Source organism: Pholis gunnellus, assembly GCF_910591455.1.
Source record: "Pholis gunnellus genome assembly, chromosome: 10".
NCBI lineage: Eukaryota > Metazoa > Chordata > Actinopteri > Perciformes > Pholidae > Pholis > Pholis gunnellus.
The window spans coordinates 19,856,801-19,978,696 of NC_136537.1; the positions used below are offsets into that span (position 1 = coordinate 19,856,801).

The following is a 121,896-nucleotide window of genomic DNA, read 5'->3' on the forward strand; positions in this document are numbered from 1 at the left end:
AAAAAAAAATTCCCATGTACAACATGAATTTTGAAAGTAAGAGATGTAATCAAGGAAAGCATTCAAAGTCCTCGTCTCCGTTTGCAAACCATGTATCGTCTACGAGAGTTTACCAGAATCTACAAGTTTTGGAAAATTTGGGGGTTCTGTGGAACATTTGGTCTCCCGTGTGACCGTTCACTGCTGTTTTGAATCTCTGTCACAGTGATACTAATAGGAAGCGAACTCTCTCATATTACAGAACTGCTCTCTGGGATGCACGGCAATCATCACTTGGAGGTTTTGGGCATTCACACCGTACACACACACACACACACACACACACACACACACTCGCTGCAAAAGGCATCTGAACATCCGATACAGACACACTCATAAAAGAGCTACCTTTGAGGGCACCTTGTCTTTTTTTAAATCACACATGGCAAGCCGTTTAAAGGCTCACAACGATATCATGTAGACTCAGTATCCATAAATTTGAAGTTTTCCGGCCGAACATAAAGAAATGTTACTTTTTTAAACTCATCTGTGGCACTGCCTTTAAAACCAAACACAGTCTTTACATCAATCCTCTGTTGTGTAGTAGTACACACGTGAAAATCTGAATAATATGATTAAACTCAATATATGATTTTGAATTAAAAGCTAACAAATTCAGCCACAGTAGAATTTACACAGCAAAAGCAAGTACTTGCTAACGCCACTGAGGGGAATCTGTTTGGAAGACAAAGGTTTGCCTGGTGTGATGCGTTTACTGCCACTGCAGCGAGACACTGATGCCACTGTTGGAGATTGTTTCCCGTGTAGGCTATGCAAGCTTCTCGGAAACATTCTGACACTTGACATTTAACATTTCATCCGGCCAATGTTCCTCACCACACATTTGTCACAATGGGTAATTATTTTCTGTTTGTACGAATGAGCTACTTTGCTTATTCTTGACATTTGCAAGGTCTAGAATGCTCACAGAGAAACTAAAGAAAATATGGGAGAATTTCTTTCCCCAAAAACAAAAACAGAGCGAGAGGAGGAGCGAGGAAGAGCAGCAGACACTGGTGATAAAGGAGCCTTTAGTCAGTAAAATACTTTCCTTGCAGCAGACTGAAGCACACTCATTTCACTCCATAAAGGGGAATCCTGTCTGAATGATGCACAATACAGCTCCCTCCATCTCATCTGCGCTCCTTCTCCAAGTCTTCTCCTGTTTATGTCTCCGTCTTTTTGAATTACTTGTTTATGCGGTGATAGGATTGCATTGAGTATTGCGTCCCCCTTCTGTGTCCCCCTTCTGCATTTCATCCTCCATTGCTTTGTTTTCTGTCCGTCACAATTGCTTTCTCTCCCCCTCCTCGCCTCTACGCCATGTCAGCCTAACGAAACTCATAGTTTGGTGTCACTGTTGACCACGCAGGCTTGACCACATTAGGGAGTCGCCTGCAAGCATCCTTTTCTTTGGAGTCACGAGCCAAGAGGGCTATAAAGCCGCGCTGTATTTGGTTAGCTCTTTTCTTTGCCGGAGTTTATTGGGCTGCATTGCTTTTGTCTAGATTTACTACTGTTGTACTGTAAGTAAATGGGGTGGGGGTGGAGGGGTAATTTGGCCGCCGGGAGGCCACTTGACAAGAACAAGGCCTGCTGCTTCCTCAACAGAGGCCAAGTCAGAAAAAAAAAAAGAGAGTATAAGAGAATGCGAGAGGTTAAGATGAACGAGAGACTGAGAGAAAGTGAATGATGGAGGCAAAGCTTGAGAGAGACGGAGAGAGATGGAGGAACACACACATGCAAAGTGCAGTGACAGGCTTCTCCATCAGCGCCCAGCTGCAACATAAACAGCTCCGTCACTTTGGGCTTGGACGAAGATCGGACCGGAAAGGGGAAATTATGGTGCAAGTCGCACTGTCGCAGTGTACACAATTATTGCATGCACACAAATAAACACACACACACACACAAACACACCGCGAGCAAAAGAAAGTCCCTGCAGAAGGGATATAATGTGTTGCTTTGGTGACAGTGGCCTAACAAAACAGTGGCATAGCTTGTTAACATCAAACGACTCCGAGCGCACTGCACGCACTCCCGCACGCACAGACCCAGACTGCCGTTAAAGTATGACACACACACACACACACACACACACTCTGAAGTCCTCCGGTCTGAGGACTTCTGTTTCGGCAGAGAAAGTCACAGAGGGTCATTCGTGACTCTGGGTTGTTTCTATGTGACGCTGTCTCTCTCTCTCTCTCTCGTTGTCTGTCAAAGTTTCCAACTACAACCAATTGCATGTTTAATCCGGTGAAAGCATGGGAGCGTGTATGCCTGTTGCCTAATGATGAGTGTGCAGTCTGTGTGTGGCTGGCTGGCTGGCAGGCTGGCTGGCTGCATGCGTAGCTTCTCCTGTTTCAATTATCTTCCCATGCATGTGGATGTTTTCATTTTGAATATAAAAGTACCTTTTTCATGCTTGTGTCTTTGTTCTTGTGCTATCTTTGTGAGGACCCATTTCAAGACCTTGAGACTGACGATTATTTTTTGGCTGGCGCTACTTCAAAGGGTTGTTTAAGGGTTATTGTTATAAGACAATTATACTTTCATACAACCTGGGTCTTAATTTGGTAGTTTTGGCCATCAAATCATCATCCTTATCTGTAATTATATCACATTACACTCCAAGTAAAAACAAAAAAAGCCAGGACCGCAAGCCGTCAGACGATCATAGAGATGTTGAACCAACCCCCAGGTTAGAAAAACTTACTTTGAAGAGAAAATGAGGGTAAACTGTGAAATAATCACCCAAATTATTTGCGGTGAACATCCATCACAGTTAAGAAAACTGGTCCGACTTTGACGCACACGGTTGTTTCTGAGCAAAAAGGGATTTCAGGTGTGCTCACTTCTAGCGTATCCTACTAATATAGTGTAAATGTTTTAGATAATGTTCTTAACTGTTGACTTATTTACAACCTGTCCAGTCTTCTAACTTCTCATGCTTCCTGGTAGCGATGTTCCCAGATGTCAGCATGTGAATGTAACACACAGGACTCAAGTTGTAATATAATGTACTTTTCCTTTGAGGGATACGTTTAGAATTAGGTTGGGGTTTGGCACAGTTGTGATGAAGGTTAGGGTAAGGGCTAAGGAATGCATTATGTCAGTGAGTTATGTTTACAATTATGTGTACATTGATGTAAGTGTGCATTCATTTGTCTGCGTATATTTCTCTGTACTTATGCCAGTGAGCGTGGCACCTCTTTGCCTGTGTGTGTGTGTGTGTATATTGTTAGTGTGTAAAGCAAATGTGAATACAGTGTTTTAATGCTGCCAGCTTGCTCCGTTTCCCAGCAGGGCAGTGCCCACCGTCAGTGCCAGCTTGCTGCCTACTTGGCTGACTGAAAGTTATTATTTAGAAAAAGGTCAACTGCCCGCATGCTGGAGAAACTCGGGGAGGAGAATATCACCCACTGACCTAGAACTGCAGACTAAATATTGGTTACCCTCACTTGTGCCATTTGGCATACCATGACCAACTCAAACATAGTTGGAAGGGCACAAAATGGTTACCGCGAGATGGCCGCAGATGATAGGCACGACATTAAGAGGCTGAGAACAGCAAGCTCATTGTGGCTTTTGCTTCTTAGTTTAGACTTGTCTGGTATAGCAATAACCCTCGGCTGCTCCTCAGATGTATTACATCACCATCATAACCCAACAGTAAAGAACAGTCTTCACTGAACGGTGGCTTCAATTCAAGTCCCCAAAGCATGTGTGCTGACTTAGTAATTAGCTCCGTGGTTTCCACAAAAGTCGGTAAAGAACCAGCACAGCATGGTGAGCGGAGATTCAAGGCAGTGCATCTTTGACTTATCCAACTTTTTAGTTGTTTGCAGCGACTTCAGACGAATGCTCGGGTCACAACTAAAAGGAGGGAGGCCAAAAACTGAAGCGAACGCCGCAGTACTCCAGTGAAAGAGATTGTTATTGATCCAATCAGATTATTCTAAATGTAGGGGAAGGGAACAACGTTAGCACAAATTAGCTGGTCTGCTTCATGCACAGGTAAGCACCAGAGTAAAAATCATGAACACACACACACACACACACACACACACACACAAAGATTCCAGTCCCACCATGGAATGCCGTTTCATAGATGAGGGTGTGGTGGTTACTGCGTCCATTGACCAATCAACACCAAGCTTTGATAAGAGCCAGAAGCAGAGGCTGGAGCATGTGTGTGTCCACTCTACACACACACAAACACTCACTGATGCTTACACACACACACACACACAGTGGCAGGATCTCAGCGTGCGCTCCGTGGTAGGTTGGCACGCTGAGAGGAAATGGGAGCTGTGAAAACTCTACTGGAGAGATGCTGCTGGCAAACAGTGTGTGTGTGTGAGTGTGTGTTGGAGCAGGAGGTGGAGGTTGGAGAGAGACTGGTGAGGAGAGGTAGGTAGGAGGCAATGGAGAGCGAGATGGGGCAGAAGAGAAGGTGGAGTGAGGCAAGGAAGGGAATAAGAAATGGAGGAAGTTAACAAAGGAAGGTAGAGGGATGGGAAGAAAGAACGAGAGACGTTGGAAAGAGAAACAAAGCTGGTGTTAAGATGAAGAGTTGAGGAGGGAAATAAAAAAGAAAGACCTCCGTCTTGTGCCAGACGAGGCTTAAGAAAGTATAGAAGGTGTTGCTCGTAAAGAAAACTTGCCAAAACTTCCTCAAAGTGCCGTTGGGGAGGGAAAAGAAAAATAGGGGGTTAAAATCAGAATTAGTTTGTGTTAAGTTGGCTCAGGCAGATTGCCGCTTCCAGCAGTGAACTCGCTCAACTGCAAACTCGCACAACACTCAGTTTGACATACAGAAAAAATATGTGATCATACATATAACACAAAAAAAATTGTCCTGATTGCAGCTCAACCAATCGAAGGCACCCTTTAGAGTTTACAGGCCTCAATTTCCCCTCATTTCACTGCAGTTGGGGCAACAGTTTGGAATTTGCAGTTCTAAAAATCAACACTCCGGGGTGTGTGTCTGTGTGTGTGTGTGTGTGTGTGTGTGTGTGTGTGTGTGTGTGTGTGTGTGTGTGTGTGTGTGTGTGTGTATATGCAGTCCCTGTTGGGCAGGTGTGAATTGGACCCCGGAGAGAAAAGCCGTCCCTGTTTTCCAATCCATTTTACCCAGCCTCGTTAAGCCTGTTAAGCCTCCCCCCAAAACCCTCCACTCAAATTAGATGCAAATGAGGTCTCAAGTGGCTTCCCAAGGAGGACATTACGGAATTGACTGGCCTGAGGTAATCTGTGAGGCTGCCTGTGAGTGAGTGTGTGTGTCTGTGTGTGTGTGTGTGTGTGTAAGTGAACAGTTGAGGCCACCACAGTTTTTTTTCTCGTTAACCTTTCCAAATGCTCTGTTTACAATAGTGAAGAAAACGGGGGCTTTAAAAGAGATTCATTCTGTAGTTATGACAGGTGGACTCTGGCTCTGACTGTTGCTCTCACTCTTCACTTGATGGTGGAAACGAACTGGATTCAAAGTAACTGTGCGTAATAAAAAGAGTAAGTGGGGACTAACTCTGCAGGTTAAAAAAAGGACCACACTTGTGATTTTTCCACAATTTTCCATTTGGACTTTCTAGGCTGCCATGTGCCTTCAAAGTAAAAATGTAAAAGTATATCCTGAAGTTACTTCATCGTGAAGCCTTGGACTTAACTTGTGCCCGATTTCCTTCGATCTGTGTCGTGTTCTTCTTCTTCATGCAACAGCGACTTTCTACATTTGTTTTCAGTAACCTCCACAGAGTCTAGAGAGAATATTTTATTCGGTACATGTGGCGCGATAAAGCGAGCAGTGCAGTAGTAGCTGAAAAAGATTTTCCACTCAAGATAAGGCGAGAGTCATGTCCCTTACTCGAACGCCACATGTCTTGTGGTCTTGTACTCTGGTGTGGTGGGACTACTATTGGTGGAGAATGCTGCACTTCTTCCCTCTCTATGGAGTTATCCTCATGTAACTGAACATTTCTGCAAAACGGTGAGTGTATAAAGAAAACCAATACTTCACCATGAGACACAACCAAACAACGAAATCGGAAAAGAAATGTAAGGTTCGATCACCATTCGAATTTTTAAATGTAAGGTGAAGTTTTACTCTGAAAAGCTACAAACACGTCGGCGTCTTGTCATGTTTTCCAGTCAATATTGACATAAAAAGTCAAAGTGGCATTTGTTTTTCATTCACAACTAACCAAATGATGAGTTTATGTATTTTTTTAACATGAAGGTCCAATGGCCCTCCCTTAGGCTACAACGAACAGTTGCAAATAAGTGCCGTTTTGAAAATAAAAAGGTGAAACGGGATAAAAACAATGATCATGTCGATATTCAGTATTACTACGGAAAAGTTAAGGAGATAGCCAAGAATTGTTGGAACTTTACTTCGATGCAAATGAGCATTTTTACTCATAACTTAACAAACTTGGCACTTTTGTTGCTAGAATCCGTTGTCCACGTGGACCTCATCCCAGTTGTCGAAGCCAAATCCCTGCTCAGGGCAATAACACTCATCTCTCTTTCCTGAAAAGTTTCCCATCTGCCGTAACCTTTAGAACTGGAATCTCATCCATTTTAATGTTTCCCATCTCAGACTCCCTAAAATATGTCTGCGCAGAGAGAGAGAAAGATGAAGGCGGGCTGAGAGGGAGAGAAAGAGCAACTCTTGGCCAAAGTCACAGCTGAAACACTGACCTGGATAAATCAGGGAAACATAAACACATAGTTTCTGGAGTAAGAAGGGGAGGGGGTAGGGGGGGGGGGGGGCTGCTACCCCAAATATTCCACCCCGGGGACCCCAGCGAGAGGCAGGGGGACCCCCTTATCCCACCTCCCCATCACAGCCCGCTCTAATTATTTATTTTCCTAGGGTGTAAATGTCTTCGGGGGATTGCTGCGTAAAAGCCAACAGGTCCTGGGAGGTCACGACAGTCCGGTGGGATGGGAGCGGTATGGGCCTCGTAGTTCACACTCACTCGGACCGCACGCAAGCAACGCAATCACACTCGCCAACACAAACATGCACACACAAATACACAAACATATCTAAAACAGTAAGAAATGCACGGACGTATGCTAATCATATGTTCATATCCATTGCTACCCCCACATCCACACGTCAACAAACACGCCGCCCCCTCCACTTCCCTCTGCAGCCTGCTGATTGTGTTTGTTGTCTCAGGGTTAGGTCTGTTGTTGATCCCCTGCGGGGCTTTTGGCTGCTCCGTTATCGTGCATAATCACTTCCATACCTTAACGGCATAGGTGTGTGTTTGTGAATGCATGTGCGTGGCTGCGGGGGGTGTATACGTGTCAAGATCAGGCTAGAGGTGGCAGCAGCAGCGGCTGTCAGGGGTCTGTCTCTGCCTTAGGAGTGAATATCATTTGAAAGTAACTGTCACCAGGTTTTAGAAAAAACACACGCTGAAAGTAGTTCTTCGAGAGAAAAGTGTGAAAAGGAGTTCACACAAATCGCTGAGGATCCAGCCCAAATTGTGAACATGTGAAAGACTTTAGAAAGTCTTAACTTTAAAGCGAGCGTGGAAGATTATAAAAAGCTTGAAGGAACTCGCTGCGTCTTCTCGCCTTTTTGATTTGACCTGTTTAAAGACTTAATTACTCGCTCTAAAGCTGCTTCAGCACTGTTTTCTTAACTGCCTCCATTCACTGGGGTCACTGGTGGATTTTAGGGCAGTATCATGTGCACCATATATTATGTGTACAACCAAAGGGATTGCAGTATTGTATTCATTCAGGAAGGAGGTATACTGTTTGTAACCAATCCTAAAAAGCGACCCCTTGTTTTGCATAAGTATGTAGGTACAGCCTAATACTAGAAAGAGTGGGTTATTTTCCCCATTTGTCAGCCTTATCAGGCTAAATTGCCTCTAAAAGTTTGAAATGGCACCTCAATTAACTTTATAGACTTTGGTAGAAATGTTTATCCCATTTTCTAATTTAAGGAAAAAGTAAAAGTTACTCAGCTGTATGAGCTGATATAGGTTCAATCATAGGACAAGGTATTTTAATGCAAAATAAAAAGCATTAATGAAAATTGTTTTGAAAATGAAATGGACTGTTTGCCTTATAAGGACCACTGACTGAAGTTCAGAGTAGAAATTCATTGCAGTTCAAAAAGGAACTTGGATACAACTTCTTCAAAAGAAAATGGCACAATATATTGATTGATGAATGAACAATACTTTAAAAACGCATGACGTTAAAAATTGAAATCAATTATGTTTTCAAGTTTTAAACCAGCTGATAACTGAGTCCTGAGTCCTACGAAGCTTGTTAAGTTTGTCATGTAGGCGACAGGTTGCTTTCATGTCACAAAATCACTGTTGTTCTTAAGATTTCAGTGTAAAATGTAAGGAAGAAACGCGCACCCTAAGGCCACGGGACACACTAACATATTTAAGAAAGCTGGTGACAGGCGGACAATAAGATTTGCTTAAACTGTCATGAAACTCCACTTACAGGCGCTCGGCACTCCTCGGTATTCCTTTCGGCACGGTCTTCAAACCGAGACCCTGGCAGTCCACATGCGACCCGGAGCAGCTGCACTTGTGTGGGCATCCAGTCACCGACGCGGCGCACACCAGCAGCGCCAAAACCAGAGCCCAAACCCGGCAGAGCGGAGCCCGCTTCTCCGGCCCCATCAGAGGCATGGTATCCACTGAAATTACTTCCAAACCGGGGTTAATTGAAAATCCGCGAGGTGGGAAGTAGACGTTGTGGAAGTAAGGATCCCGAAAAAGGTCAAGAGAGGTCGTTCGACTATGTGGTAGAATAAAAAAAAAAAAAAAGAAGAAGTGATGGGAACCGAAATTAATCGCTGTCGCAGAAGTTCTCCAAAGTTTCTCTCAAGAGACTCGATCAGTCAGAATCTCCTTAAAACGCTCCCTTGCCATTGAAGAAAAAAGGGCAGAGAATGAGGACCTGGATGTGACACTTGCAAAGAAAAAAGTTTTTAAAACAGCGCGTCACTCAACTCGATGCGTAAAAAAAGTCTCCCCGCGGAACGGCTGCCCATTCACAAACTCTCCGAGAAGAAGTTATCAGCCTGACTCCTAAACTTTCCAAGGTGAAAATGTTGAGCTGGGGTGTAACCTCCTTCCAGGGAACATCCCCTCCGCTGCCAGGGAGTAAAAAAAGTGAGAGTTGCTGAGGAGTTGTAGCCTAATCAGTGGTGGTGGTGGTGGTGGTGGTGTGGGGGGGGGGGAGGGAGGGAGAAGTTGAGAGAGCAAAGGCGCAGTGAGACTGGTAGCCTTACGCCTGGAGGTTGTGAGAGAGGTACACAGATTTGTATTTAGGTTTCCCCCCAAATTCTCTCTCTCTCTCTCCCTCTCTCTCTCTCAGAGTGAGAGACTCGGGATACTTTTCCTCACGCATGCGAATAAATCTCCAAACTCGACCAAACACCGTGGCAGCAGACGGTGCGCTTTTCTTTTTTTTTTAATCTAATTTCCCAGCAACTCGTCTTTATTTTTTTCATCACGGGCCCCCGTACATCATCTTAACGATTTACTTTGTGATCATATAGTTGGTTTTGAGCCACGTCTTTTATGAGCCATCTCGCCCAAATACGCCAATGCATCATCCTTGAGGAGTCTCTATGTGTCAACTTCATTGATTCATGCGGGGCTGATAGATCAATCAGAGTTTGGGAGAAAAGTCTCGTTAAACTTAATGTGTCTTTTATTGTGTTGGAAAATACCACAATGAGTTGAAACAACACCAACACTTGGATTATGAATTGACTGAGTTGTATTGATAAAAGCAAATATATTATTTGATGATAAGATTATATGAACACTCCCAAATATTTGACATAAACTTGGATTTGAGTTTCCACATTATTTGGTTATGAGCACTGTTAAAGTTCACTCCACTGGTTTCCTCACACATTTGTTCAGTGCAGCAGTGAGAAGTGAGAAGAGGCTTTTTTCAGTGCGGGTCCACTCTCTAAAGAGTGGGTGCCCCTCTGCTGCCCTCTACTGGTAGAAGGGGTAACTTTCATAAACTAATTGTTTGCAGTTCCAGCAATAACATATTTTTTTTACTTCTCATTAAACCAGTGTCCTCCGAATTAATTCAATTCATTTGGGGGATTTTTTGCTGCAAATGTCAAAACATTTGAAAAGAGTTTTTTTCTCGGCAGTGTTTTGGTCGTTAATGAACAGTCGAAAGTTCATAAATATTGCAAGGCCTGGAATACAAGCTGAGTAATTTAGTGTCTCATTCTGGGAATTTAGCTAATTAAAACATCAGTTTTCCTGTCAGCGGAAACCCCACCAGAGACTAAACTTAGACTTGAAGTAGATACTCTTGAAAACAAATGAATTGTAAAGTTAGAGAGAAATTCTCCAAGAATAACTCTTCTCATGCCTGCTGAGCATGTACTGTTTTTCAGGTGCCGCTCGAACACTCAATTATGGCATATTCATACCTGAGAGTTGTCAGTCTTCTGGTGTTGGTGTCAGCCGATTCAGTTTTTGTTGTTAAGTGGATATTGGTGGCAGTTGCTGAGGAGGGAAAAACATCACTTATCAGTTAGGTTAGTGATTTTATTTTTCAAATAAACACGGGATCATCTAAGTGCAGGTTTTGACAGACTGAACCATCCGCCCTCAGTTGTTTAGGGGACATTGTAAAGTAGGTGTTTGTTTGTTAAACACAGACAACAGTACACAGGGGGGTGCTTGGGTGTCATATATTATAACATATATTAGAAACAGCTTCAGAGAAAAGTGTCAGCTTTTTATGAGTTCCCATGTCCTCTTTTTGGATATGCTCTCCATCCTCCAATTTTCATTTAATTTCCTTTTTATTTTGGCTCATTGAAGATCTCTCCCACACAGTCTCCCCTTTTATGTTCAACGGACAGAAGAAAAGCTGCTTTGAAACTATTAGTTTCGTGTCAGATCGATGGCTGCAGTAGAGCAGCTCAGTTCTTTTTCACAGCCACTAACTCCAGCTCCTCCTGGGGGATCCCCCCCCCCCACTATACAGGGAAATTAAATCCCTACAGAGGTTCCTGGGTCTGCCTCGAGGTTTCCTCCCTGCTGGTCATGCCCGGGGGGAGAACAGGAGCGAGCAGCCTGTCAAAGAGAATAAGTCTGGCCTCTCTGTGTTGTTATCACCACCAACAGCTCACCCAGCAGTAAGACAGTACCCAGACAAACACATCACAAAAAGCATTTACATTTGGGAATAGCCAGATAGTGCTAAGTGGCTAGCACAATCTGGGCTACAGTGCATTCAAAATATGTCCAGGAAATATTGGTGCCAAAAATACAATTTTATCAATACATATTAATGCTGACAATACACAGCCAAACACATCACTTCCTGTTTAGAACAAATATGCATGGCAAACCTAAAGATACAAGCCCAACAATGGGACTTAACCTGTAAACTGTGTATCTAATGTCTATATATCTGCATATATCAGCTGCTAACAGTATTTTAAACAACTATTTTGCACCGGCTGTTAGCTTGACAGTTGGCTAGCTTGCCTGCTAACAAGGCTTAATTTACAAGGCTTTAGAAATGTAATTACAATGGGACAATTTTAAACTCTAGTAAAAAGTTACAGACAAAGAAGTGCCTTATTTCTCGGATAATATGTCTAAACGTTGCCATGCTGTCCAACGTGTGAATGAACTTGATGAGGTCTCCCTGTTTACCCACACAGTTACAGTTACACCTATTGCAACATGCATGTTAAGGAACTTCATATGTGCTTAATTGATGTGAAGCTCCGGGTTCTGTGTCCCTGTAAGCTGCTATTCATCTACGGTCCTGTTACAAAAAAGAAAGTTGGTAACAATGATGCAACAAGGATCATGTCACGTATAGTGAGGCGTCATAATGAGCTTGAGCAGAAAATAACTACGGGGACCGGAGAGCACATTCAAATCTATACGACAGAAGGAAACAAATTGTGGAAACATCTGGTGTTGCTTTGTATCCATGTGTTGCATAGCCCCTAAATGAATAAAGAAGAGACACAGCATAAATATTGTATATACGTTGTAAAGAAACGGTAAAACAAAGAAAATGAAGACGTTGTGGAGGAGACAGCAGACACAGAGCTACACACATAAGTCAGACTGATGTGATTTTCAGCACACTAAAAACAACGTGGTAACAATTTGATTGTGTTGCCCTTGTCCCTCTTCTCTTTGGTAGTGGTTCAATGTTTTCACAAGTGTCTGTTGGTACACATGGGTGATTATATATTTGTATTTTCATCACTCATCAGGTCATTTAACCAGAAAATCAATGTCCTGGAAACATATGTGTGCATCAGTGACTCTCTTTGTCTGACACATATGGATGTATTAAGAAGGATACCTCCACTGGGCGAGCCGGCTCCCTTCCTGTTGACTCCCATCACATATGGCTCCATTCACATATGAATGGGACAAATTAATTAGTAACTCTAGACTTTCTCTAGACTTTCTAAATGTTACTGAACATTATGGATCAATTTCTGATATTACAAAAAAAAAAATGTTTTATGGCTGCTCCTCTTCTATTTATTTTGGACCAGAGTAGTCACATGACAGCGCTGCTCCTGGTGACTCCACATGGACCTACATCTTTGGATTTCATTTCTAATTTAGATATTTTCACTGGGGGAGTCTGTGAGCCAATTTCAACAAAAAAAATCATGTATCCATGTCATTTTTATATGTTTGGGTGATTTCAAATGTCGCAAACAAGATTTGCAAATTGGCTAAAATGGAGAAAATTAAATAGTGACTAACATTTCCTTCCAAGAAAATAAGTGGCCAATTGGAAAAGTCCCGTCTCTTAAAAGCAATGACAGTTTGGGCAAACAAATATTGAAAAGAAATTACACCACCACAAAACAACACATTGAAACAGTGAAAATGAAGGAGTGATCATCCTTTTTCCTTAAGCACAAACCGCTGCTTATGAGTGTATGAAACCGCTCTCTGACAGCTTTGTTTGGGCTCGTTGGGATAAGTTGCGTGTTGTTAACTTTTGACTCCTGGAGTCTCCACTGTGTTTTGGCGGAAAAACCGCCAAACATTAAGAGCGCTTTTCAAAATGACACATTGAGCATTTTGTGAAGTGAACAGAGTTGGCTGATGCTGAACTTCTCGCACCACATACTGACACTCTTCCCCTCTATTTCTTTCTCTGCTCACTCTTTCTGTTGCCATCCCTCGGGCGTCCTTGTCAACCCTCCATCTTATTCACTCTGCTTTTAGTCTCTCAAACTTCCTTTCTTTCTCTTCCTGTCACTCTGCCTCTCATCGGCTCATTCTCCTTTTATATCTCTCTTCCTTTCCATTATCCCGTCATCTTTCTCTCTACGTAACTCTCTGTCTGTTTCGTTTGTTCCAGAGTCATTTTTTTTTTTTTTAAGAGCTGAGAGTGCTATTAATTAGCATCATTCTGTGGTGCGGGACCGGGCTAGTGAGCGGAGTAACAGCTTCACGGTTCACGGCTCACACACATACACACACTCATTTATGCACACACACACACACTGAGGCAACAAGGCATGAATTAATATCACGCTGTCACACAGAATTTCCTCTCTGTTGACCAAGTCTCTCTGCATAAGACATATTCCAGCCCTGCCAATGCAGGATGTTATTTGTGTGGCTTGTAGAATATCCCAAACATTTATGTTGAATCAGAACAATTGATGTTGCAGACTTTTAAAAATATTCACCCATGATGGCGACGTTTTCCTAACCTTAAACCCGCAATAACAGATGTTTTTGTGGCATTCTGGCGCAGCAGAAAGTAGCCAACGCGACATTAGCCAGGTTTCCATCAAATTTGAACCAAATTTAAAGAAAATCTGCGAAATATAATGCCAATTATGTCTTGCTTGCATCCACTACCATGATGCACATTTTAGAAGTTAGAAGATAAACAATGTAAATGTAGAAAACATGATGGAATGATAGCATTTCTGTCTATTTCATGTTGCTGTTGCTACTTTCAGTCTCTTTAGTGACTTCGGAGGCCTTGGTCTTCCTCCTCACAACCATCTCAGTTCCTGCCTCTCTTCTCCCTCTTCCTCTCCTCTGCTCTTCTCTCTGTCCTTCCTCCTCCTCTTCCACGTCTCCTCTCTCCCTCCATCCCAACAATGGACAGATTAGAGAATAATTGGTGGAAAGTTTGGACTTCTCTTCACACTGGGCCTCATGCATATATTAGGTCTGATATCTGATGGCATATTAATGGTTCTCGTTACACAGCTGAGTGTGTGTGTGTGTTCTTGAGGCTTTGCACTGGTATTAGTGTAGGTGTCTGTTTGCCTAATTTTGTATTTTTGTATGTCAGTGATGAAGTATGTCCTCATATGTGTGTGTGGTTTAATGCATCCTTTAGCCAGACAGATCTTTGGCTTTGCCCTACTGCGGCCCCTGCAAAGCTATTATCTCCCCATACACTGTGTACGCACTTCCTCAGTGTGTGTGTGTGTGTGTGTGTGTGTGTGTGTGTGTGTGTGTGAGAGAGAGAGAGAGAGAGACAGACAGACAGAGACAGAGTGGGATGAGAGAAAGCCAACTTTTTAAAGGGGGCTATCATAACATCCCCATGTCGCTTGGAACACACACATTCACACACACATAATTACGCTTATATGTGTAATGACAACGGACCACATCTGAAGTATTTTTAGTGGGAAAATCTTGCCCAGTACATCCCTAAATTTATCCTCCATCTCGTCTCACTACGCAAACTTTAGTCCTTACTTAAACTCTCATTCTAGGCCACGAGTCCATCTTTCAACTGTTGCAAATACATATTGAAGTCCAGTAGACCTGTAGTTCCCAGAGACCTGTTCACGTCCAACTTATCCAAGGCGAAGAGTGTCAGCAATACCTGCTTGATGCACCTTTTGAGACTTTCTGCTCACCTAAAAAACACCAAGGAATTAAAAAAGATCAGGAGCATGTGCCAGGCTCGCTGAATCACAGGACCTGGTGGTCTAACTGCTTTAATTTTAGCCTTAAATCCCCTCAGAACCACTTTAGTCCTGATCGAAACTCCCTAGTTCAACTAGCCCAAAATCAGTTAGTAGTAACTGTAATCATTTTACTGAGTGGACCCTTATATCATGATGACGGGTTGAAAAAGTCCTCAGGTCTCTAATAAACCCCTGCCCCCTGAAAGTCCACAATCAGCGTTAAATAATAGCCTGAACAGCACTTTCCCAAGCATAGTACTGCGAGTACACACAAACACAAACACACACACACACACACACACACACACACACACTTGTGTCTCTGAATGGGCAGTTAAATAATGCCACATGTTGCTTTACCGCCTTTGTTTCATTGCGAGGGTATTTTTTTTCTCTTGCTGCTTCCTTTGTTTGATTGATGGTCTAATTTACTAGAATATCACACTGACACACACACACACACACACACACACACACACAACACACCAAACCGACAGCCTGGTGGTGTGTTCGAAGGCGGATTTTGCACAGGCAGATCCAAATGGCTGTGGACAGGCTCAGTTAGTGATACTCTTATAGTGTGTATCACTCTCTCAAAAATACTGACAGAAAACCTACTAAAATCATCTTTTACAGTGTGACATGAGCACATGGAAAGATCTTTCTTTCTCTTTCTTTTTCTTTCTTCTTTTCCTTCTTTCTCAGTTACTCAGGACAATCTTTGGATCTTGATGTGGACGATGTTTAAATGTAATCCAAATGAAATTCCAATCACGCCCACCGTATTGGGGTGGTGCGTACATCTCAACCGCATGAATATCTGTTGAAACGTTGAAAAATAAGAAACGTTGAAAAATAAAAACCGAAAAAATACTTGCATATGCCAGTTGTAATTTGGGTGGACTGACCCTTTAACACCCCTCCCTCCTGTCCATCTCCTCAAACCCACAGCTTTAAAAACCTGGAAACAATTCAGAAAGCCACGCGATACGTTTCTGTAAAGCTATTCGTTACTTGCTGCAGGTCCTGAACACATATACAGTACACACTGTGTATTAATGGCTGTTCGGCCGTGTGTTTGTGTGATTTAGGGTTCAGTAATAATAACTCATTAAACTCTAACCTCTGTGATTAAACTACTGATTGACCCGTTTTGTGTGTGTGTGTGTGTGTGTGTGTGTGTGTGTTTTCAGACTTGTGTTGTACCACAGCTCTAAGCTATTTACCGACAGACACAACAGCGGTTATCTATACAGACATTAAGACAGGAAACAGGTCTCTGTGAGCATGTGTGTGTTTGTGGCTAATTTGAAACATGAACATAATTTCCTTTCTGGACGTTTCTTTCGTCCATTTCATCACATCACGATGGCATGAATAGTGAAACGAAAGGCTGCCGAACTACTAAAATAAAAGTTATTGCTTAGTCTCTTTGGCAGTTTAGTTAACGTTTTGACCATTGCATCAATCTTATATCTTTAAATGTAGTTATGTGAGTGATTTAGAGTGCAAGGGAGAGAAAAAAGACAGACAAAGAGAAAGAGAGAAAGGTTTGTTCTTAATGGCAGATACCCAAGTAAAATATATTTGTGGTAGCACCAATCGCTAGAAAAACCTGCTGAACACACACACACACACACACAAGGTCCCGATAACTGAATTTACAATCCTTTGTCTGACAGGAAAACAGCAGAGCTGAGTAAACAAAAGTGTGTCCACTGCGACGACGAAGACCGACAATATGCTGAAGTTACACTCCATTTAAAACAATAGTGTGTGCATGTGTGTGTCATCTTGCCCTGACAGTGTACTCTTTTTAAAGCCTTCACTCAATATGCTACAAAGAAATCCCAAAGACGTAATGCTACGTGTGCAAGACGTGTGACGATAACTCGAATAAAATATACCAGCAATGTCTTAATGTAAGCTGTACCAACTTCTGTTGTAGCCAATGGTGTGTAAGAAATATTTAAAATATATTTGATATCATTGTCCGCTGCCCTCAATTAACCCAACGTAGTTTAATTAGAAAGAGAGTCCATTTCTATTAATCTGTGTCGTCTTCTGTTAACTTGAAGTGAAGGCTAATTATCTAGATGTGGATTTGTAGACATACAGTCCACAGGGAAGCTCGGCAAAGGCTGTAGGACACCGAAATGTGTGTCTGTGTGAGTGTATGTGTGCGTGTATTCAGTGCAGAGGTTAACCTCTTCCTTTTCCTCCCTAACAAGGAAGGGTCAAAGGTCGTGATACAAATGGAGGGAGAGGAGGAAAGAGGGATGAAAGGATAAATTGTAAAAGGAGGCAGGGAAGGAGACTGGAGACTGATTGGAAGCCAGATGTCTAATAAGGTCTATAAATAACCAGGTGACGGCTGACAGAGAACCACCGAGCTGCTTCCAAAACAAAGTCTGAACACAAGATTTCACAACCTTTGTCTCCTCTCTTTGTCTTCCTCACCTCTGCGTTTGTAATGTTTGGTTTTATTAAACAGGTCTCACACGTAGAGCTTCAAGTACACTTTCTGTCATGTGGTTAAGACAGCCAGATTCGATGTTTCAGCAAAAATGATTTGGTAAGTTCCCCCCTCATGAGTTTGTGAAATGTCCAAGTATGTTCTTTTGCAGCATAAGAATGGCTGAAAGTCCCCGAATTTCAGATTCATACAAAAGGCATCTGATTTAAGTGTCAGTTTGCCCTTATTTGTATTAAAAGACATGTTTGTTGACAGTGCAGGACGAGTTGTAGACCACGTGGACCTAACATCTTTGACACAAAATATATCCAGCGCATACATGAATTCTCCAGTGTTTTAAAGTGGCATTTTCTGTCGAAAATATTGTTAAAATATTTCTGGAATAATGTTCAAACAGTCAAACCCCCAATTACCAATTAAATTCACATATTCATTCAGCATTTCATTCTGCAACTTGTTGCCTCTGACAGCATTTATTCAGATTGAGAAAGCTGAGACTTTGAAATCATATGATCATATGTATATTTTTCTAAAACATCTAAAAGTTGCACAAAATTACTGACTACCCTGGAAAACTTAACGCGGTCCATGAGTGTGAAATCTGAATAAACGTCTCTGCCTTTGTATCCCTCTGTCCTGTCCCATTTTGTACCTTCCTGTCTCTCTCTCCTCCTCCACTTTCTCCCTGTCTGTCCTCCCTCCATCCATCCATTTGTCTGTCTGTCTACATTCTTCTCTATCAGATAGCTGCAGTCTTATCGGTGTGGAGGTGCTGAGTACTGAGAAGCTCCACAGCACCAACGTAACAACAACACATTCCTGCCTGCTATGTGTCCGTGTGTGTGTCAGCGTGTGTGTGTTTTAGTTTAAGATATGAAAGTAACGGATGTGTTTTAGGTTTGCATGTCTGGGAAAGTGTGTCGCAGGGAAAGACAAAGACGGGGTCTGTTTTTGCGAGGTGCAGGTGTGTGTTTTTAGAGATATGAAAGTGATGCGAAAATAAATCGGTGTGTGTGTGTGTGTGTGTGTGTGTGTGTGTGTGTGTGTGTGTGTGGTGTGTGGTGTGTGGTGTGGACACATTCCTCTTCGCCACCTCCAAATCGCTCTGCTCAGAGGGCCAATCAAAACAGACGTAAATCGCGGCCGGATATAAAAGCCATGCCAAAGCAAAGGACTGTGTGTTTGTGCATGCATGCTTTGTTTTTGTGGGTGTCTGAAGAGAAAGATATACTTCTGTCTTAATTAAGCAGCAAAAGCTAAAAGTAGGTCCTTATATAATGAAAGCATTACAAAACCATTTAGTTTGATCAATTTGATCAGATCTTAATAAGTTATGAAACAAAAATAATTGTGCATGATTCAAATTCCATCATGGAAAAACAATGCTCACGGGTAGAACATGTTTCACAATGTACGTTTTATTTTTAGGCTTTAGATCAGTATCAGAATAATATTACAATAAAGAGAAAAAAAAGTCTCAGTTTCTGCAGAGAAAACTTTAATGAAACTGGACACTTGTGAAACGCTTTGACACAAATTTGAGCTGACTTTCCCCGTTCAACTGCGAGCATGGATGACTGGCTAATTTACAGCATGTTACATGATCCACCGAGGGAATACCATCACAGGTGTGTGTAGGTGTGTGTGTGTGTGTGTGTGTTACAGGATCCATGATAATGCTATTACCCTATCAGCATCTCATTTCCACCCCCAGCTCTTTGCCTGTGATGCTATCTGCTCCATTTGCGAAGATATGATTACAAACATGAAGCTTCTCAACCTGGTGAGACGTCCATACCTGAACGCATGTGTGTTTTTTTCTGTCAAGCTGTTGTTATTTCAATGTTCATATAAGAGCCAGAGGTGGAAAGTAACAAAGTACATTTACTCTGTACTGGACTTTAGTACAATTTTAAATTTCTTGTAATTTACTTGAGGCGTAATGAATCAGTTATTATAAAACAATAATGTACCTTCTGTATATTTTGGGGCTAATACTTTTGTACTTTTTCTTAACATTTTGAATGACTTTTATTTGTAAAAGAATATTACACTGTGGTATTGCTACTCTTACTGAAGTAAAATATCTGTGTACTTTTTCTACCATTGTTAAGAACAATGTTAACATCATAACAACACTGAATGGGGAGATGCCACACGTACAACTTGTTGATTTTAATCACAGTACTCTCAATAAGAACAGTTTTACGTTAAACAAAGCCAGGACAACTCAGTAGGAGTACCAAAGAGAGAAAGGACTGGAAGGACAGGTATAAGAAGAAAGAAAAATACAACAGATAGACAGAGGAAACATGGGTGAAGTAAGAATGATACAGGGGGAAAGCACATGATCCAGAGCTGCCTTCTGGACAGAGAGAAAAATCAGAGAGTTATCATTTTTAATTCCATAAGTGTCTGTCAAACTCTCAGCAGCAGCAGGCAGGTGAGGGACAGAGATCCAGTAAAAGGAAACGAAGAAGCCAGACTTTCTTCCCCGTCATATTATCAAGCACTGCCCTTCTCTTCTCCCTCAACAAAAAACTCATCGCTCTAAAGCAAAAACACTGAACCCTCAGCTGCTCCAGAGGAGCTGCTCCATGGTCAACACTACCAGATGAACACTTGAACTGGGCAGCTCCCAGGCATGTGTGTTTGATGTCTGACCCTCGTTCCTCTGTGACTATCCACCCAGCAATTTCTGTAGAAGAGAACCGGGGCAATGCCAGGGTCAGTTGTTGCTACACCAGACATTTATCGGGCAGTTTCACACCACATTTGTGTAAAAAGTATAAATGTGCTTGTTGCAAACGCGTCGATTGTGAGGGGTGAGAGTCAGACTGAGCCACAGGTCTTGTCAGGAGGCGCTGGCCACTTCCATCCAAATCTACCAAAGACGATGAAGAGAGAGGAAAGGGCAAAAATGTAAGCCCAGGATTCGGGGAAGGAGATAGAGGGAAGAAATCATTTGTTTATTGGTTTATTACATAACCTTCTTTATGTATTTTCAAAAATGACATGCATCGGAGCTTTATAAATTCATTTTTCATGACACAACTGTCAATGCCACCCAAAATATATAAGTTTTAGCGGACACCTTTCATACATTTTCTCTCTCCAAAGACACTCATAATCATGTGTGGCTAAATTTCAAATGTATGAGCATCTATGATTGGGGGATTGTCTCCACATGGCTCTCAACTAGCAGCTGACAGTGCTAACACTGTTAACCTGTGAGAGTTTTCAGCAGTCACTGTTGAGCACAGTGCACTACATCATACTGTACATCTTTATTACTACGCAAATAGTTGTTTTGCTGCTATATTAATGCTCTGAATTTTGAATTTAGTAACTTGAACATGACTAGATTTTAATTTGACTGCTCTAATTTTTATTTACAATATACTTCCTTAATCCCTAATCTCTAAAAAGGTAGACGTAACTTGAAACTTAACTTGAAAGCGGCACCATTCAAATGTCAAGCTTTGCCGTGGTAAAATCACAGAACTGTGAAGAATTGAAAGATAACAACATGCAGGCTTTGCGTGGCCACAGAGTATCATTATTTAACTATGTAAAAAAAATGTTAACACACTTTTAAAAAGAAAATGTTGAAATGCAGTACCATAATGGTCAACACAGGTACCTGAGAGAATTGACTTGTTACTTCACCTTAAGAACTTGAGACTTGGACGTGTCCCAAAAGCCTTAGAAACAGCTGCGCTTCCACATTCAAGTTCCTCTGAGATTGGAGGTTGTGACATTGTTAAATATTATACCCTATTTTGGTGTAATCATCCAATCTCATAGGACATCAAAAAGTCTGTGAGGGCAAAAGGATCTCCCACCACTAGAGAAACGAATATCTGCAGGATTTAGGGTTTGATTGGAGCCACAATTGGTGCTGTTTTCACCGAAAGCATCAATCAAATCACACAAGGTTTACATTTTATCTGGGTTGTTGGACCTCCTAAAATTCATTTTCTGTTGGAAGATATATGAGACTGACTGAGCTCTAATGAAATAAATCTAGCTGTACTGCCATTTGCACTGTTTTTTACTCCAGCGAGCCCGAGACACTGAAGTCACAACATCAAAGCCACCAGCCTGCTGGTAACAGAGCAAACCAACTCACCAGGAGTCAAGCTCCCATGGCAGGACACACACACACACACGAGTGAACATGCACGGCTCCACGCTGCTGGCTTATCTCTGATCCGCCATCTCCCTTCCTGCGGTTTGGATCTGATGAAGCCCTGTACTTCAAAGTTTGTGTGTGTGTGTGTGTGTGCATGTATTGTATGTGCATATGTGTGTGTGGACGTAATGGAAAGCACCTGCACCCGTTGAGGCGGGGAAATATTTTGTGTGAAACAATGAGGAGACGTGGATGGATGAATGGACGGACGGCGAGATTGAAGGAATGAAAATGTTTAATTTGTTTCGTCTGTAAAACAATTTTCACAAAGCAGCTTTGTTGGCAAAGCTTTGTAAATAAATGACATGACTTGATAAAGAAGATGGATGCATGGATGAAAAGGAAACAGTGAGACCAGATGGGGCGGGCATCCTGGGGATGGAACAAGGAGATGAATTGGATCTAATGTGAGAAGTAGAAAGGCTAAGGTAGGATTGGAAACGTGGATGGAGGGATGGAAAGAGTGAGGAGGAGGGGATCAAGGAAAGAGGGATTGCAGTGATCAGAAAAAGCAAAATAAAGATGAAAAAATACAGCAGGAAGGAATGAGGAAGAGAGGATTTCAAGCGTCTGGGGGATGGATGAAGGGATGGATGGGAGGATGAGGAGGATATAGAGCACAGTTGAGAAAGTAAATGAGAGACAAGTTAGGCAGCGGGTGAGGCAGATTTCGGCTGGAGTAAGCTCTCATGACTGGAGATTTAAGGGAGATTTAAACAGAAGCCAACGCTGGAAGATTGACAGCATACAGGCTTTCTTTTTTGAATTGTGAGTCACAGTCATATTTTGATTCAGCGGGAGGAGGAGGGCACTGTCTTTCATGCACAAGTTCCTTACAACAGCATAAGGTGCTAAAGAAATGATCACATGATGACCCACAGTGGCAATAATCTGGGAAAATTACAAGTTGCTAATTATGATAATCTGCCCATTCGATTTTGTGATGTTTTGAACAGTTTTGGCTTGAGAGTGATTGCAGGAGCATCAAAATCATTTGGGTTCATCCTCAGGAGACCATGAATCTCCAGTTCAAATCAGATCTTGTGGTGCAACTTTGTGACCAAACAGCCCTACTGGAGAGCTCATGGAGTGTCCAAAGTAAAATTATTCAACCTCTGAAGAACAGATTTCTTTGGATAAAAGAAATGCTGGTATTCTCCTTATTAGAATTTTTTCATAACTCTTTGAATGATTTATTTCATTCACTAATTAGCTGCACATCAGCTGTATTTGAATGTCCTAGCAGCCAATACATATCAAACAGATAAGATGTAAAGTAGTCATTCTTGGTAAATTATCATTATTGGTAAACGCCTTTTACTCACATGCATAAATCAATCAGTCTTTGCTGTTGCTCTTTAAATATGTTTGTGATTCACCACTCATTGTTTCGAGATTCGAAATGAGAGGTTAAACTTTCAAACTACTGTTTTCATTCCACGGCCAAATCAATCTCCCATCATTGATTTAAAAGTAGAAGATGATTGAATAAGCTCTCTTCAACAATCTATCAAATTAACACCAGAGTGGGGAGACACACAGTCAAACACTTGGCTTTTAGCCCTTTTAACAAGAGGTCACAGGAAGGAAGGGCTTGTTTTTATTGGGTGGCTTTGAATCTCACTTCCCACGAGATGATAATCCCAAAATGATTCACACACAACCGGACAACTCTAACGTTTACGTAAATCTCTGCTGGCCACAAAGCATCATGCGTCATTTGAGTTTACACCTACATTGATGAATGGATGAATATCTCAAGTATTAAACAGTATTTCAAAACTCATTCGTGTTCCCGGAATGAAAATGATTGTTTCTCAATGTGCAAGTCATTAAGAAACTAAAGCAACAACAGAGTCTCTTCTTCTCATGCCAAAACTAGATGACTGATACCGTTAAACATCAATAGAAGTCTGTGAGTCGCAGACTCAATTAATGGAAGTAATGGAATGCTTGCACATCCAAACACTGTTCCTGAGGGTTGTTGGGATGTTTGTTTTAGAGAAAGAGAGTGAAAGACTGGGGGGAGAGGAATGAGTGCGAAATCAGCAGAAAATAGAGACGTTATCCAAAGAGTGCGGAGAAAATCTCAATAACGAGCGTTCATTTGTCAGAGTGGGACCAAACCCCTCTCGAAAGTGGCTTATTAGATTCCCCTGCACGTTGCTTTTAAAAGGTCGGTAGTTTGGGACAAAATTATATGTTTCAGAGTAAAATTCTGCCTTGAGGAGCAAAAGTAAAGACATTTGTCTCAACCGTGGAGTGGTCGGCTATTCATTTCGAGCAGAGCCCCATGTAATTTACTGCTTTCCCAAGCACAATGTAAACTAAATTATGGGTTGCAATACAATGCATGACTTTCATTGATAGCGAGGCCACTCGGCTTTGAGGTAAAGAGTCAGAGGGTTGGCCAATGCCCATGTGCGAGCACACAAGTCATTCTCACATATACACACACCCTCAAACACAAATCACTGTCAGGTTTGAGATGACGCTATGAGCTTTGCTGCGAAAGTATATTAAGGACAGATCTAGTGATAATCTTTGGATTGCTTTACTCAAGCGAGCAGAGAGAAGTCACTCGACTAAACATTTGTTAGATTTATTCGAGCTCAGGGCAGAGAAGGGAAAGAAAAGTTTACATTGCCTTGCCCGGGCCCTCGAGTTCCTTTCCCAGGATATTAATGAGGAAATGACACACACTTGTGAAGAAAGAAAGAAAAAGAAAGTAAGAGAGGGGAAGAAGGAGGAAAAAAAGAGGGAGTGAGGGATGTAGGTTCCAGGGGGATGAGGACTGGTGATTAATCCCGCTTTGAGTCGACTCCGCCGGGAATTCCATCAAAAGGACGGAGAAAAGGGGATTTTAATTGCTGTTCCCTCCACGTTTCCCAAAACGCTTACCTACCTCTACCCAACACCAACCACCCTCCATTCCTCCTGCTTTCCTCCGCCATCCTGGTGAGGGGGGTCGCACAGGAATCCGGCAGGCCTCCCACCGCACACACACACGCACACACACACACACACACACACACAATTGCTTTCAGATGTGGGGTCGAAGCAAAGGTAGGTGTGTACTTAAAATGCCACCTCACCCTCTGCGGCCTGTGAGAGCAGCTCCTCGTTTCAGTATTTAAACGTGTGTTTATCTTGCTGTCACATGCGCATGTGTCGCTGAAACCCCACCTGCATTCAGTTACAGTCTAATGCAGAGTCCTGGTCTAACTAAACCATCAGTTCTACTCAATGTGTTGATAACCTAACACAAAGCACTGACCCTATTATGGCTGTTGGATGTGTCTGCATGGATTAAACTGCCAGTGGTGTGTGTTCCCGCCACATCTGGTGGATGAGTTTCATCCTTCTGCTGTAGCGACTGTCAGAGTGGAGACTGGGGACTCATCAGGGGTCCTTGAAGGAAACCCTGTGGTTCACCAATAAAAATGAAGAATAGTTTCATCTCTGTATTATTTCACATACCAGTTAATCAGAGAGTGTACTGACTGTGCCATGCAGCTATGCACTGTAGACTTATCCTGTCCAAAGTGACACTCCATTTAAAATTTACAGACTTCCCACTCCCCTGGATACTATTTAACTTAGATATCCTCAATTTATAATATTCCATACATTTCCAGTTATTTTTAAAGGGCACACATTAAACTCTTTTAAAAGGGGATTTGATTGAACTTCATCAACAGGAGCATTACTCAGCCTGTGAAACCATTTTTATAAAGTCTTTCTGTGGCTCTGGGGAGCTTTGTAATGTCTGAAGAAATAACTGTGATGAAGTCAGCAGGGTTATCTTACCTTGGTATTGGACACTACAAAGTTATATACTTTTTAAAAGCCTATTTTACGACTTGGGCATGGAGTTTAAAACATGTGGGTGTTTACCAGGCATCAGAAGTTTAAAGTTCTTCTCAGACAAAACACAAATAATTTGTGCAAGACGTAATGTTATGGACAGTGACATTACATGTAGTCACACCCAGAGTGACTACAGTTTGGGAGATGGAAATGTATTATGGGAAATGTTGGATCCTGGGTTTTAGGAGTTTAAACGTTTGAATCACCCAACTTCAACTGGAAACTAAATCACTGGAGTGCCGCTTTAAGATAGATCATGGACTTTAAATGTAGTCAGTGATTAACTAGATGACTGATACCACTAAACATCAATAGACTCGGTTAATGGAAGTGATGAAGTGCATGCACATTGATCATGTTTTCCTGAGGGTTGTTGGGATGTTTGTTTTATACAAAAAGAGTGAATCATCTACTGCAGTTTAAATTTAGTCAGTGATTAATACTTCCCACAATGACTTTTAACAACACAGAGGCTTTTACAAGTTTTTCGTTGCATTCAAAAGTAGATCCATTACAATGTAAATACTGTAAAGCGTAAAGGTTATCACTCTTTTGGGGTTCTCAGTATGTTAAAACATTGCATTTCCATGGCCTGCAGCAGCACCATTATTCTGTTTAAATAATCTGTGGTGCATGGAGTAACTGAAAAAAAAGAAATCTTAAAATGTCATGCTGTAGATCCTCAGACATTAACCTTTACACTCCAGGAATTAAACTGTAGGTCAAAAACAGAGTGATTTCTAATGAGTGGGTGGTATCAGGTGTAGAGTTATTCTCAAGTGTCTTGGTTTCTGTGGAAACACAGGATTGACAGTTAATATCCAGCAGTGGGACTGTCTCACTACCACACAGGGTAAATAGATGTACACTACGTTTAGATTGGCAACACATATTCACCCATTCGGTACATTTGATCTCAGTGGAGAAGACAGTTCTACTCGTCCCCTCATCCTCTTATTTACCTCAACGTCCCATCTTACTTTCCCTTTACATCAAACAGGATCAAAGTAAAGAAGTTAGGGAAGGGGGTCTCTAAGTGGAGATAAGATGGGGGTGTTTGATTTCGACCGCAGCCAGAGGTCTGACTGTCATGTCATGGATAGATGACTTTAACAAACTTCCCTCAGATGAAACCACCAGGCAGTATGAATGTACCTCCCCCATGTGGCATCATATGGCCTTGGTTAGAGATAAGGGCCATTTTAAATGTATTGTGGAGTTGTCTAGATAGATCTTTAAGGGCTGCTGTTGAGGTAAAATAACACGTACCTGCAGTTTGTTTGTGTGCGGTGGTTTTGTTCATTGAAGTCACCAAATATTCTGGTGATAACTTCATGGTCTGAGATGATATACATGTGCACGTGATCCAGAAAAAGTGATTATTCATTTTATATGTAGGATTGAAAAAGTTTTTAAAAAGCTGATCCAAATAAAAAAAAGTAATGAAATATAGTCGTACATCTTCCTCGGCCGATAAAAGTCCACCAACAGATGCTCACACCCACTTGGCATCATATGGTCCTTGTTAAAGACTTTTTAAAAGATCTTTTTCCATTCTGAAAATACCCGTTGTAATGCAACAGGTTATTGTTTTGTCATCTGTGTTTGAGAAGGCAGCCAGGATAACATCTTTACTGGAGGTCTTTGCAGGAACACAGTATAAGTGATGGCACTTTCATGTCCAAACATAACAGAGAAGCACGGGGAGAGTAATCGTGTTTATGTGTGTAAAATACTGCTCACATATAACTCAGTAAGATAGAAATGCCTGATAATGTGTGGATTGGTAACCGTAGCGGAGGATCTTGTTTTCCCTGAATCTCTATGGAGACAAATCTTTATGGTGCTTGAAAGCAGCAAATAACCTTTACAGCGTTGTGTCTCTTCCATCTACCAATTCTGAGAAATCCAGTTGTAGTTGTCCAGTTGAAGATAGAGACACAATGCTACAACCGTTTAGCCAGCACACAGTTAAAATATCGCCGTCATGTCAAGATGTTGTGTTTTATTGCATCTTAAGCTTGGATGAAACTTTGATTCGTATGTTAAAACCTGGACCCTATTACTGCATCTTTGATGGTTACTTTTTAATGTTCATCATAACGTGCGTTTCTATCCACCTGTTTTTAAAGCGCATTTTAAATGTTCTGGAAATTTGAAGATATCATTTCATACATATGATACAAACTGTTCTATGAGGATATGTTGCTTTGATTTACAGAGTGCCTTCGTTTTCCATGAGTGGAGATACAAACCCATAAATACACTTCTGAGTTTGTACGCATTAAACAAACTCCATGACATGGTAAATAGTGAGCTTTAGAGGTGCTTGTTTACTGCTATTTCCAGTCTATATGCTAAGCTAGGCAAACGGGCGGTAGCCTTGTATTTACAGACAGAGAGGTAATCTTTGCAACTAACACTTGGCAAGTAAGCAAGTTATCGTGTTCTCCAAGATGTCGGGCTATTCCTTTGAGGCCATGTATTTTGGCTCCCTCTGTTAAAATACTGTTGATGTACCATTGTTTTGTTGGCATGGTGACTTGATGATCCAGGACTAAAAACATTTGGTTGCTAAATATGAGTCTGACATGTATTTGTGGTCCATATCTTTTAAAAGTAAAACCAAAAAAAGCATTTTGTCCGTTGATTAAAATGTCACGGTATGTTGTGAATATATTGAAATAAAGTGGAGATTGAGGTCAAACTGTTTCTCACACAGCCTGACAACAGTGTGGGAAAGGATAGAAAAACTATATCTAGACAAAAACTCATTATGTTCATGTCTCATGTGTGGCAAAAACCACCGGGTAGGAACATATTATTTTGTTTTGTGTATAATGGAAAGCTCATGTAGAAACCCATGTGGGGGGAAAAAAAACAAAAAACAATTCATATTCCCGCAAATAAACTCCAGAGCAATGAGTGTTATCACTGCGGCTGCATGGAAATGATAGCAGACATTTGTTTTCTCCTCCATGCAAAACAGCGAGAGCAATGTTTACAGACCCCATGTAGGACACCGAATGTAAACAGGGAGAAACGGCGCAGGAAGAAGCGAACTGGCGGCACATTTAATTAAATACAGCCACGGGAGATGAACACAAGACATCATGAGACCAAGTTCAATGTCTTAACATGTCTTTACAATCAGATCCCCAAAGTGACATTGACAGTGGGATAGAATAGGATGCTTTAACCCTTTAGTTAACCATTCACATGTTTCATTATAAAGAGCTAAGACACATGAAGCCTTTTTGCATTTCTTGATCCTGGTTATGTGTTATTTTGGGAGTTTAACCGTCTTATGATGTGTCACAACAAGAGGGAAGATGCACAACAGATGCACTGTGTTTACTAAGCTGCTGTTTCTAAGCCTTGCGTGATTCCAAAATCTACAGTCTTTATGATCAGACGTCATTAAAAAAAGACAAGCGTTTCTCTAAATGCATGAAGGGTTTGTTGTTGAGCTCCCTCCTCTGTGTCAGGTATGCTTCTAGTTAGCAGCCGACAAGAGTGTCAGATCATAATCAACGCGACACCTGTGGGGACTACCCAGAAGCCCCTGCTCATATGGGCCGCATTACCGGTCTCTCTAATTGGCTGGCTCCCCTGTGAGAACTAAACCCTCTGCGCTGTGATTGGCTGGAGCCGGCAGGGTTTGTGAGAGAAAACTGTGAAACTGCAAGTCTGTGAAAAGTGCAGTGTGGCGACTATGTCCTTATGTGCCTGCATTTAGTTGTGAAAATGGAGTATTGATATGATCGAATTGCCTCAGAGTGCTGCTCAGAAATCAATATGTGCTGTGGTTACTTTGGAGGAATAAATTACAGTTCGTTTTGACTTTGTCATGAAAAGTGAAAAGAGACGGCATTATGCAGGGAAACATTCCAGGCCATTTCCTTAAGCCTGCAGCCATAAGCTTGTGGCTTCACAAAATGCAAAATGCTGCTTCATCATTTGTTTTCTGAATGATTTTACACTCCGGGAGGAGGTCTGTGTAGTGTTTTGTGCCCTGCCAGCCTCCGACGACGATCCCATGATCCTCGGGGAAACTTTCTCTTCAGTCCTCAAACAACAGCAAGCCCTTCTGGTACATATTTTATAACCAAATGGTGTCATGTGCACGTTAACAATGCCAGAACACATGGTGCAGGAAAAAAATATCTATATGCATGTTTTTCATCCGTACACACACACGTGCACACAAAGACAAACACACAATAAAAGTCAATAAAACAGTTTTTAGGATGCTCAGGAGAGCAGAGTTTTAAGACGTTCTTCCTGCCTTCACTCCTGGATATCCAACACTTAGCATTTCAATTACTATCACTCTGCCATGATAGTATGCATGAGGAGCGTATTTTGTGTGTGTGTGCGTGCTCCGGCCCTCCATCAGTCCATGCGGGTAAAGAGCGCCATTAACGACTTCTGTTCTCTGGTAGCCGGCAGCCAAGGTGGAATGGTTCGAGTTAGGAGTAGAAATGGCGTGAAAAGAAAGCTAAAAAAAGAAGGAGAAAAAAAAGAAACACTAAAAGCGCTCCGGCTCCATGGACGTCTCCCGTGACAGCGGAGGCTGAAGCTCTTGTAAGCCTCATTTCCACCCGGCCTGCTTACAGAATTTAATGCAACACTTGTGGAACAAAGTGACTTTTTTGGTCTCATCTACTTGAACTTTGCTTAACTTACAGTATTTTGACACCAGAGGAAGCACAGGAGCCTTTATGGCTCTTATTGTTGATGCAGCATTCTTGTGTGAAGTACAACACAGCGTTTATATACTGTATATAATGGTAACAACATGGTGTTCAGTGGAGCAAGGCAGAAACAGGAATGTCAGACTTTGTACAGAAAGGTTTTGAGGCAGTAAAAGGAAGAAAGGTCGGGGACTGTGTGATTATCGTCAGCCAAGATCCAAAGCAACCCATGATCCGGAAAAAAACTATTTGTTTGATTAATTGACTATCAATTAGAGAAATAGATCAGCTGTTCCAAATAAATTTTGTTTTCAGTTGCTGCTCGGACTCTTAACCGGCATCCAGATTCCTCCAAACCGTGACCTTGAATGGAGTTTACTGCAGTGGGAGCACAGTCGGACTCCAACCACACTCGGTGTACTGCTGCACACTGAGTTAATCACACATTCTATTAACTTTTATTGGTTACACACATGTAATGACATTTAATTGAGTGGAATGTACAAAGTTTGAGGCTATTGTTTTTAGCTTTGGATATTTTCCCTTTGTGGGCTGGTACCAATGTCAGAACAATGTGGGGGGGAAACATGAATAGAGCTTCACAGACAAACACACACACACACACACACACAGTTTAACTTAGTTGTAACTAGTGTAAGAATCATTATTTAAAACAGGGCATTTACTGATTTATTATTGCTTTATTTATGACTCCCTGAGACCTTAATGAGAGATAATGATTACAAAAATGAACTAATGATTTCAGTTCATGTTTCCATCTGACGTTTATTTATTTTCCTCATCGAAAGTGAGGGTTGAAAACAAACAACATAGGGTGTCGCATGCCGTACAGATTGTAAAACTCCCGTATAGGCAAATTTGTGATGTGTGATATTGGGCTATATAAATACAATTGACTGAGATGTTGTGAAATCAGTTCTACGCTTTTTCTGTTTTGAAATTACACAAGTTGCCATCCCCTACAAGGAAAGTCGATATCACTTTGTGAAAGCAAAGTACTGCAAGTACTGCAGTGCTATTGTACGTACATAAATGGGTCAAATGTGGTGAGCTTTAACTGCTACTTTTACTGGAGCAAGATGACCCCCATCTGATAAATCCAGTTGAAGCAAAAGATTAACTCAAGAGCACGATAATTTATCTTTGGATTGTTAAACTCCTTCCTGTTGGTCAGTGAAGTCTAGAAATGAGCCAATCAGGGATCAAAAACATGATTCCTGAGGTTGGTCTTTGTACTCATGGACATCAAGAGGAAGTAGAAAACTATGTGGTAGAAAATTCAAGCGGGAGAGAGAAAGAACAGAAGGGGAGAACAAGGAATGTAAGTCTGTTGAGGTTAAAGGAAAGATTAACGAGGAGGCGAGAACGAAACAAGAAACGGAGAGAGGAAGTACAATATGACTGAGTCTGTAATTGAGAAATTTGTCTTAATCATAACACTCATGCAGCCAGGACACACACACATGTTTAGTCTCTGCAGTTAGAAGGAATCTCTAACTGTAAATCACAAGGTGGACAGAGGAAACACACATCCCAAAGACCAGTTCAGATATTTTGTCAAATTTAATTTACATTTTTTTTTCAAGAAATGAACAGAAAGGTCAGAATTATTCGAGTCACATCACTGCGTGTCCTGTTTCCTTTGGTGGTATTTATTTAATGATGTGACGACATCACATTCTCAAGTCAGACCATCTATCTGTGTCTCTCTGGACCCTCATCAGCGGACGTTTCCTACAAAAAATCCAGCTTTGTTTAGACTCTGAGGAGGAGTAACTGGACGGTGCTTTACAGCCTCGAGGCATGAAGGAAACTCAGGATGTATTGACACTAAATAGCAGAATCACAGAGTCTTTGCTAGCTATTCATTGTCCATCCTGACAGTTGCTAACAGGCAATGTTTTGAAAACACTCAAGGAGATTGCAGCGCTGAAGATTTTGGAGTCATTCGTCATTCAGCAGCCGAAATCCAACATTTTAATGCAAGAAAGCAATATGTGTTTCTTTTTTACATTTCGGACAAGCTCACAGCACAGCTCACCAATGCTCGTTTCTCAACAGTCAACTCCAAAATAGTTGAGTTTTTGTTTCGTTATAATGGGTGTTGTTGTCGCCTACAGTTAATGTGTCATAAGGCAATTAAATGCTGACTCTGAGAGGCTATTTCTCAACAAAGTTTCAAGTCTCTGAAGGAGAATTTACCTACAACTTGTAAACAAGTGGAAGTAATTAAGTCTTACTTTATACTTTAAAATACAGATTTAGGGATTAAACAAAAAACCTGTTCAGTCTTTTAAACAATTGGGAGCTGAAGTAGGTCAAGATCAACTCTCCCTAAAAAAGAATGTACTCAGAATGTCAGGTGAACAACAACTCATTTACATTATTTTACAGTTTCACAGATCAAACAGGCAGGTTGAATTGAACTGAATTGAGATGTAATGTCACAAAGCTGGTTCCAGGTAACAAAACCAGAATAAAAAGAACTCAAAAAGAAGGAAAGCACGCAGACATACACGAGGAAAGGAGAGAACAACGAGGCACAGGTGACAGCAGGGCTGATGAAGAACAGGTGAAACTCATCAGGGCGGGGCACACAATCACGCAGAAGGGAAACACACAGGTTGTCTGAAATTAGTAAAAAGGTGAGTATTTCAAAATAAGACAGGAAACTATGAATAAATGACGAGAAACAAAGAAAACATCCGACATCCGACAAACATCAGAACTTCAGATAGTGACACATTATCAAATATGTCTTGTAAGACATGACATGGAAGTGGCACTGGCATGTTTACCACCAAATCAAAAATGTCTCCAATGTCTTTTTCTCCTTATCCAATCCTACGGCTCAAGTGTAATTTCATATGTTTCTGCAGCTCAAGACACTTTTTCAAGATTTAACGAAAAAAACATGTTTTTTTTTTACCATTTGGCAGCTTCACTAAAAGCATCAGGAGTTGTGCACAGTGCTGCTGAGGAGACGGAGAGCATTTCCAAATAACGTATTGAGCCTTTGGTGGCAGATGTCCAGCGGGAACAGATTCATTCATGCTGAAACTGATTGGAAAAGAGAGGAGTAATTTGCTCCAATCAGACCTGGTGTTGTTACAAAAGCCTCCTGGGTTCTGTGGTGTCATTCACAATTCTTTACTTTTTCTCCCCTTCGATATGTTTCTCTTCGCTTCCCTTTTTCTTTTCTCTCTTTTTCCTTTTGCTGCCAAAAAAAAATCTAAGCTGGGCTGTGTGGAGGCACATCAGCATCTTTCTCTCATCTTCTGTTTTCTTCTCTTGTAATTTCTCAGTTTCTCTGTCTGTGTTTTTGTCCCTGAACCACATTCAGCTGACGATTCCTAGAAAATCAGCCATTGTTTGAACACAATAGAAGATTGGCTGTCTAACTAGTGCTATAAAGCTTTGGGCTATAAATGAAACCACTGACCAAATAATGGCCCTCAGGAACACAATCTTCAACTTAAGTCTTTACTATAAATTCACTTCACCTGACGTTTATCTTGGGTTTTTGGACCTTATCTCTTTCTGCCTTTCTCCGCCTTTCCCTCTCTTGCCGTCTCCTGCCAAAAAAGCCATTGCTTGAAACACTGTTTTGCAAAAAGCTATTTGTTTGTCTTTGTCTGCGCCATCTCTCTCTTTAGATGATTTATTTGACTGCATTGCGGCGCTCGGCTCCAGTTTCAGGCGGTTCGGCCAACGTAAACCTTGTCACAACTCTGAATTCCTGACTAGGCTACAGCTTCCAGGCAGAGCTACAGTGGATCAGCGCTGGATAAATACACGAGATAAGCCGCGCCAGAGCCATGCATAGCACAAGAGGTAGGCGAAGACCTCCGCACTGCGGATGATAACGCACGGCAGGAGGCTTCATCGGACAGAGGGCTGGGATGGGCGACCTGAAGTGGAGCCACCGTCAGTGTTTAGTGTCATTCGGTATGCCATGCTGCCTCAAAGCAAGACTTCTGCCGATACACAGTGGTCTCTATCTGAACATACTAACATCTTCAATTAGCCACCATGTGCTACATTTCAAAAGATATATAGGCTTCCTTCAAATTTAAAACAACGTTTTTGGATTCTGTCAGCGTCTATTTCTTAACCTAAATTAACCTAAACCAAGTCTGAGCTCAGTGCACCATCCAGTCGAGTGACTTTTTGGCGGGACAAGTGGAATAAGTTTAACTAAGCAGGGTTCAGGTAATGCCTGCATCCTTTCTTGTTGATGGGAAAACAGGACTTCAGATCATGTTGTGGCCTGTTATCCAAAAGGCTTAGTGGTAATTAAATTCCACAGATCTAAAACAAATAACTTTACCAGAAGTAATTGTGCTATGGCATTAACTATCAATCATAAACGCCATCAGTACTGTTTCTAATAAGAATGTTGAATAAAATGAATCTACAAATGCTACAACACTTTCTCATACAACGGTTTGTGTGATAACCTACAAAAAGTTACTCTTCATTGTTGGTCTTTTGGTCTGCAACATGTGTAAATTTCCATTATATGCATTCGGTCTTTTTTCAATAACTTTCCGTCTCCACAGGAGACTACTCAGTTAGATTTAGGCAATAAACTACCGTTACTGAAGTAAGCAACTTACGTGACAAAAACATCAACATTGACTTCTTGTTTCACATGGGGAACGAAATGCAGTCTACTGGCTAAAGGATGTTGTTGGACCCATCCGCCTCCTTTTCCACCCGCCCTCGTTCAAGATTACACGGATAACATAAAAAAAAAAAAATTGTGGGATGTCTACCAATTTCGACACATTACTTTTTGTAGGAATGCTGGATGAGACTGGTCTGCATGGTGAGATAATTCTCTCAAATACCCGACAGTAGGATGAATATGATAGTGCTCATCAATCTCAATCATATCAATCAATCATGTTCAATAGGTGAAAGAGAACTGAATGCAGGCCTGACCAACATCCTCAATAACACAACTCAAAAAGTGTAAAAAAATATGCCCATGGTTGATCCATACCATTTTCTTTTATATTCTTTTTAGCTAGAAACCTGTGGTCAGGCCTGGAATTTCCGCTTTTTGTTAGTCCCCTGACCCAGATCTGATTAATCCTAATGTAAACTATGTCTCTGGGCTGGTCTAAAGCGCCCCAAAAAACCCAGAGTGCCTCGATCAGGGGTCGCAAACCAGTGAAGTAATTTCTACACCAATGAAACAAGGATTAGAGAGGAATCAGCACTGGAGTACGTGTGTGCATCCATGCACGTGCGTGTGCATGCCTGCTATGATTCACACCTGATATGAGGACGAATGCATTTGATTGTGTGCGTGTGTGTGTGTGTGTGTGTGTCTTTGTGGTTGCATATTTGTAAGTGGGTGTGCCCACTAACTGTGCTTGGACTGAGCCTGGCTGTAAGGCCTCAAAGCATCCACTCTGTGTTTTCCTTCCAGTGTTTGATCAAGCTGACAGGAGACCATTGTTTAGAGCTGGCTGGTTAAATCTTTGTGACCGAGTGCTGCTTGGCAGAGAAATTGCATTTCTGAGAGTTAGATACACAAATGATGGCTTAGATCAGGTCTTTCAACATTTTTCATTCCTGGACCTGAGCAAGACAAGTCACTGACCCCGTAAGCCAGGATAACAATAATAACACTGCTGCTGTTATTCAGGGTCCTACACCAAAGGCGTTCCAGTGATGCCTAGGACATATTTTAGGTCCAATGTAAGAAACCAGGAAAGCACAAATACTAGCCTATTTATGGATTGTGACTTCAACGTGAATTGAAACAAATATGCTAGAAAACGTCTTTGTTATGTTTCGGCAACAACACTACTACTTAGTAATGTTATGAAAACCAAAGTACTTGGTTCACACAGGACATGAACAGCAGTCTCCTGGGTGAAAGTCATTTCCCTTGAAAATGCTGTTTCGTTGTATCGAAAAGTAATTTTAGGGACACAGGGCTGAAAACACGAGTTTCATTTTCAATCTTTTTACAATCACTATGTGAACAAACTAACACTGGCATTTTCACTAGAACAATGAACACTGGTCCTTACAGCTGAATCACATTTATATAGCTTCAAATATGTTTTAGGAGCTCACTGCACAGTCATCTGTTGGCCCATGAAAATTCCCACTGCATCAGCATGGAGCTATAAAGGCACTTCATTGCAGTTGTTAAGGGAAGAATCGTCTTTTCCCACGTTTTCCCAGAGTCTCTGGATTAAAATAAAAAGCCTGTCTTTCCAATATATAATGTACCACTGCAAATACAGTCTGGTAAAAAAGGATTTATTGACCAGTTTATTATCAAATTCTATTTATTTCCTCACATTATCCATGTGGGCATAGCGTCTTCCTAAAGGTTGCAATGAAACATGCTTGATGTTCCCCCCAACGGTCTTCTGAATGTTTAGTGCCACCCAGTATGGTCGAACACTGACTGTCACGAGCTGGAAAGCCAAATAATTTAAGCAGAACGTCTTGGAGACACTCATTTCTTCTCAGGGACATCTCCCGGCTCGCCTTGGTTTAGCAAGAGTGTGGTTCAGGGTTAGAGCACTCCCAGGGAAGTCCAAACTTTTGGGATTTAGCCAAATAATCTGACTGTTTTAAGCACGACAGAGGCCAGAGTTAAGAGTGGGTTAAAAGGGTTTAAACATTCTGTTGGCCCAGACTGATTTTTAGTGTAAAAAAAAGTTGTTTCTGATAAAATAAAACAAGCCAATTTGTGACACTTAAAAACTATTAACAGATTAGTGTGGATGTGTCTGCATGCAGAGACATATTGCACAATGTAAGAGCTCCCCAGTCTGACAATGTAATTATCTGTCTGTCTCTGATGTTTGTAGCCAACACGGCCCACACTGCAGAAACCACTTCCCCTTTGCCACAATGGACAGAAGCACAGAGGAGATAAAGACAGTATGGAAATACCTTAGGGGTCTCTCTTTCTTTCCCATTTTTATATCTGTTATATATCTGTCAGTAGTGGATTTAAAAACCAAAAAGCAGCCTAAATACAGATGAAAAAACATATTTTTGCGATTGTCGACTTCCAAAGATGTGGTGATTTTTGACATTGCGGCCTGCAGAGAAAATTGAAACCATGTGGAGAGCTCAGGAGCAGAGGATGAGGTGGAAGAGAGGAGGGAAAGCAGCCAAAGATGCTGAATTATCATCGGTCTGCCCTCTCTTCATGCCACCAGACACCAGACAAGCTGACAAGGACGACCAACCCCAGCAGAGATGAGTCAGTGCTTGGGTGGAAACATCAGGATGTTGACTTTCTCTTTAACCAGTATTTATTCGGGGAAAGCTTGCTGAACATGCAACCTCTTTCCAAGCTCCGTATCACACAAACACAGCCACCTTCTTCTAGTGACTATTCAGCTGGGGGTTACCAGCCTCGCTCATCTCAATATCATAGTGTCGAAAGAAGAGAGAGTATTACTCATTCTTTCCTGAACCAGATATCCACGGCGAGTACGGGTATTTAAGAAGGCGTCCGTCCAGCCACAAACCACATGGGTAGGCTTTACTGTGTAAGAACAATGGTGTTAACTTGATTCTCATAAAGTATATTAAAAGGTGCTACTACATTTGTTTCCCTCAAAATTAAGACCACATTTCCCATAAACCCTGTTGCTTGTGTACATGTTTTGAAAAAGAATAATGGTAGTGATGTGATATCTTACGCCTTGCAGCTATTTCCTTTTGGGTTTGAGGAAACCCAGCTGTTTAACAATAAAACCCAGCTTGAAGTTAGTCCATGCAAAGCAGTGTAGAATCATGGTAGGTCATCATGGTAATGTCCGTGTATAATAATGTGTCCGTCTGTTGTATGTTGTTGGTGTACGATGGCTGATAATCTTTAGTACAGTTGTATGAACACGAGATTTTGCTGTGATTTATTTGCAAAACACAAATTACAAGGATGCTGAACCAACTACATAAAGTCTAAATTGAATTTGAAAAAGATTTTTAAAGTGCTTGTTTTCTGAATGGAGTTTTTATCAATCAGGGCTATGCAATGCCTAGTAGCTGCTCTATCAACACTCAAAATAACATAATGTAATTTAGTCAGAAATATGGCAGCAACATTTATATTGTATAATGTTTATACGAGTAATGTTACATTTGTACACATGGAATTATGATTTATGATGTACTGTTGTAGAGCTCTTGGTTCTTTTCCTCCATTTCTGATTAAACAATGTCACTATTTGAATGGGTGAATGATGACAAGTACTTTGAAAGCGCTTTGAGTGGTCGGAAAGATGAGAAAAGTGCTATACAAGTACAGACCATTACCATTTACCATTCCCGCTCAAGTTTAAAACTTAATTTACATAATTGTGTTTTTCACGTCTTTGCGTCGGCAGGCTTTGCATTGACTTTGTATGTAATCGAGGTGCCAAAGTGCATAAAACAGTCAAAACATGGACCGATAAGTCATAAAAAGATCCAGAACCAAAACAAAATGAACTATCAGAGGAGACATGACCAGCCTGCATTAGTAACAATATATTAGTAATATGACAGCTTGCTAACATAAATGCTAGCTAACAATAGCTAACGTTGGCTAAAATTAACACCTAAACCTAAAGGAAAATGTTATATAGCAGTGATGCTCAACTTAAGGTCACAATAGGATGCCGCCAACTATGAAAATAATTTATATATATATATTTCTAAGATTTATAATATACTTGTACGGTCTTGTACCTGTGCAAATGGGAATACATCTAATTTGAATCTCAATCTGATGGGTAATTGATAATGGGTAGACATCACATATAAAAATATTCTGGACAACGTACATTTTCTATTCGATTTTTATCTTTTTTAAAATGACCAGAAACAGAGGTCCACTGCTGCAGGACCTGAGTGAAAGTCCACTGTTGGTAATGTAGGAATGTGTGTGTGTGTGAGTGTGCTTTTATGAGTCAATATGTGTACATAAATTCTCACGTTTCTCAGCATTACCTAAGATAATGCCCGTACCCTGATTAAAGGACAGCTGATATGCTTACCTCAGGGGTTGCCATGGTAGTTAATTGGCACAAATTACCCAGAGTGTGTCGGTCATTTCCTCGTTAAGTGCTTTGGGAGGTCGCAGAGGCTAACGTTTCACCAATCACATGAAGTATTCTCAATCAAGTCCTCAGATTACCGGGAGTGTTGCCGCAGCCTGGGACGGATCAAAAATAGTTTTTCATCTTTTTTTTTCCTCTTTTTCTTTGTTTTTGTCTTTTCACTCAAGCATCTCTCTTTCCATATCTGTTGAGGCTCTTGTTGTTCTTTACTACCTTTTCTCTCATTCTTGCTCTACATATCAGTGTGAGTTATCTTCTTCCATCCTAGAAATCATCTTCACATCTGTCTTCTCTAGAACAAAAAAATCCTAATTTCTCCCTTTGTCTTTCTGTGTTTCTCCAATTTCAACTTCGTCTTCATGTCCATCGTATATTATTCATAGTAGGCCTGCAGGATATGAGGAAAATCTGCGATGACGTTCAATATTCCGATGACGATATGACTTGCGATAAATATACAAATATTAAAGTGTGCATATTAGCTAGATACTTTCTATGTCAGCTGGGTTGTCTTTAAATACAGAACCGGATTAGACTTGAATATTTAAAATATATCTCGGCTAAATGTTGTCTATAGAGGAGCAACAGTAATGTTTACATTACAGCCAAGTCACTATATAAACTCATTAATATCTCACTGGATATGCGATTCATTGGTCAGTATCAGTATCGATGTCCCTTTAGGCTTCTTTCTCTGACTTTCTCTCTGCATCTTTCCCCTTTATCCATACACTCCCCTCTCTGGTTTGGTCTCCTTGATTTAAGCTGCCTGAGACTTGCAGTAAAAAAACAAATGATTTTACAGGAGGTGAAGACCGGGGACGGGAAAGAAGATGTGTGAGGGTGGAGGAAGTGTATGGGGGAGGAAGCAGGTGAGGAATGGTAGAAAAGAGGTAGATGTGAGAAAGGGGAGGTGGAAGAAAAGCATGAACGTAGTGAAGGAGAAAGTTATCAGGGAAGTGAAAAGAGAGAAGAGTTGGACTCGGGAAGGTGAACGGGCAGGATGGAGGTAGGCGCTACAGCGAGAAAGGTCAAAGCTGTTGTAACTGTTGGCACTTTGCCAAAAACTCAGACCAACAGATTATCTCTCCCAAGACGAAACATTTAAGACTTTCTGCGGTATCAAAAATATGTGAAAGATGACGTGGTTGTCATAACATTTGCACAGCAAAATTTGTTTTCAAGAATGATGGCTCCTCTGCCCGCCTCTCCCAGAGTACGATTTAATGCGCTCTGATGTCTGGATGAATAACGATGTTTCCATCGTAGCTGAAATTATTCTCTCTTCTTTTTTTCAAACAGCAGATTTTTCTTCTACATTTTTTGCGGCTCAGTTTCAAACCTTTATCAACACGCTGCATCTCACTGAATGTAGAGAAGGGAGGCTTTCACTCTCACACACGTGTGCACACGCACGTTTGCAGCTAAGACCGCCACAATGCGGGCACACACGTTCACACACGTGTAATATATACAAACACACACGTCATTGAAAACACACACTATGCAGACATGGAGTTGTGTCTAATTCTCTGTGTTGAGTGATACAGACCACATAGGAAGAGAATGTTTCTGCTTTACATCCATTTTTAATGATGAAAGCCCCCACACACACACCACCTGCTGACACACACTCACATACACACTGTACTCCTTTCTGTACATGTTCTGAATAAAGGCTACTCATTCATAAAAAGTACACACACAAACACACATTTCCCTCCCTAAACTCTAATGTGCTTGCAATTTGTATCATGTACGTTATGTATTTTGTAATTTAAGTTCTGTACAAAAGTTTTGTCAGTGAAATCTAGATTTTGTGGCTTTTTAATAATTGTCATATCTAGTAGGTACTGATGTGGTTAAACACGTTGGCAATGGTGTGACCCTAAAGCCTCCAAAATGTGACCAATCTCTACACTTCATCCTGTTGTTCATCTAATGTTCATTTCCATCACAGGTAACATTAATTGTCATTTAACCACCTTGATAGGACAAAGAGTGTAACAACTTTGAAGAATGTTAAACTACAGAAATGTTCTTTGAGTTGACTTGTGGCCGATGTAGTTCATTATAGGTCAGAATTTGTACAATAAGCCTTTTTTTATTGCTTACAGGTGCAGCATGACTCAAGTGGGTCTGCTCCTTCTTACAGTACAGGACGTTAGTTTATGTAATTTGGACCAATAATGGACCAATCCTTTCTTAGATTTTCATCCCTTTTGTATTGTGGAAGAAAACATAAAAGTTGTAAAAAACGAGTGATGTTAGGGTCTTAATTGTATTGCACGCTGTAAATATTGTGATGTAACATGTACAAAGACAAGGATAAAGTAAACAGCAAAATAAAGTAGCACTATTACATCCAAAAAACTGAGCGGAGCTGAGGAACAAATGAGCACGATAAGGAGGTCAGTACTGAGCAGGATGCTGCAATTTAAATGATTTTTGACTGAAAATCTTACATTCAATAACTACTAACACCAGTGATTTGTCTAGCGACTGATGTGTGTATTACAATAATTTGATCAAAGGCCATCATGACACCAAAGAGTCTTTCTCAAATCGGAGACCCAAAGTCCATCAAGTTTACTTGTATTGCCTTTAATCACAAATAAATCCTCAAAGGGCTTCATGACGTCCACATTGTGAAATAATAAATGAGACCTCGAGAGGCCCTAACGTTCCATCTGTGCTAACTAAATCTATGTCTAAGCCATGTGGCCTCAGTGATGCCAAATCTGTAGATGAGACAATAAAAATCCCCACCCAGACAAAAGCACTGGAACTATTGGCCAGATTTGAGAACCTTTTTTTTTTCCTACCCTTCTTCTTGTGTCTGTTATAGTTTTACTTCCTACCTTTGTTTGTTTCCCGCCCGTGTGATTTACTGCACTGAGTTTCACCTGTTGCTCGTTGCTCGTCCCTCATTATCTCCCTCTCTTGTGTATTGTGTGTCTTATGTCGGTTTGTCTTCGTTTTCTTTACTGCTGTGTGGATGTTTGCTTACGTATCTGCCTGCTGTTCCTGCCGGCTTTTTGAGACTCTTGGCTTGTCAGCTTGTTGTTTATTTAATGATTTAACTGCAAAAGACTGCTGTTGTATCTGCATTTGGATCCTTGTCCTTCTCCTGCACTGAACGAACCAAATTTCACAAACCAAATTCTGTGGTTTGTTTCTTCCCGTAGACACTATCCTTTAAAGCCAAAGATACTGTGTTAAACTATACACGGGACCTTTTTGTGCACCTTCATGTCAACCATCTCTAAAATAACTAAAGTTGCCACGAAACACAGCTTGATCCAAGAGTTGTGAAACAACATGACTCTACTGAGACTCTTAACAGTATTTACCTCCATATTATACTGAGCTCATAAACGTCTTTGAAGTTCATCGAGGACGATAGGCTCAGAATCTAAATGTGCAGCAAAGCGCTGATGAGGGGTTGTCATGCCACCAACATCCCCTGCACGCAGGCCGTGTTCTGCCAGCTCCTGTCATGGCTATTAAGCATTATATTTTCAATAACTGTTGGTCCCTTCGACAAAATGAGACTGCTCAGCACATTTCACCAGAAATTTCCAGAAACTGTGAGAAGCATTACCGGGATCATTAACGCTGGTATCTCGTTCTGCCATCTGATTGGCAGAGATACACAAAACAAAGCGAGACAGAGGGAAAATAAATAGAGCCTTTTGGGGCACATAGATAGAGAAAGACAGATACTGAGAACAGAGAAGACAGATATATAGAGGAAAATATTACGAAAGAGAGACTATTTAATCATGTATTGTAAAAGCAAGAAGGAGGAGGTGAGATGAAACAACCAGACACAAAACAGGATTTCGGCCCCATTTACCAAATATGTGATATCTCCTTCAGGGAGTTCCCTGACCACCCTGCCAAAGGGTTTACAGTATCACTGAGGGATACTAGAGAGGTTAGATTACACTATCTCAGAAACTGTGTGGTATATCAAAGGACTGATCATATTCTTGACACAACAACCAACACATTTAGAGAAGTTACAGCTGCCTGGCATCATTCTACGTCTCCGGATCAGGTGGTGGAGAACATGTTGACATTCAAGCTTCCAAGAACTTTACTTATCGCTTGGGATCGGATCGTGATTGCTCAATTTGTTTGCGGTAGGTCTGGTTGAGAGGTCAACAGAGGCCTCATACAGTCTGGGATGGATGGGCACCTTCGCTACACTTCTACAAATGGCAAGGCAAGTTCAAAACAGACAACCATATATCAGCGTAAAAACAAAAGCAGGGCTCATCAATATAAAGTCCCAAATGATTCAGACTCAGCCCAGTCTCAGGGCAGTTTGTGAAATGGTCACGAAGCTGAAATCTAGTGATTTGTGTACATGGAAACAAACAATGACAATGGAGAGTTAATTAGGATCCTTTGTCGTGGTGGACTCACAAATTAAACACATCCATGTAACTATAGCTGCAACGGTCAGAGCTGGTGATGTGGTATTAAATATTGAGGAAGACCACATGGTGGGGGAGTGAGGAGGTAGATGGGTCCAACAACCACAGGACCTTCAACCACAAAACATATCGTTGACAAAAGACGTATTTGTGGCGGTTTTCCTAAACCTTTGTTGTTTTTGCTGAACTTAACATTAGTTTTGTTGCGTTATTATTATTATATTATTATATACTTCTAAATGAAGGCATTGTGGGATACCAGGCATCATGGGTGTGACCAAAATTCCTGGAGAAAGTGGTGGGTTGGTTATTCACACGATGTTTGCTAATGAGAAAGCTTGTGAGCGCTGACGTGCCCACAGCGACGAGCGAGGAGTGATGGAGTCGCTCTGATGGGGTCTTCACAAACTCTACAAGCTAAATAAAGAGGGACGGGCGAGACTAGTCAAATTAACGTACAGAAAATACACTCCTGACCTGAACCTTAATGCTGTGAAATAAACTTGATTAACGGAAAAGAAAGGTGTGTATTCAAAATGTCATAGAAAAGTGTTTGTGTGCGAGAAACATGTAAATGCATGACATGCAAATGATGTGCATATATTAAACAAAAGCCGAGTGAAACATTAAATGGTTAAATGTATGAGCAGCTACAGGTGCATAAAGAAAGACTTGCTCCTCCCCACATGCTGTATATTCAAATTACATCTAGAATCAGGAGTTCAATCTACACATTTTGACCTCTTTTTCCTGTTTCATGTGCTTCTTTCTTTGTGTTTTCATTATGTGTGACTGATCGCTGCCATCAAAGAAAGAAAAAAGTTCCATTATATTGTGTTCTTAACCGGCGTAGAGGGACAGGAATTCATGTAACACACACGCTCATTTCCTTTATTTCCTCTTCTCTCCTTCTCTCATTGCAAATGTACGATTTATTTTTAAGGCTGTCATATTTCTGTCTGTCACAAACACATCCCAGATATGAGGAATATCAGCCAGAGTTATTCACCTAAAAGCCAAGTTCAACAGGTACGTTCAAACTGTTATGAAATCCTCCCACTCACAGTTTATTTCCTCAATTACAATTATGTTATTTCTCTCCATATCTTTTAGAACTGCTGCTTTGCCTAATTTTCTCTCTTTTTGTTCTGGCTTCTCTCTCTCTCTCTCTCTCTCTCTCTCTCTCTCTCTATCTATCTGGTTTCTTTGTTTTCCACTGATTATCGCCATCAAAGAAAAAATAACACATGTAAGCACTCAAGAGTTCAAGAGGCAGGGTGGATACACGTTAAAAGATTTTGACCAGATTTACTCCCAATTACAGAAACAAAAATAACATAAATCCAAGTGTATGTCATAGTTTTTCCTTGGAGGCTCTCCTAATCCAGAAATGTATCGCCGAGGGTAACATTTGGTCTAATTAGTTAGGGAAATCTTGCAGGCCAAGTTCATGCTTTGTCAGAGTTGAGGTAATATAAACAAATGGCTCATGAAGTAGCTCTCCATTAAAATTAACATCATGAACTAGTTTAATTGCACGGCTGGCAGCACTGCCAACAGTTACTCTGAAGTCTAACAAAGCAGCAAGGGTAAACAAAACGGTAAATAAGAATTCATTAATTGATTGAAGAACACAACATTGTGTGTATCAATGCAGCCAAACTATTGTGAAATTTCATCACTTTTGCGGAGCATATTTCCCAAACGTTTTCTTTTAAATACCAGCTGACATACCAATGATGTCACTGGATCCAAGTGCATTTGAAAGGTACCTGTTGACTGAGGTGTGTTTAAAATCACTTGATGTGAATCAGAAACTGTAGTATTAGTATTTAGCTGTGTCTTCCTAACACCTGCGTGATTATTTCTTGCAGTGTGAGTGTCGGCTGTGTGCTTCTCACCATACTGACGGTGGTTTTGGGGCCTTCCCCTTAACCCCCCCCCCCCCTCCTGTGGGTTTCCCTGTCAAGTTTCTTTTTTCATTTCACTTCACTGATTTTGAACATATTTTGAAGGTCAAATCCATAAAGTCCAATCAGTAATCAATTTAAATTCCAGATGGCAACAAAATAGGAAACACACCAAGCGTTTGAATACTTTTGAAAAGGCACTGTACAGGTTCGTTCATGTTCTTCCACAGTGTGTGTTTCATCCTGCAGTCTCACAGAATGAGAAATGTTACACTCACTGTTTACTGTGGAAGTGTATACTTGGCAGGATGGGAAAGGCTTCGAAACAGCATCTAGATCAGCCAAAAGCAAAGAAAAAAAAAAAAAACATTTTTCGTTATATTATTTAAGGTAAGATTTTGTGATTTTCCCTTAGAAGTTTGATATGCTTCCCTGCTGAACAGCAGAGAGGTAAGGGATGTGACATTGAGAGGGGCTTGACTGAGACCCAAATAGAAAAACACACCATACTGCGTCACACTGAATAAGACGGTGAGAAAACTGCAACAGCGTCTTTGTAACACTAATCTAATAATCTTCAGTCACAGGTGAAAACAAAGATGCTTCATTCAGCATCAAAGAGCAGTGGCCATGGAAACAGCAACAAAGACACCAGAGTGAGTGTGGGCATGTTTCCAGCTTTCATGTGTGAGTTATCAGTACCTGTGCAGGTTTCTGTGCCTCCATCTGCCGCATTCATCTGTCTGGGTTTGTGTGTGGGTGTGTGTGTGCGTGTGTGTTGCTGCATTGAAGAGAGTGGAAAAAAAGAGTGTTCACCTGTTACGTACAGTATGTTTGTGTACATATGTGGGAAAGCTGTTTGCCTTTAAAAATTGATTAACAATGAATTTATGCACCTTAGCAGCTGTTCTTTAGTGTCCTATGTTCCAACATTCCCACAGTTCTGTTTTCCTCCACTTACCTGACCAGTTAGTCTTTCTGTAATGTGTAATTGGCCATTTTACAAAAGTAAGAGAGAACCCTCGCTTGGTGTTTTAGTTTGTTTTCTCTGAGCGGTGATGTAATGGCGTTGCAAACTGGGAGGGGGCCCTGGCTCCAGAAGTATAGGTTATGCTTTTAATTATTTCAATTTTGTTTCTGAGAAATCATGTTCTTGCGTCACTTCGAAGCGGTAAATGGCTGTAAATACAACGATACACGTGAGCCAAAGCTGTCGTAGCTGTGAAGGAGAAACAAGTCAAGGGTTGAACGAGAGCTGTAACACATTCACAATGGTTGGTTGATGCAGTTGGAAGCAAAGCACTGTGCCACAGTGGATTTATTTATCCCAAAATCAAACAAGAAACAAATTACAGATTTAATTCGCTGAATGTTTTTTCAGGTTTCTATTAAGTGTCATTTTTATTAGCTGTGCAGCAACAGAACTTTAAGCTTCGTGGTTGTTTCTTACCAAAAATGTGAATGGGATTCAAAGAACGAGATATTCTCTTAACATCTCTGGTGAATGTCGTCGATCCACAGAAAGAAGAGGACTTTACATTTCGGAGCCATGGTTCAAAGCTGCTGGTGTAGGTCCAACCGTTCCCCCGATCTGATCCCCACTCGTGTCCACCTTTGGGAGCATCAGTCGGTAGATGCATCCACAACGTGCGCTTGTGCACAGCGTGATAAGGTACCTCTGGGGGTACCTTATCACCCCTGTGAAAAATTACCCCAGAAAAATTATAAAGTAATGCTGGTCCGGCACCATTGGGGCTCCACCCTAGTAGCCGTGTTTAATTCCAATGGCAAGAGTAAACAAATACAAACGTCCTTTGTTAGGAAACTGGATAAACAATCCAACATTTCCACTGTTCTTTGCCATCAGAGAAAGGATGTTTCCGTGCCGTTGCTCGGCAACCATCACCGTAGAGACGGCCTATCGTGGGCACAGACAGGAGTTCCATTGTGCGAGGCGTGGCGTTAAGAAAGCTGATCTCTGGGAATATCAGGCGAGATATCAGGCGAGAGAGATGTTCATCTCACCACAGAAACAGCGTCTTTGAATGAGTGTTTACTGGTGAGGCAGAAGGGCGAAAGTCTTTGTTGACTGTGTGTAGGTAGTGTGTGTGTGTGCGTGTGTGTGCATGTGATTATGTGTAACGATTAGGAGCAGAGGTGGAAAAGGTACATCAGGGCCGTGCAGCGTCGTATCGCTCATGGTTTCCTGTTGTTTTCTGAGTCGCCAGATAAGAAGTAAACAAACAAACACACAGAAACTACACTTCCAACCACGATGCTGATACCAGGACGGACTGCCAGGAAATAATCTTACACTACATTACACCCATATGTGATTGTTGAACATCTCATTCCAAAAAGCCATATGCTGCTGCTGTGTCAATATGCTGTGACGACAGCTTCCAGTCTTTTGGTTTCAGGCTTTCCACAAGATGATGGAACCTGGCCGCGGGGAGCTGCTCCCATTCAGACACGGAACATCACTGGGGCCGGATGCTGTAGTTGGATGATAAGGCCAAGACAGCAGTCGGCGTTCCAATTCATTGGAAGTCAGGCCTCAGGACGGTCAGGTTTTTCCACAACAATCTCAGACGTCACTGTTTGCACGGGCAAATTTGTTTAAAATGTCTTTGTGTTCCGATTACTTATTAGTTAATTGGAAGCTGTAGCCCAAACCATGAACGGCATGAGTACATCAGGAATATTGAACGCTGGACAAAAATAACATTAGTATTATTATTATTATTATCCATCATGATTACAATTTCACATGTCACTGTAATACAGACATTCCATTATTTTTGGATGTGAGTTCCAATAAAACACTCTCACAGTTGATTACGAAAGGTTTTAATAAAATGGAGAAAGTAAGTTGTTGGAATTAATAATAAGCTTTCCATGAGGGTGAGAAAGTGAGGATACAGCCAACGCATCGGGCTGAAGTGTCACACCTCTAATATGGAATAAAGCAATGAAAAGGTGTGTGTGTGTGTGCGTGTGTGTGTGTTCCATCGACCAAATTTCTCACAGAGTGAACACATTAAAGAAACAACAACTCAAGCAGAATAACTTCCAGTCTCATTCAGAATTTCTTTACACCTTCCTGCCTTTATATAATGATTTAGATAATTGAGCGATCACTCCATTTATCCATCTGCTTAGCCACTCATCCCCCCAAAATGTATAGTTGCATCATTCAAGTGTTAAAGTAATGCGGGGACTCAAACAGCAGCAGCAGTTTTTCTGAATACTGACTGTCAAGAAGTCCTTCTGTCATCAGAATGGAAAGAAAATGTTTTATTAAAACAAGCTTTATGGACCAGAGGTACAACGCATGTTGAGGCATTAATAGGGGGCAGCTCAGTGGTTCTAAATTGGCCAATAAAAACAAAGCAAAACGTAACAGAAACCTGAATCTAATATAAAATACGTACAGGCTGGAGGACCCTGTAAATCATCTGATTAGACCTATGCAGGAATGGTAAACAGTATAAAAAATAATGGCTCTCCACATGGGCCCATGTGTGTTACTTCACCTACGTCCATATGCTTTCATGTGTGAACTAGCGAGTGTGCAGAGAGCAATAAGTCATACTTGTAGTAATTCTGTGGAATTCCTGTGGACCTGTAGCAGGCGCTCACAGCCAGTAAATACCGCCTGTTAAGCCGGGCTGATAACTTCGGCCCAGGACTCTGATTTACAGGTGGACAAACACGAGGCGACTCTGGGTCTCAGTGTGGGTGTGTGACTTATTGTGTGATTGTGGAAAAAAAGACAACGAGATGAAGAGAAATGTACTGCTTAACAAACAGTCTGTTACTTCTTGATGATGATTACAGTCATACTGTCCTGATAACACTTTGTTGAATGCACTCGAAAGAATCTGAAAAATGTGTCGCCCTGTTTTAATTTGAAATACAAGAAGGCATTATAAATGCTCGGCATGTCGCCAATGATGTACAGATGAATTGCTGGTTACAGCCTGAATATGATTCAAGTATGGCTGAAACTATTTTTTAAATAAAGTCTTTACACATTTGGTGCTCATACTTTCACGTTTGTAAGTTTTAAAAGCGGTGCTATTATTATAGTTACAGTGTAAAACTAAAAAGCTTTTCTGCTGAACCCTTTTTAATTCAACTAAATGTGCCAAAGTTAATTTTTACTGTTTAAACCAGGAAGATATTTGCCTAATTACTAATTCTACAATTAGCATGGTTAGATTATTTAGATCCAGAAAAGTCCTTTCAATGAATAATGCTCAGAATCAAGTCCAGCCACAATCTCACAAAAATGTAATGCCAACGTTCAAAACTTTCAATTGTCTTAAATCGCTATGGCACAGATGCACCAACATTACTGGTACTCGGCTGCAAAACAAACTTCTCCTCGGAGACAACTAAGTTATTTATTTTATTTTTATTTTATTTTCAATTTTCATTTTGACTTTCCAAAGGTGATGAGGTAGAAGGCTCAGGGTACAGGTTTGGTTTGGTGAAAATAACGACGAGCACAGAACAGAAAATAACGACGAGATGCTTTCGGCTCATGTGCCCACTGTGACCTTTGGACTCAGTAGAGACCGATGACGTACTCCCTCTACATAAAACATGCTCTTAATTAATAAAGGGAAGGAAGTTGGTCATTTTTGGCTCATAAAATCCTTTGAGTGTGACAGAGAGTGTCTGGAATTTCTGCACCACAAATTGCACTGCAGACGTCTCAGTGTGCAGAAAGACGGCCAGAGACAGAGACAAAAGTGGCAAAGACAAAAAGAAAGGAGAAAAGGACAGAGGGAAGGATGAAAAGGGAGGGAGGGAGAAAAATAAACAGATGAATAAAAGGGAAAGCAGATTGCAAGAGAGACAGATATGAAATGACAGAAATTGTAACATCCTGAGAAGCACATTAAAGCAACGTTTTAGCCTAAAAGTAAATGCAAATATTTGACATTATTTTGTATTTTTTTGCCATTTAAAAACAATGAACAATCAGTGATAATTGGACTTACATTATATCATAGACAGGAAACTATACAACCCAAGGTTGTAGCAAAGTTCAGCACCTTTAAGAGTGCAGAGGGAGTGAGAGAAAGTGAGATATATATGGACTGAGTGTGAAAGGTGTGTGTGGGGGGGGGGGGGCTCAGAACATGAGCTCATGACTGCAGCATTAGTGTAACATTAGTGTCAAGTGCTCGTAAAATCCTGCTTTGCTCTGCATTACCTCAGAGTGTGGGGGAGCAAGAAATCAAGTCAATAATATTGCTGTTATGAAAACTTTTATTTTTAATGTTTTTTAATGAAACATTTCGGAACGAGAGTGGAGGAAAATACATAAAACAACACCTCGGAAAGCCACCAGCTCCCACACACTCATATATCCGGACAGACTATTTACAGCAGCACTGAAGATACTAAATACTATTAGCTCCAGTGCCGCTGGCCCACACAGGCACAACTGGCATGTAAATACTTAACTGTACATGCAGTCAGAGCTTCTCCTCCCTCCCTACATTTTGTGTTTTGCAGCCCCCAGAGGATCATAAATGTGACAAATTCACTTCTGTGAGTTGGTTTTAGAGACGTTTAATGCTAAATGCCCGCCAGGAAGTTTTCCTCACTGTGCTGCTTTCTTTTTCTCATCACTTAAAGTATGATGAACAGGATTCGCTGATATTCGTTCCCAACGGTGTTGAGATGGAGAATTCCAAAGTATCCGGCTAAATGGCTGTTTCTCCCCTGGATTCAAACCCGACCAGCAGGAGATTAAATATTACAAGTTTCCGTTTTATGTAATGGTGCAGACATATAAAAACTATACATGTCAGTTCATCATGTTATTATTAACGGGTCAAATTAGTCAGAAACTAAGTGTATTTCAGTCTATTTTATGAGACATAAAAGAAACTAATTATACTCAAATACCAAACTAAGTGGAATTTATATGAAATAGCATAAAATAACATAAAATAAATTTCATATTGCAACCAGAAAAAAAGCACAACTGAAACATCTCATTGTGTCATTGTCGTTAGGGAATCTCACACACTCCTATAACAATCTGCTTTATCCCCCAGCTGATATCAAACCGAGGGTCGGAGCTGACTCTGAATCAGTCCAGTCTCAGGTTTGGTTGGTCACACTAGGTTAGGAAATGTCCTGCTGCATTCTGGTCTGTACCATTCTGTGCTTTTACAGCTGGCTCCATTACATTACACTTTTTATTTTCCTAGTCTGGGGGCTAAATATCTCCCGTTTACTTAACTGGCCCCCATGGTCGCTTTGGCAAATGTGTGTATCCGTGTGTGTGTGTGTGTGTGGGGTAACGTGTGTGTGTGTTTAGGTGCGGCGGGGGGTCAGACTACCTGGTATCCAGATGTGGAACAAGAAGTTCTGCTTGAAACAGAACTATTGTTTCCTATAAACTGTACAGATTGTGTGACAGCAGTAGGAGAAGTAATATTAATGTATTGTAGTAGAAGACAGGTGATAGTAGCAGCAGCAGCAGCAGTGCCGCTTCCAGGATGCCACAGGTTGCAGTGCTATTAGTAACAGTAGTAGTTGTAGGAGTACTGCGGCAGTGCAACAGTAACGGTGACGGTAGTAGAGTTGGTGTATATTGAGCACAAGAAAAAACGTAATTTCACAAACAACACAGGTAATCCAGGTGAAGCAACATTGGTGTCGCTGGGGACACTTTTCTCTTGTTCAAAGTAAAGCAATTCAACACAAGTAGTTGAACGTTGAAATGCACACATAAGAATGTTGATAGAACTTTGATTTGCAACATTTCCCGATTAGTTATTTGTCATTTGGAACTAAAACGTAGCAGTAAAACAATAAAATATAAAAGTGTGGTCAAGTGGGTCTCAAGTTTGGCAGCATGAATCAGAGTAACGCAAGTACCAACTAGTACGGCTCAGTTTAGTTTTTATGGAAATTTAGCGTGAAGGATGTCATAAAAACCTCATGGCAAGCAGACAGAATAAAACTGTTTGCTAAACAGCGAGTTTGAATATTGGCCTCTTTTGACGGGACCACATTAAGATGGTGAACATCACGAAGCTGCCGAGGGGAAAAGAAATGCGACTTGAATCCTTTTTTCAGGTATCGACGATGATGATAATAACAATACAGCAGACAAGGTTTCAGATTGTAGGCTCATCTGAGTCATTCCTGTTCTGCTTTTGGGGTCAAGACTCATCGTTCATGGCACTTCGGTGGGATTGATGACTCATGAACGTGTATCTCTTTTTTTTTCTCCAACTTTTCCTGTTGTTTGTTGTCTAACTAGCACGGAAATGCTAATGCCTAAAGTCCCCGAATGACAAAAATATATTTTGAGAAACTGGAAGTGTATCCAAAAGCTGCCAAAAGTCTCTCACTTTGTCCATCTCTCTCTCTCTCTCTCTCTCTCTCTCTCTCTCTCTCTCTCTTTCTCTCTCCCTCTGCAGCCGTTTTCCATTATCAGTGCCCAAACCAGCTTGTTAAAAAGAGTGAAACTCAAACCACAGTTTTGAAAATTACAGAATTCCTTCATAAATGCACAGCCCTCCCCGCGGCTACGCTGGGTTCAGGCTTGAGGTGAGACCGCCGTACTACAACTACAACACACACACACACACATTTAATGTATGCTGAAACAGCCAGGGGTATGAGCATACAACAAAAAATGCTGTACGATACACAAATTTACACACGCTTTAAGCACATGCACACAATATACAGACTCACACACTATATGATGATAATACACAAATACACAGAAATACACACACACACACACACACACACAAGTGCACAGTAATAGCCTTGTGGCTACATCGCCCTCTTTCCTTTCCTCCTTTCAAACTTTAACCAGAGCCATTTCCTACAACAGCTGAGGCTGCCGCATAGCAACTGGTCAGACCGCCCTAGCAACAACAACATTATTACTCATTTGACCTCTTTATGACAGCAAAGTAATAATGAAACAGTTCTTATTTTACACATTTAGGCTTTGGGTTTTTATATTTGTACCGTCATGTTTGTACTTTGTAAATAGTTACTTGTACTTCTGCTTCAGAGGGATGTTCAAGAATAACAGCTTTTCTGTTCAAAATAGTTTTCAGATCTTCAAGTGTTTTTGCCGACAGCACACCTGGGAACTGGGTAGATTGCTTTTCCAAATCTTTGAACTGGCAGGTAAACAGGGGGAGATATGGTGATGCTGAATAAATTATGCTTCTCTGCAGCTGCTGTTTAATTTCCCTTGTGCGTGTGCATGTGTGCCTTCCCATCACCAAACCTACTCCAGCCCGGGTAATAAATGTGAATCATTCTCAGCTGCTCCTACATGTAAAAAGTGTGAGACTGCTTAAATCTAACAGCAACCATTACTGTAGATAAGTCCCTCCAAGTCACATTTAACCAGCTGATCCAGGAACAAAGCATTTGATACTGGACTAAGAGGTAAGAATGGAATAACACCAACCCACAAGTGTTTCACACATGCACACCATTCAGTTTCGCTCACCATGAGTAATTCAATGTTTTGCTTCAAGGGAAATTGGTGCACTTTGGCCATGATTGTTTCAAAACTGCTGGCTAATTATGACCTTTTGAAAACAAAGCGTACAGATTGAATGTGACATTTTGCTGCGCCTGCAGAATATAAACGCCCTCTCGCACTGGCTGAAGCCCAGTTAAACCTAATAATGAAAACAACCATGTCCTAACTAGTGCTTTAACTAAAAAAAGGCTACATTCACAAGTTTCTGCCCACTCACTGCCAGGACAAAATACTACTTGCACTTTAATACAGATAGACTCAGACTGTGCGCTGCACTTTAATGAAGGATTGTTTGAGATGTTATCATCGTGCCACTTCGGTGAAGTGATTACAGGAGAAACTGTTCATCAGGAGACGGCCAATCAACATGATTTAGATGCATAATCTGTTCTGCTACAACCACAGATACATAATACTCATCAGCAAAGGTGGATTTCAAGTCTCGTGAAGTAAATCATGTACTACCATAGAGTGTGTTAAGTCAATATGGACTAAAAGGGGGCTCAGAATAGTGGAAAGATCTGTAGTTCCACAACTGAGCGAAGACTATCTGCTGATGAAGACCATGTCATACAGTCAAAAGCTTATGAACAAGCAAGTAAGTGGACCTTGAGTCCAAATGGTTTTCTTCACTTGTTGCTGCTGCACATATTACAGGACAAGGTGCTCTCACAGTATACCTGTCTCACACTGGAAAGTGCACATCTTTTGTTTTTCCTATTCTGCAGCAGGCAACACTAAATCCAACTTGTTAGAATACAAAATGCATAATTACCAAGATTTAACAATAAATATGATACTAATACGAATAATCTTTGAGTGTGCAACATCACATCCCTCTGTGCTTGACCTTGCCTGTATGAAGACACATCGAATGCACACTTTAGCAAAATAAGGATAGTTACTGAAATAAGGTGTTAAGAATGAAGGAGTGTTTAATCCTGAAATAACTTCAATGTAAACCCATTCTGAAAATATAAAACATCCATAAATAGCCAGCTATTGTTTGGATGATTTAGAATGACAGACGTATGACTCAGGTTGCAGTAGCAGTCAGGACATGTAGGAACATTAGTAACTGACAGCGGATGTTCTGATCACGTTCTGACCACTTCTCTCACTTAGTCGCCACTTGTAGAAAACAAATGGACTTCTGGCCTCTAGTTTCTTTTGGGCAGACAAGAGCAGAAAGTACAGCAGAGGTTAATGATATAATAGAGAGAACCGAGAGCCTCTTACAAAAGTGGTATTCATCCGACTATTTTATGTTCGGCAACAGGTGCGAGAGGTGAAAGCCATTTCAGTCTACAGTCACTAATGAATGTGTGTGTGTTGGAATAGTTTGAAGAAGTTGGTCACAGGATGTCTCTATGGATATAGAAAAGACATGACTTCAGAGCAGACAGGAATGGACACGTGGTCTCTCTCCCGAGCTCTCTTTTTCTGTCTCTCACTCTCACACACACACACACACACACACACACACACACACACACACACAAAGTCTTTACCAGAAATTGTTCCAGCCGACTGCCTGTCACAGTGCATGGATTTCAATGGAGCATACTCAACCATATTCCCACCATCTGTCATGATGATTTGAGAAGAAAATCAGGTTCTCTATTTTAGCAGTATAATTAAAACATAAAAATACAATGTGTGTAACAATGTGTGTATTTTTGTTCTCTTGATATAGTCCTCTGCTTCCATCTACTGGATAAAACTGCATTAAAGACAATAATGCACTGAATTCTCAATTGGATAAAATATTTTAAATTTGTATTCACATGTTGTATTCTATTATAGATCTTATATAATATTTAGTGTTGACAAGATTAAATCAGATTTCAGATTTGCATATGCTGCATGCATCACATCTACATTCTCATCAAGTGGGAGTTTTGATAATAGCACCACAAACTAGTTATGATACCTTCTAGCTCATGATCACTTCACCTTCAGGGATACTAGTCGACATAAGCCCTCAAAGTATTAGAGTAGAATCAGTACATTTTCTGAGATACAACAAATGTTTACAGAAATGATGTGTTAAACTGGGATGGGATAGTTAGCCTTTGTTTCCTTTCTCTGGACTTTGAATTGCTCTCACATTTATTTCCAGGTAGCATTAACACGTTCTTTCAGTGAGCCCTTTTCCCAGCTGCTCAGACACTCTGTGAGACTCCGGAGCGTTTAGTCTGGCGTCTCCATGATGCGGAAATAAAACACAGTGGTCAAAGCCATGGAACTGGAGCACAGCCATAGATAATACTCTGCTGTGTTTCACAGTTAAACCCAATCGTTGCTGTAAAGATGGCTGTATTCAATGACTCTTTGACTGATCTTAAGTGCTGCTGGATGTCGTAAATGTCCTTCAGCCTATTTTAGAAGTGTTTTTAATGTCGACCTGTTGATTGATCAAGGCTTCCATGTCTGTGTGAGTTTGCCTGTTTCACTACAGGCAGAATCCCTCCACTGGTTACGGTGGGCAGGGAAATATAATCACTGTATCAATAAAAATAAGTGTTGATTTCTTGATTACTTCGTTTACAGAAGGCGGAGTCAGTGTGCCACATCTCACTTCTGGAGATTCCCAGTAAGAACCTGTAGCGGTGCAGCTGCCAACCAGATTTATTTACTCATTAATCGAAGGCGCCAGAATGCAGTTCCGGATCGTTGCGGCCCACTTTAACCCCTGGGTAGGAGATTGAAAACATAACAAGGTATGTTTCAAATAAGACAGCAATAAGGAATCATGCCAAATGTATATATTAATTATACAAGGAATCATACTGCAGTGATGCTGCATGCCAGGAGTGCTGCAGTGATGTAAAAACTAAACTAAACTAAACTAACTAAAATAATTGATGATCACGACTAATGACGTTCCATAACTTAAGCAGGGGAACAAAGACCACATCTCATTTCCCATGGCAATTTCCTGTCCAAGCCCGTATGGGTGTGACTAACCCTTTCTTCTCTGTCTCTCTCTCTTTCAGCACAAGAGGAGTATTCAAGGAAGGCAACACCAGCACCCTCACCCTGCAGCCTGAGTCTCAACTAACTGGGGTTTTCCAGCCTTACCGTGTTACTTTTATACATATACATAGAGAAATACACAACAATTATGCAATGCAGTGTATTACAGCATTCTAGCTATACTACTAATTGCTAATGTCTGTCCTAGTTATAAGGCCTTGATGATTTCAGTATACATTGTTCTGAAATACATTGGATAAATCTAGAAACATACACAATGGGAATGTCACTTTTCAATAGAAATGTAATCTATTCAATCATTTTTACTTCCATTTTACCATTAGTTATTATGTATTTTAAATGGTGTGTTTGTATGAATTTATATTTATGTATGACTAAATATTGCACCCTGCTTCTGTTTTTTGACTGCTAATTGTATATTGAATGTCGGTCAGCTTGGTTGTAGTTTGTAGCTGTTTAACTTTAACGTGAACTTAAAGGGCCATTGTGATCCAAAGTTACTAGTAGCTAAAGTTACTAGCTAAATTCAGACTCGGATGTGGCCTGGCCACATTACAGCGTCGTAGGCAGGATGCAGGTTTTCTTTCCCTTTTTGGCTAAAACAGAACTGCAGTGTGAACAGCGAGGGACCTGCTGGATATTGAAGCTGACTTGCCTTAGTTCCTCCCTAAAGTGCATGTACAGACTCATTCTCACTCCAATGATGACCGGTGAACCACAAACTGCCGACTCTCCCCAGTCAGAATTGGATTCAGATCCCGGTAGCCCGCTTGGTTCTCCACCCAATGTTTCAACAAGGATCCTCAATTGCTCTGAATTTTATGTGTCTTTTCAACAGAGTTTATTTTCTAGAAAACAGCAGGATGTCACAGTTAGAGTTTTCACATTCACAGCGCCCCCGCACTTCTTAGGGATCAATTTGTTGAGTCGAAATGTAGAGCACGCCAACGCGCTGACTACATCAGCGTTAGTCATGTTCTGATTTGCCAAGACTTAATGTTAATCGTGTTGCCAATCATGATATTACTACTCACTGTGTTTTCTGATTAAACATAAGACAGCTGTAGGAAACATATAAACATACACATCCCTGTACTTATATCTTTGTGAGGACCTTCACTGACATCATGTATACCCTAGCCCCTTACCGTAACCATCAAGGTGCTATATACGAGATTGGGAGCATCTTGATTGCCTCTAAACGTCTCTCAACATGGCGTGAGCTAGCTAGTGGGACACGCTCACATGCACGAATATGCACTAAAAGCATGCAGGGCCAGACCAGCTATCCAAACAAAACTCAGAGAAGTCCAGATTACAACACACACAGACGGAGAGCGACTTCAACTCCACTGTATTTTTTCATTGCAAATAGTTGTTTGCTGCTATATTAATGCTCAGAATACTGTAAATTCCACCTTTAACCATCACAACAAACCTTCAAACCGGCCTTTGAAGAAGGGGAGACATACCAAAATACACTTGCTTTGGTCTCACTATGTGTCAAGTACACACAGTCATATTTGTATGACTTCTGGGGGCATTACATTGACTTACGTTAATAGAGACTTACTCAAACCCTATTCAACCTATATCCTAAACTTAACTTAATCCTAACCCTTACCTTTACCTTGAAACAAGTCTTGAAGTGCATTTTGACTCCAAAAGGAAGGCATGTCTCCACAATGTGACTATGTAATCATACTGTATTTATGTCCCTACTAGATGAGTAAAACACTCACACACCCACACACTGGTAGGCTCCTCCTATCACCAGGAGATGGCACCACTGCTCTACAGTGTGGAATAGAATAGAAAAACCAAGGTCAACATTACTTCTATTAAAAATAAAAGTTGTATAATATCACATGATGTTCTTATGAAGAGTATTCTCGTATACAGTATATCAGTCCAAAACACGGATAAAGAGACAAATTAAGATTTCAGAGCATGAGATGACATCCGGTCTAGCTGCACGGAGAACGAGACAGACGTTCAAAGATAATTAAAAAACGCAGTCTACATTCTCTGTAACAAGTGAATTCATGTTTTCCACATTTTACTTAAGTGAAGTACAAAAGTATTGGCATATTGCCGCTGGTAAAGATGGGTCTTGTTTTTTTTACTATAGGGCCTGTTGCCTTGTAGCTCCTGGATTTTAAGCAAGGGCTTATCCATAATAATAATACACCATTATTTATTTATTTATTTTAGGTTTTATTATTGATCTAAATCTTCAAAGTAACTAGTGACTAATGGGGTCAAATATATGCAGTGGAGTAAAACGTACAATATTTCCTTCTAATTATAGTGGAGTAGAAGTAAAAAGTAGCAGAAAATAAAAATACTCAAGAAAAAGTAAATACCTCAAAATTGTAGTTAAGTACAGTACTTGAGTAAATGTACTTTACACCGCTGACTATTCACTGCCCTGCATAATTACTACTGGACTCCTTCACAGATTCAACATATTCATAAAATATATGAGACTTTTTTGTAACAGGACGGATCAGAGATCACCTTGTCAATCGTTGACAATAAAACAAACTGCTTTTGTGCATGTGATTCATTTGTTGCAAGAGAAAACGAGAGCCAGACTTGAACTCCTGTGCAAATCATTTGATCAGTTATTATATTTATCTAGTTGCCTTTATTCGGCCATCAACGCTGCTGGACATCCACAGGAACCATCTTTTTTTGCTGCCACACACAGTATGTGAGCTTCATCTTGTAAAAGCATGTTGCTGTAATAATGTCTAAATTGCCACGAGGGGGCAGTGGTGGTCCATAACGTCACTTGGAGCGACATCTCGCGGACTGCAAGTACTGTACATGCACTGGACTTTATAGGTATAGAATAGAATAGAAAAAAACCTCCACTACTACTAGTACTACTTATAATAAAAATAATAATACAAAATAATAATAATACAATTAATGATGCAAAATAATAAATAAATACAAATAATAATAATAATAATAATAATAATAATAATAAAGGCATTTAATAAATAATGTATGTCCCAATTTTGTGCACCAATTTTTGTTATTAACATACAATATAAGTTCACGTGAGATGAAACCCCCTCCTCTACCCATAAACCGCTCTAAATTTGTCCAGCACCTTCCTGCTCGCTGATTGGTCCGCGCTCTGATTGGCCTGCCCTCTGATTGGCTGAAAGTTCTGTACTCGGGACAGACAGTCGACGCAGTTTGTTTTCTCGCCTGCGGCTGAAATTTTGGACGGCGCGTCGCTGCTGGAGGCAATGTGGATATAGTATTCAGGTTTTCATTTTACAGAGAAGCGTGCACAAATAGTTACGTGGACAGGCGGACCGTGTAGATACCGCTTTTGTCTTTTTTTCCCTCTTTTCTTTCTTTCCCCGGTTCTGTGAGTGGGTTCCCTCGAGCGCTTTACATGCGGACTGTCATTCAGAAATACTACAGTCTCACGTGTTTGACCTTAGCCCATATATTTTATTTCGCTCTTTTAGTCACAAGCGTACTTGCAACACGTTGTTAGAGTCGACTTCATTTCGGTGACAGACGCGTCTCTGTACGTGAGTGAATTATTTTGGGTTTGAATCACGGGTTAAGTTATCGCAATCATAAACGCGCTGGAGAGGAGGTGGAGGAGTCTTAAAGGCATGGTATACGTGCAGGTCATCAGAGGGTGACAGACTGTGGAGACCTCATCACTTCTTACAGTAAGTCTGAATAAGTTAATCATCTTTTTAATATAACCTATCCACAGGGTCTCGCTTTGTAGTGAGTTTGAAGTGCACTTTTATCATCTCCTTGTTACCTTTTTCATTCTTCTTTCCTCTCCTCTTAACTACCGCGGTTTGTTTGCTAAAAAATGAGGTATAGAGTCAAATGAATGCATGTCATATTGCTATGTAATCTTTACCGGTAACGGTATTTCAGAAGCTATAAGAAGTTATAACATGTTACAACACTTGCAAAGTTCTCTTATGCATTATTGAAGTAGTTAAACATATTCACAGTACAATATGGTTTCATAAGGGAAGGTGGACGTGCCATACTTTATGAATGCAAGGGAACAGGTTTTATGATCCAGGTTTATTTTTTAATTAGGATGTAAAATTATTGATTTTAAACAAGTGCTAAATATGAATTTATTAGACCTAAAGGTTGGGATCATCATAATACAAACAATCACAGGCTCTCCTCCTTAAAGAAGCTTTTATATATTAATTTACAGCCTGCTTTCAGCTGCTTTGTATGATTGTTATTTTGAATTTAGGGATAACAATTGTTCTCCCAGTAAGATTACTACACTACTAACTTAAAAATGTGACTAAACCTGACTTTGGCTGTTTGGAAATCCATCGGCTATTGCCACAAATCAAATCAATTATCCAGCACTTTTACAGTAAGTGTGTAGCACAGTTTCGGGTGAACCGAGACGCTGAGGTTGACGGATGCTGATCAAAGATACAGCATGTGGAGCATTGAAATAAGAGCTGGTAAGGTTCAGGGAAGAATTCGTGCGGCGGAAAGATTGAAACCACTGTAAGGGGAGACATGTGGACAGGTGGACAGAATAGATCTGTGGGGAAAATAGTTTGACTTCTAGAAAATCTCTGCTCCTGTGCCACAGCATTAGTGTCCAGCCAGTGATGGACACCTTATTTTATTCTGACTGTCGAGGACGTTTGTAGACCCAAAGACGCTTTAGAGTAGAGGAGATTAAGTTGAAACATTTTGGAAATAAGAACTCGTATTCTTTCACTTCCGAGCTAACATGTACCTTTAAAAAACTTTAGCCGGGTGGGTTTTAAAACATCTGTATAGGAATTAAATGTTTAATTCTCTCTCGGTTCTGTTCAGAGAAATTACAGACTTTTAGTTTTACTTTCCTTCATTCGGGAATAACTTTATTCTGTCTCTTCTGAAAGTCAAGGCAGGTTTTCACGTAGATGCTCAACAGCTGTCAGCAAAGTGAATTATGTTTCAATTCCTTTTGCGCTAGCAGCTATTTTGGAAGCAATTAATCAAACATTTAAAAAAAAACATCAGATGGTAAAATGATGAATGTGGCTGCTGGATTTTTGGAATAAATCAGACGGTGCAACAGTTTTGATATGTTGATGATTTATATACAGAGATGTAATCTGAAAGATTAAAAGGAACCTTCAAGCTGGTGGATAATTACTCAGTATCTCCAGATGTATCAGCTGTTATCCTTCAATAAGCAACTTCATATTTTATTTTTCTTCTCTCATTTCCTTTCAGATAAAAGAGGCTGAGACATCTTCTTCCTGAAAATTAAAGCTAAATGGAGCTTCTCTGGGTCTTTCTGCTGCTGGAGGTGGTGCTGATGTCCACTGCTGCCAGAGGTGAGTAACAGAAGCACCGATGTATAGAGACTCAGAGCGTCACAGCCGTGAACGCCGGCAGGGAGATAAATCACTGCTGCGGACATCACTGTATGTGGCAGCTCACCAGGCCTGCTGTACACTCACTGCAGTGAAATGGGCTGTTTGTGCATTATTGCTGTCGCACTGCTGATCCAAACTCAGGAGGATTTGTTTGAACCATGCTGGCGCTATTTCTTTGACTGTGGTTTCAGTCGCAGCCGTTGCATTGAAGCATTAAAGGCATGATGGGAGGACAGTAGGAGGAGTGAACCGTCTCCTGTATCTTTTCCTCTTTTCTATCACCTGCTCTGTGGAACTGCTTTAATAATTTGCATTATAAACACCTCAGTTTTCCTTTGTTAGCTCATTCTGCACTGATACATTTGCTCAGATTTTGGAATATGTCTGCAGACATTAGTCATTGGGTGAACTTTACTTAGTGAACCTTTGAAACTTTGACTGGTTATTCAGTTACTGTCAGGTATTCGTGCGCTCACCCGGGGGTTTCAGACATTGCAGTGCGGTTTTCTTTCCTTATTTTGCATTGATGCTACCTTGTTGGCCGCAGAGTAACATTTAGTATTTCAACTCAAAATCTAACGGCAACTACCTCACTGGCCGGGGTCAGATACAGAGAAGCGGCCTCGGTACTTCAGCAGGTCCGCCACCTTTGTTTCCTTCAGTGAAATCAAACCGAATAAAAAACAAACAACCGCAGCCACAGAAGCTGCTCCTCGATGAGGACAATCCCCAGCATGCAGGCATTATGGGCAGACGGCTGTGGAGTTGGCGCCCGTTCCCGAGATCACACAGATGATGAGTTTTCAGCGGGAACAAAGCCGCATTCAGCGAGGCGAGGCCGAAGCCAGCGTGCAGACACGGGGCCGAAAGTAAACACAGGCCCGAAGACCGCAAAAGAGATGAGATTAGATTAGCCTATTAGGGATGTTTGCTGTGCAATGCTACAGCGTTTCCTCCCCCTGTCAATGAAACCAGGGCCGCTAGCGGAGGGAGACCGAGGGAGATGGGGGTGAGGGTGGAAGGAAGGGAAGAGGAGAGGAAAGGAAGTAGGGTGAAGGAGAGAAACGGGTGACTCATGACGGAGGAAGACTGGAGTAATAATGGATGATAAGAGAAGGAAGGGAAGTAGGAGAAAAGGAACTAGGGAGGAAAAGAGTGAGGAAGAAAAGGGGGGAAAATGGACAAGGGAAGGAAACAGATTAGACGGGTGTGAGAGAGAGGACAGGGATCATGAAGAGGACACACGGGACAAAATGACATAATGAACCTATTAGAAACTGCACTTTCCCTTCATCTTGTGATGGGTAAACTTAATTTGTTATCTCTTGGTTAATATACTAGTATTAACTGGAGAAATCAAACTAAATTATTGTCTCTACTACCACATTTGTGTTATTTTTAAGTCATTTCCTGTGTAACAGTGACTGAAGAGGGAAGAGGCAGCTGTAAAATGTACTTGGGTGTTAGTGATGAGGGGGTTGCTGGGATTTGGTGGCCTTGTGGTCTGAGGTTCATACCATGTAATTGTGAATTTGTGGTTTTGAACTTGGACTTATGCACTAAGTCGTCGGTAATGCAGCGTGTCATCTGTTCTCGGTCTGTATCTCATCCTAAAGTATAATCAGGGTCAAAAAGAATGAAAGGAATTTGTAGATTTTTTTTTTAAAAGCAGGAGTTCGTGATCTTGGAATTTTTGTAAGATTGTAAGATTTACCGGCAGTGTTACATGGATTTATTTGCAATTCCACCAACATTTTACACATAAAACAGCCCGAGTCTGCACAATGTTAAGTGTCACGGTCAAACAAAGTCAGCTCCTGACTTCTACAGCCCAACATGCTTTCAGGTATGTTGGTTCCAATGTAAGTCGATGTTCATTGCCCATCACAACTTCTACCAAACAATTTCAAGATACTCTTGGCCTTGCACTTTTCAAATGTTGCTGCTTTTTCTTCAGAAAATTCACACAAAAATGACTGCATTGCAATTTTTGGGGAAAAGCGGCTGCTCGTGACATTCATTTTTGGCCACAACTAGTTACACAAAGATGTAACTAGAAGCAGATTGACCTTTAGCTGTAGTGAGAGTAGCCAGGTACAGAACTACCAAAACGAACACGTGAAAAGGTTAACAATCTTCACAAGTGAGCCAGTCCCTCAGCAGGATCTGATCCAGTTGGGACTGTGCAGAAAGACGACACTCAAGCTATTTAAATAAATAATAATATCTTATTTTAGCCGCAGATCTGACAGCACGTACTGGATCACTAACTTCCAACTGTGTTTGACGATGTGCAACAAGGTCGCAAAGTAAAGAATTAATCCAGAACAATTTGGTTTATTAAATCAGGTAATGAAAAGTAAAACAAGCTCATAATTACAATCTACAGGCTTAAAGTACAAAACACTATTAGAAGGAGATGAGGAAATGCACTCTAAGAAACGACATAGAGAAACATTTTTATTGGCGACTTGGTGACTACTGAGACGAGCTAGATAAATATGCATACCGGAGGTGGGTTACTCAGGGCAACTGTAGAAACACTGAACAATAAAATGCAAAATATCATAAGACACATATTGTGACATGTGACATGATTTCAAATTAAAAACAGTAATTATGTTGGGGCCTCATCTGACCCCATTGCACACAAGGTTCAGTGATAGTAAATGTGAGGCCGCTATTGTACGCCGTAAATCCAGGAAATTATGTACAACAGCTCCTTTATAACGGCAAAGTACAGTGCGGCTTATTGTGTTTAGGAAATAGCTGAATATGTTGAAGAAAGGAGAACCAAATGATTCAGTAAATGGTAAATGAATAGATATCAGAAAGACGAAACAGTTTTAAAGATTGTTGCTTTTCTCCTGGGTCGTCCGTGGAAGTCGGTGACGGCTGAGCGTCAGACGCCGCTGAAGGCTGCTTTCCACTGTGAGGTGAAGAGACAAATGAGGAGATGGAGGGCTGGAACAGGACAGACAGTTGAAGAGATACAGGTGCGGGTGAAGAGAGAGAAAGAAAGGAAAAGGGCAGTAAAAGAGAAAGAACAGGAAGCAGACAGAGATAAGGCTCCAGATAGGGGACAGAAAGAGATAAAGACGCAACAACTCTGCCACTTATTGCAGCGGATGTAGAGTCGCGTTATAAACGGCACTCAGGCTTACACAACCACGCTGTTTCAACCAGAGTCTGGGCCTCTGTGTCCATATGTGTGTGTGTGTGTGTGTGTGTGTGTGTGTGTAGCTGAGCATGAGACTGAGCAGCTGAGAGATTAGCATTCTCCTCTGTTAGCTGAACAGCATTGAGCTGACCAGCAGCAGGCCAATGCATTCTGGGCTACCTGCAGCTCTAGACAGAGTAACGCCACGTTTTCACTGCACAGCTCGACTCGCTTGGAACCTTCTTTTATGGTTTTCCTTTGTTAAAGGTTTTGGATAGCACGTGGCCTCGAACCTTTATTTGGTATCTCCTCCGTCGAGTCCACCGATTGGTCAGAGAATCATCAGCAGAGGTGCTCGGTGCCCTGCACAGAATAATAGCAAAGCTGCCTTCAATATCAGTCGTATTTTTTTAATTCATTTTTAAATTTTAACTTTTAGAAAATGGCAACAAGCACGTTCATGTGTTTGGTTCGCAATGAAAGGATCCAGCGAGAGCCGCGACACATTGAAGATGATGCCACGGCAGTATTATGCAGCGACATACCAAAAATAAGTTAATAAGTAGAGCAGTAGCATGCAGTGGATATGAGGCATTGGTGAGAGTGAGCAGTGTACATCCTAAAATACTTCCACAAAGAATAGTTTGACTTTGACTTGCCTACAAGTACAAGAGTTACAGTTTCATTTGAGGCCATTCTTCTCTAGCGTTTAACAATATTTACTGAAGAGCAGTAAGTAAGAGTAAGAGCTCACAAGATCACATTTGTTAATTGGTAAGTGCATTCCTGTGTTTCTGCTTGCCACTGCACACACACACACACATTAATGGTACATGTGATGTGAAATGCCACGTGTGTGTCAGATGGTTATCAGCATGTCAGATGGTATTTTACGTAAGCCAGCTGTTAAACGCTTCACGGTCAAACAACTGGAGCAGGGTGAAGAGGATAACGATGATGTGATTATTGAAGTCACTCTGTGCTTTTGTATTGAAATAACCTACAGCGTGTATCATCTCGTCACGGTCTGGTCTGCGTTTTCTCCCCCGGTCCTTTTTTGCAGTAAAGAAAAACGGCATCTCACTCATTAGATGAGAGTGTGGGTTTGTGTACATCGTTTCCTGGTACGGTTCTGTCTAAACAGTTTAATGTTTTCCGGCTGATTTCGCCGTATAGACCACCCATCGTCATCCAGAGGGAAAAAAGAGACGGAGATGAGAGGGTTCACTTGTTGTTAGACCAACTGTAAAGAGCCACAAACACATCAAAAATGCATTTTCATCGTATTGAAGCTGCCAAATCAGAGATGCACATGCGGCATCAAAGATAGACAAGACAGCGCGGAGTGTAAACAAGCGCGCACACACACAGATGCTGAAGACGTATACAACGAGAAGACGCTATGCATAAATGTGACCTAACACACACACACACACACACACACACACACACACAGCCCACAACCCTGCCCTCCGGTCCCACACACTCATTACTGAGGAATGTAATTAGCATGCTAACACTAACAATGATGGGTAGGAGAGAATTGTGGTAAAAAGGGCTGGAGGAGGAGGAGGAGGCACAAAGTCACCAGAGACGCACACACTGGATAACCAGCAGGGCTTTACTGTTTAGAGATGAATAGATGTAAAATACTAGACAAAGGTGATGCTTTTCTCCCACTTACTGTGAGACAGTAAGGAGTGTTTTTCCTGATTTTTCCTTGAACTCAAATAAAGAAATGGAAGGTGGACGGGGAGCTACATGAACACGACACAAGAGGCTTAAAGGCCACAGTCAAACAAAAAGAAAGACTTATCTCAGTTACAAATGCTTGTCTTTGGACAATAATCGTGTTCTGGGTATAATACATGTGATTTTGTACATTTTGTATTTTTATTTTGGCAGACAGTATGATTCAGGGCTGCAACTAATAATGAATTTTATTATTGATTAAAATGCCAATTATTTCCTTGAAAGTGCCAGAAATTTCATTTAAAATGTGTCTTCAAATGTCTTGATGTTGAGTTCGCAGTCATATAAAAATACAGAAAAAACAACAAATTACTTCTTTCAGACGCTGGAACCAGACAATTCTTTTTTTTGCTTTTTTTGTTTAAAAAATGACCTAAAAGATAAATCAATTATGAAAATGGTTCCAGATTATTTTGCTGTCGGTCGATTAGTCGAGTAATGTTTTCAGCCCTCGTATCATGAATGGTTGTGAGCAGTAGTGTCCAACGTTCGGGGCAAGTTGATTAGAGAAATAGCTCAAATATCAGAATCTGAATATTGCGGTTTGGTGATAACTTAATGCTCCCTGAATAATTCAGAATGGAAAACACTAACAAGTAGGAATGTAACAAGTAGTTATAGGTGACCAATGAATAAAAAGGGTTACTCTTTAATGAATCATGTCATTTTAGGTTCTAACTAGACCCACATTGAATGTGTATTTCCCCACACGCTGTGTTCAGCACTGATTAACCGTGATATGACATCGTGGGATATAAAACTAATTGTGGTCTCGTCAAGTGGAGGATGGAGGAGTGGAGCATCTTGATTCCTCATCGAGTAAACAACTGCATACCACAGACAGATGCTTCAAACAACACAACTTCACCTCATTGTAAACAGACACACTCCTGTTTTTAATGCGTGCAACGCGTCCTAAGTCACAGCTAACTATCGTAAATACCATTTGACATGCTGATAACCATTATACGGCCTGGTGGTGGTGAGCATCTGCCTGCCAGCCGCGGTGGAGGAGCTGAATCCAGAGGGGTGACATTTCACATCAGCATTCCCGGGCGAGGGTTTTAGAAAAGTGCATTTTCTCAAGCATGGGACCAAAATAATAGTTTTTCAGGTCTATGACTTGGTTTTAGATTTGAGTAACGATGACGCTAAAAGTGGAATGAAAAAAGCAATAAAGAAGTTTGACTTTAATCACTTAATGTTCACTGTAATCATTTTATCCTTTTTAAATGAGAGTAAAAGCAGAAATATGAACACGCGTGTGTGTGTTTGTTGATGATATGGTGATTATCAGACAAAGGGACACTTCAAAGGGCTCAAGTGACTCTTTCAGTTCCTCTTGTTAAATCCTAATGTCAGGGCCAGATGTTGTCTAGTTGGCTGTTTAGACAAGTAGAGCTGTGGCTGCCAGAGAAAAAGTCCAAATGAGATATTTCTGCTCATCTATCGTACATTTGGTTTGATTTCAGATGTTTGGAAGAGATGTTTGTCTTTTAATGGACAGAGTGAGACGTGTCCGCGGGTTCTTCAGCTATATTCTTGTCAGAAATAACTTGAAACACAACATTACATACAGAAATGACTGTGTTTTCTTCTCCAAAAGACATTAAACAACACTGTCATGAACCCATTTGCAGCGCCTTTAAGGAGTGCCCCCACCCCCACACACACACACACACACACCCTGTTCTCCCTCTCAGAGTTTTACAGGGCCCGTTAATGTTAAAGGCTATTAGCCCTCATTTAGATAAAGTCAATGTTTGCTCTGACTTTGGTAATGGCGGGGTGGTAATGGGGCTGTCTGGTCGCTCTCTGTGGGGGTCGACATTGTGTTGCAGCGATGTGAAGATGTGGTGTGTGTTTGTGGAGCGGGTGCAGCAGAGAGGGAAGCAGCAGGAGAAGAAAAGACAACAACGTTGAATGTTGAACTGTCAGCAACAGCGTCATATTGTACATCTAATTTGTTACAGCCAGAAAAGTTTAATTGTTAGTACTTTAATGGTAGTAATACGTAGTAATATCGGTACTCGGTGGCTGAAAGTACTTGTAGTTCTCTCTGTTGTTTCTGTTACCCTCCTCTGCAGCTCCTCTGTCTCTGCAGGATAGTGTGGGCCGTGGCGCCACAGTGCTGTATTGTGGTCTCAGTGGGGTTGGGGTATGTTTGGTCAACGCTACAGCACTGCGGGTCAAAGGTCAGCCAGTGGATGAGGGAGGGGTCAGGGAGAGTGTGTGTGTGGTTTTGTCTCTGTGTGCGTGTGTGTGTGTGTGTGAGGGTCAGAGAAAGCACATGCCAGCACCAGAGGAGACTGTAATAACACACCAGGAACCCCACAGGACAACACACACTCTGCTTTCACTCCTTTATCTCCTCCCTGTGTCTCACTCTGTCTCTGTTCACGAACCCCATTGACATGTGTGTCAGAGACAGAGTGACCAAACATTCATCCAATCATTCAGTTCCACACAGATGGAGTACAGAGTGTCAGTGTTATCTGAAATTAAAATCTTATTTTTCAGGGTTAAATTTGAGATTCATGCATTTATGAAATATCTATGTGTTTTAATTAAACCTGTATTTAAGTCATTCGCAAAAAATCGCTGCCTGAGAAATGCGGCCTCTTACACAACAGTAATATAACTTCCCAGGTGTAACTTCTCACTTGTTTAGAAAATAATATGCAGAAAAAGTTTCTGAAGTTAAAGCACAAAGCGTGTTTTTACATATGTTTACCATGTTTATGACATTTGGGGCACTTTGAGCACCATCTGTGTTTTTTATGGTTCACCACATGCACTTTAACATTAATACAATATTTAAATTGACGTAGACACCTAATGAACTCAAATGACAGTCAGTCTGAGTAGTAGAGGCACAATAATAGAAATGCAGTGAGCCTGTAAACAGATTCATAAAAATTCACCATAAAAAAATAAAGAGTGTGTATTTCAATTAAAGGACCAGTTCACTGAAACTAAAATAAATATAAATGTCTCCTTTACCCCGGGTGGTATGTAACCATGCAGGAAACAAACATACATAGAGGTTCCAGGTGACTTTGGATCATTAATAAACGTTGCTGTCAAAGGTTTTTCTTTTAAAGGAACAAAACACAGGGAGGTCTCAATGAGTGTCACTCAGCTAATTGTACTCTGCTTTACATCGTCTCTGTCACTTTCTATCTCGCTCTCTGACAGTTTAATTCCTCCGCCACTTTCTTTGTCTCTGCTGGTTTCTCTCTCTCTTGTCTACCTTTCAATCAGACCTTTTCCAACCCCTTTAACCGCCAACAGCCACACACACACACACACACACACACACACACACACACACACACAGTCTCCAGCTGTTATTCCTGATGGCGCGTTACAAATGAGATGTTGAAAGGTGATCGCTGGGACAGGAGACACAGACCCTTGTTTTCTTTGGGTATCGGTCTGTCACATTGGGTCTTGTGGGGGGTGCGATACACTACTCAGGCCTGTGTGTGTGTGTGTGTGTGTGTGTGTGTGTGTGTGTGTGTGTGTGTGTGTGTTGTTGTATGTGATAGACAGGAGGACAGAAACACAAAGGCTACCCTAAACCAAAAATACCACCATTTTGACCTCGGTCTCAAATGTGATTGACATGTTATGGACAGTCGGCCACGCTCTCGCTCTCGCTCTCTCTCTTCCTGGTTATTTATCAGACATACAGATGACCTGTGACCCCAGAAAGTGGATGCCGATCAGGGCCAGGATGTTAAGGCAGAGAGCTTTAGGAAATACTTTTTGTAAGCTGTAGCTGTAGATTCTAGCTTTTGACGGCTTGAGCTCATTCTGTTGAGCTGTAATTCGTGTCAGTGTAGACGTACTCAAGTCTTTGGTACACAGGTTTCGCCTTTAGCACGTCACAGGGTTCTAAAGGAACATGCCAGGTCATCGTTCCTGTTTCTTGTTTTTCACTGCTTGTCTACAAAAGCAGGAAACGGCTGTCGTGTTTTCGGATCACAAATGGTTCAGTTCCGAGATGGTTTTCCTTGTTGTGGCACGTGTTGCTCAAAGTTAAAAACCACCACACATGAGGGGACTCAAACGCACTGGTCTCTCTCCGCAGTGCCAGCTGTCCATGTGGAATCCATACTACAGGGGGAATGTGAGAGGAGTGTGAGAGATGTGGGGGTGGGCTCAGGAAGACAGGAACTCTGGAGGGGACATATACACCGGTGACTGTGACTGTGTGGCTAAACAAATGCTTTTTTTGTCTCTAAATTAGTAGGTATCATTCAAAATGTCATGTTTGTTTATTTTGACATTTGCCACCAATGGTTGATGCGCTGCTCACTTCACCGTATGAAGAACTGTGGAAATCTCTCCGGGTCGAGTTAAGCCAGAAAATAACTCGTCTCTACAACGTGCTGTCCAAACAATTGTTCACAGCTGTTCTGAACTTCCACTCTCGAAGGTGGAGTGAAAATCCTCTGTCATGGAGGAGAGATGCTTTAGATAATAAAGATAACAGCGCACATTTTCAGACGGCCTCTCCCGGAAAACATTCATTGTTGCAATCATTTGCACACACAAAAAGTGAGCCTCCCCTCACTCCTCACAGCTCACCAATCACTGCGTGAAGCGAGTGTAAGTGTCACATCGCCGCTTTTGTAATGTTGCAGAAATTGTCGGACCGAGCCCCCCAAATTCCAATGTCTGAAAGGTGTGGGAGGAGAGAAACATTCTGGTGCTTCTAGTTTGTCCGTATAGTTTGTGGATTGAAGTGCTGTGAATCAAATCTAGTGGATCTGATAAGCGTTGTTGTTTTTTTGCATGTCTGTCCATACTGGAAGAGGAATCCCCCCGTCTGTTGCGCTTCCTGACGTTTCTTACTTTTCACCCTTTTAAAGGGTTTATTCTTTGAGTTATTACTCACCCGAAACAAGTTTCTTTCTGAGTTTTGGCCATGTAAATAAAACCGACTTGACTCCACTTTGAAAATCATTTACTGTAACAAAAATGTCTGCATTAAGCTAGAACTCCTGCTCGCAGATGAAAGCCAAAAGTCTGAGACAGTGTGTTCTGACACAATGTGGTACAAGGATTTCACTCGCAGCCAAAGTAGACAGAGCATCCTGTGGTGATTATTGTTGATAATTTGAAAAGCAGCAGAGAATAGCATGAGTGGCATTTCTTGCATTTTTCACAAAGTAACAGGCAAAACATTGGCGGGATCTGTATGAAAATGAAAAATAAAGTGTCTCCAGATATTAGTCACAGCCGCAGTGAAATAAACCCGGGACATTAATCCGCTGACGTCTGGCTGAAAGGCCTGCAGACCGGTTAACTGTGTTAATTATTTCCCAGTACATGGCCCTTCATCACATTGGGCAGCTCAGCATACTTATTATCCCGAGGTAATCCCTCTGTTGTGCTGGCACCATTATCACACAGGGACACAACAGGCCTATTCTTCCACACGTAATTAACAAAGGTACTTATGGGCTGCTTTCTGGGATTTAACTGTTGTGTTGTCGCAGCTTTAGTGAAAGCAGTGAGATGTGGTGGAAAACAGAGACGGTGGGGGGGGGAGAAAGCTCTCAGATCAGTGGATGTTTAGGAGTCTAGCTGTTACCACTTTAGTTTTGATTGAGAGTAAAGCGTTGTGTACTGTATGTAGCGCTCAGTGGTTGAAAGCATGTACAAGACTGAGGTGCTTGTAGTTCATGTATTTTTATTTGAAGTATCTTTATCTTTGTCACAATGTGACATATATCCAGATAATTTAGTGGGTTCTTATACGGTTTATTTATCTGAAGGAGCAGCCATAATAGAAAACATAGTCCTTCAGTTTGTCAAAATAAATATATCTTTTTCACTGGAGAGCTACTTTATTCATACGTCTTCAATTTGAAAGCACGATTCTCGACACATCTCGCATGTAACGCATCCACACTTTTTTCGCATCCGGACATTTTTCTGTAATTTTTGCAGCTGTGGCTTACTTTACAGATTTTAGATTTTCCATTAAAAACTGTACAGTGTAATCAGTTTATAGAATATGATGTCTGATGTATTTAAGCCTCGGTGTGTAAAGGCTCTGAAGCCCCAGCGGCTGCACAAAGCAATATTTTATTTAAAGTTTATTACTATTGAACGTGTCCAAATTGCACCGGCCTGACACATCTTTGGGTCCTCATCCATTTACCCACCAAGAGAGAAGTAGATCGAAAGAACGGTTGTTAAGATATGCAAAGAACACACAGACAGACTTACAGAGACTCCTTTCTTGACATTTACTTTTTAATTAACTAGTATTACAATGTTGTGTTACTACTAATTCTACTTTTACTGAGGCTTTAAATGGATCCCAATGGTTTACTAGCGATAGCCTTACAAACGATATGCTATAGAAGTAGGAAACATAGTATAATGTAGACACATTTCTACAGAATGATGAGAGGAGAACATGAAGAAAACATGACTAGACTGGAGATTAGTCCTCACTGACAGCTACAAGTGACATGCTGACTGATTGATTTCACGTTGTATTCTGGGATTGTGTGTGTGTGTGTGTGTGTGTGTGTGTGTGTGTGTGTGTGTGTGTGTGTGTGTGTGTGTGTGTGTCCACTATCAATCAGCACTTGTCAGGCTCTGTTCCTGCCTCGCCCTCTTCACACATGTAGTTTGTAAAAGGAATGATTCAACCGGCGGACATTAGTACTTCTGGTGAGTAAAAGCAGGCCTCTTGACAAACCTTTTTTTTATTGGGCCTTGTTTCCCAAAAGCATGGTACGGTCATGATGAGTCTTACTGTAAGTCCAGTCCCCTCACCCTCCTCACCCCCCCCCCCCCCCCCCCCCCCCCCCCTCACCCTTTTTGATGTGGAAATGATTAGTTGGACTTTACACAATGTTTTTTATAACATTCAGAGATCAACAATCCAGCTTTACTCTACGCAGCGATGTGCCAGGCGTGTAGAGGTGAGACACGTCATCTGGAGCTCGCCCGTTAATCCTACGATGGCTTTTGGAGAATGGTAAAAGGGAAGTGAAAACTGAGCCTCCCAAATATAAGAGTTTCCTTATTTGTACAATTATTCAGTTACTTTGGCACAATTGTTGAAAGAAAACAAGTTTCTCAAAGAACGGTGTGAATCCTCTTGAATTTACGCTTCATGCATTTCTCGTCAAATGTAAAAGTGCAAACACTTCCAGCGATGCAGTGAAGCTTTGAGTTACTATCTGTGATCCAAATCTATTGCAGTACTTGTCTTCTGAACTGTATAACTCTCAGACATGTTCATCAACATGCTCGGTGTGTAAATGTTCTAGCACTGCAATAAAAAGATTTAATAACAGATTCATGTTTTTTGCATCACAGACGGCATAACTGAGCTTTACTGTTAACGTAACTCTAAATTTACAGAGGCTCACCCGCACTGGCCATCAGTTGACTCTTTTACTTGCGTGCACAAGATGTAAGTGTGCTGACTCGATCCCATGTTAGCTGTGGGAGTGTCAGTGTTGAACAGAGATTAGTATAAATCTCTGTTTCATTAAAGGTTCAATGTCGCAACTTTGAGGTTGGTGTTAGACGGTTGTATTTCCCTTCTTCATTTAGCACTTCTATTTCCTGTTACGTAAGACTTGGAGACATTAAGATGTCAGTCAACATGGAGCCATTAGAAAAAAGACATAGGTTAAGAACATTCAATCATGCACACACACACACATCTAATCCCCTCTCTCTCTCTCACACACTCACACACACACACACACACACACACACACACACACACACACACACACACACACACACACACACACACACACACACACTCAGGAGCCTAAAAGGAGACAGTGACCTGAGCTGAACAAATGGACTTAGTCACGGCTGAGGATTGGTGTGGAATGTGTATGTGTGTGTGTGTGTGTGTGTGTGTGTGTGTGTTTTATGTGCATGCTTGGAATGTCTGACTCTCCACCAAGTGAAGCAGAAAAAACACAGGTGGAGGAGGAGGAGGAGGAGGAGGAAATACAGGAGGAAGACAGAACAATACTGAATTATCACATGCTGCTTGAGTGTGTGTGTGTGTGTGTGTGTGTGTGTGTGTGTGTGTGTGTGTGTGTGTGTGTGTGTGTGTGTGTGTGTGTGTGTGAATGTTATGTTTCTTCATTTGAAATGTAGTCCTCAATTCCTCCTGCTTTTGTTTATTAGTTATTCAAATATATAAATGAAGTTTTTCTTACTTTCATTACAGAATGTAAAAGCATAATTGAACCTGTTAACAGGGATGCGATAAAAACAACTCTGTTACTCTGTCATAAACATCGGAAAACAAAGTCAAAAGTAGAAAGAAATCAGAAATAAAAGCTCATTTAAGATCGCAGCCATGTTTATTCAGATGATGACCAATAAGTATTGATTTGATGAGCTGCAGGTCATAAGAAGATAGAAACGTTTTTCCAGGAAACATGAAGCTGTCTATCAACATTCATGTGGCTGCATCAGAATGTGAGACAGGTTTTAACTATGTTTTGCAATAGAGTAGTGACTTTGCATTTTGTTTGTATTTACTTGATGCCAAACTTCCGCACTCAAGCAAGGACAGCGAGCTAGTTACCTTAAATAAAGAACATATTTGTAATGTAAAGCTCTAATTATTCCTCGGAGGAATTAATGTAACTTGTTAGATTTGAGTAAACAGAAAACACAAAGGTGTTTGTTGTTCTGGCCTTCCAGGGTCACCTACTTGTATTCAACCCTTTTATAGCTTATCTGCAATTATTTAACTGCTCGGAAGCCAAATACATATTAAACTGTTTATAAAGCCAATCTCTCTGTTAACATTGTACTGTGTCTCCATCTTTATATGGGTTATGTCAATATGAAAAGGCTCCCTTACAGCAAATATTCACCTCTTTACCACTAAAGTGGACCACAGCAGGTGGTGGTACCGTGTGTGTGTGTGTGTGTGTGTGTGTGTGTGTGTGTGTGTGTGTGTGTGTGTGTGTGTGTGTGTGTGTGTGTGTGTGTGTGTCTGTGTGTGTTATCACTGTTGTTAATGAGTTACAGTGTCTGCCTCCAAAAGGCTGATAAAAGTCCGGTCGAGGACACCGCTCGCTTCACACACACACAAGCACACAAACAATCACACACACTCAGGAGTGTTAACTGTTTCTTATCTTGCACCAACTATGTCTTGCCTTATCTGTAAGGCACGAGGCGCTCTGCAGACACACACACACACACACACACACACAGAATACTTTACTATACAAACCGATGGAGATACATGTCACTAAATATAGTGCTTTACCCGTAAAGGTGTGTTTAATTGGACTTTGGTTCAGAGGGTCATTGCTCTGGGTTGAGTCCACTGATGGTGACTGCAACCTGACTTTGACAGAATAAGTACAGTGACCCCGACCTCGGATTCCTCACATACACGCCCGCGACACCTGCCACCGTTAGGAGAGACTTCACAGTCACCGGTGAAGGTCGGCCGGAGTCAAATGGTGAAGCTGTTTTCGTGTCTGCATGTCTGAAAACAAACTACCGAACGATATTATTTTGCTCTCTGGAATCTGGATTCTGTAGTTATATATTCGGTTGCTACATTGATTCTATATTATGCTTAAACGTTAGAGATTCAGGATGAAGGTGAGCTGAGTGTACGGTCATTCTGTGGCGTGTCTCCTCCCGGTCTGTCTCTGGTCTTATTTTGCACTAGAATGTAACTCAGTCCCCAGCCTCCATACACTGACCAGCCAGAGACACACACACACACACACACACACATTAAAAGACACACTGAAATGGAATAGTACTTGTAGCCTTTGACCTACTTTCAGCCAAAAGTTGGCCTGCTTTCCCCGTCTATTGAGTCTTTTTCCTGCTCACCTTTTCTTTCTCTTTTCACTTTCCTTCCCTCCTTTTAGTTTTTTTTGGGGGGTTTAGGAGCCCTGGATCTAATCTCTAATCCCCATTTTGCCAATAATAATTTATGATCTGACCAAGGTGACGCTAAAATCTTGCGAAATTCCCTCTTCTTTTATAAAAACTGAATAATCAGTGAGTCCTCTCTTTATATGGCATGTACGATTCAGAGAGTTGAGATATATATATATAAAGTAAATAACTTGATCCGTAGTGTAAAACAAACCTCATCACATGGATGTGTTGGACACACTCTCTCATCACAGGAGACAGGTGTGACGTTTTCATATTCTCACCGTGAAAGTCAGAAGAAACCGAGAAAAACATTATTTTGGTGTGTTCGTTCTCAAACAGCTAGCAGATCAGTTTTCAACAAGTCCTGACTGCGAGTTGTTAGTGGACCGTTTAGGATGTCTCTAGCTCTGTCAGTCTTTTCTGTTTTCTGTCTCACAGGATGTAAAGCAGCACACGGTTTTAGAAAGCAAAGTAGATTCTGTTACGGTTTTTACCCAAGGTACTCATTAACGTGTCATTTTCCTGTCCACTCTGCAGTTCACCTGTAACTCCTCACGTTAGCAGTTGTTTGTGAGGATTAATTCCTCTCTCTGTGTCCATCCCTTCTTCTTCTTCCCTTACCGTACTTTCTTCACTTTCCTTAATCTGCATTTAAATAATGAGCCCAACTTGTTGTTACACACACACACACACACACGTACTCTCACAAGTGCATACTGTGCATGATGTGGTTTCTGTAAAGCCCTTTATAAGCTTTAAAAGAATGTTCTAGGTTCACACCGCCCTCAGGTTCTTTGTGGTCTGCAGAACTTTATGTTCTCGGTCTCGGTTTCCTCAAAAGCTTCACTCACTTTTTTCCCATGCCCGCGTATCCTCCTTCTTCTCTTCATGAGATGAAACCACCTCCCTGTTTATTTTTGGGAACTCGGACTGCAGGTTTCACAGGTTGATAACTTGAGTTTTTGAAACTAGAAACATTTGCCCTTGATGTCTTCTGTATGAATGATACTTCTTTCCAGTGCTTCGTCAATATGTTGCCTATAGAAAACCACTGAATTAGCATTTTAGTGTGTTTACTATTTCCCTGTGACAGTTACTGAGTCATAAATAAAACTATTCTAATGGTAAGAAATGAAAACCACTCTCATATAATGACTCAATTCAATCTTAATATAGTGGCTTATTATTGTTCAGATTGTTGCCGTGATTTCCTTTTCCCTCAGTTAGTTGAATTAATCGTCTTCATAAATCTTTTCTCCTCCGTTAATTTTGGTTGGGAGTGTCGTTAAAATGATTCATTGCTTGCTTTACTTTTTTCGGGATTAAACTGAGCAAATGTATTGCTCTTGCCAAGTATAAACCCGACAGGAAAAGGTCTGCGGTAGATTTTGGCATCTTACGCCGCTGGTTTCTGAACATTAACGTGCAATTTAAACACTAGTCTTTGTTTTTTTGAGGGAACAGCGTGACTATATGGTCACTTTATATCCAACTTTGAGTGTGAGCTGTTATTTCTAAATTAGGTTTAAGGAAATCTTTGAGCTTAGATATTGTCAAAGGATTAGGGTTAGAGCAGACAGGTGGAGCAGCCAGCAGAGAAAAAACGGTAAAACAATATAACCAGCTATTATATAGATGCTGTGAAAGGAGCGGAGAGAGGAGGAGGAGGAGGGGAGAGAAAAAAGAGAGAGAAAGTAAGAGCAAGAGAACAAATCACATTTCTATTATCACGCCATTAAATATCTGATTAAGACATTAACAAAAAGAAGGATTAACAGAAGGTTTCACACCTATTTGTGTGTGTGTGTGTGTGTGTGTGTGTGTGTGTGTGTGTGTGTGTGTGTGTGTGTGTGTGTGTGTGTGTGTGTGTGTGTGTGTGTGTGTGTGTGTGTGTGTGTGTGTGTGTGTGTGTGTGTGTGTGTGTGTGTGTGTGCTCCCACAGAGCCAGTGGTGTGAGTCGCTCAGAGGATCAGGTTTCTGTACCAACCACTCAGCAGATTCCTCCAAAGTTTTTGTGGCCGTTGTGTGATTTTCTGTAGCGTGTGTGTGTGTGAGACAAGTGTAAGTCTTAGGTTTATGTGTAGAAGTGTGTGTGTGTGTGTGTGTGTGTGTGTGTGTGTGTCATCTAGCCCTTCAATGATGTGTCGGTGTATCCTCCCCAGCCTCAGGCCTAGTGTTAACTGTCAGGACAGAGCAAAGCAGCAGTTGTCCTATTGTTGGGGTGGAAGTGACTGGGTCAGAATGAGAAAGTGTATCTGTGTGTGTGTGTGTGTGTGTGTGTGTGTAGTTGAAGAACACTACTTGATGTGTACCCATCGCCTGGCCAAAGAAAGGCCCGAGTGTGTTAGAGTGTGTGTAAGTGAAGGAGAGACAATCAGGGTGAAATCTGTCAGTCGCAGCAGCGGCCTGATGAATAAATGACCTCGTTCAGCCAATAGGGAAACACGCAACCCCACTGGTCCTAATCGATTTAGAGAGTATTGACAAAACATGACAGCAGGGGATTACAGCGTTTCACTGAAAGTGTTGCGTAAACAGCCGATTTCCGAGTATTTGGGTAATTTGAGTTGCGTACACACAAATTCTCATTGAAGCATGTAGCGGAAGGATAAAACCTTGTGGCTGTTTTATTAACTCTGAGCTTATTTGGAAGCACGAGAGAGACAGAAAGTTACTTTTTCCTAACCGATTGGATAATAATGAAGACCTCTTGAGGACGCGGTTGTCTCTCGGCGCTCCAGTCTTTCATAGCTCAGCGTGCATACGCACACATACATGCAGACACACCTCTACCTTTGCGCAGCACTGTACACCAGCGCTGCGTCCCGCTGTTAAGTGCCCTCCATCAAAAGCATTCCTCGGCTCTCCCCTCTCGCTCTCCAGTCTCGCCTCCCTGCCAACAACAACGTTGTGTTGGACTCTGCAGACCCATCTGACTCTGAGACCAGGGGAACGTTCAGGGCATTGGAAAGCGAACTCTCCATCCCAAACCAAAACACAAAGGGCAGCCGCACGCTGCCAAAATATGCAGCACATAAATGGACTGAATTTGTATTTTTTTTAGATGACAAAGTATTTGGATGCTTTGCTTTCATGGCAGAAGGAGAGTACGCGTCAATATTTCTCTCTCTAGTGTAAAATCGTTGCAAATCTTAATTTGTCAGCCAGTTATGGCATTGATTATTTATCATCCAAGAAAATTCAGCTCATGGAAATGTCTGTGAAAATCATTAGTGAGTCTGATTTAAACAAACAGCACCGTGCTCTGACGTTAGCTGGCAAAGAATGTCAGAGAAGTATGTAGAGCAGAGAACCAAAGAAAACAAACTCAAGTTTATGCTAAACTCAACTGTGTAATATTATCCGCTAATGTTAGCGTGTAAAAAGGCAAAGGTGTATTAGTTGGCCAAAACAAGAAAAACTCTTTTTTTCATGTTGCATCATCAATATTTGGAGTGTCTTCAGGCTTCAGCTTCATATTGAACAGACAGCTATGGTAAGAGGGTAGTATTAATCCTGTAAATCTAATTCTCGCGATGTCACCAAACGTTCCCTTTAATGGGATTTAAGCAGTGCATTTGCAGTTGTTTTGGGGAGTAGCCCGCACAAGAACAGAATGTAAGAGCTGATTTCTGCTCTGCTTTGTTTGGCCTTCAGCTACCATCCTTGCAGAGGATGTGCAGCTCTGAGCTGGAAGGTTTCTGCCTCTGTGGGAGTAGTGGGATCTGACCTGGGCCACGTTTTCCCGCCGTTTGGCTCCAGAATGCCAGACGTGCACGCCTTAACCTACCTACGCATGTGAGGAGAACGAGAGGGAGGGTGTGCCTGGTGTGTGTTAATGTGTGTGTGTGTGTGTGTGTGCGTGTGTGTGTGTGTGTGGAGGCCGACCAACAATCTTCAAGGTGCTTTAGATTGTCTCGAGGAGCCTGGTGCAGGCGAGGGAGCATCGTAAAGCCCTAAATGGACTAAACAGACCAGAGTTGAAAGGCCTGCAATTTTCCTTTCTCCCCCACACACACACACATGCAGACACACAAACATGAAGACACTTCCTAAACAGTATATGAACAGACAAAGATGCAAATAATTTGCTTTATTTGACCAAATGTGTAGCAAAACATTCTTCATATATTCTAAAAATGACACACACACACACACACACACATTGACCTTGTGTCTCGTGAAAGAGAGGAAAATATCTTTTACTCTCTTCAGTTTCACCCCTAGAGACAGTTTTAAAAAGACTTTACTTCGGTCATGGACCGTTGAAGAGGAAGAGGAGGAGGACGATGACGATGGGGAGGGGAGGGGAAGGGAGGGAGTGAGGAGAGGAGGCTGCTGGTCTGTGTTCCCTTCATAGGGGAAAGGGGGAGTAAGGGAAGAAAAAGGGGGGAGGTAGACGTAACAGAGGTTAACTGTCGAAAGTTGAGAGGTTCAGTTCGAGGTCCTGCTCCTGCGATCCTCTGGGGAAGAAACTGGAAGTTATGTGTGTGTGTGTGTGTGTGTGTGTGTGTGTGTGTGTGTGTGTGTGTGTGAGCGCAGATCCGAAAAAGGCAGGATACCATTAAATCACACAGGAGAGGAAGAAGAGAAACTGCACTGAGCGAAGAGGATGGTGTGAATGAGTGTGATGAAAGAGAAGAGAGTGAGAGAGAGAGACCAGGGAGTAAGAGAGCAAAACAAAGAGAGGAAAAGAGTGGTGACAGGGGAGAAGAGGAGGCAGTAATGGGAAGCGAGGGGTTAAGGGCAAGAAGGAGAGAGGTAGCAGGGGAGTAGTGAGAGTTCAAGGGAATGAGATTTCAATCTGTTGGAAGAAGAAAAGAGAGGACGAAATAAATATAGCGAAAGAAGAAATATGAACATTGAAGGGACACAGTAAAGAAAGGAAAAGATAGTGCAAGTGGGACAAACGGGGCAAGAGAGAGAAAGAAACAGGACTTAGGAAGAACAGGAGAATTATAGAGGGAGATATAGAGTATTTAAAAAGGAAGAGCAAGAGAGAGGAGAAGGAGTGAGCTGTCGGGCCCCTGATGAGAAAGCCATACAGCTGAATGAACACATTCCCCGTCCAGGAGCGAGGAGGATGGAGGGAGGAGAGAGGAGGAGAGAGGTGGAGAGGCTCCTGTGAATACCCTTTGTGTGACTAATGTCTTTTTCACACATTTCACCTCCATCCATCCATCATTGTGTCCACCTCCTGCTCTCCCGTCGTGACAGAAAGAATGCTGGAAGACTACTGTAACTGTTCTCCTTTTTTTTTTTTACTATAACCAGCTTCATGTATACGACTCCACTTAACCGTGTTCATCTCCGACATATACAGCCGCACATCGGGGGAATAAATCACGGCCCTTGTTTTGTTTCGGTGACGGTTGACAGCTGGCCGACGATGTGAAGTCTTTCTCTGGAGTTTGAGACCCTTTTAGGAAGGCAGCCGCACGTTTCTGTGAAGCCGTGGTGGTTACTGTTGCTCGAGTTCCTCCGAAAGAATTGCGAAAAATAAAGGCTACGGTGATTGCAATTATGAATTCTGTGTGTGTCCAACTTTCTATGGGAAACATACACATACACTGTATGAAATATGGACGTAGTCTCTGTGTCTTCGACCGCCACCATCTTCGCGTTGACGTTCTAGCAACGTCAAAATACGTTACTTCAAACGGACTTATTCAGCTATTTTGCTGAAGTTGATGTACATAGTGTGCGTTCAGCAGACTGTGCAGCTTTATACATCCTAAAAAGTCAAAATTATAAGTCAGCTAACTCTTAAAAACGCTGACTGTTTGTTTCACACGGGACACAAACTCCGGTCAACTTTGTGAAAGTGTTGCGTTTGACCGATTCATCCACCACGACCTCCACTCAAAACAGACCTCGTCACTCTTCGTCAGCAACAACCAAAAAGCTGATTAAAAAACAAAAACAGTACAAATCTACAGCTGTTTATTGAACCCTTTCTTCACAAGGGCACATTAAAGGTACCAGGCTGTGTTCGTTCCCTGTGATAAGAAAGCACCGGACAAAAGGGGTCAGTAAAGGAAACTCACCTCAAGTGTTTATATTTGAGGTGATATGTTTCTAATCCTTATCAGAGCGTGTGTATTCTCCTAGATAAGCCTTTATCAGGCACATTGTTAAAATCAAGCCTTTGTCCTTGCTTTAAATCTTTCCTACTCGACAGGACATGACCTCAAGAGGTTGTTTGCTGGTGGGTTTCCATACAATTGGCTTTCGTAGTGTGTTAGGACTCTTAGTTGGCTACATGGTGGCCTGTCATGTGTTGTTATTGCTATATTTGGAGCGTATTGTTTTAAGGCAGGAGGAGTAATGACAAGAGATGTACACTATGGCTCCCACACCTCCTCCTGCTTGCATCTCTCTATCTTCCTGTTTGTCTTTCTTTGAACTGCTCTCCCCAATTCGGCCATATTTCATCCCCCTTTCTCTCCTCAGACTCACTCCCTTAAATCCACTCTCCCTCGTTCCCTCCCTTCTTCTCTTCTTACCTTCCTTCCTTCCTCTCTTTCTCTCTCACCCCCACAATTTCCTCCCACCTTTCCCAGTCAATCAGCCGGCTCGCTCGCCTCCCTCTGTTTTTCTAGTGTGCAGTTTCACAGTAGACCGGCTACTGAGCGGTCAAGGTCACGCCTGATTTTATGTCTCGACACGACATCTCGGTTGATATTAGCTCGGCTTTGTGTTTGCTCCCCGAGGACTCTATTGTTGTCTGTGATAAAATGTCAACGTTAAGCCAAGCCATTATAAACTTCTCAAAGGTCAAAGGATAATTCCTGTGTGTTAAATGCCATATTTGGAGTCTTCTTTGGTTCTGAGAGTAGCGGTGAGAATGAGAGAATGTGTAGCTGCAAAGGTGGAGATGAAGAATAGGCATCCGAACCACAGGGGCAGATGTGAAACGTGTCATTTTCATCTGATTTCTGAAGCTTCGTGTAACTAGGCTGATGAGGGAGATCTTTATTGATTTCAGAATCTCAATACACTCTCCCTTCCCTCCCCCACGCCTAAGGTCCGCCCAGGGTGTCGGAGCGGGTGGCCCACCGACAGAGCATCCGTCTGGGTCGCACCATGAAGCTGCCCTGCCCCGTGGAGGGCGACCCCCCGCCGCTCATCATGTGGACCAAAGACGGCCGCAACATCCACAGCGGTTGGACCCGCTTCCGGGTGCTGCAGCACGGGCTGCGCATCAAAGAGGTGGAGACCGAGGACGCGGGGACGTACATCTGTAAGGCGACCAACGGGTTCGGCAGCGTGAACATCAACTACACGCTCATCGTTATCGGTGAGTAGCGACGCGAGACAACGTTTGGCTCAACAGCACAGACTTGGTATATTACTTATGAGCTATCAAACAACTCTCATGATGTGCTGTGTAATATTTACATAAATCAACGAAGTACACTTAGTAAATCTACATCAGTCACACGTAGAACTTGATTCGGAGGAGGACTTGAGTCTTTTGTAGAAGCAGTGTGGGGTTGTGTGTTTATGTGTGTGTTTGTACGATGAAGACTTTGCTCTTTTATTTCTCTCAACATTCTCTCGCTTTCTTCCCATTCATTTAAGTTTGTACCCACATCTTCTCTCCTTCATTACACATGATACTTCAGTCTTTTTCGTTTCGTCCTTCTTTACTTTTTACATGCTCGCTTCCATTGACTCTGCTGTGTGAGTTTCTAGGACATGATTAGCCAGGTTGGGTTGTTGGGCCATTATACAGTAATGAGGTCTGTGTAGTTCCCCAGACAATGAAGCACGGCTTTTGTCTGAGTCTTTATGCTCGGTGTGTGTGTGTGTGTGTGTGTGTGTGTGTGTGTGTGTGTGTGTGTGTGTGTGTGTGTGTGTGTGGGTGAGACCACATTGTTGTGTTTGTGCATACCTGTATGGTCGTGAACAGGGCATTTGTTAAAGAAGATGCTTTTGTTTGTGTGTAGGACATTGTGTCAGTGTAGTATGAAATGTCAAGTCTGTGTGCGTGTCCCAAACTATGAAAGACACATTGTTATCTTTTTTTTTCTACATAATCATTTTCCAACTTCGCATTCAGAAAGCTGAGTCAGTTGTCAGTATGTCTGGGTGTGTATAGAGCGCAGAGTCAAAGTGTGTATAGAGTGGAAGTCAATGTAAGCTCCGTGGTTAACACAAGCGTTTAGTTCTACGACTCTAAATATCCCTCTCGTGGATTTTGAAGCTTTTGCGTGTCTTAAAAAAGGCGGTTGATCGTCATCGAGACAAACACTTGTTCGCCGTTAGCTGAGGGGTGTTGACGTGAAGTCACGTGACTGTGATGTAGTTCGTTTATAGCCTAACGTTTTACTTCTGGTGATTGAGCATTTAAGTGGTGTTCATTTGTGAAAATGATCTTGCTGAAGCAAGTATCCTAAATATTAGTTTGCCACAGAGCTCATTTTAATAAGATCTAATGGAAAAATCCCAAAGGCTTTATGTCGAGGGCACCAGTGTGGTGCTAACTTCTGGGCATTTGCCTTCAGAAATACATCATCCCTGCAGCACTCTCTATCTTCATGTGTTAGCCTCAGTTTTACAAGCTATGAGTGAACCTATGGACTCTGACGACCCTCCTGCTCAAATACAGGTGTGTTTCTTTCTATACTGGGACTCAAATAGCTGCTTCCCTCAACTCCTATTCATGTCAACAAAATACCTGGAGGGAAGACAGTGTGTCAGTGTGTGTCTGAGTGCTACAGTGTCTCTACACCCCTCCATGTGTGTGTGTGCCTCCATGTGTTTGTCTACATGCCGCACTCTGGGTGTGTGTGTGTGTGTGTGTGTCAGGTTCCAGCGTTCCAGAGAGTCTGACTAAAGCATCTCTCTATGCCCACCGTCGGCACTTCAAAGACGGCCTTGAGTGAAATGCTCTGATACAGATATCACCGAACGATATTTGCTGTATTTTAAATGATCGTGAAGAACATTTTTGTAACAAAGTGGGAATCTTAAAAGAAGAACAGCTGGTAGAAAACAGAAAGATGTTAGGGATTACCAATAAGCAGTTATGCTTTGTTAATACAACGTTGAACAACATTAATGGAACAACCCTGAAGGAACATTTTCTCTTTCTGTCGTTTCCATTCGAAGTTGCACGAACACATTTTTCTATAGTTGGTGCGTAATATTGGCAGTGAATGATGCACTTTTATTCTGCAGTAATGATTATCGGTAGTGATCCAAAGCTGTATCGGTCTGGACTCCGACTTCAAAGGCAAGCTGGCATACAGAGGGCAGCAGGGCGGGGGGGCAGCAGCTGCTGCTGAGGTCATCCAGGCAGACAGCTGCTGCCTCCCTCTCTCTCCCTCTCTCTCTCTCTCTCTCTCTCTCTCTCTCTCTCTCTCTCCCTCTCTCTCTCTCTCTCTCTCTATCTGTCTCTCTCTCCCTCCCTCCCTCCCTCTCTGTCTCTCCCTCTCTCCCTCGCTCATTCACCATCCCTTTCATTCACTTTCATGCGTGCGCACACAGATGCTTCAGAAACAATGGATTGGGTGAAGCCACATGAGCGAAGCAGGATTTTATCATCTGAGTTCTCATTGGACGCTGAGAATCAGTACCTTACCATGGAAAATAAGGAATATTTTTTCAATTGTATGACACATCTTCCTAAACATATGGAGTGTACCTTATGTCATTTTAATTGTTTAAAGTTAACTTTTTATGAGTTATCGTTCTTAAACTCTAAAGTCCTAAAAGTAGAAATCTCAAAGATTATCATTCAAAAGTCTGTCAGTAACTATCTATGTCAGATTGAGCCTGTAGCCTGGTGTAAGAGTTGCTATATTGATATATTTGTAATATTATGAACTGGATGTCTGCGGCGACATTCACAGAAAAGACACGCTGTATTAAGTTACAGCTAATGCAGACCGAGCATTTCCTCCTGCTGCAGCTTCACATTAAGAGCTTTTAACTGGTAGAAACAGGAGTTGACTTTTATTATGAAATGAAATGTGTTTGTCTGTGAGCTGAACATTGACCGATATCTTACATCAGAAATGCGTCTGCAAAACAAGACGGCAGCCTTTCTTTGACAGCGGGTCAGTTTGAAATGTCGCAGGGAGTAATGGAAGAAGGAGGAGCAGCCACAGTGAGATGAACAAGTTGCACAAACGGTACCCAGAGATAGTTTGTGCTCCACCAGGTTAACCTTCAGAGACCCCCCCCCCCCCGCCTGTAATTCAAGCCAGGAATCGTGGCACGGCATCTCCTTAGAGGGGCAGTTAGCGTGGATAGCCGTGTTTTCATAGCTGGAACAATCTGCATAGGCAATGATGTTCAAAGCTGTGTTGTTCATCAGCTGGTTTTGTTTTCTGTTCAGTGTTTCTTTCTCTGCTGCTTTGCTTTGCCTCCTCCCATCTCTCTCTCTCTCCTCCTCCTCCTCCTCCTCTTCCTTCCTCTCCTCTCCTGTGTGGTCCTGCGGTGATTATTCTATGGCCGCTCTGCTTCACAGTAATGAGCCCACACCTGCATCTTATTGTCTCTCCCTCTCGATTTCTAACTCTAAGTGTCTTCAACACCTTTTTCCTATTAACACTCAATCTCATTCCTCCTTCCTCCGTCGGCCGGCTCATTTTTCTCCGGCCTCGCTTTAATTTGTATCAATATTTTCCCAGTTCCCCATTCTTTCCCCATTTCCCCGCACGTAATGGCATTTGATTACCGTAAAACATCCACTGTACCGCTGCCCAATGAAGTGATGGAGAGGCGGGGTTGTTTTTGTGAAGGCAGGCTTTTGTTGGCGGGGGAAATTAGAAGATTTGCTCTTTTATTGTATGTAGGTTGGCAAATGCGTGAGTAAATAGTCTTTGTGTGTGTGTGTGTGTGTGTGTGTGTGTGTGTGTGTGTGTGTGTGTGTGTGTGTGTGTGTGTGTGTGTGTGTGTGTGTGTGTGTGTGTGTGTGTGTGTGCTTGTTTATCTGAGGACTATGTATGCGTAGGTGTATGCAGATTTATGGGACCACCAGTAAAGTGAAACTGGGAGAGATTTTTTTTTCTTTTCTGCTCAAAGAACATCAATGTCCTTCAAAAAACTGAAGGCCAGGAGAGCTCTCATTACTTCCTCCCACTCTCTCTCTCTCTCTCTCTCTCTCTCTCTCTCTCTCTCTCTCTCTCTCTTGATCTTCTTTGTCTGTGCTGTCTATCTTTTGTAGTTTCTTGTATGAAATTCTAAAATAGTTTCCCTCCTCCCAGAAGAGTGAATGATAGAAAACGTATAGTTCAAACCAGATGTGGCGACAATGGGAGCGTGTCTGGAGGTTGGAAGCCGTGCGTAAGAAAGACGGAAGGAAGCGGTTTGGCGTTGTGTGTTCGTGTATTTTTAGTGCACGTGAAGGCGAAAATGCAGTTTCAACTTTTAATGAAAATGTTCATCAACACATTTTTGTGTGTGTGTGTGTGTGTGTGTGCGTGTGCGTGCAGGTCCCTTCATAAGTGACCGGTGTGATGATTTGTGGTGATTTAAGAGCTCGGCCGCAGCAGCTGACATCTGGCCATAATTGCAGAACAAAGAGGAAAAGAGAAGCAGAGAAAGATATTAAACATAGACACGCTGTTTGTTTGAATAAATGAGCTTGTGCGTGATTTATGTTCGTCAAGCGGCAGATACATAATGAACGTTGAAATAAGAAAAATGGAAGCACGGGACGAAACCTGACAAATGGAAAATATACACAAAACAGGAGGAGGAGGAGGAGGAGGATTGTTTTGGGAAAATGATTCTGTTCTACATTTTCTCATATTAAGCGCTGCGGTTTCATGCCAGGCATAGTCCATGAACACTGCTGAACTCAACTAAAATCTATTATCACTTAATACAGTCTGACATCCTGACATCACACGGCTCAGTCCCGTATGCCGTGACCATCCAATGTGATGTTACATGCCGACTAAGCGGTTTGAAATTGTTGCTCCAGTCTGCTTTTACATCCAGTTCAAGCAGAAAATCACACTCCTTCATTCAGGTTTATTCTCTCTCCATTCTACTGCACTGCATGTGTGAGACTTGCAGCTGTCTGTCGGCCAAAAAACGCATCAGATCAGGTTGCAGACCAACATCATCGTCTCTATCCCTCAGTTCCTCCATCCTGATGCCTCCTCTGTTTTTGTGTTCTCACGTTACGCAGTTTTTAATTTAGATATCTGGTGCCTCGTCTGGAGAGGATGTAGAGGTGGCCAAGGTTTGCAGGCTAATTGGTATGAGTCATACACACACACACACACACACACACACACACAGAGAGATAAATGCAGGAGTGTGTGTAATTGCACAGTGCCTAAAAACTATCTCAAATAACCCAATCTCCCTTCACCCACCTTCTTACAAATACAGCAGGGCAGCTGTGCCTGTCTTGCTGTATTTTTCTGAACGTGTGTGTGTGCATGTGTGTGTGTGTGTGTGTGGGTTGTGGATTTAGTGTTTTTACTGCAAGATTCTTCTGCTCATGTTACACACACAGCGCTTTCTCACTAATGGCAGAAAAATGCATGGAGGTAACCTGGAGCTGCAGCTCGCTGGTTTGCAGGAACCGCTCAGTTGGTGTTCAGTTGAGGGTTTGAGGCCTCACAGGGGATGTGTGTGTGTGTGTGTGTGTGTGTGTGTGGGGGGTGGGTCTCAATCATGATTTACAGAACATGAAAAATAAATCATCGAGTGGTTTGGCCCCCATCTTCTTGAACTATAGTGTTGCCTTTACTAGCCTTGAATCCGATCCCAAGTAGAAGTTTCTCTCCAGTGTTTCTCCTTTCGCGCCTGGATAAAATACACTTGGACATCCTCCTCACCTTAGTTTTATTTTAAGATACGATAATGTTATTTATGATACTGATGAGACCGTAAATGCAGAAAACAGACCAGACGTTTTCTGACTGCTGTAGGTTTTCTAATACAGGGAATTCAATGTTTGTAGCTTACTATTTTGTTTCAATTGATGTATTTCACATATTTGTTCTTTATTTCTTTTTCTTTTTGTAGCCATTTTTATAAAGAGAAAAACAGGCCAATGGCAGGAATGGTTCATAAGGCCCCCATCTTGCATCTTTGCACGAGTAGCACTCAGGGACGCCTTTTAAAAATACAACTTTTGAAGGCGTAACCTCTGGAACCACTGCTGAGAGTTTGACAAAACCGGATGATTGATTTGCAGTTCGAGAAAGTTATAACAGAATTGAGAGTAAGTGCAAATGTTTTCTGTATCGCACTCATCTCGTGCCGCTCTGCATCAGATCCGTTCTGCTCATGTTGGTCCTCCTGCTGTAGCAACGTGCCGCCCTTACAGAGAGGTAGACAAAGCTGCTCCTCAGCGTGGCACTGTGGAGATCTGACATGTAAACATGCTTGTGTGTGTGTGTGTGTGTGTGTGTGTGTGTGTGTGTGTGTGTGTGTGTGTGTGTGTGTGTGTGTGTGTGTGTGTGTGTGTGTGTGTGTGTGTGTGTGTGTGTGTGCTCATATGAAAGAGCATGGGGGGGATTGTTGAGTTACAGACAGGAGGGGAAAGCTTTTTTTCGCCTTGTTGTTGCATCCAGTTGAGACAAACAATCTCAGATACACAAAGATATATGAGCTGCATCTTTCTGGAAATATCAACAAGACAGGACAGGAAAATATTTGGTTATTTTGCCATTCTCTCACACACACACACACACACACATATCGCAGACAGATGTGAACAAAATCACACACTCCTTGGAGGCCCGGGCCCCCATTTCACGGCTGTCTGTCCCACATCCTCTCGTTCTGCCTCGTTCACTTCAAGCGAAGAGACGGAAAGACGATGGACAGGACGGAGACACGGAGAGAGAAAAGAATAAAGCTCCTGTTTTTTTTCCTGGCTTCAGTCCGAAGACGTCTACGAGTCTGGGGAACAAAAAGGAATCCCGATGGAAGTTTTTGGAAATCCCGTGTCCTAACAGGTTGAGATGTCACGCTTGTATCCAAAACACAGAGAGGCGTATCTGCTGTATATGGAAGCTCAAACTTCACAAAGAGAGCAGGAAGCGGTACCTCCACACCGATTGATTGACAGCTGCGCTGTCAAACCACCGTAACATCTGAAGCATTAAGCGTCAAAAACATCAACTAAATATCAAGGACACCAATGACAGAACTGGAGACGGCGTCGTAGATTAATTCCTATGAATCTTACTCAGTAGTGCATGAAGCAAAAAAAAAAGGTTTGACTAACGAACGTAAAACTCAGATAAAATCACCCGGATCTTCCAGCGATCTTCAGCATCGTGGGGCCCGTAGAGCAAGCGCTCTTGAACTCATTCACGTGAACGGAGGACGGAAAAGAAGGAAGGGCGATTTACCTTTATGAAAAAAGATGACCTGCTTATTCATAGACGTCTCTTTGCCAATGTAAGTCTATGGGGAAAAAAGTAATTTGAATAGAATAAAATCAGCTGACCCGCAACTTTAATATTCCACCGTTTGACCACTAAAAGTAAAATTTGCGTCACAGCCCAGCGCTCTTCCTGAGGGCTTGCCCATTTTCTGCCTCTTGAACCATGTCACCTTCTCTCTTGTTGTCTCTCTTTGTCCTCCCTCTTACCTACTTTAACTCTCTTTCTTCTCCCTCTCTCTCCCTCTCTCCCTCTCTCTCTCCCCACCGCCCCGTGGTCGTATTTCTCCCGCTCCACCAGCCGATAGAAGATGTCTTTTCTCTCAAGCATCTTTCAGCTCTTCATTCTTCCCTCTTCTGTTTGCCTTCATGCTCCATTTACATCTGTGTATGTGTGTGTGTGTGTGTGTGTGTGTGTGTGTGTGTGTGTGTGTGTGTGTGCGTGCGAGTGCGTATGGCTTGCATCCACTGATTGTATGCCAAGTCAAGCTCCCATAGACCCCTAATGGGTCTTAAATACCCTCTGCTAGCTTTAACTTCAATTCTCCGTACGAGATGCCATCTGTCAGTCAGCGGGCCTTTTTCTGGAGTCCTTCTGAAGGAGAAGTCCACCCTAAAACAGAAGTAACGAACACGTCTTCTATGATTTTGGAGAGTGTAAATGCTTATGTATCTCCCTGAGGCTTGAAATCTCTTGAATTCAGCTTCCCAAATCGTCCCGCTCTGCTCACTCAAGGGTCTCCGATGCTGGGAACACACTTCCACTTTGCACCACCTGTGTTGTTTATTCTTCTGTACATTTTGAATTAATCAACAAATATTCACATGGTTTTGACAAGATGTCATCCAACTCCTGCTGTTTGTATTGTCCTGGTGTCTGTCTTCACTGTTCTTAGTAAATTCAGTTTTAGGGTGGAATTTGCCTTCAACTTCGTGTGCCAGCTTCTCTCAAAGTCTAAAGCAAACGTGTTTTCACTCCGGGTTTCCACAGCAACTCTCCCATAGCTAATATGAGGTGTAACTTTACTTCCCTGTGTGTGTTTTGGCTTCTCGGGCATCCTCTGAGCACAAAATATAAGTATAAGTAACAAATGTAGCAGAATTTAACATGGGTCATTTGGGGCACTATTACTCATATCATGAAGTACAGTCTGTCCCCAAACCAGAGTAAAGATATGTGAAAGTGAGTATTTGAGGATGTTGGCTGCCTTAAAGTATCTCAGTTCCTCAGTTTATTTAATGTAATTAAGACAGAACTCCTCAGTGGTTGTCCAACAGTAACAAAAGATGGGAGAAGGGGGAGGGAGAGAGAGAGAGAGGGAGAGAATGGTAGTTCATAGATGGGAGTATTTTAAATAGTCTGCTGCCGGTTACGTCGTGGAAACGCTGTAAACGCACCGCCAAGTCACGTCACATAGTAGCACAGGAAGGTTGGAAGACTCTACATGATGTTCATTTCTCCCCAACTGGTTTTTAAAATTGAATTTGTAAAGTTGAAATAAGTAAAATGAGGTCGCATGTTTGGTTGCTAAAGTTGATGCATACTTTTTAAGAATCAGAATGCACGTAAGAGATGATTTCATAGATATATTATAACCATAGACTGCTTTTACATCAGACTTCCACTTATAGGAACACATAAGCATATGGAGCGATCCCAGTCTGTCACACCAGCTAGATCATCGCTTTCTCATTCTCGAAAATGATTTCTCAATCAACTTTAGCAATGAAGCAAGTGAAGAAGCGACTGATGGAGTAAAGATGTAAAGCAGCGAGAGTTCAGACATGTGATAGGCATCAACAAATCCTCTCAAGGACACACTCACTGCTCTCAGTGTGTGGCTTAAGGGAGATGTGTCCTGCACCCCCTCACGCAACAAACACCTCACCACCGACCCAAAACCCCAAAGCCCACCCCACCAACTACTGAAAGGAATCCTTCGCGTCCTTCGCCGCATAACTCCCGGTCCCTCACACGCAATTACAACGACTCTGCATTCTTACGGCAGAGGGGTTAACCTCTCCAAAACCTCACACACACACACACACACACACACACGCGATGCAAAAATGATTGGGAGGAAAGAGGAGAGGAGAAGAGGGATTAAGAAAGAGGAGAGAGAGACAGAGTCCACGACAGATGGAGGGACACCGCCAAAACTTCATCAAACAGGAACAGATAGATAAACCGATAGATCAGGACTTTAATGCATTGATATATATTTATTTTAACATAAACAAACAAAGACAAGCAGAGGTTTTTGATCAATATCCATTTAATGTGGATATTACTGTAGATAATTGTGACCAGGAAAGATACGGACGGACAGACAGATAGATAAATGGATGAGGAGGAAAAAGAGTAAGAAAGAGTGTGAATGGGTGTCGTTATTCATGTCTGATCAGAGCCGTTAGCAGGGGAGCTGTGTACTTCTGAATAGACAGCTTAGTGGCCATTATGCGGTCTGGAGGATTTGTCCTGTTCACTATTGTTACCCTCAGGAGGTAGCGAGTCACACAGACACACACACACACACACACACACTAACGCTGACACACACGCACTCTCTTCCTGTTCCTCACTTTGATTTTCTTTCATTTCATACTTCATTGCTGTATGTCTCTATCACAGACAAAGACAGATGCACCAACGGCTTAAACACAGGAAAGAAAACACGCACACGCTGAGCCCCCCCCCCCCCCCCCCCCCCCCCCCCCCCCCCCACACACACACACACACACACACACACACACACACACCCTGTAACTCAATAGCGGGCCAGTCTATTGACAGACCTGCTTGTTCGCTGAAGGAGTCTTTTCTCATTAGGGCTGGGATTTTGTCGCTGGCCCTGCAGGCTCCATTGTTCCTCTCCAGAGCGGGTTATTAGGCCTAGGCCTCCCCCCCCCCGCTGAATAGACCTGAGAGGAGTGGAGAGCCTGCGAAGGGCAGAACAGGGTCTGGCAATTAGCAGAGACATGTTTGAAGAGAGGAGGGAGAGGAAAGAATGGAGGAATCAAGGAGAAAGAGAGCGGACCTGCGCTACAAAAAGGCTTCTTTTGAAGTTTTAGAAACTTTTGTCTGCTTTTTGCTGCTTCGCTGTTGCGCCGTCATCAAAGCCAAAGACTGGTTCTTCAACATGCAACATCCCTCCTCCTCCTCCTCCCTCTCTTCCCTCTCTTTTCTCTCCTGCTCGCCGCTCTCATTCGTTACTCTTTTCCCAGAGAATGCGTTTGTGCCAGCGCTGAAAAAAGCCCATATATCTTCTGCAGCCGCTTTGATGTCTTAATGACGACGTGAAGAGCGAATTATGCTCAGAGACCCCCCCCCCCCCCCCCCCCCCCCACCTTCATCTCCTTTTGTCGCTCTTCAGATTCCAGCAGTCACATCTGGCTTTTTTACAATCCCACCTCACTGACAACAAGCAAGCGGGATGCAACGGAAAAAAATAAACCTGCTCGCATTCAGAGGGACGAAAAAAAGCAGCAGGCATGGAAAAACTTGTTCCACTTATCAAAAGGTTTATCAGAGTTTCAGCTCTGTATCCCAAAGCCAGTGTTGTATCTGGATTGGATGAAGCCTGGTTGACTACTCAGTGTTCTCTTGTCATGTGGTTGCAGGAGGCGGGTAGACTAAACTGTTGTTTTTTCCAAAGCCATATCTCAGCTCCAGGAAGTTTGATAAAGATGCTTTTATCGCTCGTATTTTTAAACATTTAGCATAGCTGAGGTGAAAACAAAAGGCAGACAAAAACATACTGATTACAGAAAATGACTGCTGACTGAAATATCAAATGAAATTATATGTAATTTGAAACAGACAATGTCGCTGTAAAACAAGAAAGGAGCTCTTAACAGACGGGTTTTGTTCGGAGCCATCAGGTGTGCGTGTCTGCATGTGCTTGCTTGTATAATGTCGCTGCATTCCACTGCATTATATTTCACATAAATGAATGCGCAATATGTTTTCGCTGTGTTCTCTGGATAAGGTGTGTGTGTGTGTGCGCACAGTTTCCGCCCTTGGTTCTTAGGCAAACACAGCGATGGTTCTGCGGCGCCTCTGCTATCAGCCTGGAGTTTGATCAGTGTGACAGCATGCTGAAAACTGATACACACACACACACACACACACACACACACACACTCTTTGGCCATGACCACAATCTCATCTCTGCATTCCTCTGTTCTGACTCTATACTGCATTTGTATACATGCATGTATCCCACATTTTTAGGTTTAAGGATCTGTTTTGTTGCTCTTTTTTTGTCAAAAATGTCTGAATATTCATTTAATTCTATTGTGGCTCGTTCTGCATGAAGCACACTAAATTGAACGCCTTTGAAATGCCTTCAAACTCCAGAAGGTTTGGAGCTATGACAAGCTCGTCCACGCTTTCGTTCCAGGCTAACATCCTCGGACAATTTCTCTGTGTGCGAGCATTGTTTCGATTGGCCGTTCTAAGCGCTTCACGCCAACGTCGGACAGATTTGAGCCGCCGTGACGAGCCGAGTGTGTCATTTTCGGTTCTCGGCTGTAACTTTATTTGGCCCGGAGACCAAAGCCCTCACAACAAGTGAAAACAGAAGTAAGAAGAAAGGAAGGGAGAGCTGAGGATGTGTAGATGCTGTAAGACATGTCGTTAAACGACGAGAACAAGCCACAGAGTTAAGCTGCTGTCAGCCCACGCAGACCCTTTTATTCCTACTTCACTACTGCAGTACTGCTTTTCTGCATCCATCCATCTGAGTCTCTACGCGTGTGGTAACTGAAATGCCACTGTGGCACAAAAGCAATACAGCATTGCTTTTAATAGTTAAAACTGTGTTTCCTAATGTGTGCAGTCTGGATTAGAAAGGAAGCTCGTAGGCCGTGGCATTTTCTCGACCTGTGGATTTTTACATGACAGCAGCTATGTGTGTTGAGTATTTACACGGGGACACTTCTGACTTCATGGCCGTACTGCAGAGAGCTTCTTTACACACTGCTTTGCCCAGTTTCAGAGTCTAAACTTGGAGCGGCCATGTTAGCGTACGCGCCATCACTACAAGACCAAACACATGCAATCATGTGCCCTGCTGAGATGTCCTCTAGACAAACACTGACAATTGGAGGTGAGTAAGTAGCAAGAGAACATCCCACTGGGCGCAGATAAAAAGTGGCATTATTATCAATCCATCAACACCTCTGAGCAACACAACTGAAAGCAAAACAAAGCAGGCGTCGGGGTGAGTCATGCTGAAACGTCGCCCGGCGGCGCATCGTTGATGAGCGGGTTAGTTTTACATTGTTGTAAATGCTTCTTCAAAGACGGCCTGTCAGCATGTAGCCTCACACAGCGGAGAGTGCCAGCATCTTTGAAGTTAAACCAGACAACCGCATATTCTCGAACACACACTCTAAAAACACGCACGCACGGCCATGCAAACACATCAGTGGGCACGCATGCGGATCGATGCGGAGACTATCGTACATGTGCAAAGAAAACAAGCTCACGCACACAGCGGTGCACATGCGTGTGACATGAGCCACACTTAAGAGGTCCGGTAGCTGCTTTTGAAGTGTGACTTGTTTTTAGGCCTCCAAAAACATTCCAGCAGGGATCCCCGGTTGAAGCAGCGGTGGGCAGACACGGGTTACGTAGATGCCACTAATAATTTATAAAGTGTAGATTATTTTCCTGGGAATAACTTCATCAGGGTGCCTTCAAGAGAAGCTTTCATGTCTACAGAAATAGATCATGTAGAGTTAGTGAATCTGACTCCCAATAATGCTTAAATGTCGACATATCAGCAGCTTAAAATGTATTCACTTCATAACCAGTATGTACGTGTAAAAGTATAGAAGAGAGTGGTCAATCAGATAAGAAAGGAATCTGTCTGTAGATGAAATACAATGAAAGATCATCAGGAATAATAAAGAGTGGGTGAGTCTAATAAGAATAGTGAAGGAGGTGAGATTTGAGAGCGAGAGTTCGTCCAGTTCGTGGAAAACAAAAATCAGAAATGTTCTTTTCGTTCTTCTCCACCTCAGCAGTCGTGATCGCACCTCCCGCCCCGAGTAGTGAAAATGCATTCAGGGATGTAAGATGAGAAAGAGGTCAAATGGGGAGAAAACTGCTAAAGTACTAATGAGTAGATATTTAACTGGGGTATAATTTGATACAGGGAAGAGCAGGGTGGGCGAGGGAGAGAATGATTTCGAGTTCAAAGTGCTGAGCCGAGGCCGGCGGTGTGCGTTTCAAAGGCGGCGCGTGGCGATGGATGTGAGAGATTCGTTAATTCAGTGAAGTAAAGCGCTGCCTTGATGTTTACTAGAGTTACAGAGGCAGCAGCTGGACGAGCGCACGCACTCACATATACGTGCATTCAGACACACAGGCACCGTAGCGGTACACACACATATATGCACTTCGATGCAAAAGACGTCCATGCGCAAGTAAATACACAAGTAAATGCAGGCAGATGCACTAATACACACTCAAAAATACACACGGCATTCACATGTTCACATTCTCATTTACAAACACACAAAAATGAACCACTGTTTATGTGAATGTCCAATCAGTGCTGATGGTAAATGTAGTCTTTCGAAGCAATACATTCCTCAGTGCGTGCTATATTGAGCCAGAAAGCTGCAGTCATTTGACGTGACAGTGACGCAGTTGGATGAAACTACTGCTTGTATTTTTAGGAGCCTCTGGGAAAGACGGGCAAGTTTGAGATGCAGCTAAAAAAATTTAGCTTTCTTGTTCTCTCTGCTTGCAAGCAATGCATCCTGGTACATGTAGGCACTGCCAGCAGGGCTCTGTAAGCAGGAGAAGTCAACTTGTTTGGTTAAAATAGCACACACTGAGGAACTTATTGCTCATCCGCGTCAAAGGTGGCGAATTTTCCCTTTAATGGCGCACACACATTCAATAACATAGAAACCAGCTAAACCATAAAAGTAAATGTAAACCCACATACATTAACAAGAAAACCTACTTTCTGCACAAATACATACACTTGCATTCAGGAACAAAGACACATATTTGTACAACTGTTGCTTTCTTTATTCTATGAATATACACAATCATTTTGTATTTGTTTTTTGCTTTTTAAGACAACAGGGCAGTTTAAAAATAATATACGGGGCCACGAGCACGCACACAGGGGAGAGGCTACACTTTGCTGATGGCGACATCGTCTATTTTCGGGATATGACGCTCAATTTTATAAGCAAGGATGGTTTGAGGTTGGAGCAAATGACTAAATATATCTGACCTGGTGGCTCTTAAACAGACCGTGCACCTCCTGCATCCCCTCAGGACACAACACACGCAGCCGGTTGAAATTCTTTGTTTTACACACTAGAGGGCTTGTAATTCCTTTAAAACAAAGCTAGGAGTACATGTGATCCTCTGTGACAGGTTTCACACGTCTACGATTAAGTTTAGAGGCCTTAAAAATTCAAATTATCCAATGTTTTGAAAGAAAAAAGTAGTTGTTTCTCTTAATTCCTATCCTTTCTGTCATGTTGAAGACTTGAGTTATCTCACAATTTGTTCATAAGTGGACATAAATACTTCGGGTGTAAACAGGTCGATGTGTTTTTATTTTTTATCTGGAGAGTTACTAACGACAGGATAAAATCAGACTAAAAATGCAACGTACATCGGTGTTAGCATCTTTTGTGGAGGTTTTAAGTCATGCAAAAGAAGGCAGTGAGGTCCTGCAGTGTGTTGGTGAAAGTCCTTCATCATATTAGTATGACTCTATTATATAATACGGATGTGAGTTTATATGTAATCTGCATAACCTACGTATACTGTATTTTGTCACACACACTCACACAGTGTGTGTCCTCTCCTGTGATCTCAGAGCCCTCCTGTGAGCAGCGGACATGAAGTCATTTACTAATTCCACTGAATCATTTCTGTCCTTGACTGGATCTCCTGCATCATGTTGACCTGCTGAGGCGGAGGGTCAAGGCTTTAGGCTGCATGTGTGTGTGTGTGTGTGTGTGTGTGTGTGTGTTTGCCAGATTCCTGCCTAGCGTATGTGTCGTCTCCATCGTAGGCAAATCTCAGTCTGTGTTCCACACTTGACCCTGCTGCTCCATCGCTGAAGTGTGAACGGTGATGTAGAACAGCTACGCGAATAAGCACACACACACATGCACGTACATGGATGAATGCACTGTCACAGGAACACACACACACAATGCACATGCACACACACACACGTGCACATGGAAAGAGAAAAAAAACGACAAAAACAAAGAAACTTTTTTTCTCGACCTTATCCAGATGCTTTTGTTGTACAAACACACACGCGTTATATTAACACGCACACACACAGAAAACTTGATCCCTAACTGTATGTTTTCAGAACTCATAAACCCCATCACCGTGTAACGTTTATGAGCGAGTGTGTGGAACCACTTGTGCCTCCTGCCTGCATGTTATTTCATCGCCGTGTTGATATTTTACGCTCTGACACAGTCCATGTTCAGCGTTGGAAGCTTCGTGTATATTCTCACTGTTGGTTTTCTCAACATTTTTCATGTCATAACCAAACCCAGGCCTCGTTGTTAACCTAAACCTGACCGCCAAGGGTAAATGGCCCGTGGCCGGCCACAGCGTCTGAAAATATACCAGAGCTGAATCTAGGAGTAACTCTGCCGGAAAATGGATCTGGACTTATTAACGCCCCATAACAAACGTGGCATGTTAATCACACATTGTGTATTTGGATAATATCAGATGGAGATTGATTGGGGCCGGATTTGTGCTTTGTCAGCTAGTTGAACTTCCTCCCCTCGCCGCTACAGTGAGGCAACGGTTGCATAACGATTCACGGAAATTCTTGGAGTTTATAATGTGATGCTTTATTGATCCTTGGCGGAGAAGTTTCCTTTCTTTTTCCTCCTTGCAGGGGGGTCAGGCTCACCAACAGGAAAGCATCGGGATTTAGTTTCTTACTCTGGGACACCTGGAGGAAAGTCCACCCGGAGACACTTTCACAGAGTTAAAAAAGACAAACGGTGCGGTACATTTCTTGGTGCACTTTCTTCTATGGCGCTAAAATGTTTTTCTCCTGAGGACAACTGGCCAGATGTAGACATATGATGTTTCCAGCAGCTCAAGTAGAGTTTGATTGGACAGAATCTGTTAGCTGTCCAAACGAATAAAGGTTAGTCCTCTCAACATTTAGACTGTTTCTGTCTCTTCTGCCTTCACTGTGCTGTAATTGAAAAGCTGTACAGCAAGCTATACATACCGCCAGGTTTGAAGACAGGAGTTGGCGTTTAAATAATATTGTTTATAAAACACACAAAAAGTAAAGTAAGTACATTTGTTAAGTTGGCTTCTCCGAGAAAAACAAAAAAGCACTGTTCATCCTGAGTCAGTTTGGACAAGACTAACTAGGCACTGCAAAATATCGTTCGTATGTCGTATGTTCGTATATCATAGAAAAGGACAATGAGAAGGATAAAGTGGTACAATATGATACAGCTGTATCAGAGATCTATACAAGTTTCATTGCCGAGGGGTCTGGAACGATGTTCAGCCTGTAGGGGTGGTAGAGTTTACTTCCTGGAACACACTTTTATTGCCAGAACTTTTAGCCAAAACTCTGCTCCCTGGCTTAAATGAGTTACCTGGAAGCATTAGCTTATTGAGGATTAACTCAAGAGGAACTTTGGGGGGCTTTGCTGTTCTCACTTAGACTACTTACTGCCTGACCTTCATCTGAAGCCAGCTGCACTCTCCAGAAGAAAAAAAACTTAACAGTTACATTGTTGAGGAGTGAAACACAAGAGCACCAGATGTTTTGAGCTATTATCATGTTAATATTTACTACTTTTGCCATAAAACCGGTTGTTTTATCTACAAGGTTAGTGTGTGTGCGTTGTTTGTAGCTTCCTGATCAAACAGATGAGTAGTCAATGTTCATCATCAGCTAAACTAAAGGGTTATAACACAAGAGAAAGACACAGAGGACAGCTGACTTAAGGCGTTTCTTCTCGGCCAAAAACGCCACACAATATGCACTTGAGAGCGCTCCCATCTTAGTGGACGAGGAAACATCGTTTTGTTCAGACTCAGATCGACTTTATGATCTCGCACAGGGAGTTTCGTTCCAGTGTTCCAGACATGAGGACACCATGAAGTCCACTGTATAAACCAATACAATCAATAGCATTCTATACACAATAAGCCCACAACTTACTCATAATAAAAAACATTCCTTTGGGACCTTTGTTGGTCTCCCCCTTAAGTAAGGTTAAATATCACCATATTGTCCCAATCTGGTCATGGACTTACAGATCATTTTTGTCCATTTCATATTATTATTTTCCGGAGTGAGGCAATTTGTCACACACACTGGAAAGGTGAAAATGTGCGTCATCAGTCCTTGATGCACACATGGAAAGCGTAGCTTCAAAGGAAGCCGCTGCAAGAGTTGGAGAGAGTTTGTGGCGAGCACAGAATCGGTGGTGTGATGGGTCAATGAAGCAATTGGCCCGATCTGTTTCACTCTCTGTCTTTTCTCCTGCTTTAAAATGGGAACGGGGCCCAATTCAAGCTTTCTTGTGTGCTTAGACTCAAAACCTCTTGACTGAGTGACTGACAGCTGGACAGACAGACTCAGACATACTGCTGCCTGGTTGTGAGACACGGCCAAGGCCAAAGTGAAGGTAATAGACCAAACCAAATATATACACACACACACACACACACACACTGAAGGTTAACCCAAGAGTGGAAAACAGCACCTCTGCCTCCTCAAAGTATGACGTTCCATTATTTCTTTGTCTAAATGTGTGTATATGTGCGTGGAAATAGCTGTTTTCATCCGGTCACCCTCCTCCCTCATGCAGCCACTCATACCTCACACACACACACACACACAAACACAGGTGGCTGTAATTAGTGTGTTGGGCCCATTCATGGCACAAGATCAAACTGCGGTCCGCTCAGCTTCAGGAAATACAGAGCTCTGCTTAGAGTTAGACACACACACACACACACAATGAGCTAGATATTCATGCACCTTCACTCTTTGATTCTCCCGTTCTCTCTCTAACGTGATGCTGGCCTACAAAAGGTTTCCCCTGAAAATGTTTTTGTTTAGTCTCCAACTGAGACTGAGCTCTGTTTGATTTCACTGCAGAAGCTCTCGGGCGTTTACTTCGGCAGCGAGGGAACACAGAAGGTGGAGAGCGAGGGATTATGGGTCAGATAAAGCTGAAATGTTCAACATCTTCCAATCCGACTTGAGAATACACACGGTTGGTTTTTTTGCTGCAGCGGTAAGCAGAACTTACACTGCCGGCCCAGCTGGGCCCGAGGTTATAAAAGCAGTAATAATCCTGCTGGAGGAAAAGCTTGTAGCTCTGAGTAGTCAGCGCTTCATAGTGTTGACCCGACATGTTTCCCTGTGTGCCGCCCTTTTTCACTTCAGACACGACTGGAAGTATTTAAACACAAAAGACAGGACCATTTTATGATTTAGTCATGGTTTTACCAGGTGATTGAAAAAGAGAAGTCGTCCGCACAATTAATAGTGTTTACTTTGGCAACGTTTGGACCACCAAGGTCTCGGTATTAAATACCTGGTAGCTTGTGATCTACCTCTTTTTTCTGTTGTATGCTGCTTTAGTCCTCCGCCTGTACCAAAAGAAGGTTGGAGATGACACTAAGGGCATCATTGGAGCTAGAGGAGCAACCACATACTGTATCCATCCACTGCAGCAGGTAGTGAAGTCACGTCTTCATTAGAAGATCCTGTGGAGAAAGAAATGTTCGTCCAGTTTAATATGTACTGTGTGTGTTTGGTATCGAACAATTACTTTTGATTGATTTCAGTAGTTGATATTAGCCTTTTCCACAGACGTTATGTTTCTGGTGTAATTTCCTGGTTAACCGTTGTCCATGAAACGTGGTGGAACGTCTGTCCATCTGTCGAGGAGGAACTACTTTGTACCTACGGACCTCCATTCACTCTGATCAGCAATCCAGAGTAATTTTTTTTTTTTGCGTTACAGCTAAGCAGCTATGTACTCATTGTACTATGACTTCAAAGCTTTAGTGCTTCTTGTGCAATCCTGCTTCGGCTGGTAGTCACTCTCATTGCGACCTAATTCAATTGTGACTAAAACATTGCATATTTTTTTCCACTTTTAAAAGTTTAAGAACTGATATGAATCTATGAGGAAACATTTTTGCATCCAAAACTGGAACTGGCAACAATATCAAGTTCCAAGACTTCACATCAAGTTGATTCTTGTACATTATCTATTCTTAAATGTTCTCTTTACGATATTCAGAGCATTATATACAGTATAGCAGCAAAGAACTATTTGCTATGTGAAGATACAGTGAAGTAATGTCTACCTTCTTCTTCTTGCTGCTTTGTTGACTGCGGATTCAGCCTGAACCTCCACAACCTCTTTCTTTAGTTCTTTACCCATGTAGTAACACACACACACACACACACACACACACACACACCACACACACACATCCTGAGCCTCCTTAAACCTACCTTCACTCTGAAACTCTTGCCAGCAAACAAAATCCACCACATACGAAGAGTACTATATGAAATAGTTGCTGTTTAAATGTGCGTGTCTATGGTAGTACGTGTGTGTGTGTGTGTGTGTGTGTGTGTGTGTGTGTGTGTGTGTGTGTGTGTGTGTGTGTGTGTGTGTGTGTGTGTGTGTGTGTGTGTGTGTGTGTGTGTGTGTGTGCATTCATGATTGGCTCACACACATAGGTTTGTACCAAATAGTTCAGAAAGCTGGAAGCAATTCCAGGCCGAACGTTGACGTGTGTTCATCATATTTCAGAGCGCCTGAGCCCAGAAAGGCACGACGTATAATCGCATTCGTGAATAACATCGTAAAGTTGAACTCGTAAAAAGTTTTGTTGTTGTCTTGGCCCGGTCCGAGGGGGCCGATGGACCGGGCCAATGTTTAGAGCAGACAACCCTGTCAGGTGTGTGTGTAGGTGCGTGTGTGTGTGTGTGTGTGTGTGTGTGTGTGTGTGTGTGTGTGTGTGTGTGTGTGTGTGTGTGTGTGTGTGTGTGTGTGTGTGTGTGTGTGTGTGTGTCAATATGTGTATGAGGGTGATGACGATGAAGGGTAGTGAGATCAAATGTTCCAGAAATATTTCAGAGCAAAAGATGAGGATTCCGTTTAAATTGGTTATGTGTGTGTACGTGTGTGTGATTTAATAAACGTTGAAATGTCATCACCTCAGACACATGTCACCCTTGTGATGACTGCCCACTAAATACTCCGGACACACACACACACACACACACACAAGCTGTTAATCTGTCATGTAAGCCAGTGGTGTCGCTCATAGAGAGTAGCTGTTAACTATAGTGTACGATTGTCTGTTCTGCGGTTACAGTTAATAAATCTTTCTCCGCACTGTCGCCTTTTCCTCTCCGGCTCTCTGTCTTTTCATCTCTTTCCTGCTGCCTCCTGACCTCCTCTAAAAGTCACTCACTTCCCGTCTCGTTCCCTCTCTTTCTCCGTCACAGCCCCTTTCAATGTCTCTCTCTCATGCTGTTAATGGAGGAGTGTGTAGCAGCCCAAGTTATAATGGTTTCCATAAGGCTACACGGCCTCTCTGCAGGCCAGAGTGTAAATCAAAGTGACACGAGTGTGTGCGTCTTCGTGTGTGTGTGTGTGTGTGTGTGTGTGTGTGTGTGTGTGTGTGTGTGTGTGTGTGTGTGTGTGTGTGTGTGTGTGTGTGTGTGTGTGTGTGTGCAACGGGTATGTAGTACATGTGTGCAGACGTGGACGCTCGTGTGCACTAACACACATCTCGCTGTCTTCTCCTGAGAATATGACAACTTTAGGAGTAGAGACTCTGAACCGTGTGTCGGAACAATGGATGTATATATTTCTGGCATCTTAACTTTGTGAAATGGCTTTTAAGGGATTTATTACCAAAAGAAAAAGGAAAAACAATTTCCCTGAGTGACAAAGTTAGAATCACAATAATATTAAAGTTTCAACTAATTAATATTTTCATTATCAATTAATACTTTGACAATGCTAAGGTCAAAGACAACAAAAAACATTGTCAAAAGGAAATAATATTATCAATTAATGCTTTTTTTTTAAATAATTGATTAATCAGTTAGTCTGTAAAAGATCAAAATATGTTGAAAAATGCTGATCAATTAATGATACAGCAACATAAAACAGAAAGAACTTGCAAACTTTGGACATTTCTGCTCGATAAATTATCTAAATTGTTGCTCATTCAGTCCGTCCGTCACCTTATCGAATAATCATCTAATGATTTCAGCTCTAAATAACATTATCATTACGCACAACAGATCTTCACCCTGGAAATAGTTTGAGAAAACAATCCCAACTCAAGGTCCACTCACTTGTTTTTTGTTCCTGAGCTTTCGGCTCACACAGTCTTCCTCAGGTAGGAGTTTGCTCAGTTGTCATAGAGATGGGTGTGTTGACTTCACCCGTGCAGCACATTGAGGACTTTTCATCTTAAGACCTAACAGATCCGACGCCATGATAAAGGAGCAAAATCCATCTCGTGAAGAAGATTGAAAGCTCCAGAAAAAACAGTTATTAGACCGCGAGTGTGTTTTGTTTCGTGAAAATATGATCCTTATTGTTCATCAACTGTGATCCTGAACTGAAAAATCATTAACAAAACCTTATTATTATTTATTTATGTGTCCTCGATGGATTACATGAGCTGCAACTAACATATGAAACACGACCCGTTCTGCAGACAGAAACTTTCCACAGAACATCTAACCGTTTAACATTTCGGATCTGGAAGCCACAGCATGTAAATCTAACCGTTTCTTACAATCGCGCTGTGTGTAATGTTGCAACTTGCGGCAGCTGAATTCAAATGAATGTTCCTAAAATGTCTGTGGCTGGAGAGAGAAGTATGTTTGGAACGTGAGGTCTAAATGCAGCATGTCAGACAAACACGAGACGCACACAAACACAATCCCTCCAAAGCAAAATGTCAACTCTCTTGTGTTCTTCCAACAGCAGCAATAAAGGGCTTATAACATAAGATACATGTGGTTTCGTGGCTTCCAGGGCATCGTTGAACTGATGGAGTTATAATGACAGTGTGTGTTTTAGTAGGGGGTCAGTGTTCCTCCTGCTGGTTGTTACAGTAGAGGAGGAAGATGGATCGTTGCAACACTGTATTGAAGAATGAGGGTCTCAAGTTCTTCGCCCAGATACAACATTTATCATCTTCTCCCGCTGCCCGGGCTCTTCTGAAATAGTTATCCAATAGTCTCTGTGGTGCACCAAACCACAGAGGTCACGTGTTAAACAGATAGTGAGCTCCTCGGACATCTTACATCCTCTGCTCAGGATGTCTCATTGTCTACGCTTAAAGTTGCTCTTCTTTGTGTCTCAAGAAAGAGTTTTACTGCTGCAATTTGTTTTGTTTGAGGGAAAGTTACATTAGATAGAGATAGGCATTCCCTTTTGAAACATGTATTGATAAATCATTCCTGTTTATTATATTGTATTATTATATAAAACCCCTTCTGGCATGGTGCACTTTATTTACATCGAAAAAACTAGAGTTGTACGGTGGTACAGATTGGTATAATTCCTGCTCTAAAAGTGAAAGTATGATGGATGAGACCTTCAGAAAAAAAGATGTTAACGTCTATAATTCTGTGACGGCTGCTTACTGCTGATGAAGATCATGTCAGACGATCAAAAGCTTCAAATATGATCGAAAGCTTCAGCTACTTATTGGACCTTGTGGTGGGATTGTTTTCTAAACTGCTGGTGTCAGGGTCACGAATGAAACTTTGAACATCCGTGAGAGAATAAAGTTTATTGTACAATAACCTGCTTGAAACATGCCTCATTTAGGGAAAACTGCAATCCGCTGCAATATTCAAAGCAAGCTGTTGCTGCCGGAGCAAAAAATAAACCCTCCTAGGATCCAGGTTTAACTGAACAATGCCTCTTCTTCCAGAGTTATGTAAGAGCGTGTTCACTTGCGGTAGCTCCTGTCTAAATTATGAAGTGAAACATCAAGTCTGGATGAAGTGTGAGGCAAGCTGTGCCTGTGTGAAGCCTGAAACTGTGCCCGTGGTCAGTTTTAGAGGACTGACGGTGGTTCACTGGGTTTTTGTCGGATACACAAACTCAGCATCAGGCTGGTTTTGGCCCCGATGCTGCAACAAGCAGACTTAACACATGAACACACAGAGGCTCTGTCCACATATCCAGTGTCTCTATATTAAAACCTGGAAGGACATGACCCTTTAGGAAAACACTGCCCCCACCCCCGGACACAAACACACACACACACACACACACACACACACACACACACACACACACACACACGCTGGACTGTTGGGACTCATATTTCTCGCTCATGTCCAATTGCTGCCTTTTCTCGGCAGACCTAAATGTAAATACGAGAAGGGGTTATTCAAACACACTCAGTCACACAGGGGTACGCCGCCAGTGAATGTGTGAAATGTAGCACACTGTTGAACCATTCCCCCCCCCCTCCCTCCCTCCCTGCAGATGAAAAGAGAGCGAAATGAAAAGGAACAAAGAAGAAAAGAGGCAGAGAAATGAAACGGGAAGCACACGTGTGAGGAGAGAGGGAGTGAAGGTTCCAATAAGAGAAATACGAAACTCATAAGTGACAAAAGAAGGGAATTATGGAAGATGTGTTTTAAACCCTGTTTTCAAAATTGGAAAAAAAAAGAAAACAGTTCGTCCACATATCGGAACATCGGCGGTTCGATCCCCCGGCTCCTCAACCGTGCCATCGTTGTGTGTGTGAATGAGCATCAGTTTAGATGGCACCTTTTATCTCAGCCTGTGCCATCATTGCATGAATGTGTGTGAATGATGTAAAGCGATTTGAGTTGTTGGAAGACTAGAAAGGCGCTATTTAAATGTCTATTTACCTTAACTGGACTTTGGGGGGACATCTGGTGTCTTCACATGTAGATAGATATCCTCTCACATCTTGTGCAAGTACAACTTCAAAGAGATACGTCTGGGACAAGACAAGATGAACATTAATCAGAAACATGTGGTCCAAAAGCTCATAGTAAACGTTGTTTTGGCCGCGATCCGAATCGGCTGCCGATGCCGAAGTCCAATGACAACTTATTAAATATGTATCTGACACATTGAAATAACAGCTGTTATTACTTATTACTTACTTCTATCTGACACACCTTATTTCCCACAAGCTACTTAATCCAAACACTGAAGGTCCTGGTTCCAGAGTATCAAAGTATTGGTTTTATATGAATGAACGATAAAGTGTGGAGAATGTGACTCCTGAAACTCTGTGGGATTTGTTGGAACTACAGAAACTCTCCACTTGCGGGTGAGCAGTGGTGAAACAGGGTGTGAGTGGTGCTTCTTCCCGCACAAACAGTCTTTGGCTGACATAACAGCCTAAAAATGAGAAGCAGCTACTTGAATGTTTTGCTGATGATAATTAGCGAATCTGTGTAACCTCAGTGTCCAAACTCAGAGTCGATCACCGGTGCGCCCAAATACATTTTCACACTAACACACACTTCATTTTCACTCGCATTTGCAGCCAAATGCTGCACTGTGGTGAAAAATAGAGCAGCGGTGCAACACTAGCAAGCTCGGGTGAACAAAACACAGTAGAGTGAAGAACGGATTCGATTATATTATTATTTTAGCCAATCAGCCCTGACACTGATGCTTGGCATCGGCTCGGGAATTTTTGAAGTATATAGCTGCCATTATCTTATCGGTTATTGATACTCTGAAAACGCTTGCTTATACTTTGTGTATTCGTGTGTGTGGGTGTGTGTGGGTGTGTGTGTGTGTGTGTGTGTGTGTGTGGGTGTGTATTAGTTGTTGTAATCACCAGCCAAAGTATCTGGCCGAACATTAGAAGGTGGAACGGGATCAGAAGAAAACATTTTGTTTATTGAAAACACCTGAAGCAGGGAGGGAATATGTTTTCTACTGTGTGTTCAGGCCCCCCCCCCAAAAAAATATCTTTGCACTCGTAAAACAGAACTAAAGAAAGGTGTAAAACTGACTCTGCTGTCAGGAACTGTTTCTGAAGCGTGCTGACAGTCTTGTGATTTGCAGGGTTTGAAAGATACTGTTACAGTTTGACTCTGTAGAAGACTAGACAGCTGTAAAAGATCATACTGTGGATGTATAGATATTTATGATAAGTTATGTTCAAGACAATGGTGTTAATAAAACCATAGTTAGTAAGACCACGCACATTCAGTTTGCTCTCTGAACAAGTTAGTGGATTTTCTCTTGTCGGTTTCTGATGTGTCTCTGCATTAGTATCACAATATACAGCTGCTGCTGTAGATGGACATGTTTTGAATTTTGGGAATACTTTGATGCCTTGGATGCACGGCTGCACTGTATGGACAGTGGAAGCGGTCCAGCCTCCCCCCCCCCCCTCTCTGTGAGAGGGTCCGTAGGAGGTCTGCCAAGTAAGGTTTACAGGCTCGCACCAGGCCTGGGGGAGGGCTCGCTAGCTGTTAAGAGTGCTAAACCGTGTTCCCCCCTTTAGATCAGACCCCCGTGCCGCTGGGCTTCAAACGCGCTGCCCTTTCTCAGAACACGGCGTGCATGTGGCGGGAGGGAGGGAGGAAAGAGTGAGGTGCAACGGGAATACCCGCACCTCAAGTTACCACTTAGTTAAATAACGCACGCACCCGCACATGCACCGACACATGCACCAACACACCCATACAGGAATTCATATCGCACTCTCTCGTGCACACGCACAGGGCGGCCTTGCCTGTGTGCTATAAATACCAGCCCCGAGGATGCAGGTTGGGCCTCGTATTTGCATTTCAAATGCGTCTTTCGCTGCTCCCATCATCCAAAATAGTGATGCTCTGAAGACATTTGGCGCTGCATTAAACGCTGAGCTTTCAGGTGGTCTTCTAAAATCTACTCGCGGATCCGTATTCGTACCAACATGCAAGATGAACGTATTCCTTTACAATCACGCACTCTCACGTATTTACCGCAGGTGGTCCGAGGCTGTTTGAATCTCGTTTTTCTTTCTTTCCATAACTACCATCAGGCTTTGGTTGAAGTTTCAGGTTCAAGCCAAGTCCCCCCCCCCCCTCACATATTTTGACAGACCTCATATTGCTCTGTATCAGCCCTCCTCCTCACCTCCTCTGTTAAAGGGCCCCTCGGATACATTGGTTCCATCTTGAAGCGCTCCGTAGCGTGAAGGCTCAGACAGATGTTTGTATCTTTTTGATAATCAATTTGGGAAGACATGTTGAGGGAGGGAAACCGGTAAACCAGCGTGAGAGTAAAAGCAATATGATACCGTGGAATATGATAGAGGCAAATACAGTAAGAAGGTATTCAAAAGAGAATTTTCTCATACGATCATCTTTGGGAATTTTATTTTTCAAAATTCCTCATTTAAGATGTTTAGGGCACAAATTGATGATCTTGCTTTCTCAGTGTCATGGAGTCCGGAATGAGTCATTTTAGAGTTGAGGGTGTAGCATGTAGCATCATTTCACAGCTTTCATCACCAGTGAGCTGCAGCAGCAACAAGTCTCTAGTAGAGTGACACTATGTTGTTTGTCGTTTGGTTTTCTGGTTGGACAAGACATTTTAAATGAATGGTGGCTTGTTGAGGGCAGAGTGCAGCTGGAGGGAAAGTAGGTTTTTAAAAGCCAAAAAGTGACTTTTTCCAGTGAGCTGTAACACCTCAATCTCACCTTTCCACCACATTTTACCTGCTACCTGCAAACCAGATGTGTACTATAACGTTGTCATTTTTAAATATCTTTGACTTTTAGCGATGCGGACAGTGTGCGGGAGTCTTTTTCACCTGATACTTCAGGGAATCCTACTTTTTACCTTCACAAAAACGGTTGTTTTTAAAAAGTGATGACAGGGATGCTTCTGCCTTCTACCTCCCTAAATGGTAACAATCTGCATCCAATTTGAGAGGGCAGACCGATGTATCACTGAAATCTTAGAATTCATGTGTGTATGAACAAACCATCACACCTCATGACCCCATGCTGAAACAGCTGCATCTTATGAAACAGCTGTCAGATGCTGATAGAAGACAGACAAACTCCTCCTGCTAAATAATCCATCCTAACTCCCATACAGTCCACGACTCTTTTTCTTTTAGTTTGTAGCACAGAGACCCAGCTGAGCTTTGTGCACAAGATTAATGTGGATGTAGACCATTGAAAGTACACATTCACATTTATATTTGTCTGATGGTTGAGGTTTGCTGCATCAGGTCTCTTTGTATAGTATATCAACTATTCACAAGTTGTCAGTTCACTAACGATGCTTCCTCTCTCTCCCTCGCCAGATGACTCCAGTTTGAGAGGTGGAGCCGGGACGGCCAATGGAGACTCTGAACACGCCCCGGAGCTGGCCGGAAAACTGGGTAACCACTCGCAACGTCTCTCATGTCATCACTGCACTGCACGCGTATAAACATTTGAAAATGAGAAGGAGGCCTAGGATGGACACTTCAGAGAGCTGGCAGTGTGTAACATTTTAAAAAGCACAGTAGCAGATTGTGCAATAAACACCTTGCACACTGTGGCCCACACACAGACACACATCAGGGTGTTTGTTTGCTCAGTTAATTGGCTCTGACAGAGTGGAGAGCGGTCTATTTGTGTGAGGTGTGATTTGGTGGGACGCATTCCTTCCTCCCCCCCCCCCCCCCCCCAACCTCCAAAGTCTCGCCGGTCCCCCCCCGCCATGTAACGTAACCCTCCTTTCTTTGCTTTTTTGTTATCCTTATCCCCAACTCTTCCAGTTCTTCCTCTCTTTCTCTCCGTCAGAAACGCTCTCTCTCACTCACACTAAAATGTCAACAAACATTTACTCTCTTTGCTTTCTCACACACATTCTTTCTCTTTATTTATTCGCTTCCTTCTGCTCGCACACAGCCAAACGCACACACTCACCGCTTGAGCTCAGGCAGCGTTCAAACCAGCTTTAGCTCCCTTATTTATTCGATCGAGGCCTCTCCGGCGATGCAGCGTTGTAACACAATGCATGGCCAATCAGATAGATAACATAATGTGAACAGTGTGTGTTTACCATGTGATCGATGTCTCAGTGATAGTGTTCGAGAGTTTTTAAATCCTGCGCTTCATACCGTTGTGCAGTGTTTAGGTGTTTGATCAACATTTTAACACATTAACTTGCCCTGGACATCACAGATTGTATTTCATCGATAAACATACTGATAAATCTACACAAACGTGCAAACTCAACCTTGTTTTAAAGAAATTAGGGAAAATATGCTTTTTCAATTTCTCTCCGAGAGCGAGATAAGAAAATCAATACCACATACAAAACCTGTGAGTTATGTGTGGAGCTTCAACCTGGAGCCAGTTAGCATAGCAAAGGAAAAGCTGTCTCTCTCAAAAGTTACAAAAATTCTGCCTCCCAGCACTAAGTTAGTTTAATTCATACACAAACAGAAATGTAGCGATAGCAGTTTGTTGGTTAATGGGTTATGTGCTATAACTGCTGCAGCGTCTCAGCTCATGGTGACTATAAGACTCTCAGCTGTTGAGACTCGTTGTGACTCTTATAAAACTACAAATTGTCTGTTTTTAACACTTTACAACTTAAAAGATATATGTGGTAATTACTAAGCTTCAGAGGTGTTGTCAGGTGTATTTTTTATAACGTTGGAGAAAACCAGGCTACTCTTTTCTACCCCGCTACCAGTCTTTATGCTAAGCTAGGCTAACTCTCTCTAGCTGCCATACTTAATGCAGACGTTGAAAGTGGTCTTCAATATTCTCATCTAACGCTCAGAAAAAAATGTGTAAAGAGAAATGTAATCCTAATACTAATGTCAACCCTAAACCCAAATCTAAACTAATCCTGTCAAAATTCACCAAAATTATACATTTAGCAAAGAAAGCCGCATCTGAGAATTGGAACTCTCTCTCCCTCACACACACACTCTCTGTCCCGCTATCTGTCTCTGACACACTCTCTGATCAAAGGCGGTGCGTCGGAGGGTCAGCAGTATTTTTACACTGTGAAGTGTGGCGTTGAAGTGGCCCCTGAGACCCAGAACAAGCTTGCCCTTTCGCCCGTTCTGGCTCTCACCTTCTCGCCTCTTCCCTCTCTCTATCGCCGCTCTCTCACTTCGCATTCTCGCTGTGTTTTTCTTTCATTCTACCTCTTCGTGTGCCCCCTCTCCCTTACCTTTTATTTTTTTATTGTTTTAACTCCATCTCTCCGACTCTTTGTTCTCAATGCCATCGCCATCACTCCAGTTTTATTCGTCTCTTTTTAGCAATCTGTCGGTCTGCGCGAGCTAACCTCGTGTTGAACTTCTCTCCTTCTCCTTCCATCTGTTTTCTCCTTAGCTTCTGTTTTATTTGGTTCAGCTTAGACAGTATAAATCAGTTCATTTCAGTTGCACTTTGCTGTATTTGGTTCCTTCTCCAGTCTCATCTTTAGCCAATAGAGTTCAGCTGCACTTTGCTTTGGCTCCTCGCTCCTCTTCTCAATTCTTTTCAGCCTAAGCCATCCAACTGAATTTAGGTAATCATCAAAGCAGGACATTGCCAAAACATTATTAATCACTGTATTCTATTTATCCTCCACTTTCTGTTACATGTAATGACTCAGTCCGGTCACAGTTCAGCTGTAGTAGCTGGGGGGGGATGTTTGTTCTGTCTTCCTGTCCAGCTTCCTGCCGGTCCGAAGAGAACTTTATTCCACCTAGTAATGTAGCCGCAGTGAAATCCCCACGTCACATAACTCTCCCCCTCGTTTGTTTACCCAGAGCTGGAATAATAACCGTGTCCAAAGAAAGAGGCGCAACTGCAGTAGTTTCAGGGAGATTTATCGCCCCGGTTGATGGCTATCTGCTGTGGCCAGAACGTGAGGGTTGTAAAAATCAAGCGCTCCTGTGAATGATTTCCTCTCCTCCCTCCCTACTGGATAGTTTTTTTTCACCTCTTTGATCTGCGTTCAATTCTCGCTGATTGTTGTGTTTTTTTAAAGCGAGATATATGTGTGTCAATAGATTAGGGCCCTTTAAGTCAATTAGTCGACTAATCGGTCATCTCTAGACATTTCTTTTATGCCTTTTTTCATGTTGAAAGACTTATGAGCACTATTCTGGTAAACAAGAGATTTAGAGAGGTGCTTCTTTGCAGAGAAACTCTGTTTTACAGATCTCTCGATTAAATAAGCTAATCAATTAGTCGACAAATCCTATGAATGTTTGTCGACCAACTATTCTGTTGGTCGAGGACAGCCTGAGATTAGATGGGACTTGTTTTGGAGAACGTATCTTTGAATGGCGGGATGGGGTTAAGTCTTGCCACTACATGGAGGGATGTGGGTGTTTGAATAGGTGTCTGTGGTTAACTGTCCATTTAATGTTTTGTGAGGAAGGATTTGCATGAATGAATGGATGTTTGGTGTGATGCTAAGTCGCTGTCTGGCTTTTTATGACTTGTGCACAGATGTGCATTCATGACCGGATATTCACAGTGACATTACATCGCTGTCTAGTGGGCTTTTTACGGCGGGATCTTATGGATGCGTGATTTGAGGCCAAATTTGTGACTTTTTTTTAAGAGGCGTACAACCCTGAGGCCAGAGGTACTGGATCCATGTAAAATAAGGAATCTGGTGTGTGTGTGTGTATGTGTGTATGTGTGTGTGTGTGTGTGTGTGTATGTGTGTGTGTGTGTGTGTGTGTGTGTGTGTGTGTGTGTGTGTGTGTGTGTGTGTATGTGTGGCTAGGTTCCCGGTCATGTGAGTAAGTCTTTTTTGTCAGGGAGGAAAGGAAGTGATTTAAACATTTTTCTTCAACAAACAATTGTATTACAGCAAATTAGGTTGTATATAGCGAGAGGCACGCTGCCATATGTTGTTACTGCACAACATGGAATTCTTGGCTCTGCCTGTCACGATGACCTCAGCCCGACTGACGCTCCTTACACTGCATAAAAAAAATGTCCATCTAACAAGTTAGCAATTTTCTCTGCAGACTGAGATGAAGCAATTTGTCCCTAATTCCATCGTTCTTGTTCAAAAAGTTTGCAGAAACAGATGTCCGAATGTTGACTCAAGGACATTTTTTCCCACCAGTTATGAATGTACTTGTGCGTAGAAGATGCCAGATTATTATTAACTTCAAAGAAAATGTATTTCATGGTGTGTCGTCGAAGGTTACACACCGCTGTGGAATATCAGCATAAACGACAGTTCAACCATCAGATTGAGCAACAAGGAAACAAGACGCAGTTCATTCAGCCACACAAACGTGCATCTGTGTGATTATAGAGAGTTTCTGACGAGCTCCTGGAGAACACACAGTGCTCCACCCTGACATCTTGAGTAAATGTTTATATCATTACTAAACAGTAATTAGCATATGCGTCTTTCATTATTCTTTAGATGAGATACTAAAACAATGTGCATTTCATTTCATTTAAAAGAAAAGCTGCCTAGTTTACTACCACTTGCACTAATGGGTAGAAGAATGGAGGTGGAAAGAAGGTTAGCTGTAGGGTTTAAGGAATAAAATACAAAGAAACAAACATTGTAATCTTGATTGCAACATGTCTTCAGAATGCAAGTAATGTTTCTATTCATCTAATAGCAAACATATGTACTTTTTCTTGAGGTAAAGAGAAAACACAAACAGTATGTCCTGTGGTTTAAAACCTCTCTGAACGCTCCCTTTGTGCAGCGGCCTCTTCAGATAACGTGCCTTTGATCGCTCTTTACGTCTCATAAAAGTCTCATATATCTAAATCTTTGATGAGTTTCACGATCTTTACCCATCTGCTGGTTTGAAGAACAGAACACAGCTTGTAAAAATAAAACTGCTTTGTAAACCGTTAATCTCCACTCATAACTTCTTTGGTTCACTCCTTTCCTTTTGTTCCCATCTGCAGCCGAGTGAGAAAGAAAGTCTTTGTGCGATAATTATCTATTTACATTTTAACTTTTATCCAGAGTGACTTCACACTAGTACCCATGCATATTCCACAGGCAGCCAACATCATCTATTTACAGTTTTAATTCTCCCTCTCTCCCCTCGCAGTGCGTCCACGTTTCACCCAGCCGTCAAAGATGAGGAAGCGCGTCATCGCTCGCCCAGTGGGCAGCTCAGTGCGTCTGAAGTGTACGGCGAGCGGGAACCCTCGGCCCGACATCGTCTGGCTGAAGGACAGCCGGCCGCTGGTGGACGAGGACGCTGGAGCCGAGGGAGCGGGAGGAGAGGGGGAAGGGAAGAAGAAGAAGTGGACTCTGAGTCTGAAGAACCTGATGCCGAAGCACAGCGGGAAGTACACCTGCCACGTGTCCAACAGAGCAGGAGAGATCAACGCCACCTACAAAGTGGAAGTCATACGTGAGTTACCATGCAACTGGACGCTCAACCTCAAAGATAGAGAAGATTCTTTTTGGGGTGTCTGGAAGAATTTGTCCTGTTGAAGCTTCCTGTCCTAACAGAGCAGGACAGATTCATGTCCCCTTTTCAAATGTTCCACCATCATCCGTATGTTGTCTCTCTGATCCGGTTTGTGTTGGACTTCTTGTATTGGTACAAAGAGGCGGAGCTTTGGGGACGTTTTCAAGCTACTTTTAGGCAAGCCCGCAACAATAAACATTTTTCATAATCCTTTTAAATTAGTATATAATCAGAAATTGGTGAAAAGTTGTCCATCACAAGCTTGACATTGGAGCAACATTGTTCAATTTCTTGTCCAAAACATATAAAACGTAGAAATCCTTAAATTAAAGTCAAATATTTGGCAGTTTTGCCTGATAGTGCCATCATTGTTGCCTATTTATTATCCATTGAATAATCCACTCATCAATTTAACATTTCAGCGCAACATTTAAGGGATTTAACATCCAAAACATGTTCCTGTACAAAAGTTTGATCTAAGTGAAAATATGGCTGCATGTGCTGATTTCACGTTGTGACACATCAGAAAGCACATTTTTTGGAGTTGTGGTGCGGATACATGATACACCAGCAGGAATGTGTCTCACAAAAACAATAACACGCATTGTGTTGTACACAGTATGTGTTTTATTGTGTGACTGAGAGACCTGTCTGGCTAAATAGTAGGGTTTGAAATGGGTTTCCATTCTGACTCACAATACAGTGATTGTGTAGAATGTCTAAGATCGGATCATCTAGGACACCGTGATTCACTTTTCAGTTATAAAAAATGATTTGCTGACTAAGAATGATCAGTGTTTGCTTCAGATTGCTGCTTCTTTGGAAAGGACCTGAGATAAGATGTTAGTCTTGTTTTAAGAGTCAGTCATCTGCAGATTTCTCTTAAAACATTTAACATTTAATATAGATAGTCTTTAGAGAGATTATGCATTTACAAATTTAAAACCACAGTGACAAAAACTACATTTGAATGTCTAGTATTTAGTTTTTAATGCTATAGATTCATTTAATCTAAAGTCTTTTCAGGTATTGTGGTTGTTTGCAAAGTCGAGCCACGGTGCCCTCATGCACCAGTGTGCTGCTCTAATGAGCTGCACCAGAAGTCCTAAATAACTTTCATTATTTTATTGATGGCATTTATTGATCACCGCCAGGCTCGTTGGCAAACACCAGTCGAGCGAGCGAGACATTTTTCCAGTTTGGAGAGTGAGCCAGCTGCACTCTCTGTCTAAAGAAGGGATGATTTTTCTCTGTTGAGAGCTGAATGTGTGCCGTGATGATTTGTGAGTGTTTTGTGATGTATTAGGTTGTGTTGGACGGTTTTGACGCTGGATGATTTAACTTTAAGCTGTTTGGTAGAGTTGAATTTGTGTGTGTGTGTGCACTGAAATACATGTGACTGAATGTGATAGCTCTGTTGAGAGCCTCAGACCAGCTCCGTTCTCGTTTACTCTCCACATCTGTTGTACATTAAAGTACAGCTGTAGTCTTTCCTGAGAGACACAAACAGAAAGGAAGTAAATCCAACCGCTGCTCGCGTCTGTCAAATGTGACATTTTCTCTATCAGTAGAGATTCACCCGGCTGTCAGTCATTCACAGCTGTTAGAGAGAGAACTTGAAGAAAAAAGTTGAAACTAGTAGATCTCTCACAAAACACATCATTTATAAGTAGAGATACCAGAGTGTAGTACATCATGGACATACTGCAATTCCTGAATATGATCATTTATCTAGTGGACATGGGTTTGCATCTGCTTAACAAGCACTCGAAGCGTCCCTCTGGGATTCAAATTATTATCACATACATTAAATGCATTTATCTATTTGTTTTTAGTTTTTTTTAGCTGAGTTCTGGCCGTGTTGTTTGCATGTGTGTTTTCTTTGCATTTCATTGTAGGCAGCCAGCTTACCAGATGTCTTTAGGACATGATGTGACTGCAACATTTTTTCAAGGTTTCGTCATTTAGCTTACATAAAGCACCGTGAGCTCTCAGGGGGAAAATAACAGTGCAGCTCTGTCCGTAACACTACAAATGCATTGGAAACAAAGAAAAGGAAGCCAGCACTGCAAAGTGTCTTAAGCATATTTCTTCAGTAAAAAACATACACCTGCTCTTTTCTCGGGTTACGTTCTCGTGAGATCGTATTAGCAGATACTAAGAAGGAGACTATTGAATGTCGGTGGCAGGTGTGTTTATTCTGCTGTATAAACTGAGAAAGAAAGGGCAGGAGCTGAAGATAAGGCATCTGTTTGTGTTTCTTGAGCAGGGAGGGAGGATGTGGTGCTGAATACAGCAGATACTGTTCAAACAATGCTTGCAAACCATATTATATGGTCACAGGGTTGTGGAGTTTCATTCAGTTCAAATACATTGAATAAAAAGAGTTCATAGTATTTTCTCAGTGTTTTCTGATTACAGCTGAATTTGACAAGTTTACAAAATACAACAATTTCTTTGTCAACTGAAATGGAATTAGATTTTAAATATACTGTGTGTGTATGTGTCTCTTTCTTCAGAGCGTACCAACTCCAAACCCATTCTGACTGGCACTCACCCTGTGAACACCACGGTGGACTACGGAGGAACCACGTCTTTCCAGTGTAAAGTCCGCAGCGACGTCAAGCCGGTTATTCAGTGGCTGAAAAGAGTCGAACCTGGTGACGAGAACAAGTTTAACTCCACCATAGAGGTACAAACACATGCACAGCTGCATATTAACATGTTATTTTCCGTGGCAAATTGACCAAACCGATCATTAATATTGCACTTTGTATGGTTTTATTTAAAGGTTGGAGACCATCGCTTTGTGGTCCTGCCTACAGGGGAGGTGTGGTCTCGTCCCGACGGATCCTACCTCAACAAGCTGCTGATAACCAGAGCCAAGGAGGAGGATGCCGGCATGTACATCTGCCTGGGAGCCAATACTATGGGCTACAGCTTCAGGAGCGCCTACCTGACTGTGCTACCAGGTCAGAGGAAGCTAACATGCACACATAGGGAGTTATAGTAATTATACGTCATTCTCTGGGGTGATATAATGGAGAGGAAGATACTTGACCAGCAGGTTTGACTATTAAAAAAAATGGTTGTTGCTGGTGCTGATACCATTTACATGGAAATATTAAGACACTACCAATACTAGCTTTTATTAGATACATTTCCTAAAGTCATCATTTCATATAGCTTGTGAAAAAGTTATTTCTCATTTTTCCTACAAAAGTTCAGCAATATGTGTAAATTTCAGCTCTTTGCATGCATACAGTCTTTACAAAATAAACTTCCGTCTTCACAGGAAACAACTTAGTTAGGTTTAGGCAATAAAACTACTTGGTTAGGTTTAGGAGAAGATCGTAGTTTAGGTTTAAAATAACTATGGAGCGGTATTACTTAAGTACGGAAGTTACATGACAAATATATCAACATGGACCCTTCACGTTGTACATGGGGCACAAACAGCGGCCTCCTGGCTTAACCAATCAGCTTTACAGGACTTGCTGTTACGAGCAGTAAAGCTACTGTGAGGGATTTAGTCTCGTCAATGAGGCTTACTGCTAAATTTCTCTTTCTCAGCTACTTCATCTTAGCAAGAAACAAAGCGTGTCGCTCTGTCGATCATTTGACATGCTAGCTTACAACAACCAGCTGACTGCATCTTATTTCAGTTATTTTCTGTTGTTACTTTCTTCTCCTCTCTTCGCAGATCTGAAGCCCCAAATCAACTCTGTCCCCACGCCAACGTCTCAGAGCCTCCCCTGGCCCGTCATCATTGGGATACCCGCAGGTATCGCCTTCATCTTAGGCACCGCCCTCCTCTGGTTCTGCCAATCAAAACGCACCTGCTCCTCCTCCTCCTCCTCTTCGTCCTCCTCCGCTCTTCCCGCTGTGCAGCGTCTGCCAGCGGTCAATCGCGACCGCGTCGGCCCGACGCTGCCTCCTCAGCCGGCCAACGGGGATAAAGATTGTCTCTCATACGAGGACTACGTCGCCCATCAGCAGCTGCTCCTGGCTCAGGGAGGCGCTGCGTTGGCTCCCAAGGTCTACCCGAAGATCTACACGGACATACACACGCACACGCATTCGCACGTGGACGGGAAAGTGCACCAGCACCAGCACATTCACTACCAGTGTTAGCGCGCCTTGGTGCTGCACATGAACATGTCCCCGTGCATGCAGACTCATTCACCACAGTCCATACAAGCTGCTGACAAACGCAAGAGACCGCGCGGATTCATATCCAGAAACACGGGGTCACCCAACTCTTCCTCATTCTGCCGCAGCCACGTTATTGTGTGAACACAGACTTATTCAAGACACGAACAATGAAGAATGTAAAGAAAGAAGACAAAGATTCTTATTTTTAGGCAAATCTGGAAGCCGATCCAGAAAAATCTATGAGAGAAAAACCCCAAAACATGTTTTATTCAAAGCTTTTTTGTATTACAAAATCTTTTCTGTCCTTTTTTTTTTTTTTTTTGCTCAAATGCTTCTTTTAGTACTTTGGACACAACCACAACCTCCTCAGAAA

The 121,896-nt window shown here is 42.0% G+C and overlaps 2 protein-coding genes across 2 annotated transcripts in view; one reads left to right on the forward strand and one right to left on the reverse strand.

Moving 5' to 3' along the window:
• slit3 (slit homolog 3) overlaps nucleotides 1–8,714 on the reverse strand; it is a gene marked incomplete at its 5' end in the record, with an annotated part of 229,173 nt that extends 220,459 nt beyond the window's left edge. Inside the window, one exon of the mRNA XM_079168049.1 lies at nucleotides 8,524–8,714. Coding sequence (XP_079024175.1) covers nucleotides 8,524–8,714 — 191 coding nt within the window. The remainder of the gene's footprint in view (nucleotides 1–8,523) is intronic.
• A 53,861-nt stretch (nucleotides 8,715–62,575) lies between these two features.
• fgfrl1a (fibroblast growth factor receptor like 1a) lies at nucleotides 62,576–121,502 on the forward strand (the record flags this gene model as incomplete). The annotated part of the gene is made up of 7 exons (XM_079167866.1): nucleotides 62,576–62,636; nucleotides 84,545–84,817; nucleotides 112,260–112,337; nucleotides 117,000–117,308; nucleotides 119,888–120,060; nucleotides 120,160–120,340; nucleotides 121,072–121,502. 7 exons carry the CDS (start codon nucleotides 62,576–62,578, stop codon nucleotides 121,500–121,502), a joined length of 1,506 nt encoding a protein of 501 aa, XP_079023992.1.
• Between the last annotated feature and the right edge of the window lie 394 nt (nucleotides 121,503–121,896).